At 36.2% G+C, this 144,179-nt stretch overlaps 1 long non-coding RNA gene across 1 annotated transcript; it reads left to right on the forward strand.

The window, feature by feature from the left end:
* The first annotated feature begins 47,196 nt into the window (after positions 1–47,196).
* On the forward strand, positions 47,197–95,572 carry LOC140498472 (uncharacterized). The gene is made up of 4 exons (XR_011965104.1): positions 47,197–47,444; positions 51,841–51,943; positions 73,443–73,523; positions 95,405–95,572. It is a non-coding gene; the product is annotated as an uncharacterized lncRNA (long non-coding RNA).
* The last annotated feature ends 48,607 nt before the right edge of the window (positions 95,573–144,179 follow it).

Below are 144,179 nucleotides of genomic sequence, written 5' to 3' on the forward strand. Positions count from 1 at the left end.
CAAAGTTTCCATTGGAAACAGATCTGGCAACAAGGGAGCATTATGTGGTGACTTAAAATTTGAGAGAACGGTTCTCCCTACTGATCCCACTGCACCCATAAGTGAGAGCAGCTGCAGGAGGAGGTAACAGGGATGCAGAGAACACTGAGATAGCACACTAGCACACAAAGAACATAGGTCATTACCATTCTACCAAGTGGATGAGTTGCCGAGCAACATTCTGGTACTTTGTAGGAAAACAAGGATGATGCTACAAAATGCAGGCTTCGCTAACCAATCCAGCTATAAATGTCTCCACAAGTTATAAATGCTTTAGGGAGATCATAATCTTTAGCACTTCAAGAGCATTTTGTCCCTCTGCAAAGCATTTCACAAACGTTAACTAATTAATCTTCACAACACCCAAGTGAAACCAGGCAGTATGATTATTTCCATTTTACAGATGTAGAAACTGAGTGGCCAAGAGAACAGATTTGCCCAAGGTCAGGGGTACAAAATATATCTAAACTGTTAGCAAATATTTGCATTTGTTTTAATATGTCCTCCATTAAAAGTGAATTTTCTCGGAGTATTTCTGCCAATTAGGATGAAATTTTAGATATGGCAGTAACCACATTTTCCTTGTTTGAGTATTTCAGAATTCTGGAATGCCTGAATTTTATAATACCTCAGAGATCATCTAGTACAATCCTATCATCTTACAAATGAGAAAACCAAAAGTGGGGGGGGGGGTGGTTAATGACTTGTCCTTATTGGTCATAATCATTAAAAGTGGGATTTGTACTAAAGTTCTCTTGGTCTTAGAGCTAGTGCTCTTTCCATTGTAATAGGTTCTCTCAGTGTCAGTGGTCTATTGGAGTCTTGTACAGAGTTTCTTTGATTCTCCAGGTCAAGATAACTGGCTAACAAACAAAACAAAACATAGAGGTCAGTTAATGGAAAATATTCTGTATGCCAAATACAGAATCAAATAAACACAGGACTACAGTCTTTGATAAATCTGAAGACTTCACTAAGGGGGAAAAGACTCACAGTCTGGCAGAAATTATGTTTAGATGAATACCTCACACCATATGGTAAGATAAACTCCAAATGAATACATGGCCGAGATATAAAATGTTTCATTACAAACAAATTAGAGGAGTATCGAATATCTTGTTATTCACATTGATGTAAAAGGTGTCATAACTAAATGACTGAGATGATCATTGATGATAAATGAATAATTCTGGTATTAGAAAATTTAAAAGTTTAGCAAAAACAAATTATAGTAGCAAGTTTCTCTGAATCAAATGCTATATATCCAAAATAAACAAAATTTTGATTGAAATGTATAAAACTAAGAACCATTCATCAATAGGTAAATAGTTGATATGTACAGCCCGAAGTGTGCTGGTAAATGCCTGACAGGAAGTTCTCCAAATATAAAAAATGTACATACAACACATTTTTAAGTTTAATCACCTTTAAAAATATTTTTCTCAAATACTTTCTGGTCTAAACAATCAGCAATACAATAAGTCAGTCCTTGAATTGTAATGTTTGGAAATTTCCATGTTGAAAATGTTCACAATGACAATTTAACAATTCTTTCTCCAGAACCATAGAGTTAGCTCCAGCTTACCACTGTAACGAATAATTTTCAATGGAAGAAAATGAATCTCTTGCAACCATTAGAAAATGCTCTAAATCACTAATAATTAGATAAATGCAAGTTAAGACAATGTTGAGTTTCCACCTCACAGTCGTTATTCTGGCAAAGAAAACAAAAGATTAAAATGACAAATGGTGGAGGGTCAATGTGAAAACAGGAGCAACAGAGCTATGAATTGGTTCAATCATTCTGGCAAGAAATTTGATTCTGTGCCCCACTCCCCACCATTACTAAACTGTATGTACATTAACGCAGCTGTACCACTATAATATATATACTCCAAAGAGATCAAAGAGGAGAAGTGAACATATGTATAAAGATGCTTACATAGACTCCTTTAAAGATGAGGAAAATAAGGCACTTGCCTAGATTTACACAGTGAATAAGTATCTAGGTCCATTCCACTCACAATACTGGCTTCTTGTCACTTTCCCTGTTGTGTCCCTTACCTTTCTCATGTGTAAAGTTGTGATCATAGAACCTCCTTCATACCAGATTCAGCAAAGTCATATTTGTGAAAGTACTTTGAAAAATTAAAAGTTTATCAAGTATATTTCATGGAGAGAGCATTTCTGTACCTATATAGAACCTGCTATCACTTCTACTGAATTTTATGCTAGGGTGGTGGCTCTATCACTATACTTTGAAAGACCATATATGCCATAGAAGGAAAGGTTCAAACCCTGCTTAAAAGTAGGGTCAGGGCAGGTCAGATTGGAAATATAGTGCTAATGTTGCTTCCCTGGGAATTTTTAGGAGATTTCCAACACACTCAACCCCTGCGTCTTCACAATATGTCATTTCATTTCTATTTCATGACCCAAAACCTGATATAGAAGGAAGACCTTTGATTTGAAACCTCCTGCTGTCATTATTAGCCATAACTATGCTATCTCCAAAATTTTGAGCAATAAATTCTATTTCACATCACAAATTCTTATCTTATATTTCTTCCTTTTCCTCACTCCTCCAAAATTCAAGACATTCTAGTCTTAATTGTTCCCTCAGGTTATTGTCATTGCCTTCAGCTTCCTAATTTCATCATCTTGATGTAATAGTCAACTAGCTCATCTATTTGTGCTATTTATTTGTGCCTCTTTACACTTTACCCTTCACACTACTGCTACTCACATTTTGCAAATCCTGAACTCTGAATGAGAGTTGCTATTACTGTTCTGGGGTGAAGGGTGTGCTCAGGGAAGACATCCTTGTGTGATGGCTGCCAAACCCTTTCCAGAGATGCTTTCCACCTTTAGGGTCCACTTGTTCCACCCAGCTCTCACCTGTGGCTCTAAGAAGCTGTAGCATGTGCAGTGGCCACATCCCAGTAAACTGTTTCAGCAGATAGGCTAATCCAAGTTGAGGGAAACCAAGTGATCTCAACCCCATTGGTGAGTTAGGGGGTATCTGCCTCAAGCATGTGAAGACTTCCCCTGGTGGAAGGGGTATGAGAACAATTTATTTCAATGGTGATGAAGGCAGATGAAGTAGGCACTGTAGAGTGCTTGGAGCTTGGTTGGACATCAAAAATGCCAAGATTATCCACTGTATCTTGAGTCATCACCAATCATTTTGATTCTGTCCTGTCACTGGACTGTGATGACTGGAGGAGAATGAGGCCAACAACTTCATGCAACTCTGTCTCACTTAAACCCGATTTATGCATGAATCAAAAGACATCTCCATTTCTATACCTGTGTTATTGAATGTTGCCAGAGGAAGTCACCTAATTTCTTTCACTAGGCCTAGAACAAATATGTTTTATCCAATTCAACTGACCCTTCACTATTGAATGGACATTTTTTTTACTCTTCACTGGTTGACTCACTAGTATATTTCTGACATTAGTTGTTCCAAACTTTTCTCTTTCTCCTCAATCCTCATATGCTATATCCTCCCAAAGCCTGCTTTCTCTCTCAGGAGAGGACCTATTTTCCAACTTTATTGAAAAAATTAAAGCTACCTACCATTAGCTTTTCCTTCTTCCTTATTATACAACCTCGTACTCAATAGCTTCTCTCCTTTGCCCTAACCAAGGTGGTCATTTTTGCTTAGGGAAACAGCTCTATTATCCTTTATCCCATCTACTCTTTTTACTCTTTTCTAATTTAGGAGATTGATCCCTTGATCACTATTCCCATCTTCATCTTGAATTTCATTTTATCTACTGGCTCTTTCTCTCCTACCCAACAATATGTCTAGGTTTTTCCACTTCCAGAAAAACCTTCATTTAACTCTATAATTTCATAGGTCACTGTCCTCTCCTCCATCTCACATCTATACTTCTGGGAAAGAGGAGCTATCTACACTCTTTACCCCCATTTTTTTAACCATCTCCTAAATCTTCAGACTTTAATATCTAACCCCTTTACTCAATTGAAAACAGTTTTTCCAATATTACCAATAATCTAACTTCTAAATTTAATGGTCATCTCTATTTGTTAAATCACTCTTGACAATCTTATTTCCTGAAATCTATCCTCTCTACCCTGGCTTCCTTAGCACCTTTTTTCCCCAGGTTTTCTTCCTACATATCTGATTAGTGCTGAATCTCTTTGGCTAGATAATTATTCATCGCTTGCCCACTAATCATGTGTTTTCCCAAGGTTGTCTTTTGTTCCCTTTTTTCTGTTCTCTTTACACTTATCTTTTGGTAAATCTCAAGTCCTACCCATTCAATTATCAATTCTACACAGATTACTCCAAAGTCTATTTCACTAGAATAACTTTCTTGAATTCCTTTCTACTATCTTCAATATCTGTCAAATATCTCTCTTTAGATTTCCCAATGATATTGGCAATTCAACATGTTTAAAGAGAATACATTATCTTTCAATTGAGGGTACTGGCATTCTTGTTGTCACGCAATTTTAAAAAATCAGAATCATCCTTGAAACTTCAAACTCTACCCCTCTCACTCTCTACTCATATCAAATATGTTCCAAACATGCAATTGGCAATTATACCTCCACACAGCCTTATTTTTTTAAAAAAATCTATTACATTTTTCCCACTTACATGGCCATCACCATAATTCAGACTTATTCAACCTATAGTATTGGCTTCCTAATTAGTCTCCCTTCTTCACATCTTTATCTTCTCTAATCCTTCCCTCACAATCTAACAAAATATTCTTCCTAAGGTATGATCATGTTACTTTCTTTCTCAAAATCCTTAGGTGGCTTTCCTTTGCCTGGAATATAAAATTTAATTTCTTTATCCTTTACAAAAATTCCTCCACTATCTGGCTGTGTCCTGTAGTTCAAGACTTATTTTACATTTCTCTTTCATGGGCTCTACATTTTGGTTAATCTGGCATATTTGCTGTTCCATTCTTATATCTTTTCATTAGTGTAGGCTAATTCCCGTGCCTGGAATGTACACTCCTACCTTGTCTAGTGGAATCCAAAGTGTAGCTCAGATTCTACCTCCTATCCTATGGCTTTCCTGTCTTCACAATTATTAGTTCTTTCTCTCTCCTCAAATTATTGTATTTTCTTAGCTTTGTGCACAGTTCTATCTTGAAGGAAAGATCTATAATATTCTTTTATTTGTCAACAAATTCTTGTTGAATGAATGAATTATAATGCTCTTGAGGTACTTTGCAGACCTCAAAGTATTATATAATTATGTTACTATTGCTGTGGAAATTGGTATTTCAAGGAGCATACATACTCAAGATCTTTATTCATTTGTCAAGAGGAAAAACTACCAAGTATCTTTTGAGACAGACTAGGACCTTTAGAAATTGGTCCTGTAACAACCTTGTTACAGTATAGACACTGAAGTAGAGAGGTGCAGACAAGTGTTCCACATGAGCATAAAAAAATTCTCTGAAAACCATACACTAAGGATTAGAAGGATAGTTGTTATAGGATGCTGAGTTGGAAGTCAGTCTTTTGAAGATGAATTGCTATGGATATAGGTATTAGCCTTTAGGAAACAAAGACAAAAACTTGTATACAGGGAGACAACATGAAGAACAGGGTAATTGACTGGGTGCTACTATTCTGGGTCAGATGGCCAGCTATACATAAGGTCTGTTGTTCAAAGCTCAGTTGCTTTGATCATTGAGCAAAATTAAATTAAACACTGAAGACCTGGGCTCTCATCAAGTATTCCACAGATTGTACCAAATCTCTACATATATTTGGGCCTTTTTACCCACAAGAGCAGGTCAGGCCTTCAAAACTGCTGACTTTCAATTCAGTATCCTATAGCAACTATCCTTCTAATCCTTATCATATCTTTTCACAGAATCTCTTTATGCTCATGTAGAACATGTGTCTATACTCTAAAAAGTGTTGCTATTAGACCAGTTTCTAAAGATCCTCAAGTAATATAGCACATTATAATAAATTAATTCAATGAGAATTTGTTGAGATATAAAAAAAAAGAAATACCATAGTTCTTTCCTTCAAGATAGAACTGTGGGCAAGAAAGTATAAGACAATTTGAGGAGAGAGAAAGAACTAACAATTGGGAAAATGAGGAATGTTTTAGAATAGGAGGGGGCACCTATGCTAAATCTTGGTTTCCAATAGGCAAAAGTTAGGAGTAGTACATACCAGGCATGAGGACTAGCCTCTGCTAATAAATAGATACAAGAGATGGAATACCAATTTCAGGGAGATGAAGAAAGTGGGTGCTACTGCTCAAAAATGCTGATATTTTTCATTTTTTCACAATGGACTAAGGTTTTACTTTTATAACGGGGATGAGAATAGATATCAGTGGGCAAGCTTCATGTGGTCTATAGCATATATGGCTATATATCTTGGCAAGTTGGAAGTCATCTATACTCTGGTAAATGAAATTTTGAAGGACAAGTTATTTTGGACCTGAATACAGTTCTTTCATGAAATGTTGGACATTTGACACCATATTGATTGGATCCCCAAGACATGTCATGTAATTCTTGGTGAAATGTGATTGACAGTGTGATTCTGGATATATCTTCTTATTCCTAAATGAGATGGTTCTTTCTGGGGTCATGTGTCTATTAAAGACAGGGACTTATGACCTTTACAAAGTCCTGGAATGGAAAAGTTGATTGCTAAAGTATTACAAATGGAAAGCTGAACCATTTTCCCCCATTCCACCTCCAGTGGAAATACTAGAACTCTCATTTTATTTTGTAATACAAGTTATGCAGTTCAGGTATCAGAACACATAGATAGGAACTATAAGTGGAAAATAGCTGCTGAAACACTGGTAATTTTGACCATTTGTATCTCCTAATGGATGGAAGCAACCTGTGTGTCTAGGGAACACCCAGGAATGATGACCCAGGCTCTCATTGAACTAGTATGCTAGTGGATAGCTCCATGGGTGACAGATAGGGAGTCTATGTGTTTTCACTTCTATCATGGCCAAAGAAATTTTCTTGGCAACTGGAGTAGGATAGCAAATTAACATTATCTGCCACTCTAGTGATGAGGCATGATACGATGTCTGAATTACACTCTGAAAGATAACCTTAAACAGATGTGTAATCTGAGGTTGATGATCCAACAGCATTTTAAAATTTTACTTTACTATTATATTCCTGTTCTTGCTATATTATTGTAATCTCCTTATTGCTTTGTTATTGTAATCTTGTTATTGCTTTGATTGGCTTGTCATTAAAATATACATGGTGGGAAATAGGGAGAATAGGCATAAAAGAAATAGCAGCAAAGGGGAAAATATATTCTAGATAGTACTTGATGAGACACTACTTAGTTCTGACAGGGAAATTTCATCTATATGGAAAACTGGAATATTAGTGGGGATACTTTTTCTTGTTATTTTTTATTTATATTTTAAAATCTTGTTATTTTTCCATAACCTAAATTACAAATAATTCCTTGTTTGGAAAATGGCCTATTTTGAACCATTATTACCCACCTCAATTTCTGCAAAATTGGACCTGATTTGACATTGTTAATTATCGTATTATACCTGGCAGAGATAAATGTTAGAAAAAAAAGGAATTAGAGAGTGTTATTGCCTCTAGGGTGCCATCTCTATTATCCTATGGAGTATCAACTACTCCTTCATGTCTATAAAACCAGAATATACATGTTCTTTCCCACTGTTGAGGCCATAGTGAGTTTTACTCATTGGGAAACTATGCAAAGGAGTAATGGCATATGGGCAATCAAGCTTTAAATATCTAGGTAGTTTCTTGGAAAAGGACTTATAAGGTGTGGGAAGTGACCTTGTAAATTATTTCTTGGAGTCCTTAGACACCTTTCAGAAGTTATAGAAGTGGAAGTTGGGATGATAAGTCCTAACAGATACAATATTTAGTTTGGACCCAGATGAGTGGCCCCTATTCCATTGTGGACAGATATTTTAAAAACATGGTGTTCATTCCTCTCTAAGCTATATTTCCAACACTCCATAGGAATTTCATTACCATGCCATAGAAACCTCTTCACTTTGAAAACTCCTCTATTGGACTACTTCTCTCTCATCAGAAGTACCTTCTATCCCTGCCATGTCTCCATCTGATTGAATGATTCTTCCTAGAACCTACATTCTTAAGGAAGAGGTCCAAGGAAACCATGTCATCATTTATTTTCAAGTGATACTCCTGACTCTCCAAAGTATTTTATCATACTGCTTTATGGGTATTTTCATCTTCCCCATCCCCATAAAGAGATTAGCAAATCTCTGCCCTAGGTTCAAAAACTTACCAAGTCCTCTCACTAGAGTTAACTATATCTTTTATCTCTTTACTTTTCTTATTTTAAAGATTTTGATATTTTGCCTGTTTTTCCTACTTAATTGATGTCCCTATCCATGATAACATGGATGCCAAGACTTTCTGATCATGTCCAATATCTTTGTATACCATCTGAATTCTCCAGAATTTACCCTTTTCCTAACAGAGCTATAATATTCACCTATGTCTTTTGGGTGAGCAGAGCATCCCTGCACACTCTTTTGGTATTAGACATATATCCTTTCTACTTAATTTGTTTCCTGCACTTAATGTCTCCTGGCTAGTCCTGGCACCTGCCACTCATATCCTGCCATGACATAGATTAGCCGAGGGGCATAGGACATTAGATTGAATTCTTAGAAATCTGGAGGCTAGGGTCAGTTCAACAATTCACTTTTCTGTATAAGCATGGAAAAGTCCTTGGAAACAATGAAAATGGGCCAACATGACAAAAATAGAACAGGAAAAATTTGGAGGGTCTAGAAAGATTGGCAAACTTATACAAATTTGTAGTACTATGGATTAGTTCCAATGCATGAAAACACATGAGAATTATGTGATAAAAGTGACTAAGCTATTCATACTCTTTCATATAGCTATCTCACAATCAAGTATATTCTACAAGTAGATCAAAGACAAAAGAAGATATCATCAATAGAAAACTTTTACAGCAGCACATATATGTCTTTCCCTCTGTCTCCATTTCTCTCTTCTATGTCTTCTTCTATGTCTTTCTCTATTTCTATCCTCCACCAAAACTGGTAGCATAGTGGATAGAGAACTGAGTTTGAGGCCAGGAAGATATGAGTTTAGGTAGTACTTCTGATATATACTGACCATGTGCTCCTAGGCAAGTTAATTGAATTCTCAGTAAATCAGGAAACTCTCTAAGGCTCTAGGTTTCAGAGAAATTTCCAATATGTATTGGAAAAGAAAGTTCTTCCCTGGTAGGGAGGAATGCCAATGAAAGCACTGCTCCAATCCCTCAATCTATATCCATAGTTCCCTGGTCTTATTTTGAAGTTAGAGGAGTTGGTCTCTTAGGCCCAGACTCTCAGCGATTCAACCAGTTTTGCCTTTGGTAATCTTTCTGACCTCTTTAAGTGATTTTCCTCCTTTATTTTGCCTTCTTTCATTCACCTTGCCCTTTGACTACCAAATGAAGCTGTTTCACAGTCCTGCATTATGGGAGTCATGGCTCATGTTCTTGGCAAAACTTTTCATCTTTTCTCCTTTCAAAACCCATTCTCTGGGAGCTCTCATATAAAATAGAATCCAGTGGATCAATTAAATGACAATATTAATGATTAAGTCAATGCACTATCACTTATAAATTTGAGGAAGATGATTTTTTTGAATTCTAATGGTGGAACTTAAGGCATCCCTGACAGACCCATGTGGGGAGGGCATTTCAGGAGGAGGTAAAAGAAGAGGTATTCTAATGATACTACTCATAGCATTTCAAGGATATAACTATATTTTATGACTAGTCTGTCCCAACATCAAAACAACTACCTACCAGAAAGACAGACAGTGCTCAGGGCTGGCTTTCTGAAGCAATAATGGATTTGGGGAGTTGAAATGACTACCCCCAGCTTCCTTGACATCCAGATTTAACAATCTGAATTAAAGAGAATATAGCAACAAGGATAAATCTCAGAGGATTCTATAAAGGAATCATATATCTTGCCTGTGAATTTAGTTCTAAAGAGAAGACACCAGATGTTGAATGTAACACATATCGGTATAGGAGTCTTTGGTAACTGGATGGCGAGTCCTGAGATGCTGCCCTCCTGGTTCATCTTCTTGTTTCTCTGCTTTTATAAGAAAAGACAGCTGTCCAAGGTTCTAAGTTAGTTTTAGAAGGGGAGAAAAGTGGCAACAAGTTGTCATTTTTCCTTCAGGAAAACAAGCTTAGCAGTAAACGTGATAAATTTTCCAGAGTACAGCAATAACGTGAACCAAAATTAGTGACATCCACTGATGTGAGCAATAATTAGCCTAGAAAATACAGGGTTGTTATGAAAAAAGTAAGACTTGGGGGGAGGCACAAAAGTTTTCTTCATATGTGATCACATATATGTGAATTTTAATACATGTGGAGTAGTTGAGAAGAGAACTGGGATTAATATTAGAGAACCTGGGTTAAAATTGGACATCAAGTTACTTCACTTCTCTGGGTATCAGTTTTTTTCATCTGTAAAATGATAAACTCGATTGTATCATCCCTTATAAGTCTAATTCTTGTGATCCTTTTAATAAGGCTCAGGTAGTGATGAGGTGATACACACTAGGGACAACAGGTATGCAACATGGCAACAATGATAAGATACTCAGTAGTTAAAGGAAGCTAGGTGGCAAGGTGGATACAGTAATGGGTTAAAGTGAAGAAGACTCACCTTCCTCAGTTCAAATTTCACCTCCGATACTTACTAGCTGTGTGACTCTGGACAAGTCACTTAACCCTATTTGCCTCAGTATCATCATCTGTAAAAATGAACTGGAGAAAGAAATGGCAAACCACTCCAATATCTTTGCCAAGAAAACCCCAAATGGGGTCACAGAGAATCAAACACAACTGAAAAATGACTCAATTAAACAACAAATAAGCCAGCTTATATATGATGATAGTTTTAGAGCTAGAAAGGAAATCAGAAACCATCTAGTCCATCACTCTCATTTTACAGATGAAGAAACTGAGATAAATAGCATCAAGTGACTTGCTCCAGGCCACACAGGTAGGCCACACAGGTAATAAACATATGAAATGTGATTTGAACCTCAGATTTCTGGCTCCAAATATGATGTTCTTTCAATTTTAACATGACTAAAGAGAGGTACAGGAAAGGCGAAACATAAGGCAAGTGGGGTAAAAAGCAATATGTGATGATTCAGGTAAATACAAGCATTTAGCATCTGAGGACCAGGTGATGGGCAAAATATAGACATCCCCCAAAGAAGCCAGAATCTAGAATTAGTCATGTAACATACAATAGACATTAAACCAGGAAAGACATTGCCATTAGGGTTGACTGACTGCTAATGGTGGGAATCCAGAAATAGCAATAAGATTTGGAGTAAGGCCCCCATCCCAGACAAGACAGTCAACCATATGATGGTTAGAGAAAAGAGAAAAGATGACTGAAGAGAAGAGGAACAGTGAGGAGAAGAAGGAAGAAGGGAGGAGAAGGGAGGAAGACAGAAAGAGAGGAATAGAGAGGCAATGTCCCCTTCCCTGCAGGGCTCTTTAAACCTTTTCTACTAGAGACCCCTTTAGCACTTCTTAAACAGTGGGTCGCAACTTCCCACAGATTGAGAAGCACTAGACTGCCCCTTAGCTAACTGAGGAACAGCCAAAGAGATTGTGGTATATGCCGGTAATGGACTATTACTGCATTGGAAAAATGTTGTAACAAAAAATTTCAGAGAAGCTTATGTAGTATGAACAGAGAAAGAGTAGAACCAGAACAAGCTACACAAGGACAACAGCTTTATAAAGAAAATCAGCTCTAAAAGACTTAAGAATACTGATTAAAACAATGACCAGCAATCTCTTCACAGATCATCTGATGAACCAATGGCATCACTAAGTAACAGATTCAAGATTGAAACATATTTGGGGAATTCATTTTGTTCAATATAGTTATTTAATGGATCCCCCCTTTTCATGTTTGATTTGGGATGAGTAAATTGAGAGGGAGGGTTATCAATAGTGATTCCAGTGGGGGAAAAGAGGGCTCTTTAAACAGAAGAGAACAGAAGGAAGAAATGATAAGCATAAATTTTTCACATAATATATAGAAATTATACAAGCACACACATGTGTATAGTAATATGAAAAGGAGATTTCTTAGATTTCTTAGACAATCCACTGTGTTCTGCTGTGATCATATTTTTTTAGAGTTTATGTTTAGAATTAAAAAAGAAAAAGACAACTGAGGTGTCACTGGTTCTCTTCTCTCCTATAGGTTCTTTCTCCACCACCAATAATGTGCCATGTGTATGTATGTATGTGTGCATGTATGTATATGTGTACACATAAAAAAGCAGTGTGCTCATGCTAACTCAAACTGAATTATGAGATCCAAGTTTTAAATTTGTAGTGTGAGCATTTATACCTCAGAAGTAGGCAAATGCTACAAATTTAGTAATCAATTTAATGTTTTATTGATTTCTAGACTTAAGAAAGTTGTGAAAAATATATTAATAGATTAAACTTAAAAGTGTTATATACATATATATTTTATCAAAGAGCAAATTGTTAAATATTTATCAACATATCTCTAATATATATGTATATATTATATGTATACATTATGTAATTATGAGTGAATGTGCATACATACATGTATATAAATCAATATAGATATACACATTGGTTTATCTCTATATGCCCATTCACATGCATATATCCATATCAATAGATATATCTATATTGTTCTTCACTGAGAGCTCTTAGCAATAGTGAAATTGCAGGGCAGGTCATATATACATTCTGCAAATACTTATTTATGGATAGATGTATTGTCTTTCTCAAGTAGAATACAAGTTCCTTGCGGTCAGAGACTATTTTCATTTTTGCGTTTCTGTGCTCCACACCTCCCACATGCCTGGTCCGTAGTAGGAATTTAATTCTTTCCAGCTCTAAATTCCGTTATCTTAGTATCAAAGCTCAGCATGTGGTGCAGTGGAGAATATCAGGGACAACTGGGATGCAGAAATGTGAGCCATATGAGAGGTGGAAAAGATTTGTAGGTACTGGAAGGTTAGGGATGACTACTAAAACCTTCTTAAGGTTGAGCATGAATATAGAGGAAATGACTGATGGTCTATTTTTATGGTTGAAAAGAGAGGAAGGCAGTGGCATTCCAGTTTACTGTGATAATCCAATAATTCCTCATTCCTAGTTCAATGCACAACACTCCCTTGTAGCCAACTACATTAGTTCCTGTTAGCCCTGAGTAAGAACATATAGGAAGGGAGATCTTTAACTGCTTTCTATGTCCAGAAGACAAAGTTAGTGGAGAGCTTTGGTTTGTTGGAATATTTTCAATCATTGTCATTTACAATGAGTTAGATTTGGCGGGGGTCATTGTATTTTCCACATCAGGCAAAGAAAAAAGTAGGAGCACCAATTATAAATACAAGCAATTTAACAAATTAACAAAAAAAAAAAAAAACCTCCCAAGGTGTTACATTAATGCCAATTGTGAGCAGTCACAGGTGTGTGAACAGACTAGCATATCACTGATTTCCTCCTATTTAGGTAAAGCTTCCCTGCAGGTACATGCAACTTACCATAGCTTTACTGCTCAGAAACAGGAGGTTAATTAGCCTGATGCTTAGTGAGATAATCTGGAGAAACTGTTGAGGAAAAATACCAAAAAATAAATGAGATGAAAGAATGATGAAGGAGAAAGAGAGAACTGTGATGCCCCAAAAGGGCTGGCAAGAGGAATAATGCGGCTGAGACAAGAGAAAAATGAGAAGCAGACAAACCTTTGGTGGGGGCATCCTGCAAAGGACTCTTTGGATGGACACCCATTGATAAAGAGATTCATGAGTTGACTGAAGGATGCCTGGATGACCATAGGAGTTGAAAGTGAAATAAGCAAAAGGCTTCTTTGTGATTAAAGGGAGAGAGAAAATAAACCTTACCACCACCCATGTTCTAGGAACATTTTATTAGTTCCTATAGCCAATTCCATTGTCCCATATGACTAAGGACTAAAGAATGAAGAAGGTTACCTGCCCCTTGAAAGCCATATGGTTCCCTTGAGCCACATCATTCTGACCCTGAGCACAACAAACTGGGAGAGCTGGGAAAGCAGGCAGTTAATTAATTATTAGGCAAATAATTATTAGATAGGAATAAGCAAGAAGCCAGTAAAAGCGAACCACATTTCATAGAACTAGAAGGAAAAGTAGAGACTATCTGCTCCAATGCCCTGAGATTAAAGTGAGTTGGCCAGCATCAAGGTTAGTGGTTACATTTAGAAAGCAAATAGACAAATCTAAATCTTCTGATTTCCAGTTGAGCATTTTCTCTACACTACCATTCTCTTGCACACACAGGCCAATAGAACTGAACCAAACTCAAAGTCCAAAATTCACAAGAATAGTAGGAGGTAGGGGATGTGTGTGTGTGTGTGTGTATGTGTGTATAGAGTAATTTAGGACGAGAATTGTCTGGGAAATAATAAACAACAAGGAATAGGTAGTAAATAGGGAGTGAATAGTAAAAGTCGAAAGAGAAAATACATAGATTTAATAAATAAGCACCTCTGTTAACAAGATGTAAATACTTTGGTATCATGGTAGCTTACTGTTTCAACCTTAATTTCCTCTATTCTTATTATTCCTTATTAAGAAGAACAATTCATCCTCATATAGGTCATTGTTTTTACAGAGCACTTTTCCCATGTCACACCATGGGGTAGATATTCCTAGGGTTATAATTCCTTTTCTTTTTTAAGAGAAAAGAGCTTCAGAGAGATTAAATGATCTATTGTCACAAGGGAGTAAGTGTTAGTGATGGCAAAATGCTTTACATAAATTATTTCATTTAATGCTTACAACAGCCCTGTGAGGTAGGTAATACTATTATACTCATTTTACAGATGAGAAAATTGAGGCTAAGACAGATTAAATGACTTGAGTTGGATCTTCAATGAGTAGTAACTGAGGCAGGATTTGAATTAAAGTTAATACTGACTTCTACTTCAGCATTTTTATCATCTGCACCACTTAGGTGTCCCCAGTTAATAGTACTTGAAACCAAGTCTTTTGACTCTGTGGTAAAAAGATCTTTGCCCTCAATCCCTGAAGATGAGGAAAAGCAATCTTCAGCGAAACTAGTAAGATTTGTTCATGATAACATAGGAGTATTTCCCTGGCAAGTTGAAAATTTTGGTCAATATCCATGTCAGCACAAGTTAGGAGAACTGAAAACTTGGGCTGTGAATTGATAGGTCAACTGGAATTTTTTTTTGACTCTTCATATTTTATTTCCATTATTATGATATGTTTTTTGACTGAATTAATAAATATATTTCCCTGTGGAGGTAATAGTTGGATAAGTTTAGATGGCTCCAATACAAATTACTTTCTCAAAAATAGCCTTTATATTTGAGACTGAGTTTTTACTCAAACTGGCACATAGATAATATTATTGGATAATAACACTGTTGTTCATTATCTCCTTGATAACATATTGTTTTTAGGTTTTCAGAACACCACTCTCCCTTAGTTCTCCTTCTGCTTTTGAAATACTCCTTATCAGTCTCCTTTACTGTATCCTCATCCAGATTATGCCCTCCAAATGTAGGTGTCCCACAGGGTTGCATCATGGACCCTCTTCTCTTCTCCAACTATACTACTTCACTTGGTGATCTTATCAGTTCCCACAGATTTAATCACCATCTCTATGCTAATGATTCTCAAATCTACCTATCCTGCCCCATCCTGTCTGCTGATCTCTAATTTCACAATCCCAAATGCCTTTCAGATATCTTCAACTAGATGTACCCTAGATACCTTAAACTAAACATGACTAAAACCTAACTCACTATCTTTCTCTTTAACTTTCCTCAATTCCTACCTACTATAGATAGAAAGCAACATCATCGTCCTAGTACCACAGGCTCACAATCTAGGAATCAGCCTCAACTCCTCACTGTCTCTCTCCCCCAAATCCTGTGTCCAATCTGTTGCCAAGGCCTGTCAATTTTACCTTTGTAGCACCTCTTAAGTATTCCCTTTTCTCCTCTAAAAGTGCCAGTAGCCTGGAATAGACACTTATAACCTCATACCTAAACTATTACAACAGACTGATGGTGCGTTTGCCTGGCTCAAGTCACTCCCTATTCTAAGCTATCCTCCTTTCAGTCACCAGAGTGATTTTCCTAAATTTCAGGTCCTATCATGTCACACTCACACACACACACACACACACACACACACACACACACACACACTCTAGTGGCTTTCTACTGCTTTTTGGATTAAATTTTAAAATTCTCTTTTTGGCATCCAAAAACCTTCACAATCTAGCCTCCTGTCTTTCCAGTTTTGTTACATCTTATTCCCTACTGAATACTTTTTGATCCAATGATTATTCTCCTACTGTTCTACAAATACATACTCCATCTCTTGGCTCCAGGCATTCTCTTTGGCTGTCCTTCCATGCTTGGAATGCTCTTCCTCCTCATCTCTACTTACTATCTTCCCTGGTTTTACTACGAACTAAAATCCCGTCTTCTACAGGAAGTCTTTCCCAATGCTTCTTAATTGTAGTGCTTTCCCTCTGTTAATTATTTCCTATTTATTATGTACATAGCTTGTTGGTATGCTTGTTGGTACGTTTGTTTGTTGTGTTTCCCATTAGATTATGAGCTCCTTGAGGGCAGGGACTATTTTTTCATATCCTCAGAATGTAGCACAGTGCATGGCATAGTGCTTAATACATTTTCATTGATTGATTAATAATACTTTGTCATCCCATCCTGAATGGAACTTCCTAAAGATGGTTACAAAAGAAACTTGAATGGCTTAAATATCCAATTCAATCCCATTTTGGATATCTATTAACTATTAAAGTAAATAAATTATTCCCATCTTGCTGCTACATTTCTCACCTATTTATTTATTTAACTGATGGCTTCTTTCCTGATGAAGGGCTTTTAACCAATGAAAATGAGTCTTTTGAGCTTGAAAAAGTAGCAAATTATGCTAATGTTTGCTCTTTCATCTTCTAGGGTAACTGATGTGCCAAGTACAATAGTTGATAAACAAACTACTAAGTTAAGAAACCAGGTGACCAGAGAGGCATAGTACAGGAATTTGCTGATAGCTGATGGACATTAACCAGTTGGCAGACATAAAAGCATATAGAATTAGTGGCAAGATTTACACTGGGCCAAAACTACCCATGCTACCTGCTTCCACGACTGAAGCAGGTTCTGTTGTTACCAGTGCTGCATAAGCCAGAGAAGTCCCCTGACTAGGAGAGTCATTAAGCTTCGAGTCCGATTCTGAGGCTCAAAATTATCTTTCTTTCTTCTTTGCTTTCCTGCCCCTCCCCAACTGCAGATATATTTTCTAGAAGTTAGAACTAAAGCAGAGTGGTGTCAGGCAAGAAGAGTGATAATCAGCTGGCCAGAGCCCAAGGCAAGAACAGGAAGGAGACTGTCAGAGGACAAGTGTGTGCCCCAGTTGGAGGATAAAAAATGGTGACAGGGATACAAGAAATGGCATATTCTTCACTCATGGGACAGAATTGTAGTAGAAGAGCAGGAGAGAAAACACTCCACTTTTTAAGCAAGTGGCAGTAACCAAAACAATTCCTTTCTTCTTGATTTTATTTGACCTTTGCCAAACTTCTTGAGGAGCAAAGTATAGCAGAAACTTGCTAACAACTTTGATGCCCTTAATGGGAAAGGTAGTAGTGAGGATCTAGGTGGAAAGGGCATAGATATTTTATAGCATTGGTTATTATATAACATCATATGTGATGATGATAGCCTCAGCCATCCTACTAGTAGGAAACATGTTTTGAACTCCCCTTGGGAGCCTTGTTTTAGATCTAGAACAATGATATTCTAATAAAATTCTTGGACACCATAGAAATGAAATTCCTCTTAGACTGGAAGCTTAGGTGAACTATCCCAGAATTCAGAACATAGTAATGAGTTGTGCTAAGGTTCCAGTGTAGCTGTTAAAGAATATGTTAAGATGTAGAGACTGTATTTAAGCAATAAGGGTAGGTCAATACCAGCAGTATAAGAATCCATTCTTTATTGCAAAGTGGAAAATACTTCAATTAAAATCAGGGTGTCTGCAATACCTACATCAGTTATTATACAGTCTGTGGGACAGAAGCATGTAGTAACAAAAGACATTCAGTTGTTTTCAGACAAGAAGCTCAATGTTGGGTGACACCACAAAGCAATGTTTCTTGACTCATCGGCTTGTTCATTCAATCAATTTATGTTTAGTATTTATAATGGGGACAGCATGGCATAAGGATGACCACAAAATTAGGAAGACCTGGGTTCAAGTCTTCTGATATAATCTGGTCAGGTAGTGTTGGGCAAGATAATTTTACTTCATAGTACCCAAGACAATTTTCTAGTACCATTCTCTTTTAAAACCTTACTATGTGCAAAAAACACTGTGGCAGATATAAGGAACTACATTACATAATTTATTGTCCTCTAGGGATTTATAATGCAGGGGAGATAAGATATATAGTACAAAAAGACAATTACCATTACAAATTTTAAAATAAGTGCTACTTTGGAAAGGACCATCAAGTATCTACTAAGTTGATTTCTAGCTACTTTATTTTCACAGAAACTGGAACCCTGAGCCTAAGTTAACAAGACTGCCTTATTTACCATGTTTCTCCCCCAGTATCAATGGCTGGTAATTGCCACTTCCATACTTCAGGTATTCTAGATTTCCTGATTCCTAAGTCCAGATCTCCATCCTGGATTTTCATTTGGTCTTTGTGTCTTCCTGGTTTGTGTCTGTGTAGTTGATTTATGGTTTACTCTGATCTGACCCTTACATTTCTTTTGCCTTTATTCCAATTTGATAACCTGGTTCTGAGGTATCTTGGGCTCTGGTTTTATGGAGTGGAAGATGAATACACTTTCATTCAAACCACTCTTTCTAGCAGGCCCCATAACATCAGGCCATTCTTCCTCTCATTTAGTCATCCACCATCATACTTGTAATTACTTGTATAACCCCTTTGACTCCCTAGATCAGGGATTCTTAATCTAGGGTCAATGGACCTTAGTCTCTGGATAGTTTTGTCTATGAACTCTGATAGGAGAAAACAAATCTTTATTTTCATTAACCTCTAACTGAAATTTAGCATTTTTCATAATTTCATCAATTTTATATATATATATATATATATATATATATATATATACATATATATGTATACATATATATGTATATATATTTGATAAGGGCCTATAAATTTTGCCGGTCTGCCAGAATCAATGACAAAACAAGGCTAAGAACTCCTGACCTAGACTAAAACTCCTTTCTCTGGCCACAATTCCTGTATATGAGTTGTACCTACCAATAGAATGAAAGTTTCTTGAGGAAGACTGTCTAACTTCTATATTTGTATCCCTGTTGCTTAGTATAGTGCCTTATTAATAGTAAATATTTACTAAGCACTTGCTAATGATTTTATTGAATCATGGCCTAGCTCCATTTGACATATAAATTGCTCTCTACTCTAGAAAAATAACTGGCTTCTGAACTCCAGGTTCTTCTGAGACCACTATCCTGAAGTACCCTCCATATGGCTATTTTTATCCTTAGCTCCAAATTATTCTGTCTGTCCTTAGATCTCTCAAACTGAACTCCACAATTTGTAGGCATTACTTTGTCCTATGTTACTCCAATAATGTAATAATCATATTTATATCAATCAAGTGCTAAAGTAGGCTTAGACAGTGGCAATGTTGATGAGAATATGGAAACAAAACTTTTCAGGACTAATGCAATCTTCATTTTCAAGTATGCAGATACAATGATCAGCTTTTAAGCTTATCACTACAGTCATTCAAAAAAATGGCATTTAAAATACTAAATATAAAAAGAAAAATATTTGAATTCTCTTTATTTTATTTTAAAAAAAATTTTGATTTGTGCTTTTTCTCATAATTTCATTCCACCAATATCTATGACCCAACTACTACTGTGTGTCAGACCCAGTGCTAGGTGATGAGGATGCAAAGACAAAACATAAAACAACTCTTGTCTGCAAGAAATTTACAGTCTACCTTTGGAATACAATATTTGACAAATAACTAAGTACAAAATAATTTCTGGAGGGAAAAATCACTGAGAATCAGAGAGATCAGGAATGTTTCCCTGAGGGAAGTTACCTCTGAACTCTATCTGTGATTTCTAGTTCAGGATCAAACTTCCTGTCATTCATTCAACATTTATAATTAATCATTTAACTAACATATATTGAGCCCTTACTGAAAAGCCCTGTGCTAGAGCAACAAGGGTTACCTCCCACGTATGCTTGGGAATGTCATTGTGTAGCTTAAAAGGAGACATAAAAATCATCTCTAGACTCTTCTTCCTTCACCCTTTTTAAGTAAGAACTACCTCTTGCCTGGAGGGGGAAGCAGGAGATTAGAGTCAGAGATGTGGCCACTCTGCTCTCCTCAGAGAGAAAGGGTACCAGGACAAAATTATATCTGCTCCCTTAAATATGTGTAGTCTAAGCAATGGGACTTTCAGGTTCATTCTAACTTTTGACTGCTGTTTGATTACTTAGCGGGAGCAGATTTACAGTCTAAAGTTTATATCCAAAGTTTGAAACCCTCCCCCCCTTTTTTTTTTTTAACCAAATATCCATTCTATAATGAAGACAGTGAGTGGATGTCAAAGAAACCCATGTATTTAAATTATAGCAAAGTAGAAATCAGAGAAAGTATGCAGAAGAGAATATATACCAGACAATATGGAATGAACAAGATCTCTTGTTGGCAGCCAGGTAACTCAGCTCATCCAAAAGTCTCATATCTCACCCAAGGAGCTTTGGGTTACACTATTTTGTGCCTGTCATTCAAAGATGTTGAAGCCACTGTCCCTGTCTCCAAGAAATTTATAATACAGTTGGAGGCAATGACACAAAGACGTATGGCTTAAGATAGCTCATGGTAAAGTCCTTATGAGTAAATACGTAAGTCTGAGGAGAGACTTGGCCTCAATCTCTAAAACACTGAAAAGTTGCTAAAGAATCTTCTGATCTGTGAGTCCTTCATTTTCAAACACTGAGATGCATATTTGGGGATACAGTATTTGGCTCAATTCTTCAAAAAAAGAGGAAGTGTATTTACCTCTAGATAAAACACCACATGAAGAATTAGACAAATTTCCCAAAATGTCTTCTTCTCTGATGCTCCTCAACCTCCCTGGCCCTTCTCCCCTTCCCCCCATGCCTTCATTCCACCATACCCTACCACATTCCATTCTGTCTCACTGGATTATTTTAAGATTTGGTAGGTCCATCAGATTTTGCTTAGATTCCCTGGGACTTCTGATGATTTGTGAGGCTCCAAGTACTTACTTATTTCCCTTATTGCCATGATCCCCTGGCTACACTGAAATTTTTGCATCTACTTACTTCTTATCTTCTTTCCAGAAGACTGCTGAATTGCTTGATAAAGATTAAAAAAATGTTTCATTAGCTAAATGCCTGAACTCCTGACACAAAATGAGGTAATGGTTGGCCACAAGGACTTTTTTTTTAATCTGATATCAAGTTCAGTCATGCCAGTATGAAAATAAATATACATGGGCACGTACTTAAGTCTGGACTTATGAATTTATTCCTGTGGGGGAATGACCTATGATCTCATCACTTGGAAACTCCCTCCTCCAATACAGATCAGTAACCTCTGCAAATTTAAAAAGTTCCCTGGGGCACTGAGATTAAGGTCAAGATTAAGTGGTTTGCCCCAGATTTTAGAGCTCAGATCTGTCAGAGATAAAAATTCAATGTTTATCTTCCTGACTAAATCAGGCTTCAATCTACATAGTGGTCAAGTTATAATGTATATAATTCTGTCATGGAATCTGGAAAACCTGTGCTTCAATTGTGTCTGACAATTAACTCTGTGATTCTCAACAAATCCCTTGTTCTGTGTGCCTCAGGGAATTCCCTAGTACTTACCTATGGATCTTGAAAGATTTAAGATCTTAGCTGGAGAGAGTTCCCACACTAGGAGTTCCTCATCTGATGGAATTATAGGTCTTTTTCATATTCATGTGTGTGTATATCTGCATTTGCATATCTATGTACAAATACTTATACAAAAAGGAAGGGTTGCATAGGTGAAGGAGGCTGACCTTGTAGAATTCCTCTCTCTTATTCACAGTGTGTCTGTTTGTCCTTCATTGCTGAAGAAGACCATATCATCAGAGAAATGATGACATGACTTGCACTTGACTTTGTTTTGAGTGAGGGAGGGCTGTGCAGGTGACCAGCCTCACTTCTCCTCCAGAGCCATCTGAATCCAGTGATCAGATATACATCAGGATGACTGGAGATGACACAGAATGAGGCAATCGGCATTAAGTGACTTGCTCAAGGTCACACAGCTAGTGAGTGTCAAGTGTCTGAGGTGAGATTTGAACTCAAGTCCTTCTGACTCTGCACTGGTGCTCTATCCACTGCACCACCTAGCTGCCCTTATCCACAGCGGATGTTGTAGCTATAGGAAGGTCACTTAACTTTTTAGTGTACCTAGCAAATCTTTGAAGACTAAATTACAGATGACTTGTAGTTTGCGTTTATGGATGGAATCTTGACATCTGGGAGAGTTCCTCCAAAGTGGTAAAATCACTAGTGAAGACCGAAAACAATGAATCTAAACATACTCACTAGTTCTACCCCAACATTTGTGCTCCTGAGGTTGAATATGGCCTCCTCCATGATTGTAGTCTTACTCCCTCCATATTACAAGCTAGAAAATTAATTTCCTTAATCTTAAAGCACATTCTCTCTTCCCTATCCTGCCACCTAACTTTAAAAAAAATGCATTGGTTCATTGCTGGCATTATCCTAATCAGCAGTGGTTTCTATATAAGATTCATAGGAAACATGCATATGGAAAAAGAGGAAAGAAGAAAAAGCAATGACCTCACAGAACATCATGCTCATGCCTTTGCAGCTGATGTGGCAGAGTTATATCTAGGTTTCTCTGCATCAAAGCAAAACCCCACAGTTTTCAATGGTTAATGACTGCAATCTCACCAGGACAGAGAGGGTCCAGGGTCCCCTCACTACTCCTAGTGTCCCTGCAACTCTCATAACTAGCATATGCTATGGTTGAATGACCTGGCTTCATTCACAACTAAATCAGCACTAAAGCAGTCAGGATGATAGATAGCAGCTTATCAATAATTGAAAAGAAAGGCTCAGAGATGTCCCATTATCTGAATAATTAATGCTCCACTTGGGCTTTGTAATTCCTTAATAAAACTGACTGATTGATTTGCTTAATTAATTCCTCCTTTGACAGGCTTATTGCTTTCTTTGGAGACAGGGCTGGGCAAAAATCAGAGATAATTCAAGCTAGGAGAAAAGATTTAAAATCTTCATAAACTTTAACCCACCCAGAGTATTATGGAAACAGTTCTCTTGTGAAAACCCTCTCCCTGACTCTCTGGCTAACCACAAGTGGCAGACAAACAATTTCACCTTTAGAGAGGAGAGGGAACAGGAGGAAAAACAAAATCAAAGTTTTAATTTTTTTTCCTTTTCCCTTGATTTCACCTAGGTTTATATCCCATTGCAACTGATCAAACATTATGATAAACTGTAAAGGGTCCCCAGCCACATCAGTGGTAGTAAACTTTGCTGAACCTTAAACACTTTTGAATAAATCGATCTGAATGAAATGTTTAAAGCCCACTTCCATCTGACAGCAATAATGACTTGGAATGGCAGTGGTGGCAGACTTGCCTCTAGTAGGAAACTGAGAATTCAGCTAGGGCTGGGTTCCTCTAGGTCAAAGGACACCAGGTCAAAGGGTACCAGGTCTTACCAGAGGGTTTGGTCATTCATCATCACTTTATTGCTCCTACTATTCTCCTTGGAGAAAGGAATGATTCCTACATGGAGAAGAAAATGAGACATCAGAAAAGAGGAAGAAAGAGGGATAAGGGGACTAAGAAGAAGTTATAGTTAAGTAGCACAAAGATAAATAGGCAAATGTCAAGGAGTACACATGGGAGGGTATGGGGGAATAAGAGCCTCCCTTGATCCTGTAGCACTAAGACCAAAGCTTGAGAGAAAGAGAATGGAAGAGGAAACAATTTGATCATTTAAAGAGGAAAACAGTTTCATTAGTTAATGAACAACTATGTATTCAGTTAAAGAACAACAGGTGAGAAAAATATGATCAAAATGTAACTGTATTTGAAGTAGTCTCTTTGCTAGGAAAATTGGAGTTTCTGAAAAGCTCTTCCTCTTACATGGATTATCTCTATCAGTGTCATAGCAATTCAATCACTGGCAAAAAATGGGAAAAACAGACTGGGAAAATGTGTCTTGCCCAGATAATGCTAAGGCTATAGGAGAAATAAAGATAGGATGATAGCCATATGAGGAATGCCAAGAAATAAGTGGAAGTTAGGGGACTAGTGTTAATAAATACTTAACAGCAGCTACTCTAGAAACAAACAAACATACCCTTTTAAGAATCTGCATTATTAACACTTCTCTATCACTTTCTTAAATCTAGACAAGGAACAAAATAAATCAAACCCTGATTTGTAACATTTACTAATATCTGAGGTGTAAAATGCTCACACTGATAGTTTAACAGTGGGCTCTTCTTATGAGGTAGTATGAGCTGGTTCTAGCACACTTCCAGGCTTAGGCTAAGTGCCTAACCAAGAAAAAGCTAAACACTCCAGAACCCAGCAACTCATACAGATCAAGGGAAAAAACAGATCATTGAGTCAGAACCTAGAAACAAGTATAAATCAAAACAATTTTAGAAAGGAAAATAGGATCATACATTTATAACATCACATTTTACATGATGAAACTAAGTCACAAAGAGATTAAATAACTTGTCCACGGTCACACAATCTGTGGAAGGATTTTCATTCAGGTCTATATGATTCCAATTCTAAATACAAAATAAATGCAAAATTCAACACAAGAAGCAGGTCAGAATATAAACCTATCAGCAGTAATCTCTATCTATAAGCCTCAAAATTGGGGGATTATTGTTGTCTTTTTACAATGTATAAAATTGCTGATGAATTATATAATCTTTAGTCTCAATTATTAAAGATTTGTCTCTGGTGTCATAAACCTTCTCTCTAACTTGTTTAATGAACATGTGTCTCCACAGAATCATAAAGAAAATATAAGATTTAACAAGAACCTCAAAGGATCATCTTTTCCAGCCCATATGTGGACAGGACTACTGATGAAACTATTCCCTGTAAGTAGTCATTTGGCCTTTTTTTGTCAATATTAGGCAATCAGGAATTTGGTACTTTCAGAGGCACTTATTCCACATTTGAGCCTAATGGATAGAAAGTTTGTCCTTATATCAAACAAAATATTCCTCTATACAATTTTTTTTTTTACTAATTTGCCCTGTAGGGTCAAACAGAACAAATAATCCTTCAATCAATTAATAAACATCTATCAAGTGCCTATTATGTGCTAAGTACAGGGGGTAAAAATACAAAAAACAATAAAAATAATCTTGACTCTCAAGGAGCTTACAGTCCAATGGGAAAGACAACTGATAAATATGAACATGTATATGTACTATAAATATACAATGATTAAGTACACATAAGTGGTGGGACTTGAATTGGGCATTGAAGGTTGGTTAAGATTTGAATAAGCAGAAGATAAAAAAGGAGAATATTCCCCATGTTTTTGGCAAGGATCTCTCCTTGGGTCTCTGAAGATCAAGGAGAATAAGTACATGAAACACATAGAGGAAGGAGTACAATGTAGACAGTATGAAAACTCACCTGGTGGAAGTATATATCAGGAAATGGAAGAAAAAGAATCTGAGGTCCAAAGTGTTATGACTTGATCCAATGCTAGGTTAGACTTGACCATTTGGAATCTTTATCAAGCAGGGTATTTGGCCTGGTAATGATTGTATTGGTTCATTCTAGAAGGCCTTAAATAGTCTGCCCTTTTTCACCTCAGGCCTTGTTCCTTTCTTAAAATACCAATGAAGCAATCACCAGGGCTAACTGTTCAAACATTCCACCTTCAGGGACCTAGAAGTGGAGTAAATTCCCTAGAGAGCTCTTGTTTAGGGAATTTTTAGTTTATCCTGGCTTGTCAGAATCTCAGGAGGTTTACTGACTTTCAGAGCAAAATATAAGATGCCACTTTAAAATGACTCCAGTTCTGAGTTGCTGCCACTGCTTCATTTTATAGCTTTTAATTGAAAATTTTATATTTTGTGCTTGTGCTCTGAGCAATTTAATTCAGATGAGTATGAATATATAAGAAGTTTTCGTCGTTACTTCTCATCACCTCAGCATTGCCTAGAAAAGTAGGGAAGACCATAATATATTTGGGTATATAAATTTCTGAATCTAGCTTCAAGTCTTTCATGAGAAACCCTGGCTAACATTATCTTTTCCTTCCCAAATACAACCCTTGGCTTTAGTGAAATTGCACCACTTACAGAACCATAGTCCATCCGTTTTAACCTCACAGTATCAATGAGGCAAATGACACAGTACAACATCCGTATTTTACAAATGAGGTGAGTAATAATGAACAGGAATAAATCATTGGCCCAAAATCACACAGGACATCTATCTGAAGGACACTATTCCAGACCAGGAATCTCTGGCTCCACATTCAATATCCTAGTCATTATGTCAAACAACTCTTCTTCCTTTTCCTCAGACATGGAGGCTATAATAGATTTGTTCCTTGCCAAAGTTCCATTTCTCCCCATGATCTCATCATTTGCTATCTCTGCCTTCATCTTGTTTCATTGATTATTCTTTTCCATCTTCAATATCTTTTTTTCGTATTTGAATCCTTCCCTGCTGCCTTCAAATATACTCAGCACTTCCTTATTCTAAAATAAAACAGAAAATATAACCCTCTTGATCTTGCTATCTTCATCCAGTCATTATCCTACAACTTTCCTTCCCATCCAGATCTAAATTTTGAGTTGTGTACATTGAATGACTCTATTTCAACTCTTTGAAACTTTGGATTCTGATCCCATAGTCATGGTAAAACTGCCCTTATGAGGATACTGGTGACCTTTTAATTACCAAATTTAATGGATATTTCTCATTTTTAAACTTTGACATTTCAGATTGATTTGATAACCTGTTGACAATGTACTACTTCTAGATACTCTGCTTCCATGACTACTCTCTTTGTCTCTGTCTTTCTCTGTTTCTGTCTCTCTATCTCTTTTTCTCTCTCTTACTTTTGATTACCTTTCCATAGTTTGTTGTTGCAAATCCTTCACTTGCCCCATTAACATGGTATCCCCTAACGCTCTGTTCTTCATCCTCTTCTCCCCTCTCTTTTTCTTTTAGCACTCTCAACTTCACTTTTATATATTCATCCCATATCTTCTTATGCATCTCAAGATTAGTAATTGTACCTTCCCATGAGACAACTCTACCTAGATGGTCAGATAGCACTTCAAACTCATTTTGTCCTGCACTCAATATTTCCCACTACTGAACTTGACCCTCATTCAAAGATTCCTTTTCCTATTTATGATTCCATCATCCTCCAAATCAGTCATGTTTGACAGCTTTGAGTCCTTCTCCTATTTTTTTCATTGTCTGCCCTCCCTCCCCCAAAGTCCTGTTGTTCAATCACTGCTGCCAAGTTTTAGGAGCTCTACCTCCATGGTCTCCCTCCCAGATGTCAACTCTGCTCCTCTTCACACAATCACCAACCTAGTAGAAACTCTTTTCTCATCTTTCTTGAAGTATTCTAAAAACATATTAACTAGTTTACCTCCCTCTTTTCCTTCTTGAATAATAGCTAGTATTTATATAAAACTTTAAAGTTTGGAAAATACTTTACGAATAATTTCATTTCATCCTCACTATGACCCTAGAAGGCAGGTATTATTGATATTATATCCATTTTGAAAATGAAAAAACTGAGGCAGACTTACCCAAGATCATACTTTTAGGTAACTGAGACCAAATTTAAACTGAAGCTTTCCTAACTCCAGATTTAGTGCTGTATCTATTGTGCACCACTTAGCTGCCAGTCAGTAAGTCTCTTACACACACACACACACACACACACACACACACACACACACACACACACCATATATTTCTAGTGCACAAGCCTGAGGAGCTTAATCCCTTGATCAAAAGTTGTCAGGGACTCCCTCCCATCCCAGCTAAAATTGTATTATCCTCTCACTCTGATATTTCTTAAAGAATTTTGACTGTTTCTCTTTTGCTTTCATCATATTTTACTTAGCAATATTCTTATTTTGTATATTTCTCCACTAAGTACTTATATAAATGCTTGTTCCCTTCTCTCTCTCCCTTCTATTACCTGGTGTCAGAAATACCTGAGTTAGAATCCTGTCTCAGATACTAGTTATGTGACACTGTCTATATCATTTATTCTTTTTCAGCCTTGTTTCCTCATTCATAAAATGAGGGATAAGAATATTTGTAGCATTTAGCTCATAGGACTGTTGGGAGAATCAAATGAGACAGTTTCTGTAAGATACTTTGCACACTTTAAGGAAATATAGATATTTCAATTATTAGTATTGTTAATTTATATTATTCACGTTTACTCTGTTACAAATAAATTGGCCTTCTTTCTTCTGATCTCTCCTATCTTCATGCATTCATACCTTATCTCTTATACCTTCAAAACACTACTTTCTCATCTCCATGTGTCCTTTTTCTTCACAATATAACTTAGGAGCCAGCATGGACTCTTTCCAGCATGGACTATTACTCACCCTCACATCTCAGCTAAAACTGGATTATCCTCCCACTCTGATATTTCTTGAAGAATTTTGTCTGTTTCTCTTTTGCTTTCATCACATTTACCTAGTAATATTCTTTTTTTTTTTGATTTTTTTTTTATTTTGTAATGTTTAACAATCACTGCCATACAATTGCGATTTTATCCCTCCCCACCTACTCCCTACTACCCCCCTCCCTCCCCAAGACTGCATACAATTCTGTATAGATTCTACATATACTTTCCTATTGAGTATATTTTCACTATAGTCATGCTATGTAGTCAGACTAAGATAAATGAAAGAAATCGTATAACAAATCAGAACATGATACACAAACACATACACATACACAAACATGATCTGCTACAATATGTGAGTGACTTCCATATTTCTCTCTCTGAGTGTGGCAGGCATTTTGCCTTGAGATCCTCCATTGGGATTTTTTTTTTTTTTGGTAAGAAGTTCTTGTGTTATTACAAAAATCTAAGTCTACCAGAAAAAACTCTCACACACTGTGGTTGTTGCTGTGCATAAAGTTCTCCTGGTTCTGCTCCTTTCACTCAGCATCAGGTCATATAAGTCCTTCCAGGCCTCTCTGAAGTCTTCTTGTTCATCATTTGTTATGGCACAATAGTACTCCATTACATTCATATACCATAATTTATTCAGCCATTTCCCAATTGATGGACATCCCCTTGACTTCCAGTTTTTGGCAACTACATAGAGTGCTGCTATAAATATTTTTGTACATGTGGGACCCTTTCCCATTTTTATGATCTCTTGGGGATATAGTCCTAGTAGCGATATTGCTGGGTCAAAGGGTATGCACATTTTTGTAGCCCTTTGGGCATAGTTCCAAATTGCTCTCCAGAATGGTTGGATGCGCTCGCAGCTCCACCAACAATGAATTAGTGTTCCAACTTTCCCACATCCTCTCCAGCATTTATCATTTTCTTGTTCTGTCATGTTTGCCAATCTTATAGGTGTGATGGGGTACCTCAGAGTTGTTTTGATTTGCATCTCTCTAACCAATAGTGATTTAGAGCATTTTTTCATATGATTATAGATAGCTTTAATTTCTTCCTCTGAAAATTGCCTGTTCATATTCTTTGACCATTTATCAATTGGGGAATGACTTGTATGATTATACATTTGGATCAGTTCTCTATATATTCTAGAAATGAGGCCTTTATCCCCGAGCTTAGCTGTAAAAATTCTTTCCCAATTTACTACATCCCTCCGGATTTTGGTTGCATTGGGTTTGGTTGTGCAAAAACTTCTCAGTTTAATGTAATCAAAGTTATCCATTTTGCATTTCATAATGCATTCTATCTCTCCTTTAGTAAAGAATTCTTCCCTTCTCCATAGATCTGATAAATATACTATTCCTTGCTTGTCCAGTTTATTCATGGTATCAATCTTTATACCTAAATCATGTACCCATTTGGACTTTATTCTTGTGTACGGTGTCAGGTATGGGTCTATGCCTAATTTCCGCCACACTGTTATCCAGTTTTCCCAGCAATTTTTGTCAAACAATGAGTTCTTATCCCAGAAGCTGGGGTCCTTGGGTTTATCAAACAGAAGGTTGCTATATTCCTTGCCTACTGCATCTTGAGTGCCAAGTCTATTCCACTTGTCTACCTCTCTGTTTCTTAGCCAATACCAAGTGGTTTTGATAATTGCTGCTTTATAGTACAGTTTGAGGTCTGGTAGCGCTAGGCCACATTCCCAAGCATTTCTTTTCATTAGTCCCTTTGATATTCTGGACCTTTTGTTTTTCCAAATGAATTTTGATATTATTTTGTCCAGCTCTAGAAAGTAATTGTCTGATAGTTTAATTGGTATGGCACTAAATAAGTATATTAATTTGGGTAGAATTGTCATTTTTATTATATTAGCACGGCCTACCCATGAGCAACTAATGTTTTTCCACTTACTTAAATCTGACTTTATTTGTGCAAAAAGTGTCTTGTAATTGTGTTCATATAATCCCTGGGTTTGTTTTGGCAGGTAGACTCTTAAGTATTTTATACTGTCTACCCTAACTTTAAATGGGATTTCTCTTTCTATCTCTTGCTGTTGGACTTTGTTGCTAATATATAGGAATGCAGAAGATTTGTGTGGGTTTATTTTGTACCCTGCAACTTTGCCAAAGTTGTTTATTAATTCTAGTAATTTTTTACTTGAATCTCTGGGATTCTCTAGGTAAATCATCATATCATCTGCAAAGAGTGATAACTTAGTTTCTTCTTTGGCTATTCTTATTCCTTCAATATCTTTATCTTGTCTAATTGCTACAGCTAACATTTCTAGTACCATATTAAATAATAGTGGTGATAATGGACAACCTTGTTTCACCCCTGATCTTATTGGGAATGCATCTAGCTTATCCCCATTGCATATAATGCTTGCTGAAGGTTTTAGATAGATACTGCTTATTATTTTATGGAAAGTTCCCTTTATTCCTACATTCTCCAATGTTTTTAGTAGGAATGGATGTTGTATTTTGTCAAAAGCTTTTTCTGCATCTATTGAGATAATCATGAGGTTTTTGTTAGCTTTGTTGTTGATGTGATCGATAATGCTAATAGTTTTCCTAATATTGAACCAGCCCTGTAGTCCTGGTATGAATCCTACCTGATCATAATGTATTAATCTCGTGATAAGATGCTGTATTCGTTTTGCTAGAATCTTACTTAAAATTTTTGCATCTATATTCATTAGGGAAATTGGTCTATAATTTTCTTTCTCTGTTTTGTCTCTTCCTGGTTTGGGTATCAAAACCATATTTGTATCATAGAAAGAATTTGGGAGGACTCCTTCTTCCCCAATTTTCAAGAATAGTGTATGTAGTATTGGAATTAACTGTTCTTTAAATGTTTGATAGAATTCACTTGTGAATCCATCTGGCCCTGGGGATTTTTTCCTAGGGAGTTCATTGATGGCTTGTTCAATTTCTTTTTCTGAGATGGGGTTGTTTAAGTATTCAACTTCCTCTTCTGTTAATCTGGGCAATTTGTATTTTTTAAAATATTCATCCATCTCGTTTAGATTATCGAATTTGTGGGCATAAAGTTGGGCAAAGTAGTTTCTAATTATTGTTTTAATTTCCTCCTCATTGGAGGTGAGTTCACCCCTTTCATTTTTAATATTAGTAATTTGGTTTTCTTCTTTCTTTTTTTTAATCAGATTGACCAAAGGTTTATCAATTTTATTAGTTTTTTCATAAAACCAACTATTGGTTTTATTTATTAATTCAATAGTTTTCTTAATTTCAATTTTATTAATCTCTCCTTTGGTTTTCAGTATTTCTAATTTGGTATTTACTTGGGGATTTTCAATTTGTTCTTTTTCTAGCTTTTTCAACTGCAAGCCTAAGTCATTGATCTCCTCTTTCTCTATTTTATTTATGTAAGCATTCAGAAATATAAAACTTCCCCTAATAACTGCTTTTGCAGCATCCCATAGGTTTTGGTATGTTGTCTCACTATTGTCATTCTCTAGAATGAAATTGTTGATTGTTTCTATGATTTCTTCTTTAACCCAACCCTTCTTTAGAATTAGATTATCTAGTTTCGAATTGATTTTTGGTTTCTCTTTCCATGGCCTTTTATTACATGTAATTTTTAATGCATTATGATCTGAAAAGGATGCATTGATTATCTCTACCTTTCTGCACTGGATTGTGAGATTTTTATGTCCTAGTACATGGTCAATTTTTGTAAATGTTCCATGTACCGCTGAGAAAAAAGTATATTCCTTTCTATTCCCATTTAATTTTCTCCAAAGATCTATCATATCTACCTTATCCAGAGTTTTATTTACCTCCTTAACCTCTTTCTTGTTTATTTTGAGGTTGGATTTATCGAGTTCAGAGAGGGGGAGGTTGAGGTCCCCCACTAGTATAGTTTTGCTATCAATTTCTTCCTTCAACTCCCCCAACCTCTCCTCTAAGAATCTGGATGCTATACCACTTGGAGCATACATGTTTAGTAATGATATTGCTTCATTGTCTCTGGTGCCTTTTAGCAGGATATAGTTTCCATCCTTATCCCTTTTGATTAGATCTATTTCTGCTTTTGCTTTGTCTGAGATTAGGATTGCTACTCCTGCCTTTCTTACATGAGCTGAAGCACAATATATTCTGCTCCATCCTTTGACCTTTATCCTATGTGTATCCCCCCGTTTCAAATGTGTTTCTTGTAAGCAGCATATTGTTGGATTATGGCTTTTAATCCATTCTGCTATCCGTCTCTGTTTTATGGGAGAGTTCATTCCATTCACATTCACAGTTATGATTACAATCTGTGTATTTCCCTCCAACCTCTTTCCCACCATTTGTGCTTTTAGCTCTCCCGTCTCCCTTCCCCTCCTCAATAGTATTCACTTTTCTCCCCCTCCTCCTGCAGCCTTCCCCTCCTTTTTTTGACCCCCCTCCCTTTTAGTCCCCTTTACTCTTATTGCTTCTTTCCTCCCTTTTAGCCACCCTTCCCTTTCTTCCCCCTTCCCCTCCTACTACCTATACAGCTAGTTAGGCTTATCTACTTAAGATTATTGTTCCCTCCTTTGAACAAATCAGATGAGAGTACCTCTCAAACAATGCTCATCTCCCTCCCCTCCTTCCCTCTACTATAGTTTTGTACTTCTTCCTGTGATATAATTTGCCATTTTCTGCTTCCCCCTTTCCACACCTCCTATTACATTCCCTTCTCATACTTAAATCATATTTTTGACATGACATCATTTACTTTATGCCCGTTCCCTCTACATATATCCCTTTTATCATAATAGCTGCCCAGTTCTCAAGATTAACAGGTATCATCTTCCCTTATAGGGAGGTAAACAGTTTGCCCTAATTGAGTAGCAAGTTTTTGTTTTTGTTTTTTCCCCTCTGTTTACCTTTTTATGATTCTCTGGAGACCTGCATTTGAAGATCAAATTGCCTATTGAGTTCTGGTGTTTTGGTCAGGAAGCTCTGGAAATCCCTTATTTCGTTGAATGACTTTCTCCTTGCCTGAAATGTTATGCTGAACTTTGCTGGGTAGTTGATCCTTGGTTGAAGTCCCAACTCCTTTGCCTTACGGAATATTGGGTTCCAATTCTTTCGATCTTTTAATGTAGAAGCTGCAAGGTCCTGTGTGATCCTGACTGTGTGTCCTTGATATTTGAATTGTTTCTTTCTGGCTGCTTGTAGTATTTTCTCCTTCACTTGATAGCTCTGGAATTTGGCAACTATATTTCTTGGGGTTTTGAGTTTGGGATCCCTTTCGGGAGGGGAACGGTGGATTCTTTCGATGACTCTTTTGCCCTCTGAGTCTAGTACTTCTGGACAGTTTTCCTTGATGATTTCCTGGAAGATATTGTCCAGACTCTTTTCTTCATCATGGGTTTCTGGCAGGCCAATAATTCTTAGATTTTCTCTCCTGGATCTATTTTCCAGGTCAGTTGTTTTTCCAATTAAATATTTTACATTTTCTTCTATCTTTTCATTCTTTAGATTTTGTTTGACTGATTCTTGTTGCCTCATTGAGTCATTAGTTTCTACTTGCCCAATTCTAATCTTCATCGTAGTGTTTTCTTCAGTTAGCTTTTCCATCTCCTTTTCCATCTGACCAATTTTTCCCTTTAAGGAGCTATTTTCTCCATTTAATTTTTGTACTTCTTTTTCCATTCGACCAATTTTCCCAGTTAGGTTTTGGGTTTCCTTTTCCATCTGATCAATTTTCCCAATTAGGTTTTGGGTTTCCTTTTCCATTTGATTAGCTCTTCCTTTTAGGGAATTATTCTCTCCAGCTAATTTTTGAACTTCCTTTTCCATTTCTTCAATTTTCTTTTTCAGGGTGATGTTCTCATCAGTGAATTCTTTTTTTATAGTTTTAAAATCATTGGCCAGTTTTTCTTTTATATCCTTCTTCAGCTGTTCCAGGTAATCTAGTTGTGCTTGCAAGAAATTCATAGTCCCATCTGAGGTTTCAGATGGAAGTATAGTCTCAGCTTTAACCTCTTTGGTGTTTGTGTTTTGGTCCTTATCCTCATAGAAAGATTCTATGGTTTTTTCACTTTTTGTCTGCTTTTTCCAATTCATGATGTTGGCTGAGTGTTTGGTTCTTTCTGGTTTTTAGTTCTTTCAGTCAGAAGGTACAGATCTTTAAGTTGAGCTGATGTGTGTCTAGGCTAAAAGCAGGCTTTTGTTTTTTGTTTCCCCGATCAACCCTGGGGTTAGCTTCTTAGGTATGTGGGAGGTGTGGTCTGTCCTCAGGATATCTCCTCAGCTGACTTGAGGCAAAGGCAAGGTCAGGGGATGGTGATCCCAGCTTCCCTATTGTCTTCCCTTTTCCCCTGAAGGGCTGGGGCACGCCTAGAAGCTAACGCGTGTTTCCACCCCTCCTGGGGCTCGTCTCCCGGCTCTGAGGCTTGCCTGGGTCTCAGTGCGAATTTTCTCTGCCCTGGGTCGTCTGTCCCTCCAGCCCTCTCCGCCACTGTAGGAAGAATCCCCCTTTGCCACTTTTCCAGCCTCTGGTGTTATGAGACCACCCGCCCCCTTCTGCTGTTCCCGCTGATCCAGGATTAATCTGGGGAAGAATTTTATGGTTCCCTCACGGTCATCAGTGGGGAGGAGAGAGCACTTACTGATCACTCTGCCATCCCAGTTCCTGGAAGTTCAAGTAGTGACCCACCGAAGTCCATCTTCAGGCTGAAGATTTCAAGGGCTGCTGCGCTGATGTCTGGCACTCAGCGGCTCTCACCGGCTCGGCCTGGCTTATCTCCTGCTCCGCTGGTCTCACCCGCCACTCTCGGTCTCCTCTGGTCCCCTCCGCCCTGCCGCGCCGACCGTGCTACGCTGTGCGCCGCCAGTCTTACCCCCGCGGAACAGATCCCTCCCGTGGACCCTCCGGTCCAGCCTGGGCTCCGAATCCATCAAAGTCCGTCACCCACTGGATTCTACACCTCCAAAGTCTGGTCAGACTCTCCCCCCGGAGATATTCAGAGGAGTTTTTCCAGGAGCTTAGGTGAGTCGTTGCTTTCCTAGTAATATTCTTATTTTGCATATTTCTCCATTAAGTATTTATGTAATGCTTGCTCTCTTCTCTCTCTCCCTTCTATTCATTTCCCTTGCCTCCTCTCCTTTCTTCTTCCTTCCCTTCCTCTCCCCTTCTATTCCCTTTCTTTCATTTCCTGATCTGTATGTTCAAAAATTCTCCAACTCAACATTTCCAGAATGGAACTCATCTTTTCAAGACACCAATACTCTCCTCCAATCTTCTGTTGATTACAGCATTATTATCTGGTCACCCATGTTCATCAAGTTGGATTATTCTTAGACTCTTTTGCATCACTTACCCCACACCTCACTAGCTGCCAAGTCCTGCTGAATCTGTTTCCACAACAGTTCTCAAATCTGTTCTTATTTTTTCATTTATAATCCCACCATCAAAGGTCAGGGATTCATCACCTTTTGTCTGTACTAGCATAATAGTTCAAAATTTTTACCTTTCTCCAATCTATCTTGTGCACAGATGCCAAAATAATCTTCCTAAGTCATATATCTGATTATATCATTCCTCTGTTAAGAACAAAACAAAACAAAACAAAACTTCAGTGACACCTTATTACCTCTTAGGAACCATACAAATGCCTCATCCTAGCGTTTAAGGCCCTTACATAATCCAGATCTAAATTATATTTTTAGCAATGTTTTCTTTATTATTTCTTTTCACACACTTAATATTCTTTTACTATGGGTTTTAGTAGTTCTCTGAATCATTTCCATGCTTTACTACTTCCTTGTATTTATAGAAGTTGAGTTACCTAACATGAATTTTCATCTCCACTTCGAGCATTTCATTTCAAGGTTCAATTCAAGTGCCATAATCTCTGGGAATTGACCACTCCCCTCCTTCACCCTTACCGTTGGTCCTCCCTCCCTCTTCATATTACTTAGCATATATTGATCACATAGACATGCAATTTATCATCTTCCCCTTTATGCCTCCCCTTTAGTAGAATGAAAATTTCTTGAAGGTAGAGGTGTGTGTGTGTGTGTGTGTGTGTGTGTGTGTGTGTGTGTGTGTGTGTGTGTGTATGTGTTTGTATCCACTTGGACATAGAAGTGCTTAATAAATACATATGACACTGAATGAAATTGAATTAAATTCTCTTTATTATAAGTCCCTTGAGGACAGAGACTGAGTTGTTTTTCAACTTTTTATCTAAGCACCTATCACAATGGCTTTCGCAAAGTAGGTACTTTAAAAAAGTGTGTTGAAAGAAAAATTGCTCAAATTTTCTATAAAACTTTATGATTTGCAAAGTACTTTTCTCATACCAATCCTGTGAAGCAGATAGCATAAGTATTATTGTCCAGTTTACTAATGATGAAACTCAGACCTAGATTATTACAAAGCTTTTTAATAACACATATGACCATATCACCCAAGAATTCTAAATACAAGTCCATAATTAGTATCAGTAGTCCACACAGTCTCTCCCTGCTATGTTAGGGACATACAAGCTGGGCATAATTTGACTCAATCATTCACAAGACTTCCTGTGGTGGCTACAGAAATACCCTGCTTGTATCTTCATTTTGTTTTGAAAACCACATGTGGAAATTCTATCCCTCCAACCCTGTTCCCAACTCTGCCCTCCCCACCTCTGAATAGACGTGTGGGCTCTCCTGAGAAACTTTTAAGAGAACAGAAAGGGAGCATGTTGCATTAGCCATTTCGACATAGTGCCAATGTCATTGGTGAATGAGTATTACCACTCTTGTGAAGAGGGCAAGTCTGTGCTATTCCCCCATCTCCATTCAGTCCATTATCCAAATTTGGGGCATGTGCAGTGCACCAGAATATCAAATGATACATTAAATTGGATACACAATTGAGGGACAAAATAAGAAATGACTTTCCAGAGACTCATGATGAGAGCATGAGGCTCATTGTACAGAACATTCTGGCAAAATCAATACAACTACTGTCTCAGTCATTGCTCAGTTACATAATCCATGATATCTTCACCCAATATTTTCAACTAGGATGAAGTTTAGTCCAAAAACTAAAGAACATTTTAAGACTTGTATGGGGGTATATCATCTGGGGTGGAATGGGAAGAAGTCAACATTATATCTCACCTTCTAGAAGGAATTTATCTAAAGTGAATGTAAGCCTCAGGAAAATTGCTACAAATTTTGTGTGCATATGTATATATATATATACATACACACACACACACACACACACGGGGTGTGTGTGTGTGTGTGTGTGTGTGTGTGTGTGTGTGCATTCCTGATCAAGTTTTCAGGGACTCCCTGTATAGTAATAGAGCTGGTGTCAGGTATACTTGAGTTGGAATCCTGCTCAGATACTAAGCTATGTGACACTGGCCATATCATTTATTCTTTCTCAGTCTTGTTTCCTTATTCATAAAATGAGGGATAGAATATTTCTAGCATTTACCTCATAGGACTTCTTGGAGAATTAGATAGATAGATAGATATAAATATAGTATAGATATATAATATATATTATATATGGAAATATATTACACATGGATATATATTATATACACATATATGTAATATGCATATATGACAGAGAGATTATCTGTTACATGTGTGTGTATGTACACACATATACATATATATATATATAACATTTTGTGGAAGAGATATACTATTCAAAAGTATCTGGAAAAAATGTCTTATTGCCTTTTTTATTTAATTATTTTGTCATTTTATAACTGAGGATGCATTCTCTAAGGAGAAACTGTTCAAAAAATAATACTATGGGATGATAAATTTATAACTGGAAGGGAATTTTAATGATATATAGTCAATCCCATTATTGTATATATTGTATTGGGGGGTCCCCCAAACAGACTAGGTTACTTGCCAAAGGTCACATAGTAAGCAAATGTTAGAGCTGGTAGTGATTCCAGCTACTCTGGCTCCAAATCCAGCAGTCTTCCATGCTACCTCCACAATTATGCCACATTATATTTAGAAATTCAGTTAAGCCTTTGAAGACATGTATCTGAAGACAAAATAACTTTTGATAAAAATAATAAAATGATAAAAGAAAAGTGGGAATGGAAATGCGAAGTATGTATGATAGTGTTTTTTTTTTCTTCTTCTTTTCTTTGCACAATGGCTTAAAGGCCCAAAGGGAAAATAATATTGACAGATGAAATGAAATGAACATACTGGACATAAAAGTTCCTTCAGCATCTATCAAATTCCCTCTCAATTACTGTAAAGCAAAATAACCTGGAACTTACTTTGTCCTTAGATTCTATTTTCTGATCAGGTAGAATGGACTGGAAGGTGGTATGAACAATAGAGATGACAATTAAAAATAAGCAATAAATAAGCACTCTAGGAGGCATGCTTACAGGACAGTAGGGCTGAATGAATCACAAACCCCAGTAGCCTCCTGAGAGATTCTTTCTTACATTACATCTTTGATTTTTTTTTTAATCTGCCTTTGCAAAATGTTTGCACATACATATAGGTATAAATATGAATTTCTACAAAAGGAAACCTCCATACTACCTGTTATAATACCTACCTACTCCATTGGTTTTTATAAAGCCTTCATATAACTTTCATTCTTGGAGTCTACATTAGTGGAAAGTAAACTTTGTCAGAACTTGCATAACTAGAAGGAGTGCTGGCAGAGCTTAGATAACCAAATGTTAAAGAAGTGCCAGTCAAGTAAATGTTAGAATGTTATGGTCAATGCCATAAATTGACCACTGTTCATTAATTGATTCAATGTATGAGATACCATCCTAGATTAGGGGAATACAAAAACAAAAACTCAGTTACATAAACCCTCAATAGCTCCTAACTTCTAGGAGCTTATAATTGATTGGGGGAGAATGGGACACCAAACAAAATGCATTCTAAAAAATATAGAATATATGTATATATAGTACATGGAAATGGAAGAGAATAAGCATTTATATGATATCTACTATGTACTAGACATTACAATAAGTACTTTACAAATATTATCTCATTTGTTACTCATAACAGCCCTTTGAGGAATATGCTATTACCATCCCAATTTTACATTTGAGGGAACTGAGGGTAAATGACTTCTCCAGTGTCATATAGTTAGTAAATTTTTTAAACTCAGTTCTTCCTGACTGTAGGCAATGGGTTCTATCTGCTGTTCAATTTGGCTGCCTCTTTTGCAAAGTCATTTTCTATTTGGAGAGTGAGGGCTGAAAGAAATTTTGAGGCAAAATACACTCCTGAGACCACAAGGAGGAACTGCTATCAGCATCAGTAAAAGGAAATAACTATAAAGATATTTTTCATTGAATCACGTGATTTCATAATTTAAAAATACTTCAGAGATCTTGGAATCCCAATTGAACCTGCAAACCTCCTCTCTTTAAAATATACCCAAGATGTTTTAATCCAGATTTTGCCATAAGATTTCTAATGATGGGGAGCCTAGTATCTCCTGTCACAGCCCATTCTTCTTTAGGATAGCGTTTTTTTCCCCTGTCCTAATACTGAACCTATCACCCTCTCTGTAATTTAAGCCCTAAGTACTCTTGGTTTTATTTCCGGTACCTGAGCAAGACAAGTCTAATTTCTCAACTATTCAGTAGTCTTTAATTATTTGAAAATCACTCATGATCTCTTAAAGTCTTCTTTCCATGATAAATATCCACAATTTCTTTAGTTGATTCCAAATTATAATGACCTCAAGATACTTCACCATCCTGGACCCCCCTCCGCTAGTTTCCGTATAAGAAAGTGAAGTCTGCAAAACTTAGAAAAGTGAGTTGTATTTCTAATTCTGGCAAAATTAGAAGTTTTAGTGTTAAAAGATGTTAAATGGACGTTTGTACAAGGAAGTAGTGAACACACAGAAGTAGAATGGCATTATCAATAATCTATCATGTCAGACAAACCTGATTTTCTTTTTTGAGAAGTTTGAGCTGGTTTTAATACACTTCCAGGCCTTGTCTAAGTGCCTAACCAAGAAAAAGCTAAACACTCAAGAACCCAGCAACTCATACAGATCAAGGGAAAAAACAAATCATTAAGTCAGAACCTAGAGACAAGTTCAATATGAGGTGCTCAAAAAATACTTATACTTTGGTTAACTGACAATATGACATAATAGCTGAAACAACATGCAGATTTATACTTCTGGCATGAAGAATTCAATCCTACTTCCATAGAATATCTCAGACTATTATCACTTTACATTTTTATGAGTGATTTTGACCTAGATCCATTGTAGTAATATATATGGGAGGAAGAGTAACAGAATAACTGAAACTGCACTAGAGATGAGTTTCAGAGGCTCTACCTCTGAAGCCACAGAAGATATTGAATTATCATAGAAAACATCCTAAAATTAGAGTCAGGAGACCTCCTGGCCTAACTGGGTAACTTTGGAGCAGTGATCCATAGTAGTCACTTAATATTTGTTTAATTGAATTGAAGTTGCTTTACTTCAATGAACTTCAGTTTCTTTAACTCTCCAGTGGAAGATAACATTTGTATCATCTATAGGGAAATCACTTTGTAAAACCTACATTACCATATAATATGTATTATAATAAGTTATAAGAAGTACATAAAAACTTTATGACATGGTGGGTAGAAGGTGGTACATGGTTGGTAAGACCTAAATTAAAGTTCTTCTTCTGACAAATATTGGTTGTGTGATTCTGACAATATTTCAGTGTTCCACTTAATTCTCTAATGCTATAAACTGAACTGATAGAGAGCATTTTACCTATTGGGAATTACTTTTATCTGTGAAAATATAGATCTAGACAAAAAAACAAAAAAAGTAAGAAAATATTTGAGCTAAATATTCTATACACATTACTAATGTACAACTGCCAAGTTGGGCCATCTTCAGTAGGGAATATGTTGCATGGTACATGTGATTGTGGGAAGTAAGACTTGAGAACTTGGATAATGGCGTGATCTTTCCCATTTTCCTTAGTGTATATTTGACATGTCATGTCCCAATCTACTAAGCCTTAGGAGAGGCAGTCAGGAGCTCATATGCTATGTCTATGTTCTTCCAAGACTGTTGGTACTTAGGTCCACCATCAGATCATGTGCTGCTCTGGATCACAGGATACAGCTAAAGGGGACCTGAACAATAACATGACTTTCAGATTCAGCCTAGAAACAGGTTTTTGATTCTCTACGACAGTTCAGTTGAACATCCCTAAAATAAAATATTCCCTGGAGAATGCCTTAACATACAGTATTAAGAAAAATCAGAGTAGTTGTGGGTTGTTCAAATTCTACTGTGGGACATGGAGACAGACTTTATTCTTTTCCTAATGATGAATCTTCTCATAAGTTTCCCTTTAATAAATTCTTACTGGAACATATCTCAATAAACGAAACTCATCCCTAGATAAGAACATTCTAGCCAGACTGCTGCCCCATCCCAAAACAACTCAGAGATATCTTCTCTCAATTTGGCTGTGATACAATTGCTTCACAGAGAGCTTGAAATATCCTAGGACTCATCTACTCAGCACTATTGAAGGAATTGAATAGTATAGAACAGAATTTTCACCAGAATTAAAAATTAACTTTGATGTCAAAATAACATCCTAGAATTTAATTTATCATGAAACTACACACTAGTAGAATCTAATGGTCCAAAACAGATAAAGCAATTAAACAGGAAATGTTATGAATTAATCTTATTTAAAGAAGCAATCAAGATGGAGCTCATATTTTTAAAGGTACAACAAAAACTACTCTCTTAACTTGACTAGCTATACCATACTTTAACATAATAAAATACTATAAACACAGAATTTGCCCTTTTTTCCCTTCAAGTGTTATTTGTTATCTTTGACACTTCCCACTGTTTCCCTTTGGGAAATATTTTATAATTTTTGCTATGTTAATTATCACTAGCCAAGTTGACATATAGAAAGTATATTGGAGAATGTTTCTAAATCACTGGAAAATTCAAGCATAAACCAATTACTTTAGAGAATCAATATGTCATTAATGAAAAGAACACTGGAGTTAGGAGGCTTGTAGTCTATCAGTCATTGAATGACTGGACAAATTTCTTCAGTTTTATGTTTCATTCTCCTTCTCTGTAAACCTGGATAACAATCTCTACCTTACCTACCTGCCTTATGGGCTGATTGTATTACATTATGGGAGGCAAACACTTAAGAAAATATGAGACTATTCAAATGATTGTTTTTATTGTGATTGTTCAATCAATATTAAGACATCAGTGCTAAAATATTTGACAGAAGTTATTCAGATTCTTGCTTCACTTTTTTTGTTAATTTACTTTACTTATATAGATGCAAAACTTGATTTTCAAATGGATGCTTTCAGTTCTACATTCTCCATAACCACTATTTTCAATTTACTTAAAAGATCTATTGGAACAAAAAAAAGTGAAATTTTGCAAATTATTCTCCCACTTTAGAATATCTGTTCTCCAGCAGATGGTATTATTAACTTGAATGTCACACAAATACCATCAAGACCAAATTGTTCCCTTCCTTGTTTCTTCCATTCCCTTCCTTCCTCCCTCTTTTTCTCCCTCCCTCTGTTCCCACCTTCCTTCTTTCCTGGCCTCATTTTTTTGCCTTCTCTTTTTCCTTTTTTTTATACAAATGTTAAAGTTTATCTTTCAAAAGTACCAATTTCATTGTATCATTCCCTTGCTTAAAAATCATCAGTGATATTCCTTTGTCCATTAGCACTATAGTTTTATGTGAATTATCCTTTAAAAAACTTTTGGTTTAAAAATAGATTTTCTAAAGGCTGATAAAAGGTTACTATAATAATGTATAATATAATTTTATTTAATCAATAATAATGGCCATAAAATATATGTTTTCTGGAGTCATCCAATTATAGGACCTCAGTGTAATATTGCAGTAAAACTACACTATGTAGAATAATTCAAAATTGATTAAATAATAAATTTTGCTTATGTGATAAGTTTTCTTTCTGTTTTAAGATTTGGTGCCTTGCATTGCGTTTCTAAGAAGCATAGAAACTTCATTATCCTCCATGTTAGTCTAGATCTCCTATGCCCAGAGTACTGAAATAGAAAGCATTCTGGATTTGGAATCTGAGACTCTAAGTTCAAGTCTTCATCACTGGGGAAAACATTTGACCACTCTTGTCTCAGTTTCTTCATGTGTAAAAATAACAATAGTAAGATATTTAAAGTATTGCCTTAGAGTAAAAAACAAACAAACAAACAAACAAAAAAACTGGGTGAAAGTACCTGGACAAGGCACTTAAACTCATTACCACAAGAAAACTTCCTGAATTTTAAGTTGGCAACTTTTGACAATCTGCTCCATAAACAAATGAAATTATAGGTCCAGAACAAAAAGAAAGTTAGGTAGTTCCATCTTTGAAAAGTATTTTATAAAAAACTAAGAAATTTGAAAAGGTATGCTAGAAAGCTATCTAGGACAATCCACAGCTGAGCAAGAACAAGGAGGGACTCGCTCTAAACATTACTAATAAAAGAGAATTGAATTTTTCTTTTTTCTTGAAAATCACCAAAGATGGGAAACTAAAGATTTTGCCCAAAACATGTGAATGTAAGCTTTTCCTTATTGCTAATTAAAGGCTTCATTATTGCAGCTTTGACTAGTTACTCCCAGGTCTACCTCTTAGACATCCTGGGATGAATCAATCTATCAACAAATATTTATTACGTCACTATGTGTCATCTACTGTGCACAATCCCTGCCCTCAAGGAGCTTAAAAAAAAATCTTTCAAATATCTAACAACACTGATTATATCCCACCTAAAATTTCTCTTCTTCATCCTAAAGCATCCCTAATTCATTCAACCAATAGGATATAGGATGAAGAAGTATATGGTAAAACATTAAGAGAACAAAAGTGATATTTTCATCAGACTATATAATACAGACTTTTTGGATAGAAAGAGCTCAGAAAATAGATCACAAGCCTGGCTCACAGGCTTTTGAGAGGAATGATGTTGATATTTATTTATCTGGACCTGTGCTGGACTTCTATGTCTTGCTGCCAAAAGCTGAGTACATCTTCTTGGCTCAACAATGATTTCATTCTTCAAAAAGCAGAAGAACCAATAAAGAAAAATTTCATCCCAAATCTTATCCTCACCAACCAGGAGTCCAACTGATGAGAACCTTGGGGGAAGTGACCACTCCATCTCTAGAGAAGAAGAGAAAAGAAGGGCATAGTTTAAGTTTGGGGAGTGACAATTTCAAAGGGCTTAGTAAAATGTAGGTACCAATGTGGGAACAGGGCAAAGAGGGCCTAGTCTTTGTTGTATATACATCATATGCAATAGGGGACCATCCTTCCTCCTCTCCCACCATCATCACCACACTTCAGAGAATGTGCAGTTATCTTCTCTCATTCATTTACTTCAAGGTAAGAAACAAAGTCTTTTAATTAGTTGTTGACCTTGAACTGAGTATACATGCAAAAGAATTGAACCATTAATTTCTCACTCTCTTCTCTGATGATATTTCAGAAGGAAGAACTATTGTAAGGCTGCAGGTAGGAGAGAGGGAGAAGGTTCTGATCTTTTGACCCTTCACCGTGTTTCTTGATCTTGATCTTTCACATTCTTCTTTCATCTCAGATTAAGTATCTTGAGAGTGTAGTATATGGTAACCACTGAAATCAGAAGATATATCAAGATCTGTATCAAGATGATCAATAAAATTAGGGGATCTATCAAATTCACCTGTGGTCTGACAACTTGAATTCCTGAGCTTTGGAATCACTAGTTAAGTCCACTGACGATACCACACACCAGTCTTATGAATTGACCATTTGACCTAGTTCACCAAGGAGTCATTCAGCTGAGCAAAGTTGTGACTCATATATAAGCTTTCACAGACAAAAATGAATTTAATGCTACTATGTGAAGAGAGAAAAGGACTTTCAAGTCCAGAAACTACCTACCTCCCTCCTCTGTGTTTGGTCTGATAACTGTCCAAACTAAAACAGAAGGTGTTGGAGAAAGGTTGGAAATTAATTTGAAATATTAGCGTATGGTTATATTTTGGAGGGATTTGATATCAGGAAGAACTTATAATTGATATGGTAAGGCATGGCAATCCACAGATGACTGTAGAACTTGGAAGTGGCTACTTACTCTTCCTGGACAAATAACAAGGATTGTGTCAACTTGTATCTAAATAATTTGGGGGGTGACTTTTACTGATTTATTGTTTCTGAGTGAACAGACAAACATAACTTCATTTTCTAACTAAAGAAGAAACTAACCTATGACAGAGTTGAATGAAATATTTCTATCCAGCCAATTTCAGTAGTTCTGTTGTGAATAGACATACATGGTCCATGCCTAGTTATTGGGATGTCGCCCATTCTGGAAGTCTATTGTTCAGGTGCTGTGTGTAGACATTTACTTCGTCTTCTCCCAGTCATTTAAGTATTTATTATATGCTCGTTGTCATTATGCAGAAACTTAAATGATATTCTAGGTTTGGGGAACTAATGTGGAAAGGAGGAGGGAAAAACCCTGCTTTTATTTCTCTTCACAAAAGAACAGTCTCTTCAGTCACAGATTTACAGAAAATCACTTTCCTAGAATTTCAAAACTGTATTTTCACAAAAGATTTGGCGGGGGGAGGGGAGAGTCACAAAACAAACACCTTTTCTTGAAAAACGATTGTCATGGAAATATAAGATTCAGACTCTCTCCCTTCTCAGCTAAGAATGAATCACTTACAAAAATAATAATGATTGTGTTGTTCTTGAAATGCATGCATGCGCTATTGGAAACCATTGCCATTTGGAATGTTGGATGCCATGTTGGAAACTATTTGTTATTTGGGGCCCCTTAATGACAACTGAAAATGGCAAGATTCCTAAAGCTACTGAGGGGAACCAAAAATGAGCTTGAGAAATTTTATCTATGGGAGTTTAACTCTGACCTTACACATAAGTTCTATTTTGACCTATTTCCTATGTATCCAGAGTCAGCTAGGTTGCACAGTGGATAGCGTGCTGGGCCTGGAGTCAGGTAGACTCATCTTTGTGAGTTCCAATCCATCCTCAGACAAATCCTAGCTGTGGGACCCTGGGCAATTCACTTAACCCTGTTTACCTCACTTCCCTCATCTGTAAAATGAACTGGAAAAAAAAAATGCCAAACCAGTGCAGTGTATTGGCCAAGAGAACCTCAAATGAGATCACAAAGAGTCAGATGACCAACAATGGAATGATAACAAAACTGGGTGTCCATGCACAGGCACCATTTGAGGCACTATATGGTAATGCATGTGTTACAAGAGCTGTGTGGTGGTAAACTGCAGACCTTCCCCTCCAGATAATTTTGTGATAGAGGCTTATAGTGAAACAGGTTGGCAGGCAAAGAGGGAAGAGTGTGGCAGAATAGACTGGAGTTCCAGGCCCTTTGCCAGTATTAGGATTTCTAAAAGCTAATCATTACTTTACCAAGCTGGAGCTTAATTTCTTTGTCCATGTAACAGGAGATTTGTCTTGATTTCTCAAGTCCTGGTAAGTGCAAAATTTTGGTGACCCTGTGTAGGTATCATTACATATATTTTCTTGCCCTATATCATCTTGATTTCCATCAAGTAGAATGGAAAGAAATATAAAGGTGACTATGGGTAAAAGGGTTGCATGGTGACTAGCATACAAGAAGATAAAGGTATGATTCCATGATTCCAGCTGTGAGAGATGCAAAAACATCATTACAGGAATGTCAGTTTAGAGCTAATTGTGATTTTAGAGGTAAGTTAGTCATAGGATCATAACTCAAGAGTTAGAAAGGACATCAGAGGCCACCAGATGAAATTTTATTTTTCCTGATGAGACAACTAGATTCCAGAGTGATTAAGGAGGCACTTTGAATATATTCTTGCATACATTATCTCCTTTCATCCTTACAATAATCACATAGGTAAATAAAGGTAACAAATAAATGAATAAATAATAAATAAAGGTAAATACTGCATGCATTACTTTCCCTATTTTGCTGACTGAAAACCAACCCCAACTCTCAAGGTCTTCCTCTCTAATGGGCGTGACAACATTAAAACTATTATGTACAAAAAAGATATATTCAGGATAAACTGGATGAGGGGTGGGAAGTAATTTCAGAAGGAAGGTACTAAAATTAAAAAGAAGTAGTTAAAAAGCTTCCTGTTTACAGTGGGTCTGTAATTGAGACTTGAGAGAAGTCAGTGTGATAGTGGACACTTAGATCCTACCTTCCCTCAGTCTAACTTATCAGGTTGTTGATTCTTCCTATGGAAAATTGTTTCGTTCTTTAAAATAATTTTTTTTCTTATCCTTTTCTTTATCTTCTTAATGAGAGCTTGATGATTATTATGTATTTCCTGAGGAATGGAGACTAGTACTGGACATATTTTTCTAGGTGGAAATGCAGAATTATCTTTCTTTTGTAAAATAATATTTCTGATGACTATGCTATTATTGACATTTTTAAAGGAAATAAGATCGAAGGGGATAAGGGTTATTATAGAGTGTCCATTATGTGGCAAGCAGCAGGCTAAGCACTTTACAAATATTGTCTCATTTGATTAAAAGTTAAGGGAAGTATGTCATTTAAAAAATGAATCATTTGGTTCAAGTGGTTCTAAGCCTGGTGGAATCTTAATCCTAAATTCTTGCTGAAGATATTCTACCATCTAGTGATGCTCTATCTTTAAGCATTCTTAAGGAACTTTGATGGAAATATTATTAGAATCATGGAATGCTAGAGTTGTAAGGCATTTTACAATAAGCGCTTTTAACCTGAGGTTTATAAACTCATTTAAAAATATTTTCATAATTATCTTAATGTACTTCATAATACCATGCATTATATTTTATCCATTTAAAAACATTTTGATCCACAGGTTTAATGGAAGGTCCGTGACATATATACAAAATAGTTTTAGAACACTTGCATTAGAGACTATTTATTCTAATTCCTTCATTATACTGATAAGGAAACTGAAGTTTAGATAAATTATATAATTCCCCAAGTCTCACCATTAGTGACAGAGTCAGGACTAAAACCTAGGCCAAATGTTAGTGAAGCAAACAGTACTAAAGCATAGGATTTTGGTTTCTTTAAAAAAAATTTCCAATATCTTCTGATCACCTGTACCCCCTTCCCCAAGAGCATAAGAATGGCTCCTTTCTAAAGAACAGACAGTCCCTAACTAACTCCAGTCCTTTTAGAGTTCTGTGTTGCTGCCTACAACCTAGTTATCCAGTGACTTCCTGCTGAGACAAGTTTAGTGAAAACCCTCTATGTCCTCTCAGAGTAAAGCTTCTGTTCAGATTGTAGTGGCTGAAATGCTGTGAACAGACACCTAAGGTCCTGTGCCAATCTCAGCATGGATAATTACTGCAGGCCCCAGAACCTCAGCAAAAATAGGCCTCCTAGACTGAGGACCCTGCTAATTAGACTGTTTCACTCCCTGGCAGCTTCAAAATGGGGGAAACTCTCTGGGCTCACTTGTCTCATACTATTTCCAAAAGGCAGAAAGATGACTTGGGAGGGAAAAGAAAAATTAAAGCAAGCAAGAAATACATATGACTAAAGAAAACCCTGACCCTCAGGAAACCTTTGCTTCAACTAACTATACTATTGGTCTCCAAGCTACAGAGACGCGTTAGACTTTGTCAGTTGTACTGTGTAGTGAACGAAAGAAACTAGAAAGAATACTTTGGGCACTATTCAAATCCCATCTCATGAGCGTTTACTAAGTGCCTACTGTGTGCTGTGTTTGATCCTAGGCAGGCAGAACTAAATAAACAAAGGAACACAATCAATTGTCCTATCAGTAAACATACATTCTCCTAGAGGTATAGAAAATGAAAACATAAGAGAGTACTAGCTTATGTGAGAAGGGAAAGACAGCACTCATAATTAGGAGTACCAGGGATATGGAAATGCTGCTAAGCACCAAAGAATGGAGGGCATGGAGGAAATTCTGTGCAAAGGCTATGAGGTGGGGCCCAGATTGCTAAATTTAGGGAATAGAAAGTAGTCTGGAATACAGAGTGAAGGAAGGGAATTATATGAAATAAGCCTGTCGGAGTGAAAAGATGGAATGAAACCAATTTGTGTAGGGTTTTAAATATCAAAAGAGGTGATATTTTGTATTAGAAGCAATAGAGAACAACTGAAAGTTCTTCTGTTTTTAGACATGCTTAGTTTAAGATTCCTGTTGAATGTCTAGGTAGAGACGTCTAACAGGTAATGGGTGATTGACATGAAACTGGAATTCAGGAGAGAGACCAGATCTGGAGAGAGGTATGGTGGCACAGTAGAAAAAGAATCTTCCTTTGGGGGACTTAGGTTCATGTCCTGACTCTGATATCTAATAACTATGTAACCTCTCCATGCAAAGTTAATACGTTACAGGGAAATTGCCATCCTATATTGATAAAGGGATTTTTCTCAACTGGGAGAGTTCTCTATACCAGTTAAATCTTAATTCTGTGTTAAAAGAGTAACAGAAAGATAGGTACACTAATATACTGCTGGTGGTGGTGTACAACCATTTTGGAAAGCAACTGCCTCTCCCACAACAAGTTCTTGGTTGGTCTTCACTAGCTATTCTTTGCTACAAAGAGGTAAACAGTATCCATTAATTGAGGACTAGCTGAACACATCACGGAAAATAGATGTGGTGGAATACTACTGTGCTGTAAGAAATGATGAAGAGGATGGTTTCAGAAAAGCCTGGACAGACTCATATGAACTGATGCAAAGCGAAGTCAGGAGAACAATATATACAAATTCATACAAATTAATGCAAATGAATAAACTAAAGTATCCATATTTTTTGAACCAAAGACTCTATTACTGAGCTTATACCCCAAGGGAGTCACTGATAAGAAAAAAATCCTCATATACTTCAAAATATTTATAGCAACTTTTTTTTTTTGTTATAGCTAAGAATTAGAAACAATGAAGATATTCATCATTTGGGGAATTGCTAAACAAATTGTGGTACATTAATGTAATAGAATATTACTACTATGCTGTAAGAAATTATATGTGATGAATACAGAGAAACATGGAAAGATCTATATGAACGGATAGAGAATGAAGTAAGTAGTTGCAGGAAAATAACATGTACAATAACTACAACAGTGTAAATGGAAAGAACCACACACCAAAAAACTAAATAAAAAGTAAACGCAACAAAATTATACAGATCAAGTGGAATTCAAATAAAGAAATATGGGAAGACATCCCCCAACCCGGCCCTTCACAGAGGTGGGATATGCAGAGGTGGTACACATTGAACATATTTTCAGATTAATTTCGATGTATCAATGTTGATGTTTATGTTGACTCTTTTTATTTCTTTTTCCTCTCCAAAAAACATTCTTTTTGTCATATGGGATGGCTCTCAGGGAAGGGAAGGGAGAAGGACTTATGGATACTATGGTGATGTAAGAAACAGAAAATATCAACAAAAACTTAACAAAACTTAGTTTCTGTTCCCATCTATCTACCTATGTACATAAATGTAAAGTCATATACATTATATATATGTATGTATATAAGTATGTAAGTATATGTGTATAAGCACAGAATTGTAGTACCTCCTCTTCTATGGGCTATCTCCCAAGTTTACATTGGCAGGTGTGCAAGCTGAGAACTAGGGGTTTCCATGAAAAGTTAGATAACAAATATAAATAGGTCATAGCAAAGGTATTTACTAGAATGATGTAGTATAAATTAGGCAGATAGGCCAACTCATTTGCTAAGCACATTTTTGTGCTCTGTACCAGAGGGATCGAAGGCTGTTGAAACTTAGTTACTTGAATAAGGTAACTTTGGACTAAGAAGTTTCTTTGATTTGAGAAAGATGGGAAATGAGACTAGAGCATGGTAATAAATTATAATTATGTTTTACAGTTACACCTGAGTGTGATAGTATATGGGAGAAGTATTGAGGTTTGGAATCAGAAGATATGGAATTGAGTCACAACTTTGCCATTTACGACCTTTTTGATCTTGTGTAAGTCCCCCTTCTGGGTTTCAATTTCCTCTTTAGTAAGATGAGGTTTGTATTAAGTGATCCCTTAAGATTCTCTAGTTCTAAATTAACTCTCTCAATCTTACCAATTTATAAAAATGAGATCATGATATTGATCATTAAAAAAATTAAAAAGTGAATCAAAAATCGAAATCATTTCTAAAAATAAAGTTTGATTCAGCTACTAACTCCTAGATGATAGGAATGATGTATTATAATTCTTCTCTCCACCTCTCCATACCAAACCCTCCACAGATCTAGGTACACATAGTGATCAGTTACAGAACAGAATCATAAAATATCAGTGAGAGACTTCAGAGGCCATTGAGAACAAACCTTGCCTGTATAGACCTCTGGATATATACTCATCTAGGCTTTGATAGAAGACATATACTGAGGAAGAGTTCACTTTGTAATTTGTGGATAGCTATGATTTATTAGGACTCATTACTTATATGGAGTCAAAGTCTGCCTTTCTGCAACTTCTATTTTCAGGTGTAGCAGTAAGAACCCTGACACATCCAGGATGGCCTGCTACCAAAGGTTCTCAGATCTGCCTTTCTAAAAGGAAAGCAACTTTTGAGGGGTCAACAATCTTCTTTAACTATATTCACCAACAGAAAAAATATAAGCAGAGAAATAAAGATGAACAAACAGGGCTACTTAGTGACTATAAGCGATACATACATTACACATCAACAGACACGTCCAACTGTCTGACCATTATATACATACATAGGTACCAGAGAGAGAAGAACTAACATCTGATTCTTCAAGAGGGAGTCCTCCCCGCCCTCCTTAATGGCCTCCCAGAGTTTCATCTGGCCAAACAAACACAATGAGTAAACCCAAAAGCAAAACCTCACCTCAAAGTGTGTATACACTTTTCAGAGCCGTAGGGCAACAGGACCCCAGTGCCCCATTAGAAATTAACAAAAGGTGTTCCCCAACCAAGCTTCTCTTAGTGGACAGACCCATTTAATGGTCCGAGAAGATCTTTAACTCATTAACATAATTAACATTAAATCTGGCACCAAGGATAGCAAGTCTATTTTTTTTTCCAATACTAATACAAGAGTACTCATATCTCCCTCTTCTTTAGATTCACTCTACAATTTTCAACTGCTACTCTTCTTGCACAGTCTTAAGGTCTACCATTCCAGTCCCTCTTCTGTATGTATCCAAGTTTGACAATATTTATCTTTCATGAAACACCCAGAATTGGATATGGGCTTTGAGATGTGATCTGATTAGGGCACAAGACATCATGGACCCTATACTTTTATTATTTCATTCTAGGATCTTCTTACCTTCTTCTGGCTGTCATGTTATACTGTTGACTCACATTGAAATTATAGTCCACTAAATCCCATACTTCTGTTTTTTATCTCATTATCTGCTTTGCCATGTTTTTTTTTTAAATTTCATATTGTAAAACTGTTTCTGAACTCAAGAGAGGAGAGACTTTGCATTTATCTTTGATAAATTTATCTTTTTTTAAAAAATCTGTCCCATCATTTCAGCTTTCCCATCAAACAAATATTTACTGTTTTCTGGAGATAATGATAGATTCTAGGGACACAAAGAAAAACAAAAGAGAACAGCATCACTCCTCTAGAAGCTCATATTCTAATAGGAAAGTCAATACATATATACATAGGAAAATACAAAGCATATAGAAAACAGATACTGTATAAAGTAACTTTGAAAGCAAGACCCTCACAATTTGGGAGAACAAAAAAAAGATTCATACAGAAAGTGACACTTGAGATGGGTCTTAAAAGAAGATAAGGATTCCAAGAGCTATCTCAGTAGAGTGATGAGGTCAAAAGCTAATTTCTCAGAGGTTAGAAGAGAGCGAGAAGAAATGGAGTAAGCTCAATGATAGTTTTGTTTTTTTTTTTCCCCCAAGAAACTTGAATAAGAAAGGGAAGAGAAATATAGGCAATGGGATGGTAGGACCTATTTTTGTTGTTACTTTTTTTTTGGTTTGTTTCATTTGGTTTTGTTTGGCTGTTTGTTTTTTTTTTTATGGGGAAGATGGGCTTATATTTTTTAGGAAACAGGGAAGGAACCAAACAAAAAATCTACAAAGAGAAAAGATGATAGTGGAAATAATATATTGAAGAAAATGGGAAGTGGAAGAATCAGTGGGACATATAAAGGGATTGACCTTAGTGAAAAGTACTACATATTCATTACAGATTGGATTATAATAGAAGATGTGAGATGAAGAAAAAATGAATAAACAGCAAGTGCCTAATGGTTTCAGTTTTCTTAGTAACACATAAAGAAAAGTTCTCAATTTAAAAGGTCATCAGAGACAGTGATAGTAGATGGTTGAAGAAAGAAAGGAGTCGTTCAACAAACAGCTGTAGTGAATGGAACTGAGAATAAAATATAAAGGAATAAAAAGATTACCTTGCTGTTCTGAGGCAATCATATATATGTATGAATAAAAATTTATTGTGGAAAGAGTCAGCACAGTTACATCACTTCCTGCAACTCCATTCTATAGCATATGAGTAGGAGTGAAGGAGGCAGATAATAGCAATCCAGAAATCCAGGTTTTTAAGAAGGGATGACTAGTACTAGGACAAGGATGTCAAAGATTTAAGAGTGGAGGACAAGATAGAAGCAAATTGGTTCAATAAGGGGTCAATTGTTGTGGTACAGGAAAGAGATCACAGAAAGAGGAGTGATGATGTCCTCAAAATATACTAAGAAATAGAGGGAATGGATGTCATTTCAGGGATGATTAGGCTTAGGAGGACTAAGGTGTATGGGAAGATGCAATCATAGGAGTTTGCATAGGGTGATATGAAGATACAGGTATTTCAGTGTTCTTTCCATGGAAGCAGAATCTTCGTGGTTTATGGCAAGTTCAAAGTTGTAACTCTCCATGTATGCAGCTGATATAGACTGGAGTAGATCGAGGAATTGGACAGATTGAAAGACTAGGTGATTATAATATTTTAGGACAGTAAGTATGCTGATATCTCTAAAATAAAAGCTGAGGTGAGGTAGAGAAGGAGAAGGTGAGCCCACTCACTAGCAAGTGAGGGAGTCATATCCTAGGTCTTGGTAAATAATATTCACCAGTACATATTTTAAGTGATATATTTGGATAGAATGAAAATTAAAAAACCAAGAGGCTGCTGAGTAGAGGGTGAGTCTGAAAGGATCAGTGGATTTGATTGCCACTAGAACCTTTGAACTTAGCTAGAAGAATTTTTACATGGGTTCATTACTGGTCTTATATCTGAAGTTTTTACACCTTTGGAGGCCTTAGAGACTTTGTTCTCTGTCAAGGTAGACTTTGCAGATTTGAAATCATTTCTACACTGTCATAAGACATCAGCAAAAGATTTAGTGGAGGTTCTGTTTTGAGAAGAATCAAAACTTCAGTCAATCCTAAGGGCAATACTAAATTGGATGTAAGTAGGATAGCACATACGGTCAGAAATGACTCCTATATCAGAAATATTGAAAGAATGTAATCAAAGGTATGTGGAATTAGAAGAAAAGGCAAGCTGATTCGTTCACAGGAGTATACAATAATAGAGGAAGAACTCAGGTGTTAAAACTATACCTACAAATAGTAAAAGAATGAGAAGGTTTCCAGAGAATTGGGATATAGATCTAGAATTTATGGTAGGATATCAATATAAATCACATATGATGAGCAGGTATGGGTGGATTGTGGTTAACATAGTGAAACTAGTTAAAAATAACAACAATGAAAACCAAGGTCCACTGAATTATAGTAGTGTAAATGTTTGATAGATGAAGACAAGAGCTATAGTGTGTTAATTTTTTTCTCATTCACTCAGAAAAGAAGCTGATAAAGCTTAGGATTCTAGTGGGTGAGAGAAAGGGAGAAGGGGATAAACTATCTTTGTACCTTGCTTCCTTCTCTGACATGAGTGACCCATACTTGCAGGACATTTGCTGTTTCTCTATTCTGCCTGGAAGATGGGGTAGCAGCAGAAGAGTGAAAAAAAAGTCCTGTTACATTAAATTATGTCATTGAAGCATCAAAAAAAAAGCACACCCAATCACTCCACACCATTAGAGAAACTGGCAAGGCTTCCATCAGGGACCCTGAGTCCAGGATTATGTAGTGTCCACATATTGATCGTTTTCTCCTAAATTATTGACTGGGTGTCTCCAGCATATCGTAAAGTGTCTAGTGATGTGCTGTGACACAGTGAGGGTCATTCTTTAAATCTTCTTAAGCACCAGATACAGTCTCTCAGACTCTCTATAACCAGGGATGCTGTTTTAATATTGGGGGTGGAAGGGAGATGTGGAGAAAAGTAAATAAATTTTAAAAACATGAATGAATAAAATACACCACATATGGCTTCAGACCAAGACTCATCTTTTGCAATCTCCTTTGGAATTTTTCAAAGTCTGGGTGTAATTAATCACTCCTGCAAGGAAATTTGGAACCAATCAATACACTTCATCATTGCTTTAATTATAGTCAAAGTCATCTGGGGACCACTGTTTCCTGCTTTGGGAAAATAAATTAATAACCAGGTCTTCATTAAGGCCCCATTTGATGCAAACCTTCACCTTTGTTGTAGCACAGAAAAGTGTGTTTAATAAACCTCAAAATGCATGTAAACACAGGGTATTATTATGATTGAAAGGCATTTTTTAAGATGATCTATACATGTAGATATTTTTCTTTTCCCTAGATGTAGAAGCAGCCCGCATTTGAGTCCAGGCTGTCACTTAAAAACCTGTGTAAATGTGGGCAAGGCACTTAATCTCTCTGAAACTTAGTTTTCTCATCTGTAAAATGAGGAAAACAATAATATTTTTCTTACCAGTCCAAGAGAGTTTCAGTGAGTGATGTCTGCTTTATAAACTACAGACTATGATTTTCCTTCCTTCCTTCCTTCCTTCCTTCCTTCCTTCCTTCCTTCCTTCCTTCCTTCCTTCCTTCCTTCCTTCCTTCCTTCTTTCCTTCCTAAATAATTAGAAGTTTGGGGGTTTATTAAGATTTTCTGAGAAACAGTTGATAAATCACTGAGGACAGGATTTTACTTCTGGGTCTGGGTGCAAAAATAGAGATAGATTTGAGAAGTTAGTACATGGTATTGGTAAGTGGGGTCAAGTCAAACTTCATGAGACCTGAAACAATAAAACATGGCTATTTTAGAACATATTTTCTTAGGAGGCAGATTTACCAGAATTCTTACCAGAAAACCCTTTCCTTTTTTTTTTTTTTTTTGGCCATCTATAAATATGCCCACTTTTCTGAAAATCCAGCCTCAAAAATATTACTAAAATTTTCAATTTAAAGGGTGCTGGGACAAGGAGTTGACCAGAGTAACCTTTTATCAGTTTGAGGAATTCCTGTAATGAAACTGATAAATGAAAAAACAAAAACAAAAACAAAAACAAACGTTTACTATGTATTAATTGCTATGATGAACATTCAAATTGTGGGAAACAACACAAATATAACAGTTTCTCTGCAGAGAAGATAGGGAGTCCCAAAATGTTTTAAGGATGGCTGCATTAGTAGAGAGGTTTGCAATGTCAAGGATCTTTACAGTACATTTATAAGCAGGATTGCAACAATTGCTATTCTCAAGTGTTGTGGCAGGGTCATAATTGAAAGGCAAATAATGAGTCCTAATCTCATTGTCTCCCATTGTACTGGATGACTCTCTGTTTATCAAAGCAGCATGAGCATTCATGTCGCCCAATAGGATGGAGGGGTGAGGAAGCGGGACAAACAATGAATTTAGTCATAAGAGATCAGATCAGGAAAAAAAACATTTCTAATAGTGATATGAGAAGATTTCATAGAGGAATTGGATTATTGATCTTGGTCTTGAAATATGAGAACCATTTTAATAGGAGATAATGGGAGGAAATTTCAGATAGGAGTAAATGTGTTGATTCATGAAGATGCCAGGAAATTAGGGTAGGGGGGGAGGGAGAAAGCCAATTGGTCAGTCTATCTGAATTGTAAATTTATGTATGGGAATAACGAATGGTAAAGTTGGAAAGACAAATTTCGGTAGCAACTTGTATTTGAATTTTATCCTAAAAGAACCTGGAAGCCATTATAGGATTTTTTACAGGCGATAAGTTATTTTACTTTTAATAGAACAGTAATAAATAATCAAAGCAAAGAATGGTATGGATTGAAGTGAAGTAAGTTAAGGAGAACATTATCATAATAAAGGTGGGACTCAGGAATGAAACTATGGTAAACTAAGGACTTGAATAATGTAGTGAGAGGTATTTCAACTAGGGGACCTGATTTGTGAGATAATGAGGTATTTCCGTCTGTCTTTCAACTATGACTTGTCTCAAGTATTGACAAAAAAAAAATGACTCAATTATTTTCAATCCTGGTATATTCAAGTCTTTCATTTACAGCTCCCTCAACTGTCCTCTGTCCTCATGTCCTTTCTGAAGAAGTGATGGAACCAAATCAGCAAGTCTCTTACAAAAGTATGCTAAATAATTCATTGTTCGCTCCACCATTCAGAAGTCACAATTTCCTCCATACATAGGATGAGGTACCAGGCTATTTCTCCCCTAATCCATCAGGGTTGAAGTTGAGTTACACTCACACACTGGTTTAATGCTTGCAAAGCACTCTATGTATGGTACATCATTTGATCCTCACTAGGAGTCCATGAGGGAGGTGCTATTATCATTCTTTATTTAGAGTTGATGAAAAAGAATATGTTAAGTAACTTGCCCATGTTTACAAGCAATTAAATGTCTGGGGTGGGGGTGCTGGGGTTTGAACCCTTTTCTTTGTAACCCCTATCTAGTATCCAACTTTCTGTTAAGCAGTGGGTTGAAGTCAGAAAACCTGTGCTCTAGGAAAAATGTTTGAACTCTACCTCTAGTTCTCTCTACACTACTTAAGCACTACCAGTTATATTATGCTTTAAGGTTACAAAGTATTTTCCTCACTAACACCTGGAGAGTTTATAGTGTGAGCATACTCATTTTATAGATGAAGAAACTGAAATTCAGAGGGAATGATTTTCCCAAGATCGCATAAGTATCATGGATGGTCTTCAAACACGTCTCCTGATTTTAAATTCGGAGTTCTTTTATCAAGTTGCTTTTTGTTTGTTTTTCCTGCTCTGTTTCTTCATCTGTAAAATGAGGCAGTTAAATAAGAGCACATTCAAATGTCCCTTCCAAGCAATAAGATTATGAAGCTTATTAGCTAGAGGGAAAACTTGAAAGAGAGATCAATGACTGGAGTTGATTCCTATGTTATATTTGTCGTGGTTAACATGTTTACCTGAATACTCACATAACTCCTTTGCTTGCCTGGGAAATCTGGTCCAGGTAATACCACAAAAGTTGACATATTCACTCCACACTTATCTCTCTGGAGGATATTGAAGTCATTTTCTCTTCTTTCACTGTGATTCTTAGATGACATAGATTATACAAACCCCCACATTCTGACTTTTTCTGATTTCTTTGGCTAAGTATTTTAAGTAAAAGCAGTTTGATCTGAGAGCAAGCTCTTCTTGTCATATTCCTTCTTGTACATACATCCTATCTGGAGGTACAACTCCACTGAGAGAATAATGGAGCATGCATTTATATACCTCTGAGACAATGCTGAAAGAGCAGTGAGCAATTATATACACAGGCACTTTATAAATGAAATAGGATAAGCATACATGAAACCTAAAACCAATAAGAGATAAAACCAAAATGAAAACTTATCCTCAACATTATCTAAATAACTGCAGAAGGGAATAAATCTCATTCCAGCTGTCTCCCCAGTCACAGAGACATATGTGTTACAGGTAATCTACTCCTCCCAGCTCTTACCTCCTCCTTTGACATGCACTGTAGTTCTGAGGTTTGGCAAATGTCACTTCCATATCTCAGTAGGATTGATGAGTCACTCTAGAGCAGTGCCTCTCCCTTCTGAAATGTTCTCTGCTGGAGCCCAAAGCCTGTAACCTACCTAAGAATATTATTCTTCTCTCATGTGCTCAAAGCCCATCCCCAGCTCCCTCCCTCTCCTTATCTAACACCCTTCTCTCCTCTCATCACAAAACTTGGGCCGTGACATAAAAGATCTCATGAGTAATGTGAAAGAGTGGTTGTAAGGAAATCCCAGAAGATATTGTGTAATACTGAATTAGTAAAGCAATATTGAAAATCATCTATATCATAAAATCATTTCTGAGAATTCAAAATCAAGCAGTGAATACAAATCCCTTCACTCACTAAAAGGCAAAAATTTAGAACAGAGACCAAATAAACTAACACATTTTTTTTTATTCCAAATGTTTATTTTTTTTAATCCTGTTGCTTCTGGAGAAAAGGATTTCTATGCCTAACTATATGTCTTTTGAGGACAGGAATTGGTACACATGCCACATGAACATAATAGGAGTTTAATAAACACTTGTTGGGTGAATGCGCTGTACTGCTCTCTCCATTGCAGTTCCCAACACACACACACACACACACACACACACACACACACACACACACACACACACACACACAGCAAAGGAACATAATATGATGTAACAGCCCAATTACCACCAAAGAAAATTAATGAACCAACACTTACTTATCATATGTCATAATTGCATTGTTTCATAGTGAAGAAATACATAAGATGGAAACAGACAGTTCATTTAAGTCTAGTCCTTCCAGAATGACTGCATCCTGATGGGATCACCCCAATTAAGAGTTTGATTCATAGATTTAGATGTTCATACAATGATCAGGGACCTGAGGATTAATTCAAAGTAATCAAATTCATTAATATAGATATATAAACTAGGATTCTAATTTCTTTTTTTTCTTTGCTTTTAATATACATACATATATATTTCTTTTTCACTGCTTGGATTTCTCCTTGTGTCCCTTGGCCCTCCCTCAACCCTTCCTAGAAAGCCATTCTTTATAACAAGAATTAAAACAAAAATGAGGGAAAAAATGGGAAATAAAACAGATAACTCTGTCATCCAATTTGGAAAAAAATAAAACAAAAACCTTACGTTATATATGTTCCACACCTATGGACTCCAGCTTCTGCATAGGAGGGTATGAGTAATATGCCTTCTCTTAGTTATCTTTGGGGGTAAGCTTGTTCATTATAATTCCAGAACATTTAGGTTCTATTATGTGGGGACCTTTCTCCCCATTTTCATTATTGCAGTCATTGTCTATATTGTTTTTCTGGCCATAATTACTTCCCTTTGAACCAGTTCATATAAATCTTCCTCAGTTTCTCTGCATTCATCATATTCATTGTTCTTATAGCACATTAATACACCATTTCTTTCATGTACTACAATTTATTTAGTCATTCTCCAAGTTATAGGCATCTACTTTTTCTCTCAGTTCTTTGCTGTAACACATACCAAAAAAAAGTGCTGCTACAGGTATTTTGGTGTGTAGGCAGCCTTTTGTGTGTGTGTGTGTGTGTGTGTGTGTGTGTGTGTGTGTGTGTGTGTGTAAAATTGACCTCTTTGGGTTATAGGTCTAGCAGTATAATCTCTAAGTTACAAGATATGAATATTCTAGTCACTTTCTCTACATAATTACACATTGCTTTTCAGAATGGTTGTACCAATTCATAGCTACACCAACAATGAGTTAGCATATTTGTCTTTTCACAGTCCCTCAACATTGATTATCCCTTACCCCCCACACACATACATATAAGCCTTTTTTGTCAACTTTGGCTTTGAAGTGCAAACTCACAGCTGTTTTGATTTTTATTTCTCATATTATTAGTGATTTTAAACTTTCATATGAAATCTTTTGAGAATTATTTGTTCATATTTATTAGCTTAATTTATTGATTTGTGATAAGGTAACATCAAAATTATTGACAGACCGACTGTAAACAAATTATTGAACAAAATCATTGATGTTATTCTAATTTTTGCCTATATTAATGAGTAAATTAGTAGAAGGTATATCTATCAATCAGTTAGTCAATAAATATTTATTAATATCCTACTATGTGCCAGGCACTATATTAAGCACTTAGGGTAAAAAGAAAGGCCAAAGGAAATCCTTACTTTCAAGGAGCTAACACTCAAATCTAATTCAATTGCAAGTCATGCTATCATCTCCCTGATGTCATGGTCCTCTTCTAGAACAAGGACAAACCACAACTTGTGAGTACTCTAAGCTGCTAGAATGGGGACCCAGCTGGCCAGCTCCTTTTGAGCAACTCAACTTATCCCATCCCCTCTCCCCTCCTCTCCACTCCCTACTCCCCCTTACCTGTGGGTATTATGTCCTCAGGAAGATAAATTTTGATTGCCAAAAGCTGCCTAGTTAACTTAGGGTTTACTGGCTAGATTTCTTTCTCAAAGACCATGCCTTAAGCCCAATTCACCATGGATCTCATTGATTGGACAACAATAGGTCCCTGCTAGGCCCAAACACCCCTTAATAGTTATTTTTGGGCCCTCCTGGCTCAGAGTGAATGTAAATACTAACTGTTTCTCTCCTTTGGGCAGGAACCCTGAAAATCTTCCCCTCCCAGTCTGATTTTTTTTTTTTTAATTAAAGAGACCATCCCCTGACTTACTTCATAAAGAGGCCTATTCACTGAATGGGATTTGCCTAACTCAAAGTGAGAACTTGAAAAGACCTTAGCTTAGAAAGGCCAAAGTCTCCCACTGCATCCTGGGCCATCTCCAGTCATCCTGATCAATATCTGGCCACTGGATGGCTCTGGAGAAGAAAGTGGCTTTGCACAGCCTTCCCTCACTCAAATCCAATTCAGATGCAAGTCATGTCATCATCTCCCTGATGTCAAGGTCCTCTTGAAGAGCAAAGGACAAACCACACACAACCACAAGTCAAATGGGGTGAGATAGCATGCAAACAGCTATATGAATACAAGATATATGCAAGATAAATTGAGATTAGTCTGAAATGAAAGGCAATAAAATTAAGGAAGACTAGGAAAGGCTTTTTTATAAGATGTGAGACTTGAAGGAAGTCAGGGACACTAGGAGGGAGATATGAGGAGAAAGAGCATTCTAGGCATGGGGGGCAGTCGACAAAAATGTTTGACATTCAGAGACAGTGTTTGTGTTAGGATCAGCAAGGAGGCCTGGGTCATGGGATCACAAACTATGTAGAGGGGAGTAAGAGTAAGACATTCTTCTATGAGACATGACTAATGTGAAAATATGTTTAATAGAAATGTATGTGTTCATGTAAGACTGCATGCTATCTTGGGGAGAGAAGGGGATGGAAGGGGGAGAAAATTTGGAACTGATAGAAATGCTTGTTGAAAACTGAAAACAATAAATTTTGGGGAGGAGAGGCTAGGTTATAAAGGGTTTTGAAAATCAGACAGAGGATTTTATATTTGATTCTGTACATAATAGGGATCCACTGGAGTTATTGAATGGGGGTGGAGTTATATGGTCTGATAAATGTTATAGAAAGGTCAGTTTGAAATGTGGCTTTCATTTATTATAAAATTATTCAATTTTGTTTAGTAGATATTTTCTATACTTTAAGCTTCTTGCTTAACTCCATTTCATTCCATTACAGCATTCCTCTATAAAACCAACCAAACCCTAGCAGTACATTTTTTAAAAATGCAAATATTTAAATCGTATCATTGTGCTCTCTGGCATGCATCTCATTTGGTGAGAGTAGAATTCACAAAAAAAAGAAATCAATTATTTTTCAAAAATGTTTCTGTTACTCTATTAGTCTATTAAATTTCCCAATTCAACTCCAGGAATATTCTTTGAAGAATTTTATGATTCATTCTATCAAATAAAAAAAAAATTTCTGGGGAAGTGAACCTTGGAAGATAGTGATTATGCCATTGTAGTATGTTATATTTAAGGGTGTGATCACCAAACATCATCTTCAGTATCCTGAAAGTTAGAAAATATGATTTCAAAGATATCAGAGTTAAAATTATGTATTATTCCATTGCCTGAAATTCTATAAGTTAAATTTACTCAAGAGACACTGGAGCTGATCTACAGTCAGTGATACCTGAAAGGGTATGGAGATTGGGAGATTAGATACACACACACACACACACACACACACACACACACACACACACATATATGTGTGTATATATATATATATATATATACACACATATATATGTGAGTAATTTTATTAACCACTTCCCAATTATATTTTAACTTAGTTCCAGTGGAGTTTTGTATATGGTTTACAGTTTGGAATTTGACATTTTGTGCCAGAGGACAGAGATTTTGGCTTTTACTTTGTATTCCTAATAACTTACTCTTGTAGCTTAGTAAATTCTTGTTGAATTAATGATTGGATATATATTAGAAAATGATTTCAGGATTTAGCAGACTGCAAGGAAAATAAACCCCAAGTTCACAATATGGCAACCAAAAAAACTAATGCAACAAGATGACATAATGAACACATTGCTCTATACAAATATTGGTTGCTATTGTTGTTGCTATCAACTAAACTTATTAAAGACAGTTAATTCAATGTAATATGCAATTATTACATATTTATTATGTATCAATCATGGTACTAGATTTGGGGGATACAAAAACAAAAATAAAATTGTTCTTTCCCTTAGAGAGTTTTCATTCTACTAGGAGGAAGCAATGTGTTTATAGAGAAGTAAATACTGAATATGTAAACATAAATAAATAAGAGTATTAATTAAATAAATATTAATAACAACAAAATAAAGCAATTAGTGTTCTTAGGTAATAAGTTCCCCATAACTGGTGATTTTGAAGAATTAGGGGTATGATTACTTGTCAAAGGATGAGAGACAGGGGTTCTTAATTGTTTGTCATAGATTCCTTTGATGGTCTAGTGAAGCCTATGGGTTTTTTTAAGCATACAAATATAATGAGCGCATACAAACAAAATCAATTATGTTGAAATGTAATTATTAAAATTACATGCATATGTACAATGTAGAGATATAGATTTATATATATATATTACAAGTATATACAGTGTCTATGTGTATGTGTATACACACATATACATACACATATATAAAGGTATATCTGGTTATCTATCTATGCATCCAGAAACTCTTTATGGATCCCAGGTAAAGTAAATCATTGTTTGAATGGAAGCTGCCGACATTCACCTGTTGTATGTTAATATATGTTTAACAATTTTCTGTCAAAAAAGAAAATGTATCCAATAACACACTTTTAAGCCTAATCTTCATTATTAATATTTTGCCATCACTTTTTTGAATCCAGACAAGCCACAAAACAATACATCATGCCCAGGCTTGTAGTATTTACAGATTTCCAGGTTGTGAATGTCCCCACCGAAAATTTCACCATCTAATTCTAAACTGATTTAAACTGACTCCAGGATACCCCCTCCCTTCCCTCCTTCTCAGAAACTCCCATAGAATGTAAGAATCTTAAGTTTAGTGTTTTATTTTTGTTCATGAAACCTCAGTGCATAGAACAGTGCTCAGCACATAGTGGTCGTTCACAAATGTCTGTTGAATCCAATTGCATTGTCATATATCAAATCAAGTTGAAGTTTTAGGTGCCATCCCAGCTAGTTCACTTTCTGGTCCACACAAACACTGAGGTTCTTTCATTCAATGCTAAAGTCATCAGCTCCTCACAGTAGGTTTCCCATGACTTTGAAGAACAGAGGACATTGTTCAAAACTTTGTGTCCAGTGTATTGATAACATGTTTGGTTGACTGTTTCCTAAAGATGTGTAATTTTTAAAATAAGGAATTACAGCACCTATTTTGACAAATACAAACAACAACATATGTAGGTAAGGATAAATTTTAAAAGAATACCTAGTCTTCACATTCCTTGGTTTGGGGTTTCCTACAAGGTATCACAGGAGATGGAGCACTGGGCATGGAGTCAGGAAGATTTGAGCTCCAAATTGGCCTCAGCATTTTTGTGACTTTGGACAAATCTTTGCCTCAGCTTCCTCATTTCTAAAATCAGCATATTAATAACATCTACCTTTTAGAGGATATAATGCTGTAATCTTTGTAAAATGATCTGCAAACCTTCAAGTGTTACATAAATGCTAGCTATTATTTTATTTTCATATCCTTGAAGACCTTTATTTGTTAATGTTTCACTTCTCTTTTTCCCCTTTGCACAAATTTGACCTTCTGGCCACTAATATGACATGTAGACAAAATATTGCAATCAAAGTTTGTTGAGCTTTTTTTTTTTTCACTTTTTCAACTCTGCCATTGGCTTGACCTTAGGCAAATCACCTAACTTCCCTAGACCTCAGTTTCCTTATATACAAAATGAGCTGTTTGGAATAGATAGCTTCTGAGGTCTTCTGGTTCTGATTCTGTGCTCCTATAATTCTATCTTAGATCACAGAAGATACCTTGATAAACACAGAAAATAGAGAAATTTGGCTAATATCTGTAATTCAGACTTCATACCCTTTTAGCTTTAAGCATCTGGGCATTTTAAGTGAAATTCTTTTTTTTTTTTTTTGAGCTGAATTATCAAAATAAAAATACCATTCTTTTTACTTCCTTTTGGTCTGTATGTAATAGTCCTGAGGGAAATATTAAGGAAACAAAAACATATTAAATAGAAGGTGAAGGAGGGCGAAGATTAAATGTGGAGTCAGCATCCTGTTTTGCCACTTCTAGTAATGCATAAAAATGAATGTTTTGTGAATAGGAGAAGTACTACATTGCCTCTATGGTGAGATTGCAGTGGGGCGGGGTGAGACGGAAAATTCTCCTCTTCTGGACATATATTCCCTTGTGTCATGTCATTGCATTGAGGGTTGTTCATACTCTGAGAAAGTGGTCACATTCTTATTCATCGCAGGGATATCCTGTCTTAGATCTCTCTTTCCCACTGTCTGAAACTCTTTATTTAGTCCCTTTGCCTGATATCAAACAATTTAGAGATTCATTTGGGTTCAAGAACATATTTCTTTTATAATGCAAATACCTTTCAGAAGGAAATTCCCAAAATCACCCTAAAGAGATGGGAGAGAGAATATAATAACAGCGATGTCTCCCATTTATATGGAATTTTTCAATTTCAAGCATATGATCTCATTTGAACCACAAAGCAATGCCACAAAACAGGCAGAAGAGGTATCATTATTCCCATTTTAGAGATGAGTGAAATGAAATAATTTTGCTTAAGGTTACAGAGACAGCAAATCAGATCATAAGACCATAGAATGGCTGAGCCAGAACAAAGTCCAGGTTTTGAGTATCAGCTTTATGGAGCTGCATCATACAAGTGAGCATGATGTCAAAGGCAAGCCTTAACTCAACTGTGTTCAAGGGGAGACCTGCTAGTAGCCCAACAGGGGTCTCTACAATCCTCCAAGAAAGGGAGCATTCAATCTACTGCATCCTAAGCAAGTCAGACATCAGCAAGCTAGCCCCACTGTAAACCCCTGCAAAGGATGGAAGGATGCAGTCAGTAGGAGATTGAAACAAGAAGGCAATTTTAAGCAGTTTGCTTTAAAAAGTACATTTTTTGTCTGTTTACATCTGCATATATCTTCTTACTGATGTGGCAGCTTAAATGCTTTATTTACTTTTTAAAGCTCTGCAATTGGCTTTTAAGTTGTGGTTACAGCTCTTGTCCTTTTCCAGATGTGATCCAATTGTACACAAACACATAAACAATTAAAATGGTGAGATGAGGTGGGGAAAAGGGCAATAAAAATGGTCAGAGTCAATTAAACTAGTGAAATAAAAAAAAATTAAACCGAGGAATGGCATACACAATAACCCATATTTTATTATTTCCCCCTTACAACATTGTAAAAAAATACATAAGTCCTTGATGTATGTATGTTTCCTTGAGAAAGGTGCTGCATAGCTCAGAGGCAGGATCAGTAGCATGTGATGTGGGCAGCTGGAAGGTAACAACATGTTGCCCCATAAAAAGCAGCGTAAAGAGGCACATAAATTCCACATAAACTGTCAGCGTGTCAGCTATGCTAACACTGGGTAAGCCAGCGCCCTGCAGCTACGCTAACTTATGCACCTTCGTTTTTCGAACATACACTTAAGGAATTCACAAAGCTAAGCTGTGAACTATTGGCTTTTTCATTTTTAACCCTCCCATTCAGCAAGATTCTCTTAAAAAATTTTCAGATTTTGAAATAAGGGGGCAAATTCAGAAGGGGTAGAGGAGAAAAGAGTGAAAAAAGCATTTTTTTTTTTTTTTACTTATATCTTCATATGGTCTGCTTTCTTGGAATAGGAAAGTATGTTAACTGTCCCATTCTATAGACCAGGCAAGTGAAGGGCAAAGTTGTGGTTGAGAAAGGTAGAAACAAACAGAGGGTGTTGAGAATGTGTGTGTATGTATAAGTATAGGTATTTGTACAACTATAAGTATAAATACATACACATACATATATATTTATGTATATATGAATAGTTTGAGGGAAAATCCTTTCAGAGTTGGCTTCTGAGAGAGAAAAATCAATTTTATATGCTTATACAATCGTAGACATAAGGCTGAAATGGACCTTAAATACCATCAAGTTCAACTTTCTCATTTTACGGGTGAGAAAACTGAGTCATGATGAGATTGAATGACTTCTGTTTGGTTTAAAATAGGACCAGGATTTGAGGTCATTTTCTGCAGCTAGGTAAGCACAAAGTCAATCCAGAAGTGAGTGAAAAAACACTTGAACACCATACAGGTCAGTCAATAAATATTTATTACACATCTATTAGTATTATTTTAGGTTAGAAGCAAAAGACAGTTCTTCTCCTCAAGGAGCTGACAATCAGTCTAACAGATCTAATGTAAGTTTTATCATAGGTGATAAACTAAATATGAAACTATATGTCATATAAGTTATATATATAACATATCCCACATTACATAGCAATAGAATTCAATAACTAACCATATTGTGGGTGTGACCTTTTTTCTCAAATGACATGCCAGTGGCATCTTCTACCAAGATGTAAAAGCTTATATTTTGAGACCAATAATTGCTGGTATTTTCTTTTGTACTGAGACTAGCACAGATAAGCCTAGAGAGGCTCTTTACAAAGTTGGCTACTAAATGTCAAATTCCTCTTCAATAGATAACATTTAATTTTGGGGGCAGAAGTGTGGGGTTGGGTTGAACTCTGTATCCTGAAAGGAAATATTTATACCCTCTGGATCATGGAAATATTGAAGAACAGGGGAACTATTCTCTTAGAACTTATAATCTCTTTGAGGAGATAGGATGGATTTAAATTCATGGAATAATAGAGGAAAGGCAAAATTATCCTCAACATATGAGGTCATGGCTTAATGGGTTCACATTGGTAAATTGATAATAAACTTTGGAGGTATGCATAATGAGTACTGGTTTCCATTTCCTTCTTTGGCTTGCTATTCTGGAAAGCTTAGCATGACTCCACAATATGAACTATGTATTCTTCTTATACACCAAAAGATAAAAATGATAAAAAAGACAATAAAGATGGACAAATATAAAGGTAGTTTACTGGTTATAGGCAGGCTAAAGTTGAACTTGTCTCAAAAAGGACAAGTGGCTCATGGGGTAGATTCATGGTAAAAAGGATATTCTTAACCATTACATCGCCAGAATTTTACCACTTGAGGAATGGAAAGGACACTATCATATATTCAACCAATTTCTGGGCAATTCTATTCTTACACAAATATTAGGAGAGTAGTCAGACCTAAAGCACTCACCTAATGTCTCTCCAGAGATGCTTGATAATTGATGAATCAAGTGTCCACCTACTCTTTGATGGCCTTTAGCTATTTTACAAATTGCCTTGGGCATCTCAGATATTTATTTACCTTGGTAGTCATTCATTCATAAACTACATCTGCCCCTCAGTTTGACAGTGATTTGCTGGGGAAAGGTGAACCTTGGCTTGGAGGATGCTTACTGTATCAGTGGAGAAATATGATATAAACATATATCAGAAGTAACGAGAAAAGGGAGACAACAGAGGGGAAAAACTTCTCTTTGGAAAAGGATGGTGTGTTTAGTTGCTGTGGCTGCACCAACTCAGAAGAAGAAAGAAGCCATCTTAGAGTGCCTTACTACCACCAATATGTACTCCTGTAATGGGGACAAGTCCATAAAGAAATCTACTATATCCCCTCCCAAGAATGGAGAGGAGTCTCCACAATTCTGCTTTCTCATCTGTCAAACTGAATCACAATCTTTATCCAAATCTGGCCACGAAATTGTTTTGAAAACCAAATGAAAGGCTGCTGAATGTGTTTTTCAGTGGAACACTGTTCATGAATTGCAGGATTTTAAATTCAAATTTTTATTCAGGTCTTTGAAGATACATTAGAGCAGAGTTGAATCAGAACATAGCCCTCCTTTACTTCTCCATGTGGGACTCAGGGTTCCTGCCACTTTCACAGGATCACAGAATAATACAACTCTTTTATTACATTATATAACTTATATTATTATATTATTTTATATAGATACATATCTTTACCTGAGATCACACATTTTGATATCAGTACCTCACTCCTGGTTCTTTACATATCAACTTCATTACAAGGATAGTCATGTCACTGAAACATAACTGTTTTTCTGTTTGTTTTTTTGTTTTTGTTTATTTGTTTTGGATCTTTACTGAATTTTCAAAATTGATCTTGGAGTATAATGATCTTCCAGAAAGCTCACCATTTTAACACACTAACACATATTTTTTGGAATGATAAGATCTTCTAATTTCTGTCTAATTAATTTTTAGGGTTGGGGGATTATGATTAATATCAACCTTGTTATTATATAAGTTGGATAACTGAGACATAAATATGTTAGTGTCAGACGTATTAGGGGAGCACCTAGCTTGTACCCAATGAGAAGGAAAGAAAAATAAAAACCATTACAAATATGTATAGAAATTGCAAAATAAATTTCCAAATTAGTTGTGTTCACAGTAAAAATTTAACAATCTACTCTCAAAACCCAGTTCAAACTAATTCCAACATATCCCTCTTCCAGATTGTTTACTTCAAATTCTGCTCTTGGTACCCTCTAGTGTTTACTGTGTCTGAATGGCCTTCCAGGTATTCAGAAAGGTCTACCTATGCCTTCATGGTTTCAATTTATTGGATTTTTTAATCATTTCTTTTCTGGCCCTCCTATAAAATTAAAAGGGTTATTGGTTGACCTGAATTCTATAGATAATCCTTTAAGTTTATCTTTTGGTTTTTTGTAGTCAACACTCAAATGATGATGCTTTCTCTTTGTCTGTGAAAACAGAGAGTAAGAGAGATAGGGAGATGGAGAAAAAGAGATAGGGCACTAAAGTTTATTCTAGTAGATCTTGTCTGCTTCAGACACAATGGCACTAACCTGACTGAAGTACCAAGCAATACTTTTTTTTAAGATAGCATTTCTTATTTTTTTCTTTTCCACATCACAGTCCATTTACTATTTTCTCTGAAGTTTTTTTCATACCTTCATAGTCCCTTTTCTTCTCTTCCCCATGTACAGCATTTCTTCCTCTCTCTCATCTCTCCATCTCTGTATCTCTGTATCTCTGTCTTTCTGTCTCTGTCTCTGTCTCTGCCTTTCTCTCTCTTTCTCTCTGTTTCTCCTTTTTGCCTTCCTTCTCTTTCTTCCCCATCCCTTCCTTTTATCCTTACTCTCATTCTTCTTCCTTGGAATCCTACAACAATACCACATTTAAAAATGACTTACTAGGAACAATACTTTGTAGAAGTACTTTTGTTTGAATATACTTATTCCAAGATTCAATATGGTATAGAGAAGTATGTAACCCCAGAGTCTTGAGGTGAGGTAAAAGACTGTACTTCTGTACCTCCTATATATTCAAAGTAGTGTTTTGTAGAAGCTCAGTGATGTTAATTGGCTTAAATGGAACTGAGGAGTTACACTCTTTGTTAAAAGTGGGCAGGAACATACCAGAATGGGGCCTTGACTTGATAGCATTAGAAAAAAAAAACAACACTCATATCCTCAGAATATACCTAGATCCCTTAGCAGATAGATTTAACAACTCTCATTCTGAGAGACTGAGATCAGAGTAATCACTATATTTGTGATATCTCTTCTCTAATTCTATTTTGGAAGAATAAATCTGTTCCCTACAGAATTTCCCAGGCTCATAGAACTCTTCTGAGGGAACTTAGGGTCAGACAGAACATTACTCTTTCACTCTCAGGTGAGAAAGCAAACTTGGAACGGTGCCTGCAAATGAACTGTGGCCCATGAGGTGCTGGGAACACTTCATCCTCCCTCCTTTTCCAATTACTCACCCTGCTTTCATCTCTAAATATAAAGGAAAATGGAGAATTATTTTTTTTCCTTCCCTTAACATTCTTTGTTATATAGAAGAAAAATAAGTTGAAGGTAGGGATGGAGTGGGGTGGATCCATGCACTGTAACTGCATTAATGAGAATTGTTCATTTTTCTATATCAATTTTCCCTTTTTGGCCCCAGATTTTCCTCGTTGAAGTCAGCCTTGTATGAGTTACTCATCACGTTCGCAGTAGGTTGGTTTCATGCTACTGTTGGACTAAAATAACTTGTTTAATTATCTAGAAAGATGCTTCTATGTAGCAACTTCACCACTGTTAGCACTATAATCCACCCATATTATTAATGCCAGATTTCTTCTATTAGGTGTTAAACTGCTCTTTTACACAGAGCAGTTTGTCACCAAATTGTTGCCAATAAAGCTCCTCAAATGCCTAAAGGTTATTTTAAACACAGTATGAGCAATACTAGTTTCATTTCACCATTCATTTTGTTGAGTCATTATGGGATGCATTATGTGAAGTTATTGTATGCATTTTTTTATGCCACAGGGTTGGCAATATATTTTAATGATGCCATTTGGATACGTCCTAAATATCATTAAACTAGGAGTTTAACAAGGATTGTGCAAACTTCACCTATCACCATCCCTCATGTCAAAATATTGTTGAGTGACAATCTTGAGAGCCCAATATATCCAGCAATCTTGGCTTCGATTTCTTTTAAAGCTCTAATACATACTAAAGGTTGCTATAAAAGAACATTTTCCTTATGGTAAGTGTTCTCTGCATCACACTCTCTCATAGTCGGGCAACCAGAGAACTCAATGGGAAAATAACCTTCTTCATAAATGTCAAAAAAAGAGATCTCAGCATATGGTACACATTTAAGGAAACTTTTAAGTCACTGGAAATCTGATTCAAAACCTATCATAAAAGTCAGAGCCATATTCCTAACTGATACTACTACTGATGAACAAGCCATATAGCCTATGGCCATTCCATTTCCAGCTGGGATCTCATCAGGGTTTACAAACTAACTGAAATTGCACTAGGTAAATGGAGATTGGAGATTTTGTAGGTAAACCTGGAGGTGGTATGCAGTGGGTATTTGTCACTTTGGTGAAAATATAGTGAAACAGAGGATCCTTTAGGAATTTGTAATAATAAAATATTTCTCTGTGTTTTGTTTTGTTTTGTTTTCAAACAGATCTCTCAGAATCTTTTGAAAAAGATGTTGGGGAATGAATGGAATGGACAAGAGGGCACTTCTGGGATACTGGATCGTTAGGTAATATGATTGTCCCATAATCTTTCCCCAATTTTCTAAAACCAGAGGAAAATGTCAATTTTCCTTCTCTTCTAGCAAAATTTGTTACAATTGGAATCAATATAATTCATAAACCTGATCTGAGTTTCCAAATAAAAAGTACCAATGGCCAGAGTCACATTCTACCTAACAATCTTTAATCTTTTGCCTGTGTCAGGGGAGCTTTTTGGATACTTGTCTTCATTGGCATCAAAAATAAAAGATTACTGATTAATGTTCAAAATGCCAAATTTTAATTTAACCCATTTCCCAACACTCCTTCAAGAATTGATTTGAATCCCTAAATTGTTGATGAAATTATATTTTTGATTAATGAGTTTATGAAAAAGTTCCTTCAAATGACTGAAAAGACAAAGTGCAGATCTTAATATCTGTGTCTCAATCTTCATATTTTTACCCAAAATATTATCTACACAAAATCGAAGTCAAATGAAACCTTACATATTTAATGAGCAAAGAGTGAAAATTTAGATTCAGTCAGGAAACATTTTCCCTCCAAATTTAGAACATTGTTTATATTATTTTTTTTAACCTAAATTTTCCACGTGTAATCTTAGATCTTCAGTTTGTTATTAATGTAGACACAATTAAGATTTCTGATTCAATATCAGTTTGGCTCTTAGTCCAGAAGTCATTCAAATACAATTCTATGTATTTGAATGATATTTAGACTGACAAACATTATTATATAACCACTGTCAAGTGAAAAAGGCCTAGAACTGCTCCCAGATCCCTGTCATTTTATATGTCGTGTTAACATGGAGCCATTTTACTTTTTCACCTTGTGTAATGCTTTCTAAATATGCCTATCCCACTTGTGTGTATGCCTCATTGTCAAGTCTAACTTCCAGGCCAAGACATTTGAATACATAGCTGTGAAGGCAACTACGCCAGCATGCCCAGGGTGGCTGCTAGCACAGGGTCTTGGATCTTCTTTACTAGAAAAGATATCTTTTTAAGGGATCAATAATCCTTTATAATTACATCCAGAAAATACAGACAGAGAAAATAAAAGCAGAGAAATAAAGACCAATAGACAGGGCTTCTAACTGTCTGACCATAAGCAATATACACACCACCAATCAACAGACAGATCCAACTGTCTGATCATTATATACATACATAGTTACCAGACGGAGAAGCACCAACATCTGGGTTTTCAAAGCCAGGGGTGAGGGTTAGGGGTTCCTTAACAGCTACACAGAGTCTCATCTGGCACATGGACCTTCTTCCAAGGAGTGAACCCCAAAGCAAAACCTCATTTTAGAGTATATAAAGAGTCAGAAGTCCTCACAACCCAAGTACTTCAGTGCCTAATTACCACAACATGTGAAAGCCTTCAAGCAAGTAAACCTCCCCATAAGCAAACTTTCCCCTTAAACAAGTTCCTCCCCCAATGGGCTCCATGTGAGACTTGTTAATGGAGGGTGGGGAAGATCTTTAACTCTCATTACAATATCCAATAATAGTGAAAGTAGATATTATGAAAATGGATTTGAAGGGAAAGCTAGGAGGTAGAGAGGATAGAGCACCAACTCTGGAATCAGGAAGACTTCAGTTCAATTCTGGCTTCAGACACTCAACATTTACTAGCTGTGTGACCCTGGGTAAGTCACTTAACCCCAACTGCCTTGCAAAAAAAGAAAATAGATCTGACTCATTTTTTCTTTCTTCCATATCTTAATATGTAAATTTTTGTTTAGTGCCTAAAAAACCAGGAATGTCCAATAAATGCCAAAATAAGTTTATACATTTTGGAATTTATTAATGAATATAAAATTAAATTTCTTCCTTTTTCTAATGGCAGTTTAGGAAGAAGAATTAATGCGCTATGCTAGTAGATGGAGATATTACAGCAAAGGAGAGAGGATTAGAACATCCCAAAATGTCTGTTTTTGGTGATAGTTGAAATATCCTCTGGAATACTTTGCATCATCAATTTAGGTCATCAAAAGGGGGAAAACCTGGACAAAAAGGTCAAAGGGATTTCCAGAGCATTATCAAATAGATTACTATATAAAGACTAGTTTATTTATGTATTTTTTTTTCCAGATTTGTATTATAATATAAAGGGAAGGTATAGACCTAGGTGTAATAGCAATTTAAATGGAAAGATCTTTCTAATTCATTAACAGACCCATGTGACCTGCTAAAATCACTTGGAAGTCTAAGTCTCATGTGGGGGAGGAGCTTGCTGAACAGGTGGAGCTGGAAGTGTGGAGCAGAACCTGGAGAAAGTGATTGAGCGTGGTGGGGGCAGAGGAGAGAGGCAAGGAAGGTGTGGCAAAGCTCAGGCTCATGTGTGCTTGTGATAAAGCCACAGCAGAGGGGAGAAGGCTTGGGAATGGTTTTGCTCCCTGCAGTGATCATGTTTATTAACTTCTTGGTCATCATGATAGATTTTACTTTGTGGTTCTGGAATTTGGTTTTCTGGTGTCTAAATAAAGACACCTTCTGCCTTCTATATGGAGAGTCTTTTATACTTCGTGATAGAGAACTAAGTTGGCATATTCATAGTCACCATCAGTGATGTGAATATTGCCTTGGCAATCCACTAGGCCTCAACCATTAATGAACATCTTTCCAAAGAAGGGCCATGATCTCATATTTCAAGCACTGTTCAAGTGACTTCTTGCCTTATAGGTGGTTCTAACAGTGGTGAAGAAATTGAGAGAACTGAGGGGCATTAGCTTAGCAAATACAAAACTGTGGAAATTCAGTGAACTACAATGACTCCATCTTGTGACTCAATTCTGGACCTTAGATAAGTTCTCTTTCTATTCAATTATGGGTCTAATCCAAATTCTGCCTTGTGAGAAAACTTGATTCAGTTGTGAGAACTGGTACAAAACCTGATTGCACTGTTTGAACCTAGCCCTGTGTGACTGAGAGACTGGACTACCTCTCGTTGATGCTTAGAGACCCTTAACCAAGGACCTAGGTTATGCTGTCCAGAAACCCAGTCAGACCGAAAGATGATGCAAGGAGTTTTCTCACTATACATGCCAAGGAACCCATATGTCTTATCTGATAAATGGCCCCATACAGATCAATCAGTTATTATTTCCATGTTCATTTGATTGTTTATGGATACTTTGGAGGAATGGGATACCTGTCTTTTCTAAATTCAGGGAATTGCACTTGTTCACTCTTCTCTCTCCAATGTAGAAAATCCCTAATCTTTTATCAATTAGAAATCCAATTGCCCAATTTTGTATTATTTCCTGTTTCTTAATTGCCCTTATTTGATTAATTGCTTTTATATAAAACCAGTCTTTTCCCCCTGTATTCAAGGTCCAGGCCTAAGCTGAGAAGGTCTGATTCTTCTATGTTAAGCAATTGGCAAGCAGTGCTTAATAATCTAGATGCTCATAAGACTGAACCTTTGTTTCTTTAGTCATTTCATCTTTCACCTGCCACAGAAGTAGAAGGATATTTATAAGATATGTTAAACTAAATAATATAGTCTACAGCATAGGAGGCAGCTCAAAACATTTCTGAATGCAGTATGGCTTTGGACTTTTTAGTTGCTTGTGATATCACTTTGCCTTTAGCAAAAGTGTGGAGGAGCTAAATTTTTCCTTGGTTCTGCTTGATCTTCCTCCATTTCAGAATTCCACTCTACTTCCCACCAAAACAATCAGTGATCTCTCTGAGTTCTACCTAGACCCCCCCACCAAACACACATAATTCGACTTTTCTTGAGTCTTGTTTTTCCTATGCAACTATACTATAATCTCAAGATCCCTTCATCAGACTATTCCAACATCCTGTAGAAGTTCTATAAGCTTATTAACGTTAATGTGACACCAAGATATGAATACAGTGCTCCAGATGTTGTTTGATCCAGGGAAATCACGATTCTCTCCCTTCCCATTGTAAAAGAGATTCTTCTTCAGGTACAACTTGGAATACATGACTACTGAGGTCACTTTCAACTGAGATTCCCTGATTCTCTTAGTTAAGGTATTAATGTTTGACTTTATCTATCCTATCTAGATATAGTGGCATTTTGGTAGATTTTCTCAATGATAACTCTAAGAAACAAAGGTGTCTCAGCTAATAATTCAGCATCAATGGTTGAGATATGGTTAGTGGCATAAAATCCTTTTCTGAATATCCTTCAAATCATACCACAATATAAGTACTTACCCATTGTAGCTGGAATTGAGGGCAAACCTGGATATAGGACCAGTTATTTGGATAAACTGGAGAAATGCCTCAGGGCTCTTTCTTCTGGCATAGAAAAGATAGACACTCCCTTTGATAGTGTGATTGATTGAGAAGGCAGACAGATGATAAGCTTTCTGTCTTGATAGAAGGATTGATGAATTGGTGGTCTTTCTGAAGATATAACTAGTAGCTGTGGGGTCTAGGCTATCCATAGATCTTAATAGGAAAAGGCTTGGATAAATGGTGCTGTGCTGAAAATGAAAGGAGGAAGTACAGGAGGTAGTGAACCCCTCTGGCTAGTGTCCACTCATGAGAAAAGAACAGTTTATACTTGGCAGAGACAGCAGCAGGACTTTAGGACATAATAGATGATGTTACCATGAAAACCTGGTTAGTTTGCTCTGGGGCAGAGTTTTCTTTTGAGATTGCTTTAAGGTACTTCTTAGCTAAAAACACAACTGAGATGCATTTTAGGGGGTAATGGAAGCCTTTTTTCAGACCCATAATAACATTTAATTTTCTCTCAAATAACCATGGTATTCAGTCCCTAAAGTTCAAATTCAATTCATATTTCTGTTTATCACCACAAGTGAGTGTGATATCTCAATTTGCATTCATATTGATAGCTGTTATACATTATTAATAAGGAAGAAACCATTTCAAATAATCTAAAATGTAGAAAGCCATTGGTGTGCATAGAACTGGGTTGAATGCACCAGGCCTTGTCACATCCAGGCCATGCATAACTATGAGAGGAAAAAAGTACTTGAACTCTCATCATCCTCTTATAGTACTACTCTTGCTATCATAAGACTAGAAGGGGGATGGTCCTTAATCCAGATCAACTACCTATCATGTTCCCTGCAAAAAAACTTGTTATACACCATTTCCTTTCTTGTCAATTTCTACCACACCCCATTTCTACACTGGCATGCAAATTTTCCAGCCACATATTTTACTGTAAATGTTATGAACTCCCTAATATCCCCTACCACCACCTTTTTTTTTTTAATTCTCAGATCTCTTCAGCATCATTATCTTATTTTCTCCTTGCTACATCTCAAAAGAAGTACCCCTGCCACTAAAGGTAGTCATTCTATTCATGTATTTGATACTGTATTCCCCTACCACTTTCAGGACGATGCTCATTAGTTATCATTAATTTCTCATGCATCTTCAAGCGCTCTCTATTGGTTTGTTCCCATCTACCTAAAGACCTTCTTAGGTTTCCCTAATCCTAATGGACTCTCCTCTTAGCCTTTCCTTTTAACTCATATAGTTATCCAATCTCTCCTTTCCCTTTTAGCAAAACTTCTTGAAGTATTGTTGTATACCACTTCCTCATTTTTGGTTTCTCTCTTCAACCTTTTAAAATTGAGTTTTGATTCCCCATCTTTCCACTAAAATTACTGTCTCAAAGGTAATCAGAGACATCCAAATAAAAATATATTTTTTAAATCTCTTCTTCATTTATTTCTTCAAAGATTGTGACAGTGTTGATGATCTCCTCCTGGATATTCCCTCTTCTCTATGCTTCTGAGATACAACATCATCCTGTTTCTTCTCTCATGTTTCTAACCACTCCTTGTTATTGTTCACTTGTTTTAATCATGTCTGAATTCTTTGTGACCCCATGGACCACACTGTTTATGGAGTTCTCTTGGCAAAAATACTGGAGTGTTGTGCCATTTGCTTCTCCAGTAGAATAAACCTAATGAACATTAAGTGACTTGCGAGGGTCACATAGCTATTAAGTGCCTGGAGTCACATTTGAACTCAGGTCTTCTTGACTCTAAGCCCAGCACTTTACCCGCTGAGATACCTACCTGCTTCCATTCATTCCTTTTCTCATTTTCTCATTTCTCATTGTCTTCCTTATTCTTATGATAGAGCTCTGCAGAGGTCTATCCTTAGTTTCCTTCTCTCTTCTCCATGTATTCTTCCCCTTGGTCATTTTCATCAATTCCATGATTTCACCTGTTCCTTCTATGCAGATAACATGTAACTCATAGACAAGTCTATATCTCCCATCTCCCTATAGGACATTTTCATTAAGATTCCAGAAGGGCAAACTTAACATATCCAAAATGAACTCTCTTTTCTTTCCTCTACATCTATTCTTCCTTGGCATCATCAAATAATTCAACATCAGAAACTGACATGGTTTTATTAACGAAACAGATGTTAATAAAGATGCATTTCCCTCTTCTTTGCTACTGCACCCTGAAGATCACTGGGCCTTTCTATCTGACTTCCTTCTGTGTTTTCTTCCCTCTATTAGAGTATGAGTCCCTTGAAGGCAGAGGCTACATTTCTTTTCAACTTTTATTCCTAGACCTTAGGACAGTACTTTGCACTTACATAGAGTTTAATAAACTATTTCTCACTGTCTCTTGTGGTCGAAATTTAGAGCTATTATTTTAGTTTTTTCTGTCATCTCTCATAATATCCAGTCTGTTAGCATGGAATCATGGGATCAAGTATGTGAAGTTGTAAAGAATCTTAGAGGTCTCTAACCCCTCATTTTATAGATACTAACTTTAAAGCCCAAAGAAGTTCATCATCTTTCCCAAAATCAAACAGGTAACAAACAGTAGAAATTGTATTTGAACCCTGGCCTTTATCACATTCTATCAACTCCTTCTCTCCAAAAACTTCTCAACACAAAACTCTCTACTCTATTTATCTTGCCACCACCATAATGCTGATATTACTGTCTTAGCCTTCAATATGTCCTCCTGCTTCCACTCTTTCTCCTTTACAGTTCACCTTTCACATCTCTGCCAGGTAATTTTTCTTATGTATAGATCCAATTATGTTACACTTTTGCTTTTAACTTTTCATTGATTTCCTTTTGCCTACTGAGTAAAGTATCAAACTTTCTGCTGAACATTTAAAGCACTTCACTATTCCTGAGCCTCTCTACTTTTCCTAGCCTTTTATTATATTACTCTTCTCTCCATATACCCTAAACTTTTGTGTAACTGGTCTACTTAGTGTTCTTCAAACATTTACTCAGCTCTCCTTGTGCCTGAAACATCCTCCTTCTTGACCTTTACCTGTTATGATATAATAGAATGAATTCTGGCCTATTCCTTACAGCATTTCTTTGTGCCTTTACTTTCAAAAGTTCTTACGTGCCATCTTGTTAGATCATTTTTATTACTTTGTTAAAATTCTCTTTGAGAGAAGCAATATGGTGAAATAGAAAGTTCCAATCAGGAGAATTCCAACTTCAAATTCTATCTCCAATACTTAATGGCTATATAATTATTGCATTCTAGCTTATCTTCCTAGTCATCAGCTTTTTCATCTACAAAATGGAGAGAACATATTTGGAAGGAAAAATATCATATAAATTCTGTCTCTCATTATACATTATATTATTTTTAAGTGGTTTTAGTTATTTTCATTTTATATTATTTTTAAATGGCTTTACTTTTTTTTCTTTGTGTCCTTAAGTAAACTGTAAGCTTTGTGAGGGATCATGCATCGTATATTTTTATATCCTCATCCTGGCATAGCCTATTACCTCTAGTGGATACTTAATATTTAGTTCACCTTGGTTGGACAAGCCATTTAACTTCCTTGGGTCCTCAGTGTCATAATCTATGAAATGGGGATTATAATATCTGCTTTTTCTACCTCATATGATTGATGAGGATTTAGAGCTGGAAGTGATCTCTATCTCCTTCATTTCACAGATGAGGAAATTAAAGCCTAGAGAGGTCAAAGGAATTGCTTAAATTTAAACAAGTAGTAAGTAGTAGAAATGAGCTCATATTGCTTTACGTGTTGCAGTAAGGGTATGTTATTTTTACTATTAAGGTAGTTTTGATTTTGTTCTTGATTAAGTATTATAGCATTATAGATTACAGCACCCATTGTTATTTTTATTAATAATTATATTTACAATTTGATAACATAAAATCTCATGTTGAGTCAAGTCTATGCTAACAAACATTTAAATCACTGAAAGAGAGAAAATGCAGTGTTAGTTCAAACTTAAGGATGTTTGTGGTTACCACTTCTTATAGAGGACAAAATCACATATGATTTCATCAAATTATTCAAAACATACTGTGACTAGCCATAAAAATATCATCATCACCATTTTTATTCTATCTCAAATTCAACAAAGATAATCCTATCATCTGTTAATCTCATGTCACCCCTTCACCGATCAAAATTTGTCCATGACTCCCCTATTACCTCCATGACAAAAAACAGTGTTTTCAACCTAGTGTTTAAGTTCCTTAATAAGATACATTCGCTCTTTCCTTTACATATTTAACTCTCACTCTTCACTGGTATGGTCTAACTAGCTAGAAATGCTCTAAGATACACACACACACACACACACACACAGAGGTAGATAGATAGACAGACAGACAGATAGAGATATAGATGTTATCTACTATGACAGGTAAAAAAATTATAATCTCTATCTATGAAGAAAATACACATTTGTTATTGTGGTTAATGCTGAATACCATTTTTCAGAAATGTATTTGTGGTGAGAAAAATATCCTTACTTTTCCCTTTAACAAATTAAGGTAGTTATCCCCTGAACAGTGAAAAAAGTATCATTGAGACTTGATTAACCCAGGAAGCTAAGGTTCATATTATGCCTCAACATATCTTTCTAGTACTCTCTGGCCATTTTGATATGGCTCCTGGTGATATACAGGCAAAACAGAAGTTGAAATCCTTTAGACTTTGCAAATGTCCCATAATTGTGGACTACGACAACCTCCAACTAAGCAGATATGTTTTCATAAGGACACAAGTGAGAGAGAGACATGTCTACCTAAGGTAAATACTAAAGTATCATTATTGAATGTTCCTTCTATACTATGACTAAGTAAACTTATTTTGTTAATTATTGAATAGCCTAAAATTAGCTCATTTCCTTTTAATATTGAACCTGAACTAACAGGATACTCAATTAAATCATACCTACCCCTACCTAATAATACGATAAGCAATAGCACATCTAAAGGAGGACAACCACATAAGTGAAGCACCTTGAGTTCATGCCATACAAGAATTTGTGGAAGGAAATAGGATTATAGAAGAGAAGAATTATAATAATTATCTGTAATGGAGGCAAAATGGTAGAGATAAGCCAGGAAGTTGCCTGAGCTCTTCTGTTTTCCTCAAAAACAGCATTAATTCAAGTCTCCAAAAAAATTCTAAAGTGACAGAACCTACAAAAAGATGAAGTAAAAGAATTTTTCCAGCTTGAGATAACTTAGAAGGACTTCAGGAAACATTTGTCTCACTTGAGTAAAAGGGAATGCAACCCAGTACAGATGGTGTCCAGGTAAACCATCAAGAGGCTCTTAACCACAGCAGAGAAAAGCAACTATGGTGCCTTGTCCTGGCTCAGCAGGATGGTGGCACAGTGGGCCAGCTGAGAGACCTATAGCCCCAGTGCAGAAGGTTAACTGCCAGCCCCAGAACCCTGGCATAACAGGCACAACTAGGCCAAGCCACCCCAGTTTAGTGGGCAATCTGGCAGCTCCTGAGACCCCAGCAAAGAAAGCCAGTGACCAGCCCTCTGATCTTCAGCAAAAGCAGCTTGGGACAGTACCCCTGTGCCCTAGGAGCAGAGCTCAACTTTTAAGAATAAGCAAAAACCAACAACAAAAAGTGAATGCTGACCTTAGAAAACTCATAAGGCAACAGAGAAGATCAAAACACAAACTCAGAAGAGGACAACAATGTCAAAATGCCTATACATGAAGCCTCAAGGGGGTATATGAATTGGTCTCATGCCCAAAAGGTCCCGTTGGAAGAGCTCAGAATGCACTTTAAAATCGAGTAAGAGAGGCAGAAGGAAAAATTGGGAAAAGAAATGAGAGTTATGCAGGAATATTATGGCAAAAAATGTCAATAGTTTTTAAAAGAATGCAGAAAAGTTGCATAAAACAATTCCTATTAAAGAAGAATTGACTGAATGGAAAATGAGGTACAAAAGCTAACTGAAGAAAATAATTCCTTAAAACTTAGAATTGGGGAAGTGAAAGCTAATGACACTAGAAGACATCAAGAGTCAATCAAAATTAAAAGAATGAAAAAATAGAAGAAATGTAAAATCTCATTGGAAAAACAATTGACTTGGAGAATAGATTGAGAAGAGATAATTTAAGAATTATTGAAATGCCTGAAAGTCATGATAAAAAAAAAAAAAGCCTAGGTAGCATCTTTCAAGAAATTTTCTAGGAAAACTGACCTGATATCTTAGAACCAGAGGGTAAAACAATTATTGAAAGAATCCACTGATCACCTCCTGAAAGAGATCCCAAAGTTAAAACTCCAAGAATTATTATAGCCAAAATTCCAGAATTATCAGGACAAGGAGAAAATAGTACAAGTGACCAGAAAGAAAATCAGGGGAATTAAAGAAAAAAATTGTGAAGGAAGATGGTCTAGCCATATCAGATCTAAAACTATATTATAAAGTGTAATAATCAAAACTATTTAATCCTGGTGAAGAAATAGAGTGATGGATGAGTGAAATACTTTAGGTACACAAAATACAGTAGTAAATGACTACAGTAATCTACTGTTTGATAGTCCTAAAGACCCCAACTTCTGGGATAAGAACTCACTATTTGGCAAAAACTCCTGGGAAAACTGGAAAATAGTATGGCTGAACCTTGGCATAAACCAACATCTCACACCTATACCAAGATAAGATTGAAGTGGGTACATGATTTAAACATAAATGGTGATACCATAAACAAATTAGGGGAGCAAAGGAATAGTTTACATGTCAGATCTATGGAGAAGGGAAGAATTTATGACAAAACAAGAGGTAGAAAATATTATGAAATGCAAAATGGACAAAGTTTTTTACATTAAATTTTATAAAAAAGGTTTTACACAAATAAAACCAATGCAATCAAGATTAGAAGGAAAGCAAAAAAGTGGAAAATATTTTTTATAGCTAGTGTTTCTGATAAAGAAACAAATGCATTTCTCAAATGTAGAGAACTGAATCAAATCTATAAGAATACAAGTCATTCCCCAATTGATAAATGGTTAAAGGTTATGAACTGGCAGTTTTGAGATGGAGAAATTAAAGGTATCTATATTATCTATATTAATTGGAGAAATGAAAATTAAAACAACTCTTACCACATCTATATACCATATACCATATGTAATATACCATATCTATCAAATTGATTAATATGATATAAAAAAAGGAAAGTAATAAATGTTAGAGATGTGGGAAAATTGGAATACTAATGCATTGTTGGTAGAGTTGTGAACTGATCCAACCATTCTGGAGACCAATTTGGAACTATTCTCAAAGACCAATCAAATTATGCATACCCTTTCATCCTGCAACACCACTACTAGGTCTAAATCCCAAAGACATCATAAAGAAGAGAAAAGGACACATATCTACAAAATATTTATAGCAACTGTTCTTGTGGTGGCAAAAAATTGGAGATTTAGAGGATGCCTATCAATTTGGGAATGGCCAAACAATTCAATATATGAATGTAATGGAATATTATTGTGCTGTAATAAATGATGAGCAGGTGGATTGCAGAAAAAAAAAAATCCTGGAAGTACTTAGATGCACTGATGCTGAGCAAAATGAGCAGAACCAGGATCATATTCACAAGAGCAGTAACAGTAACATTGTGTGATGATCAGCTATGACTGACTTCGTTCTTCTCAGCAGTATGATGATCTAAGACAATTCTAAAAGACTCATGATAGAAAATGACATTCACATCCAGAGAAAGAACTATGGAATCTGAATGCAGATTGAAGTATACCATTTTTAGTTTGTTGATATGTTTTTTTTTCTTTCTTCTGGCTTTTCCCTTTTGTTTTAAGTCTTCTTTCACAACATGACTAACGTGGAAATATGTTTAACATGATTATATATTTATAACCTATATCAGATTGCTTGCTGTCTTGGGGAGGGTAGAGTTACTTAAGAGACAGAGGAAAATTTGGAATTCCAAATCTTACAAATTGAATGTTGAAAACTATCTTTGCATGTAATTGGAAAAAAATACAATATTATTACATGTAAAATAATTAATATCAATTTCAAGGCAAAAAAGCCTACCTTATCATGTTTGCTTGATTAATAAATGAAACTGTGTGTATTTCTGAAAAAAAATATGTCTAATTGTTTAAAGGGCTGTCATTTGTGAGAAGGATAAGATTGCAGCAGCAGAGACAGTGGCAGTGGCAGCAGTAGTGACTGTTTCTGAAACTCTAGGCCCACAGATTGTGAGAGACAGTACACCTCCCAGCCCCACTAGAAGCAGAGAATAACCTTGACAAAGAGCTGAAAAGTCAAGTAAATAGCTGAGAAAAATGAGCAAAAACCAGAAAAAAATTTCAGACTTTAGAATCTTGCTTTGTTGACAAGGAAGACCAAAGCATACAAACAGAAGAAGATAACATAGTCAAAGCTCCTACATCCAAAGGTGCCAAGAAAAATATCAATTGATCTCAAGCCATGAAAGAGCTGAAAAAGGATTTTGAAAATCAAGTAAGAGAAGTGGAGCAAAAATTGGGAAGAGAAATGAGAGTGATGCAAGAAAATCATGAAAAATGCGTCAACTGCTTGCTAAAGGAGGCCCCACATAAGCTGAAGAATATAACACTTTAAAAAATAGACTAACCCAAATAGCAAAAGAGATCCAAAAAGTTAATGAAGAGAAGAATGCCTTAAAAAGTAAAATTGGTCAGATGGAAAAGGAGGTTCAAAAGTTCACTGAAGAAAATGATTACTTAAATATTAGAATGGGGCAGATGAAAGCTAACGTTTTTATGAAAAATTGGGAAATTATAAAACAAAGCCAAAGGAATGAAAAGAAGGTAGACAATGTGAACCATCTCACTGGAAAAACAACTGACCTAGAAAATAGATCCAGGAGAAACAAGTCATGATCAAAAAAGAGTCTACATCATCTTTCAAGAAATTATCAAGGAAAACTGCCCTGATATTTTAGAACCAGAGGGTAAAACAGATATTGAAAAAGTTTACCAAATCACCTCCTGAAAAAGCTCCCAAAAGGAAAATTCCTAGGAATACTGTAGCCAAACACTAGAGCTCCCAAGTCAAGAAGAAAATATTGCAAGCAGCCAAGAAGAAATAATTCAAGTACTGTAGAAATATAATCAAGATAACACGAGATCTAGGAGCTTCTACGTTAAGGAATCTCAGGGCTTAGAATAAGATATTCCAGAGGTCAAAGGAGCTATGATTAAAGCCAAGAATTACCACCCAGCAGAACTCAGTATAATACTTCAGAGGAAATAATCATCGTTCAGTGAAATAGATGACTTTCAAGCATTCTTGTTGAAATGACCAGAGTTGAGTAGAAAATTTGACTTTAAAACATGAGAATCAAGAAAAGCATGAAAGGCTAAACAGAAAAGAGAAATCATAAGGGAGTTACTAAAGTTGAATTGCTTACATATTTGTAACTCCTGAGACTTTTCTCAGTATTGGAGTAGTTGGAAGGATTATATACATGATTATATACATATAGACAGAGGGCACAGGGTAAGTTGAATAGGTAGGGATGATACCTAAAAAAAATAAAATTAAGGAGTGAGAGAGGAATATATTGGGAAGCAAAAAGGAGAAAAAGAATGGGGCCAATTATCTCACTTAAAAGAGGTAAGAAAAAGCTTTTCCAATGGAGAGGAAGAGGGGGGAGGTGAGAGGGAAATAGTGAACCTTACTCTCATCACATTTGGCTTAAGGAGGGAATAACATGCACATTTAATTTGGTATGAAAATCTATCTTATACTATAGCAAAATAGGTGGAAAGGGGATAAACAGGAGGTAGTGGGATGATAGAAGGGAGGGCAAATGGGAGGAGGGGGTAATTAGAAGTAAACACTTTTGAGGAAGGACTGGGTCAAAAGAGAATAGAATAGATGGGGGCAGGATAGGATGGAAGGAAATATAGTTAGTTTTTCACAATATGACTGTTATGGAAATGTTTTACATAACTACACATACATAACCCATATTGAATTGCTTGCCTTCTCATTGAGGATGGTTGGGGGAGGGTGGAAGGAAGAGAAGTTAGAACTCAAAAGTTTTAGAAATGAATGTTAAAAATTGTTTTTACATGCAAATAGGAAATAAAATATACAGGCAATGGAGTATATAAATCTATCTTGCCCTACAAGAAAATAGAGCTAATGGGGATAAGAAGAGGGACAGCAGATTGGGGGAAGTGGTAATCAGAATGCATACTGTCTTGGGGTAGGCAGAGGGGAGAAATAGGGAGAAAATTTGAAACTCAAAATCTTGTGGAAATGTCTGTTGAAAACCAAAAATAATTAAATTTATTTTAAAAAAGAGTTAAAACTGACACATTAGAATATTATTAGAATATTAGAAAATAAGATTTTTTCCATTTAGTCTAAGAGATCTGAACTAGAAGAAATAGGTACAAATTACAAATAAGGAAATTAAGCTTAAATGGAAGGAAAACCTTCCCGATAATTAGAGTTGCCCCAACAAAGATTCTTGGAAGATAGTGAGTTCAAGTAAAGCCTGAAAAACCATGTTAGACATGTTATAGTGTAGATTCTTTTTGTACAATTCACTAGACAAGGTCAATTAGATGCCCTCTTCCTCAGAATTTGATTGCACATGTATGTGCAAATATGTACACATGACATACATATATGTACATACATGTATACATGACATATAAATATTGTAGACTATATATGTATATGTCTCATAAATTTTTTAAATGAATTATTTAGGTCAGAAAAATTCCTTTTGACCCATAAACAATTCAGATTTCCTTTTTACATGAATTCAATAATTGACAAACATCCCCTTTGCATTTGTTTTTTCTTTGATGTGCTGCTACAGTCCAAACGACGAGCTTAAGAGTTTTTGGTAAAGAAAGAATTTTCTAGCCATATTTATGGCAGAAAAACAAAAGGGATCAGTAAAACAATTGTCTGGATACTTCAAATAACAAATAAAACAAAAATTTTTACCCTAAATCATCTTTCTTAGACAAAATTGATGAAAGACTGATAAACGTAGCCCTAGGATTTGATTTTTCTATACGATGATATCAATTCTTCATGCTGTTGGGTGGAGTACTGTACCAAGTGAAGGGATTCTAAGGAAGAAAAATGATACAACTTCACTGCTGACCTCCATTCCACTGTCTCCTTCTCCAAACAAGAGGGTTGAACTTCCTCAAATAGAGTCAAAGTTGGTCAGAAAAGAACAATCTCTTGTCTCTAAGGGGTGTCTCTGAGGTCAAGCTGACTACTTATTGAAAGAGTGACAAATACTGTTCACCTGTTTCTTAGGAGAGAGAAGACCCCTTATCTTACCTTTGTCTTGGAAGAAAAACTGTGGACAGAGAGATAATACTCTTTCACTTTCATCCAACTATCAGGAAATGGAAAGGATTTTAGGTCATTTGAGGTATCACAGTTGGAGTATTTTTTGGAGAAATGACATTCCAAATCAACTTTAACCCATTATAGGGCCTCTTGTGAGTTCTGCTTTTTCCTTTTCTTTTTAGTTCATTCATCTTGTGACTTAGAAATACCTTTTAATTGGTGAGCTTCATAAGCCTCCATTTGACCCTTGAAATAAAGATTTCTGTAAGGACAATCTATATTTTACAATCAAGAAAGAACCACGGTATTTCAGTGTACTGGATACCATGCATGTTCATGATTTTTATTCTGGTAGTTTCTTACATTCAACTAAATTGTATATGTGGTTTTAATGTTAAAATCAATCAAATTGGTCTCATATATATTTCTCACACAACACCATTTTCGATCTCTAAGCATTTTCATTAGCAATCTCTCATGGTTAGAATGTGTTCGCCTTGCTTCTACCTAGAGGAGTAACTTTTCCTTTAAGGTGAAACTCAAGCACTATCTTGCATATGAAGTCTTTCCTGATCCCCCACCTACTACTTCTCTCTCTCTCTCAAACTACCTGTATTTCACTACTTTGTATATGTTTGTATTTGTTAGCTTTCTATTAATGATTTATGTATTTGTATTTGCACTTCTGTCCGCCCTTGGATTATAAGCTCTTTGTGCAATGACTTTTTTGTTTCTTCTTTAAAGTTGCTTCCTCAGTGCCTAGAATGGTACTTAGCACATGGTAGGTATTTAATAAATGCTTGCTGATTGATGGCAAAAGCTATGAAAATGATGGTTAAGAATAGAAAATAAGTGTGGGAGGCTAGACAGAGTGATTTTTTGTGTGAATGTGTTTAATAAAAGAATATGGATGCAGATGAATTGTAATCCCATCCCTATTTTTATAACTTGAGTGGAAACTATCACCTCTACTCATCAGATGGTATATTTGACTATTTAAGTCAAAGCTAGGAATATGTAATTACTATCAGCAAACAGAAACCCTGTGAAGAGTATTTATGTCAGTTAGATGCCAATGAAAACTAAGCCTTTCTGAGGTATAGAAGATCGATTTAAATTTTCCCCCCTTCTCTAGATTTTTACAATGACAGAATGACTTGCTCTTCAGTCAGACACTCAAGTTAAAGAATGACTGGCAGAACAGGTGAAGGTCAAACTGATTTTCAGCCATTTGACACTCTTTCAAACAAACTAAACCCTGTTTGCTCTTCGGCTAAAACTCTAAAAAAGATGACCCCTCTTCAAGCACCTCATAGACCCAGACGCATAGAAAACTTCAGAGGGGCTCAAACTTCTCCCTCTGACCGGAAGCTCTCAGTTGTAAGGCTAGCAGCCATTTCCACTGCGAGGCATGGAAACAACTTGAAATTTTCGTTCTCCTTTACTAGCTTTTCCCTATTTGACTCCACTGTAAGTGGCTTCAGCTGTATTTCTCATCAATGTTGGTTTGCCCTGGGGAATTCATTTCTCTTTTCCCCTGAACAAATGGCTCTCCTAAATGAAATCTGGAAATATACAGCCGTGTTAACAGAGTTATAAGGGAAAACTCACCAGGAGGCAGCGACATTTGAATCAAGCAAAATCCCAAAGGGACTGATAAGTCCTTGTGTTTTCAGTTCTGCACAAGCTCACAAGGAGTTAATTTTCAACTCCAACCCTTGATTCCCTGACCTGAACAAGCTGGAATAAAAGATCAAGTCCAGAGAACTACCACTATAGTGAAGAGACAGGTTAGGGGCAGGGTGAGGTCCATTACCACAAGAGAAGCCAGACCAGTCAGGTGTGGAACAATAGAGATGATGGGTGCTGGTGCTTTGGACTTTCTATTTCATCTGTGAATAACAACAAGCAGGGGACTTTCAGTAATGTCAAACCCATTTAAATGCCACGCCGGGCCAGCCACACAGAGGATAGAATATTAGTCTGAAACATATGATTCCAGGGTATGTGAAGGGTGTGGAGGAGGTAAGCTTCCTCAACCTATTCTAACTAGATTTAACTTCCAATCTTTCTTTTCTTCACTCCCCTCCATTCCCTATTCTTGCACATATTCTTATAAAATGCTTTGAAAAGATACAATAAAAAAGACTTGTGATAATAGGACAGGAGCATTGGCATGTTTGTGCGTATTCATGCTGTGTACTTCTATAGAATAAAAGGTCCTGAAGGGCAGGGAGAGCATCATTTTGTCTTTATGTCTTCTCATGTAGCACAATGCCTGACATATAGTAGACACTTAGTAAATGCCTGTTGCCTGTTGCTTGATTGCAAGGTATAATTCACTTGACTGAAATTCTGAATACCTAAGGTCAAATTTCAGTACTGCTACTAGAAAGCACGTATTCTTGAGCTGGCCATCTCTCTTCTCTGCACCTCAGTTTCTCATCTGTCAAAGCAGGGGGTTGGGGTTTAGGACAGTTAACTCTAAAGTACCTTTCAACTCTAAAATATTATGCGTGTATAATTTCTTATCTGTATCTTCACAGAATCCCTACTGTGTGAGGTAAGCAGACCAGGTATTCATATCCCCACTTGATAGATGAGAAAACTGCAGCCCAAATCATGCCAGGAGAAGTCAGTTATGGAACTGCTTCACGGTCAGAGGTCTCCGGAATCCGAGGTTGTAATTCTTTCTGCTATAGCTGTTTGTCAGGCATGCATATCTTCCTTTCTAGTTGTTGGCCCCTGGCCCCCTACCTCTCTAACTGAAGAAAGTGGTTTCAAATGGGATTTTATTAACTCCAGTCACACCCAGCATTGACAAGAAGGATGCGATCTCTGGAAGGAGAAAAGGTCCCACCCTTTAAAGTTAACAGCAGGGGGGCTGTGGAAGAAGGCATCAGGGGCATATAGTGTATAGTTAGCTTTAAAACAAAAAATCCTTAATGTAACATTTAGCAACAGAGCTTACCAAATTAAAACCTCAACTTCTCCTATTAAATTTGGATTGATTATATATATTACAGTACATCCTTGAAATAAAGGAGATGATGGTGGGGACAGGAGGAGCAATTCTAAAAATGATTTGGTTACTAGTGAACGTGCTGTGCATGGCAACCCAGAATGCCACTCATCCCCTTCTTCTGGCCTCACCTGCTAAATCCAGATATGACACAGTGATACATCTTTTTTCTTTCATTTCCTCACTATTTATCTCAAGGAAAATGCCATAGCACAAGACTCAACTAGATAATGAAATGCATGCCAGTCTGGAAGTAGTTTGTTACCTCCTTCCTCTTTCTATCCCTCTCTCCCTCCCTCCTTCTTTCCTGTCCTTTCTCCTTCCTGCTCTCTTTTCTTCCTTCCTTCCTCTCCCTCCATGGTTCTTTTTATTTTTATTATTATTATTATTATTATTATTATTATTATTATTATTATTATGATCTCACCATACAACGCAGGAATTTGCCAACTATAAACCCAGATTTAGTCACCATGATCAACCTGTTTTCACCATGTGTTCTCTGGTTATCTAGTTTGCATTCATTCTAGTTCTAGCTCTCTGATGATGATGCTCCCATCATTACTTGTCAGTCTATTTACTATTCCCCTCATCAAAGGTACAGCTTCTTTCCAAGGAGCAGAAAAACCCTTAAGAGGTAGGGGTCTAGAATTTATCCCCAGAGGTCTATAGTATCCAATGGTACCCCTTAGGAAGAGTGGGGGGTTTGTGATTCAGCATACTGTTCATCATATTCTTCAAGCTGCAACATTCTCACACATGTGAATTCAAGTGAAAATGAATTCCTATAAAATTAATTCATATACAAGGCAGCTTTGAAGAAGAAAATACACCATAAAAGGACAACATGCCACATGAGAAGTATGGTCAGGAGAAGGGGAGTCAACTCCACCTCCTTTACCTTTATGAGGGTTGTAGGGGACTGTGGCTTAATTGTTTTTAAAGCATCAGCTGAGAGAATTCTCCAAAATTCCTCCTGATGGTTGCTTAAGTGCCAGCAACATGGAGTCCCAATATTCAGGTTTGAATGGAATTCTCCTTATTTATCATGGCTAGGAACAATTCTGGATAGAGTTGTTGGTATAGTAGAAAGAGAGCTGAGTCAGATAATCTGAGTCTGAATTATGATTCCTACTTAATATCTAAGGTTACTTTGGACAAATCACTTGGACTCTATGCATCTTGTTTTCTTCTGTAAAATGAATGATATACGACCTTGGATAAACATGATTTAAATAAAGGCAATGCAATCCAATTGAAAACACGTTCACTTTGGAGACAGAGTCCAGGTTCAAATTCAGCTTATGTCACTACTTGTGGGACATTGAACAAGACATTGAATCCTTCTGCATCTTAGTTTCCTTTTCCATAAAATGAAGACAGTCAAAGTCTACCAATGACAATACTTTTTGTACCTTGTCATGACATTTAATCACTCTGTGCCTCAGTTTCCTCTTCTGTAAAGTGGAAGAATTAAACTATCTGTCCTCCTTCCTTCTAGCTCTAAATTGATGATGTCCTAAGTTATTTACTTTCCCTAGGCCAAAATTTCCTCAACTGTAAAATAAGTTGGAGTTGTATGTCCCCTAAAGGTCTCTCCTATTTTTAGATACATCATCTTATCATGTTGTAATTTGGCCCATTAGACTACCTCATGATGGGGATAATAGCAAAGATGTTTGAGAGATCAGTGGAAAGGAAGGAAGGAGAACATCAAGGCTTGCCCTTGAGTGCACCCAACCCTTTCCTAACTTTATCTCTTAGTTTGTATCTCCTGGCTCATTCTCTCAGATTTAGAAAAATAAATCTACTTACCATTCCCTTGTTTATGATTTGTCCTCTCCTGAGACTTCATGCACACCTATCTGCCTGGAACATTGCCCTCAACTTCCCTTTCTTCCAAATTAAATTCCAAATTCTTTTAAATTAAATCAATTTTCCATCTTCCACAGAAGTTCTTCCATGCAATCTCTCCAGATTAACACCACCTCACCTGGTGAAACAAGAAAATACTCTGAATGTTTCTGTGGGCTTAACATGAATTATTCAGGTGTCCTTCTATTACTTGAGTTTGTCGTACAGAGATGGGCTTCACATTTAAAATCTCTATACAAAATTGTAGTAACTTAATAAATATTGATTAAGCACCTACAATCCTTGATTGAGAGTGGTGCAGTCTAGTGGAATGATGAATGAGAACTAACCAGGGTGTTAGGAGGCTTGGATTTGAATAAGTACTACAACATTTACTAGCTGTGGGAGTATCAGCAAATCACAAGCTCTCCAAGTGCTAGTTTTCTCAACTATAAAATGGGCATAATTGTACTTGCTTTGTGTATCTCATAGGAAAACCCTTTATGTAACATAGAACACTTACAGTTCATAGATTTTTTTTTTAAATGATAACAGATAACGGAATTTGAGAGGTAGAAGGGGACTCTTATTCAGTCCGACTCATACAGAAAATAAATCTACTTATATCTTTTACTATCAACCACCAGCAAACACTGTTGTTCAACTGTCACTAAGAGGAAGCTAAGAACCCTGAGGGTGGTAGCAACCTCTCACCCCCTAGACAATCAGGCCTCCTTCCAACCCACCCTGCAGAGGCATCAATATGAAGATTGGGTCAACCATTCCTACTAAGTGCTAAACAGCTGCACCCAAAACACAGGCAAATCAATCAAGTTGACTCTGGGGGAATAGTTTAGAGAGATGTTCCAGGTAAATTGCTCCACTACCGCTACCTTGACTAGCATCTTCTCAGATCCTGATGAAAACAATTAAGGATCCTTAAAACAGGAGACACCGAAGTAGCAATGCTTCCAGCACATTGCCTATTGCTATCATTCTGAATAGCAACTCTGTAGAGATGCAGCCTGGTGTATAATAGTGCTATAGACATATCTGCTGAAAACCCAGAAAGAAGAATACTTTCTACAAAAGTCCTTGGCATTGTCAAACAGTTCAGCAACAGAAATTAATATGCTTTTATCAGTAGAAACGACATTTAAGAAACATCAGCTTTCTGTGCTTCTGTACCTAAGGACTATGGGATCTTTCCATCTGACTTGCAGCTTAAACCTATGTGTTGTTACCTTCATTATACTATGAGCATCTTGAGAGCAGGAACTGTTTATTTTCAATGTATAACCCCAATAATTAACACAATGCTTTTGCACATAGCAAGTGTTCAATAAATCCTATTTCATTTATTTATTCATTCAATCAGCAAATATTTATTAAGCACTTCTCATTTACCAGGTTCTATTCTAGGCACTGATGATAAAAGTAAAAAAGAAGAAAACAACTACAAAATGAGCAGGCTGGATTGGATGGGCCTTCAGGTATTTCAGATCTTGATAGATGATTATATTATGCTGTGATTCTGCCTATGCTACTCATAGTCCCATGGAAAGTGACCTTGCTAGCCACTAGGACATATCAAGGCTATTTGTATGATTAATGGTTAAGACATAATGGAGATATCTAATCTAATCTAGAAGCTCATCTAATTAAGGAGAAAGCAAGTAAATATATTAATATATACAGAATAAATGTAAGATGAATAAATACAAATATATAAAAAGTAGTGAAATACAAGTTAAGAAGATACTTAGTAGTTGGGGTTTCAGGGAAGGTATGAAATATAAGGTGATGTTTGAGCTTAACTTGTAATGTAAAAGAGAATATCTATGAGGTAGAGAGGGCATTTCATGTGGAATAGTCTGGGCAAAAGTAGAGAGATGGAAGATGGAGTTTTGTGTCTCATGAAAAGAGAGAAAACAAGTTTAGCTGGATCATAAGTTGCACAAGAGGGAGGCTGGAGAGATAACTTGAAGCCAGGTTGTATAGGACTTGAAAAGTAAAACAAAAGAATTTAAATTCTATCCTATAGACAATAAGGAAGCTGCTAGAGCATTAGTGGAGGAATCATGGCTAGGTCCGGTTTTCAGGAAATTTACTTTGATAGTAGTGTGGCAAGAAATTTGAAACAGGGAGTCCAGTTTATAGACTATTCCAATAATCTAGATGAGTGCTGATGAGAACTAGACTTAAGGTAGTAGCTCCGAGACAAGGGATTTGCTGAGAGAAATGCTGTGAAGGTAGAAGCAGCAAGATTTTACAACTGAATGAGTATGTGGGAAGGATATGATGTTGAGAATGATGTTAAGGTTATGAAACTGGGACCACAAGGGTGCTGACTTCCTTCAATAGAAATAGGTAATTTTGGAAGAGGCCAGAGTTTGGGAGGAAGGAAAATTTAGTTCAGTACTGAATGCATTAAATTTGAGATTGAATTTAATAAATATTTACTGACTGAATGAATAAATAAAATAGGATTTATAGAATACTTGCTATGTGTAAAGGTGTGTGCACAAAGGTGTATAGAGTGTCAAGTTTGAAATTTCCAGTAAGCAATTTTTTTGTAGACTGAAGGTCAGGAAGAGGCTGGGGCTGGATATTTACATCTGAGAGTTTTCATAGATTATGATCATTTAAATCATAGGAGCTGATGAGAAGATGTAGAGTGAGAAGAGAAGGGAGCATAAGACAGAATTCTGGGGAACACCCACAGTTAGGATATATGATATGGAGAATGAGCAGCAAAGAAACTGAGGAGTTATCATATAGGCAGGGAGAAACCAGGAAATACTATTATTTAAATTCAGAAAGGAGAAATGACCCAGCAAAAAAGGATAATTAATGGTGTCAAATGGAGCAATAAGGTCAAGAGGAATAAGCACTGAGAAAAACCCATTGCCAAGAATGCTTTCTTCTATCTTTGATCTCTTTTGGGTCTAGGCCTACCAGTAGTGTAGCTATGTAAAAGGGCACACACTGTTTAGCCAATGTTGTATCCATTTACAGGTCCCCATCAGTGTGCCTGTATTCTGAAAGTCCCTCTAAAATTTATATTTTCCTTTTTTAAGCATCTTTGACATTATAACAAATATGAAGGATCTCAGAATTGTTTTACTTTTCATTTCTCTAATTAGCAGTGATTTGAAGCATTTTTTTTATATGCTGTAGATAACCTGGGTTTCTTTCTTTGAGAACTGTCTGTTCATATCTTTAGATTATTTATCATTTGGACAATGCCTCTTTTTCTGATATATTGAATCAGTTCTTATATTAGCTTAAATATTAGAACTTTGTCAGAGAAACTTGCTGCAAAGATTTTCCTTAGTTAACTTTTCCCCTTAATATTAGCTTTGTTAAATTTGTTTGTGCAAAACTTTTATGTAATCAAAATGAACCGTTTTATATTTTGTGATTCTCTTGCATCCTATATATGCATGTGTGTATGTGTGTATATATGTATGTATCAACTCTTTTAATGATGGTAAATAAGGAAACTAAGAAGATGCCCCAAAATTGAAAAATGACTGATTGTCAGGGTATGTGAATATGATAGAATGCTATGCTACTGTACAAAATTATGATATAGATTATTTCTAAAAGACACGGAAAGAATTATATGAACAGATACAGAATGAAGGAAGCAGAACAAAAACTGTTTACACTATGACATTAATATTATAAAAATAAAAACTTTTGATGACTTTTACAAATCGATTAATGAAATAAATCAAAGTAGGAGAACAATTTATATAAAAACAACACTGTAAAAACAACTTTGAAGACTGTAGCAACTATAGCCAATACAAAAACCATTAATAATTCCAGAAGACCAATGAAGAAATATGCCATTTACTATAGAGAAGTGATGGATTTAGGGTACAGAATACATATATACATATGCTTACATATATGTGTATATGTATATATGTGTATATACTCAGTGAGAAGAATTTTTTAGTTGACTACATTGATTAAAATAATTTTGTTTCTCTTTTTCCATTTTCATAATGGGATAGTGAGTAGAGAAAAGAGATAAATGTTTTGTTTTCTTTTTAAATAAAAGTGGGAGGTTGATACAGATGTGTAATGTTGCATGTACTTTCAGATGTGGTCTCTCTATCATTGGTTTTATCTGTTTTATTTTATTGTAAGAGACCTTTCAGGAAGTGGAGAGCAATCTGTAAATGTGATATAAAAACAACATGTCAATAAAATTGTAAAACAATTAAAAAAAGAAAAGGAAATAAAATTTGGTAATTAAGAGACCATTGCATCACTTTTGGGTCATAGGAACAATAAGATGGAAGACTAGACACTTTCTTTGATTCCCCCAATCTCACAAAACTCTCCAATACAGAAACTTTGCATCAAAGATAAAACAACTTCAGTCACCTTCAAATTCTAGGATACCTAGAATGCAAAACAAAACAAAATGCAATATAATGAAGAGATGCTAATTGACCTTGAGCTTACTTAGTATTTCTCCCCAACTTCACACGGTGCACTCTAGACTACATTAGCAGAACTGAAGATTCAACAAGCTTTTAACAAAACCCAGTACCAAAACCCCCTTCCTCTTTGCAGTGTCAGAGATAACTAGCTTCTGACTGGAAGAAGCTTGAAGGAGGCTGAAGTTCTATAACATTCTGTGCTGCTCCACAGGAACCCATCAGGAAGAAGTGTATTGGGGTGGAAATAGCATATCAGCAGACAATCCTGTACCAATAGCTTGGCAGCTCTCTCAGCTACTGATGGCCCCCAAAATTGAGGAATCCAGGAAGCAGCAGGTTCTGTCCACCCCAAAATCACTTAGAAAAGAGATGTGGGCTGAATAATCCATGACTTGCATAATGTGGGGGGAGGCTGAGACACTTCCAAATCCAGCACTCAAGGAAACCACTATGAGTGGAGATGGTAAAAAAATGAACAGTCATAGAAAACAAGGGAAATAAAAGACTAAAATTACTAAGCATTCCAGGAAGAAGAAAACTTAAAGACACTGAATACAAGTAGGGAAATCAACTGGGAAAGCAGTAACAGGAAGAAACAATCCCACCCTTGATGAGACAAAGGACCTTATAAAGTTTGAGAACATAAAACCACCATATTGTTCCCAAGTAATTCAAAAGAGAAATATGAATTATGAGACCAGAATTTGTGTTGTGCACAGCAAAAATGATGTTCAGAATAGAAGGAAAATAAAATAGAATCTGCAATGGCAAACCTCATCCAAGAAACAGAGGAAGGAACAATAAATGGATTGGGAATGCAAATACGCAAAAGTTAAAGACAATCTAGAAGAAGAAAAGCAAAAAAAAAAAATCATTAACATTAAAAGAATGTTTAATTAAAAGAAAAAAATACTCACTATACAAGCAGAATATATTGATCTAGAAGACAATAACTGTAGAGATAACCTAAGTATCATAGATTTCCCAGGACAGGGACAGGACAAAAAACTTTAACAACATAATGAAAGAAGTAACAGAAGGAAATTGCCCAGAACTTCTTAATACAGAAAATGTATTTCCAATTCAAAGAATTCACAGATTGCTTCCAGGAAAGAAAAGAAAAAAATAGCAACAAAACCCCAGAACTTCAAACTCCAAAATACATATTTTAGAATTAAATTTAGAAAGAAAAGTTCTGCAAGCAATCAGGAGAAGGACCTTCATATACAAAGGGCTTGTTTGTTTTGCTTTGTTTAGAATAAGGAAAGACTATTCAGAATCTACTCGAAAACATAGGTGAGAACAGAATAATGTGCTCTGAAGAGCAATGGTTTTAAGCCTGTATGTAGTCCAAGATGACCTATCCTCCAAATCAGAGCTTAACTATACATCAAAAATGGTGAGTGTTCAATAATAAGGAGGCATCTGAAACATTTTTAGAAGGAAAACCAGAACTGAAGGGATTATTTTCTTCTCGAATACCCCAAACAACAGAAAAGCAGGAGGAATGAATAAGGGCAGAAGTTAAGGACAACAACAATAGACTGACAGAAGAAAAACCAGTAGGAAACTTCTTTCTAAATATACATCCAGAAAAAGCAAAGAAAATAGAAATTTGGTTGAAATGAGGACAGAGGATAAGGACAGGTGTTATTGGATAGCAATACCTCAGCCTACATGTGAAATAATCTTGTTTTAGCTATGTTACACAATGGAAGGGTAAATGAAAATGGAGGGAAGTACAGAGGGATAAAGAGGAAATGTATGATGTTCTCTGTAAAGTCAAAGGGTACCAATGAGGGAAAGTTGACTTTTGTGGTCTCATTAAGAGAAGAGCCTACAACAGAGTGGGTGAGGAGAAAGAGTGGAGGACTAAAAGGTGGGAGAAAGGAAAAAGGATTTACTTTGGTGGTGGAAAGGTCTTCCAGAGATGCTCTGTGAAGGAAAATGGGTACCTTACACTGGATATGACCCAGGAAATTTGGGGCTTCAAATGTTATTTGTCCTACATAGGGGTGGGGGGTGTGTATGAAATCCCTAGGGATAGTTGGAGAATATATGTCCAGGGTGGAGATTTTTAGGCATGTGTAGAAAAAAAGGCAATCAGGGAATGGTATAGATGAGTTATGGGATGCATAATTAGACATATGGTAGGGAAGGTTCCCTAACATGGGACTCTGTCCTCTCTGGCACCTGCAATAATTGATATTGTTCCAACAGTGAGGCACTAGGTAAAAAAAAAAAAAAGAAAGATTCCAAGGAGGTTAAGTTCTGCAAAGCAACTGAAGAAACAGCCTAGAGAGGAGAGTCTAAAATAGTTTCCTTGGAATATTTTATCACATGAGGAACACAGAAAAAGGAGAGGGACAATAGGAGAGGGTTCATGAATCAAAGAACAAAGGTCTAGAATAGACAGGATGGATAATGAAATGAAAAAAAATATTTTTTTGAAAAAGGGGACAGAAATGAAAATCTTTAATTTTAACATTCATTTTAAAAAATATTTATGATCAAATTCATTCCACCCCTCCTGTCTGTTCCTCACCCATTGAGAAAGCAGGAAATATATCAATTATACATGTGAAATCATAGAAAATATATTTCCCTGTTATACATGTTGCAAAAGAAAACACAAATTAAAAACACACATGCAAAATTTAAAAAAAAAGTAAAAATCGTATGCTTTGATCTCCATTCAGACTTCAACAGTTCTTTCTCTGGAGGTGGGTAGCATTTTCATTTTGAGTCTTCTGGATCATTGTGTTGCTGAGAAAAGCTAAGTCAGTCACAGTCAATCATTATACAATATTGCTATTACTGTATGCAGTATTCTTCAGGTTGTGTTCACTTCTATTTGCATCACTTCATGTGAGTTTTTCTACATTTTTTTCCCTGAAATCATCCTGCTCATCATTTCTTATAGGACAAGAGTAGTTCATTACAATTATGTACCACAACTTGTTAAACTGATGGCTATCCCCTCAATTTCTAATTCTCTGACATCACAAAAATAGCTGCTACAAATATTTTTGTGCATGGCCTTTTCCTTTTAGATTTTTAAATCTCTTTGGAATACATAACTCACTGGTGGTAGTTTTGGATCAAAGGGATCAAGGATCTGCATAGTTTTATAGACTTTTGGGCATAGTTCCAAATTGCTCTACAGAGTGATTGAACCAGTTCACAATTCCATCAACAGTGCATTAGTGTCTCAGTGTTAACATAACCCTCCAACATTTGTCATTTTCATTTTCTATCATATTAACCAGTCAGGTGTGAGGTAGTACCTCAGAATTATTTTAATTTGCATTTCTTTTATTAATAGTTTAGATTTAGAGGTTTGTTTTTCCCCTATGGCTATAGTTAGCTTTGATTACTTCATCTGAAAACTGCCTGCTTATAACTTTTGACCATTTACCAATTGAGGAATGGATTTTGTTTTTATCAATTTGACTCAGTTCTCTGTGTATGAAATGATGACTTTTAGAGATACTTGCTATAACATTTTTCACAGTTATGATTATTAACTGTATTTTCCTCTGTCCTATTTACCCTTTTTATTCTACTCTCTCCTTTCATCCTTACTATCCCCAAAAGTATTTTGCTAACACCTACCTCCTCCCCTATTTTATCTCCTTCTTGTCCTACTCTTCTGTAGGATAAAAGATATTTCTTTTTTTTTTTTCATTTTGGAGTGGGGGAAGGCAAGACAATGCAGGTTAAATGACTCATACATCTTTATTCATTTGGTCAAATCTACTTTTTAAGGAATTCTCCTCTGTGGATTTTTTTTTTTTCATATATTTATCATTTGGCCTATTCTATTTTTAAGTTATTATTTTCTTCAGCAATTTTGTGTCATGTTTACCAAGATATTGATTCTTTTTTCATTATTTTCTTGCATAACTCATTCTCCCACAATTTTTCCTCTACCTCTCTTATTTGATCTTTTAAAATTAATTTACTTTTAGTTTTCAACATTCACTTTCACAAGATTTTGAGTTCCAAATTTTCTCCCTATCTCTCTCTTTCCCCCACCCCAAGAGAGCATGCATTCTGATTCCCCAATCTGACCTCCTTTCTATCACTGCCCCTCCCCTTCTCATCACCTTCCCTTCTATTTTCCTATAGGATAGGAAAATCTATATAAGATAGATTTTTATACCCCCTTACCTGTACATATTTGATTTTGAAAATCTTTTGAACTCTGCTGGGAATTATTTTTTGGACCTGAAAGCAATTCACTTTTTTTTTTTTTACCTTGCATGTAGCTGTTTTGACATTTTTTTTGCCTTCTTCTGAATTTGCATTTTGATATTCCATAGTAATATGAATACCACAGTAATTTTCCATAGTCTGGTTCTTCTTTTTAAATTTTTTTTTTCTCATTTTCCCATCCTATTCCTTGACTTTTAACTCAGTCTTAAAGTTAGGTTCTGCTCTCTGGGTGGAGGGGGGCACTGTTCCAAGCTTCAAATATTTTGTGCTACTATTTTCAGAGCTAATTCTGGGGTGTGGTGAGTTTTCATTTCTTTCCAGGTAATATGGTGTAAGGAGAAGTTTCTTTAGTACTCTCCTGTGCTCTGGTCTATGTGCAACCACATGCACTCTTGGTTTTTTTACCCTATAACTGTGACCACAGTCCCCAGCTCCCATGTAGCCACAAGGTCTAGTTTTCCAGTGCTCCTTCTCACCCTGGTATTGAAACCCAGAACTGTATATGGGCAAAACAACAGAATCTTGTACCCGGTACCAGCAAAGAGACCCCTGTAATCTCTTTCTGACCAGTTGTCCAACCCCCTTAGCATTTGTGAACTGAGAAGCTCTGCTATGATTTAGTTGCCCTCAAGGCCTGTGTCTCCTTCTGTTGTGCCTGAGCATTGCCGTCCTGGATTGTGCTCCACTCTCACCCCTGTGTGACAAATCTTCCCTACTGACCTTCGAAATTGTTGGGCTGAATAATTGTTTCACTCCATCCTTTTGTTGGTTCTGCTACCACATATGGAACTTTAAAAAAAAAAGAGTATTCTAGGGCACGGAGACATAGTAAGCAAATGTAAAATGGCAAAAATAGTTGTATCTTTTTCAGACCATAACATGAGAAGAAAAGAGAACTTGTTTCAAAGATAACCATCAAAAAATACAGACCCAAAGGGAGACAACAATGAAATTCTAAGTAATGAGTGGGTCAAAGAATGAATTATAGTAACAATTAATAAGTATGAAAAGAAAATTATAATGAAGAAAAAACATACCAAAATTTCTGAGATGCAGATAAAGAAGAAAATTTTCAGGGAGAAAATCATATCCTTACAAACATATATTAGCAATATAAAAAAGGAAGAGTTGATGAACATAATATGCATTTTAAAAATTAGAGACCTTACAAATAAGTAAACGTAAAATAAATCTAAGAAATAATTATGAACAGTTATAACAGTGATGCAAAAGTGATGCAGCATTAAGAAAACAATGAACAGAATTAGTCATATTAAAAACCAAAAATACATAATCATTTCTGTTGATGTAGAAAAATCCTTTGACAAAATACTATACTCTTTTATGTTAAAAATCCTTATAAGAACTATTTTTAATATCATAAAAAGTATCTATCTGTTGACCTGAAAACTTGGTTAAAGAAAAGGCAACATGTTAAATGCATACATTTTATGATTTAATTAATTAATTGATCAATTCCCTATTAAAGACAACGGTAACATAATGTATTATGGAGCCAGAAATGTTCTGGCTACAGATACAAAGAATTGGGCAGCCTTAAATATGTTTTAGGACAAAGAAGTGTTCTGTGTCCTTCAGATTTATGGTCTCCATAAGTGACTAATTAGACCATTAGAAAGGGGATTTCTTAATTGCATAGGTTGCAAATACAATAAGATAACAGAGTTTGACAAAGTTTCACATAGAAATTATGACCCAAGATGTCTGTGTTTTCTTTACCATTAACATGCCATAATATAGTCTATGTCTACAAATATTAAGATATGGAAAATGTCCCGTTATTCAAGATAGTGTCTTAGGTTAAAGGTCTCTTAAGGAATGTTAAGTCAGCCCTGGCTGGCTTTTGTTGACATAGGAAGAGGCATTCTCTGAGTTTGCTTCAGAGAGAACAAAGAGATTATTCCAAAATTTTATATTAAACATTATCATATCTAATAGCAAGAATTGTATGTAATGGGGTGACACTAGAAATTTTTTTCAATAATTATAGGAGTAAAGCAAGGATACCAACTCTTCCCACTATTGTTTGACGTAGTCTTGGAAATTCTAGCAACAGCAAAAGGAAAGAGAAAAAAATAAAGGAATAAAGAGAGGTAAAGAGAAATAAAGCTATCCCTTTTTGTCCATGATATAACAGTTTACTTGGAAAATCCTAGGAATTCTTTAAACATGGCAACTGAGACAATCAATAGCTTCAACAAAGTTGTAGTCTATAAAATAAATCCTCAAAATTCAACAGTATTTCTATGTAATAATTAGAAGATATGGGAAAAAAATAGAGAAATTCCATTTCAAATAACGACAAAATGAAAAAACTATTTAGGATAAACTTCCTAAAGCATGCAAAAGACTTGCATAGATTCAATTACAAACTGATTCTTAGAGAAATAAATACCAAGTTAAATAGCTGAAGAAATATTTAATGTTCATGGGTAGGTAATGTCAATATAGTAAAAATTATTAAGCAAAATTAATTATACTTTTAATGTTATACCAATCAAATTAACAAGAAGATACTTTATAGAACTTGATAAAATCATAACAAAATTAATCTGGCAAAACCAATGATCTAGAATATCAAGGGAAATGATGAAAAGAAGTAAAGATGAAGTAGGAATAGCACTTCCATAGTTAAAACTGTATTATAAAGCTGTAGTCATCACAATCATCTGGTATTGATTAAAGAATAGAGAGATAGATCAATGTAACAGAAAGGTAGAAAAATTATAAAGGTCAAGCAGGAATTCAATGAAGAGTTATGAGAAGATCTAGCCAGCTTACTTCTTCATGCAGGTGGGAGTTCCACAAATATTACACATTGCACATATTTTGTGACTTTTTCAATATCCTAATAAGCTTGATGGGTTGGAGGTGGGGGTTTACTATTTGTCATAAGAGATGGCTCTCTGGGGAGAGGGATACTGTAGATAACTAAGGTGCTATAAGAAACAGAAAATATATTATTTTTAAAGTCATCATTACTATCTTTGGAGTTGACATTTTCAATTTGATGATGTTGAAAGACTGAAAAGCATTGAGGAGCAAGTGAAAGAATAGGAAGTAAAATTGTTTTGTTTGTTTTTTTCTCCAAGAAGTTTCCCTTGGAAATGGAGGTTTTGGATAATAGCAAGAGTGGATGGTAGGATGTTGTAATGCTAATGAGATTAAAGATCTTCCCTATCCATTAATGGACCTGCCCATTAAGGGGAATTTCATTAGGGGAGGTTTGTAGGAAGGCCCACACCTTTTGTTAATGAGGCACTGGTTCTCTAGGGTTGTAATGCCCTCTGGCTCTGAAAAGTGTATATATACTCTGAGGTGACGTTTCCTTTTGGGGCATAGTCTTTGGAAGTGTTTGTTTGGACTGAGGAGACTCTAGGCAGTCGCTAAATAACGCTGCCCCCTGCCCCTTCTTCCAGTTTTGAAAACCCAGATGTTGGTGCTTCTTTCTCTGGTGTGTATGTTCAGACAGCTATCTGTCTGTTGATCTGTGATGTATATATTGCTTATGATCAGGTAGCTGGAAGACCTGTCTATCTTTATTTCTCTGCATTTTTCAAAAGTTCAGGGTGGTGACTTTTTCCCCTGAAGTAAGTGAATTGTGATTGATTAAAGTGATGGTTGACCCCTCAAAAAAATTGCCTTTCCTTTTAGAAAAGCAGATCAAAGAACCTGTAATAGCAGGCCCTCCTGTGTTTGAAGGGGTCCTTGCAGATACAGATGTAATGAAGGTTTTTCAAGGAATCTCTACTATAATATACCTGACAAATGGTTGTCCAGCATATTCTTGAAGAACCATAAGGAGGGTTCGACCATTTCTTGAGACAGCTGATTCAATTTGTGAGCAATTCTCATGCTTTAGGGAGTTTTCCTATGATATCAAACATAAATTTTTCTCTCTGTAACTTCCACACATCTCTTGGATCTGTCGTCTGTAGCTGAACCTGCCAAGAACAGAACAGTCTGTTACATACTTGAAGACAACGATCATGTTCTTTGGGAATCCCCTTTACTCCAGGTTAAACATGTGTAGTTCCTTTAACTGACATTCATGTCATGGAATCAAGGCACTTCACTGTCTAGTAGTTAAACCTAATTGGACATGATACAAATGAGGTCTAATTAGGGCAAAAAAACAGTGAGAGGATGACCTCCTCATTCCAAAAGCTATTGCTCTCATGTTGCCCAAGATCATACTAGCTTTTGTGGCTACTACATCACAATGGTGACTCATATTGAAGGTACAGTCTGGTAAAGATCAAGATATTTTTCAAAACTACTACAATCTAATTATAGATCCCTTATTATTTATTTGTGATGTTAGCAAGGTGAATGTGGTAGATAGAGTACTAGACTTAAATATAGTAAGTTTTGATTTCAAATCCTGCTTCATACACTTACTAACTGTATGACACTGAGCAAGATCCATAAACTTTCCTAGCTCCAGGTTTGTTTTCTATAAAATGGAAATAATGATAACATATCCCTCACATTTGTAAGTATCAAATGTGACAACAAAACATGCTAGCTATTATTATTGAATTTCATCTTATAAGATTTAGTCCAGTGATCTAATCTGTCAAGATCTTTTTGAATCCAGATTTCATTTTCCAGTATGTTAGTTATTCCTGCTAGCCTTGTGTCATGTGTAAATTTGATGAATTTGTTATTTATGACTTTATATAAGTCACTGAAAAAAATGCTAAACAGCTTAGGTTCAACTACAGATTATTGTATTATTCTTCTGTAGACTTCATGCCACAACGACATTAAAACTCAAATATCTATTCTTTGAGCTTGGTCACCCAACCAGTTCTTAATCTAATTAATTCATTATTGTCTTCTTGTGGTATCAAACTCAATTAAAAATGGATCCCTACTAACAGCAAATTCACTTAGAAGATAACAAATTAACATTAACTATGTTGTATTGTATTTATTTTAAAAAAATATTTCCCAACTAAATTTTAATCTGACTCTGACCAGACTCCATATTTTGCAGGCCATATCTTTGGAGTTTGACACCTCTGGCAAATCCATAAGAGGAAATATGGTTAATCTGGCATTACTTTTTTGTTTTTTGCTAAAACCATCATGGTTCATTTTCATCACTGTTTTTTTTCCTAGATATCACCGACCATTTGTTTGCTGATTTATTCTAGAATTTCCCCAGGTGCCAGTCAGGCTCACTGACCTACAGTTTGAAGATCCTTTCCCCTTCCCTTTTTTGGAAAATAAAAACATTAGCCCTTTTCTTCGTTGCAGCAACTTTTCCATTTTCCATTTACATATCATAGACAATGACTCAGCAATCAAATCTGCCACTTTTGTTTTAGGGCTCAAAGACATGATTCATGCAGGTGAAGGGTCATGAATTAATCAAAGAAAATAAAATGTTCTTCTCACTTATCCTGGGTACTAACTCCCTATGAGTCATTTTTGTTCTAACATTTCCACTATAAAAGACACTCTATTTGGGAGATAAAACAGAAATAATTTGTTTTTTTTAAAGCAGGTTGTCCTCTCTGTTGTCATTTATCAACACCTTATCCACTTAAAACAAGGGTCCTGCTTCAGTTCACTAGCTGTATGACCCTAGGCAAGTCATTTTTACCCCTCTTTGCCCTTCTTTCCTCATCTGTAAATTGGAGGTGATAAAGCATCTATTCCATAAAGTTCTTGTGAGTAACAAATGAGTTAACATATGTAAAACAATTTGTGAAACTTAAAGAAGTATATACATGTTAGCTATTATTAATAATAATAAATGCTTACTGACCAATTACTGACTGGGTAATTTAAATACCCTGTCTATATTATAATCATGCCCTTATGCTAGACTTTTGATCTGATTCTTTAACTCCTCATTTTTTTCTTGTTTCCCTATCAGAGGTCTATGCTATATTACAATGAAAATTCATTTTTTTCACCCTTGGTTGACCTTAAGCCATGTATTAAATATTACACTTCCTCTGGTTCCTGGATTGCCTTACATACATTTCCAACAGGGCCTACACTGCCACTCATGCCTTATTTTGTTTCTCTGGAATAAAGTACATCCACAAAAAGCTTTTGACCAATTTCACCTTCACACACACACACACACGTGTGTACACACATGTCAAACCTCAGTGACACTGGTGAGGTCAAATTGTGTCTTCTTCCACTAAGCTCCCTAGTTCTAATTTATACGTTGGTTAAACTTGGGGCATTTGTACTGCTCCCTCTCCCAAATAACATTTTTCTAGAGCTCACAATATACTAAAAATCTAACACAGAAAAATCAAGGGGTTATTTTTCATGCAATGACATGCAGAAGAAACACTGAAGATAGATTCAGAAGACCTACACTCAAATTCTGGTTCTGCCACTTCTCCAAACTAAAATGAGGGCACAGGACTAGATTTTTCCAGTTCAAAAAGTCTATGATTTACTACAGGATTATGTTATATCAACCAATTTATACATTAAAATTTCATCCTGATGAGTGAAAATATAATTGCAACAAATAGACTATCCTCATATATAAAGTTGAGCCCAGCATATTCATATGCTGTTTGTTGTCTGGTACCAATACTGGGGTTGGTTCTACCCTGAACCATTACTATCTCCTTACCAAGCCCTCTTATTTATACAATCCTACTTTTAGAAAAAAAAAAAATTGGCTTGTAGTATTAGTGGCAAGGGTTGGTTTCTAGATTATATTTGAGTTTGAGAAATGATCAGACTGAAAGGACCTCAAACATAATTTAATCTAATTGTTTTCAAATTTTCCCACAGTAGCAGAACGCTTCAGTTTAAACAAAAACTTAGCAGAACTATTACAATAATATCCTCTAAAAGTATCTTTAATGTCTATTAACAAACAACATAAGGGCCATTTTTTAAAAAATTGGAGATATTTGAGGGTTTCTTGTAGCACAATTTGAGAAACAATGACCAAGTCCAATGTCCTCATTTTAGAAATGAATAAACTGAAGCCCAGAAAAAATAAATGTCTCAAAAATACATTGTGAGTTTGTGGCAGATCAAGAAACATATATTTTCTTTACTTCTAATCTAATATTCTTTCCAGTATATCTCCCTAACTTCTGAGGGTAGAATGGATAATCATCATCACAAAAACAAGAAGGAAGTGGAGGAGCAGGAGGAAGGGGAAGAAGTAAGAGGAGGAGAAAAAGGAGAAGCAGGTGGAGCAGCAGCAGGAGGAGGAGGAGGTAAAACAGGAGGAGAAGGAGGAAGAAAGAAGAAGAAGAAGAAGAAGAAGAAGAAGAAGAAGAAGAAGAAGAAGAAGAAGAAGGAAGAGGAGGAGGAGGAGGAGAAGGAGGAGGATAATCAGGTGGAGAAGCAGCAGGAGGAGGAGGAAGAGGTAAAACAGGAGGGAGGAGGTGGAGGAAGGAAGATGAAGAAAAGAAGAAGGAGGAGAATAAGGAGGAAGAGAAGCAGGTGGAGCAGAAGCAGGAGGAGGAGGAAGAAGGAAGAAAAAGAAAAAGAAGAAGGAGGAGGAGAAGATGGGAGGAGGAGGAGGAGAAGAAAAGGAGGAGAAGAAGAAAAGAAGAAGATGACACAGGCATTATTATTGTATGCAGCTAACTGATACCAACTGACCCCCTTTTTTTAGAAGTAGTTGCTGAATGGGCCATGGAGACAACATGGACTCTTAGCTATTACCTCTAGATCAGCACTTCCTAAACTGTGAGGTGCAACCTCACATGAGATTGGGAGAAATTTGGTAACAGTAAAAGATTTCTGAATATGCAACAACCAAAAATTAATTAAAAATCAGAGGCATAATGAATTTAAGGTGTTTCTGCCAGCACTTGCCCATGCTGTATCATGAAACTTCACTGCAGCCTTGGTTCAGAACACAAGGCATGCACCCTTTGCACTGAGCATGCCCTCAGGCCACACAACTGGCAAGCAATGCTACTAAAATGTGAAAAGGGTCATAAGTAGAAAAAAGTTTAAGAAGCCCTGCCCTAGATCACAGAGGAACTATATAGGTTCAGGGGGCAGCAGAAACTTGTGCCATTGGCTCATAACTCTTCACTATATATGAGGACATAGAGGTTATTTCAACAAAATTGGCTCCAATATTTGTGACACCTACTCTTAATGTGAACCTCTAGCTAGAGGCCAGATCTAGAATGGATCTGAAGACTGATTAGCAGCCTAATAGCTTAACACTCCAGCTTCTGGATTATCCTTCTCTGCTGGACAAAAAAAAAAAAAAAATGATTCCATCTCCCTACTTTTTGTTGCAGCCTGAACTGCTGAATTTTAAAATGTTCTATTACCACTGTCATTCCTTCCCCACCTTACAAAGGATTTAGGCATTTTTATTGTTACTGCTACGCTTTTTTCCCAGATGGGGCTTTTAGCTGACAGGTGATTCTGATTAAAAGTAATAATATTAATATTCTCCAAAATAATTTTCTTTGAGAATTTAGACATTTTACACAATTACAGGAGACGGCTCAGGGGACATAATGTGTAACAGTTTGTTTTGCAGGTTTCTTAGGAACTGAAGAGTATGCATACCCAGAGACACACAGGGTTTAGAGTCTAGACGCCTATTATTTCACAACTATGCACAAATTATAAAGATCCTCAACAGTACCGTGTTCAGCTGAGACCCTCTTTGACCTCCATCAGCTCGGTCAGTCCTCTACAGGCCACAACAACTAGAAAGTAGGCCATCCTGAATCACCAGGTGTGAGGGTCCCCTCTGAATGTAACCCAGTCCTATCCTGGGCAAATAGATCTTTGCTCCCTCTCCAAGGACAGAATGAATGGTCTCTCTCTCTCCTTCCCTTTCCCTCTTCCTCTGCCTGCCTCTCTCTGTCTCTGTCTCTCTGTCTCTGTCTCTCTGTCTCTCTGACTCTGTCTCTCTCTCTCTCTCTCTCTCTCTGTCTGTATAGAAAAATTCTTTTTAAGGTGGATAGAGGTTGTCAATTTATCCAGTTGCATACAAAGGATAATCATACCAAAAAAAAAAGGTGGTAACAGATACGAGAACCAAATTATTCTTTCTTTCTTTTCTTTTTTCTTTTCTTTTAATCAGCCCCTGCTATACATAGCTTTTCCTTGTTTTGTTTTTTTGTTTTTTTACCAGTAGCAGAGGGTCTAAAGATATACATATATATTTATTTATATTTGCCAAGAAGTCATGTAGTAAACAGCTTGAAGGGGAAAAAAATTCACCAAGAAACAATTGGTTTTTTTTCCTCTTTTTGAGGCCCACAAGACGAATTTATAATGTGAACAGTAGGGGGCCAGCCCATCTCTGACTTGAAATGTGTTTACCAATGATACTTACTCAGCCTTTTATGATATTAAACTGTTTTAGTCACCTTTAAAAACAAAGCCCTGTGCATTTTAAAGGTGTTAAGGCCAAAGGCCATGTGCAATTATTATTCTGAAACATTTAAAGTGTCCAATCAACAGGCAGTTAGCACTTACAGGAGGGACTCCAGCAGCCAGAGAGACAATGCAAGGCTTATTTAGTTTCTTCTAAAGTAGAAACATAATGGTAAGGAGCAGGCATTCAAGGCCTTAAGAAATAAATGACAATTTCTTTTTTCTCCTCTTTATTTAAATTTTAAAGCCCTCAGTTAGATCCCTTAACCCACACTCTTTTAGTGAAATAAAGAATCAATTCATTTTGCCTATTTGTTTCTCTAATTCATGGTCGCCCTTGTGACTTAGAACACAAATACGTACTGTGTTCTAACAAATCCAACCTAATCCTCACTGTCCTCTGCATCCCCAGTCTTACCTCCTCCACAAATACTGCCATCAGTATGACTGCTTCTTCTAATACCACTACTATTATAACTATCATTAGGAATAAGAGCAAGAAATCACTTTTATATAGCACTTTAGGGTTAGCAAAATACATCAATACATTATTTTATATGATCTTCCCAAGAATTCTACAATTCTTATTCCCTTATTACTAATTATGTCAAATCAATAAGCATTTTATCAAGTGTCTATTATATGCCAGGGACTGTACTAGGTGATGGGGATAAATGTACAGAAGAGAAACCTTAAGAAACTTACATTCAAATTGGCCTCTTTTCTATATTCCTTATGACCTTTCATCTCCTATCTCTGTGTGTTTGCTTTTCTCCATACCTAGAATGCATGCCATCCTCACCTACAACTCAAAGAATCCTTGGATTGTTTCAAACCTCCTTCCTACCATACATCCTTCTCAATCTCCTCAGTTGCTAGTTCTCTCCCCAAGAAACTATATCACATCTTATTTGTTTAGACAGATGGAATTTCATTTTCTGTCTCCATGTTCACCCAAAATGGAACATAAATTTCTTGAGAGTACTTATTTTGTCTTCATAACACAGTGCCTAGGACAGTGTCTGGCACATAAGTATTTGATGAACTCTCATTGAATCAGTGAATGAATGAATGAATGATTGGATTTTATAGAAGAGAAAACTGATGGTCAGTGCTATAGAATTGCTATGTTTCTGAAGAAGGATTCATGCAAAGATCATACTGGCTTCCAGTTCAGTTTGTCCACTATTTCAACCTTCATTGTTCTCTCCTCTGAGCTCCTAAAGACCTTACTGCATGGACCTTACAGCTTAGCATTCAAATGCATGTTATAAAAGAGGTTGGATTTGAACTGGGTAATTGAAAGATGGGTTGTGGTAACATGAAAAGGAGGTTGGCATGAAAGGATCAAAGGTAATCAGGTAAGATGCAAAAATATATTTAGGAACTAGTGAAAAGCAGAGCTGCAATTGAAGTAAAGTAACCAGGGCTTTACCATGGGGAAACCAGATCTTTTTTTGGGTGACCAGAGCTTTGATCCAAATTGCTAGTTTATAGGCCACTGATTGAACTTGTACTCCTTAAGGAGGGAGAAGATTAGTTTAGCCTTGAATTGGAAAAAAATGAAGGCATTCATGCATCTTCTTCTCCACTCAGGCTGAATCTACTCTGTTCCCTTTCGTAGCAGCCTCCCCACCATCTCTCCGTGTTCTATAATTTCCCCCTTCCATAAAGCATTGAAACTTGAGGTCTGGAATCCCCTCTTCTTCCTGATCAACACAATTTAGTTTTTTGTTTGTTTGGGTATTTTTTTAAGTGTACTTAAGTATGTCCTGTATGCTATCTGAAACATCTACTTGGGACATTTGTAGTGCTTGCCCCAGACTCCAGAATGGGTATGGCTTTGGTAAATAGATCAATCTGACTGTAGTGGACAGTTAATATAGGTGTGTAGTGAGGGATTAAACTGCAAAGACAGGTTGTGGCTATATAGAAGGCTATATATTTCAACCCAAAGAGGTTGACATTTATCTGGTAGTCAATTAAGGGACCACTAGTAGATTTTGAGTACAGAGGAGTGATGCAAAGTAGTATGTTAAGAAGATTTAATCACCGAGTTGTGTACATTCTTGTAGAAGGGAAAGAGGCAGATTAGAGGCAAAGAAACTGGTAAGAAGACCAGTTCCTCTGTCTTGTGATGTAACACATAGCCTTGAGTAATAACCTGTGAATATGCAGAGGAAGGAGCAAAGCCTAATCATTCTAATTTAAACCCCCCTTGTTTTGTTTTCTCCCCTTAAAACTTCATAAGCTTTTAAGTAGGAGGCAGTTTTGTAATAATGGTAGTGGTTTTATAAAAACTGGCATTTTATGGTGCTTTTAAGTGTTACAAAGCTTTTCATGTATATTTGAGTCCTACAGCAGAACCATGAAAGAGACATTTGTTATTGTTGTTTCCAGTTTGCTCATGAGGAAACTGAGGCACCAAGACAATAAATGATTTGCCCATAGTCACATAGCTAAAGAGTATCAGAGGTAGGGTTTGAACTCTAAGTCCAGTGTTCTATTCAAAATGCTCTTCTATCTAATGGAAAGGATGGTCTAGGATTCAGAAGACCAAGGTTTGAGTCAGAACTCCAACACAAATTATATTTTCTGTGAAACCAGAAAATTGCTGATCTTTTCTGAGCATTAGTTTCCTCACCTGTAAAAATGGACTAATAAAATCATATCAACCACCTCATAGGATTACCATGTAGATACAGCCCTTAAAGCACTACAAATGTGAGTTTTAAAAGAGGAAGTATGATGCAGTAAATAAAAATCTGGCCTCAGGATGAGGAAGATGTTCAAATCCCACCTCTGAAATAGAGAACAGTGTGACATTAAGCTCTATGAGATCTAGGCAACTCCAATTAATTGATTGCAGAGAAAGTACTTACCTTGGCTAAAAGCAGTTCCTTTATTCAGGAAGTTCCCTGTACCAATGAAATCAGAGGTCCAGTTCTGTGCTGGTATGGTAATGCTATGGTAGGGATAGCAAGGGAATTTTCTAGTATAAAGTTAATCTGAACTTTGGCTCAGATTCCTGCTATGCTTTCCATGTGATTTTTTTATTCAAAATTTATTCTCAGCATACATTCCCTTTGAATGCTTTTCCAGCTTCTCTGGCCCTTGTCAACTAAGCTACAAATAGCATATACCCAAGATATTTCCTTATTGGCCTGTAGACACCATGCCCTAAATGCAAGGATGGGCTTGAGTTGAAAGTGGCATTTAACATTACTTTTTTGAGCTCATTACCCCATCCCTAGGTAGCTCACTAGGGTCATGAATTTGGAGAGCAGGGCTGTATCTATCTGGAAATGATCCACAACTGTTGAACTCTTGGCTCCTTTCAACATCAGGATGGGACCTTCTGATCAAGGGCACATAAGAAGAGAAAGAAGCTTTTAAAATGCCTTGCAAAAAAAAAAAATCTGCCCATCTAGCTCCCCACAATCATTAACATGGCGCTGTAGTTTCCGAACAACAAATTAAAGGGAAAATGTCAGTGCCAAGCTCTGCCTGAGACAGGAGCTGTGAAACCCCTGGGTAAATCTTTGCCTTGCAGAGGGCTACGATCCAGGCAGGGAAGCCACCCGAGGAAGACTAATTAAATGAGTTCCTGGATCTTAGTTTTGTCAGATAAGAGAAGCCTTTGTGTGCCCACCTCATTTTTCTCTCTCTTTTTCTCTCTCTCTTTCTTTCTTTCTTTCTCTCTTTCTTTCTCTCTTTCTCTCTTTCTTTCTCTCTTTCCTCTTTCTTTCTCTTTCTCTCATGCTTCCTTTCTCTTTTTTCTTTCCATTTCTCTCTTTCATTCTTTCTTCCTTCTTCTTCCTTTCTTTATCTTTCTTTGATTTCTTTCTCTCTTTTCCTTTGTCTCTGTTTCTTTCTTCCTCTCTCTCCCTTTCTCTCTTTTTTATCTTTCTTCCTTTCTTTCTCTCTACCTTTTTGTTTATATCTCTCTTCCTTTTTCTTTTTTTCTCCCTTTTTTTGTTGTCCATCCTTCCTTCTTTCTTTTCTTTCTTTTTTCTTTTGTCCCTCTCTCCTTTCCTACTTCTTTTCTTTTCCTTCCTTCCTTTCTTCCTTCCTTCCTTCCTTCCTTCCTTCCTTCCTTCCTTCCTTTCTTTCCTTCCTTCTTCCTTCCTTCTTCCTTCCTTCCTTCCTTCCTTCCTTCCTTCCTTCCTTCCTTCCTTCCTTCCTTCCTTCCTTCCTTCCTTTCTTTCTTTCTTTCTTTCTTTCTTTCTTTCTTTCTTTCTTTCTTTCTTTCTTTCTTTCTTTCTTTCTTCATTTCCTGATAATAGAGTAATAGAGTTTGTTTTTCATTTTTCCTGAACAAAAAGACAGGATGGAGGACAGAGTTATACCTTTTCTTCTTATAAAACCAGAGAAAAAGAAAGATAGTTCCTTTTGGAAACCCAAAGATGGAGCTGTTGCAAAAAGAAAAAGTTAAACATTCCCTTTTCTTCCCTCCACCCTGACTTCCATGACACAAGGAACTGTACACACACACACACGTACACACACACACACACACACACACTCACACTGGTTCCCAGATACAAATAGACTCTGTTATAGCAAAACCCAGAGGCTTCTCTGCTAAAATACAAAATTTCCTTTTTAGAAGGAAGGATTTTAAACAGCAGATGCATTACTATCAAATTGTACAGCAGAAAATAGATATTAAGTGCCTTCTTAACACCCTTTAATGGTTAATTCCATGTGCTTTAGTAGTTTACTGGATTAGCAAAATAACTGCAGGGAGAAAGGATTCAAATTCACTTGGTCTCATGAGTTCAAGCATTAAACAATAAAATATCCTATACATAATGATTTGGTGGTCATTCCATTTTGCCAATCCTACATTGCCATATGGTATATCGTGTGTGTGTGTGTGTGTGTGTGTGTGTGTGTGTGTGTGTGTGTGTGTGTGTGTGTGTGTGTGTAGGAAAGGGGGTGCGGGAGTTCTCTAGGAAAAGTGACGTTTTATTATCAAAAGACATTCAAAGAACTTATCAAAGTCTGTTGGTGAAAAATTCTTCTGCTTTTATAAATGGGGCCCTGAAACCTCACCCCTATGTATGGAGAAAATATATTTCTTGCTGGATCTCCCACAACTTGTTTTACCTGCATCATCATGAAGCAAGTTCTCTGTCTTGGGAAGTGCCAGTGTACTTTATTTATACTTATTTCATGCACTAACTCTCTATTCTGTGTTAGATATATGGTTACGTAAAACTCTCCAGGATGCCATGTTCTTTAAGACCTGGTTAGAATTATTTCTTATCATTTTTTTGTATCCTCCAGTACTATATCACCCAATCGCTTAGTTTAGTTCCTTCCAAGTGATAATCAGTTAATAAATGATTGTTGATTGAATGAATAAGTAAATGAATAAGCAACCAACCCATTACACAGTTAAGAAAACTGAGGTGACAAGTACACAGATTTTCTTAGGATAGTAAGAGTTGCTGACAAGAGATGGGGCTAGAATCCTCAGTAACCGTTTGCAGAGGCCATTATCTATTCCCTGGGTAGCTCTTACTCCCTTTCATCACTTCTGCCTTTTCTACATGAAAGACAGGAAGCCTCTAATAATCCTTCTCCTTTGCTCATCTCCTTCCCCAGAGCAAAGGACACCAGACAGATGGCTCAGAAGCTATTGATGCATGGATGTAATTTGGTGCTGTGGAAGCACTGAAGTGCAACTCAGGGAGGAAAGGTTTCAGTCCTGGCCTCCGCCAATTGCTAAATGTATGATCTTACTTGAGTGATTTCCACTCTCTAGGCCTCAGTTTCTTCATCTACAAAATAAAGGGGCTAAATTAGATCAGGGGGTTGTAAACTTAGCATGTCTATGTATGTGCATGAATGTGAGTGTACATGTATGTGCGTGTTTGTGTGTGTGTGTGTGTGTATGTGTGTGTGTGTGATGGACCCCTTCGGCTGACTGGTGAATTCCATGGACCTCTTTTTAGAAAAAAAACCCGTGGTTTTCATTTGTTTCAATTTTGTTTTTAAATCATCGAAGCCAGTACTGAATTTCATTAACAGATTTGTGAAAATGAAGATGGAAATTTTTTTTTTCCCATCAGAGCTAATGGACCCCTTGAAATCTATCCATAATCTTTACAGGGTATATAGCCCTCGGGTTACAGATGGGTGAAGTGAGGTAGATAATCTTTAAGGTCCCTTCCAGTGTCAGCTGCTTTGGTACAGGCAACCAAGTTCATTTCCAAATGCCCTCCCACTACCAATCCCAGACTCCCCCCTCTTCCATTTTATGCTTATTTTCAACTCTGGATTTACTGTAGCAAACAGGAACAAAGTAACCCAGAGATGTTTTATGCCATGGAGACAAAGAAGTATTGATCCTTTTTGCCTCTGGAAAAGGTTTCTAATAATTTCCAGATATATTGTGGATTACACTGCTATCTTTAATTAAAACATGACACAGGACGGAAAGCAATTATTTGCTTTTTAAAGTGTGGATACCCTTTTGTGCTAATGGCTTCTGATGTTTCACCTGCCAATTGGCAAATTTGTGTGTGTGTGTGTGTGTGTGTGTGTGTGTGTGTGTGTGTGTGTGTGTGTGTATTTAGGGAGATGTAGACAGATTTTTTCTTGTCTTTGCTAATAGTGACATTTCATTGTAGGCTTAAAACTAGTAAAAATATATGAAAGGGTGAGTTATTCTAATCCTGCTTATCATGTATGCCTCCAAGATAACTGAGGGGATGGTTTCTAAAGTGGCTTTATTTATGCAGTACTGATATGAAATAAAAGAGAACTTAATAAGGAGAGAGAGAGAGAGAGAGAGAGAGAGAGAAAAACAACAAAAAAAGAAAAAAAAAACAAACGAAAATGAATGTGGAGAGAAAGGCAAGGCTTTGAAAGGGCATGTATTTCACATACAGAAATAAAACCACCTCATCTTATTTCAGAAATACTTGAACTGGCTCACTCCCTTCCTCCTTATTATTATTTTTGTACTTTCCAGACTGTTTGCAAATGCCCATCTCCTGTCTCCAGGGCCTTTCTGTTGGTCTAGACCTGGCCTCCTTTCTTTCCTTTCAAACACTGCTGGTACTGAAGCCATCTCCTCGGCAACTCCTGCCATCTGGAACCGTCTGCCTTCGACTCGGCTGACTCGGTCTCATCGCAACTGTCATCTGGAAACATATTTATTACTTCCTCTTGCCTAGGCTTCTCAGGGCTGATTTTCTTTTGTGCCTTGTTTATGTTGCACTGAAGTGATGTTATTTTCTTTTTCACTTCTGAAGTAGCCCACTGGGCATAAGACCAGTGTGAAAAGCAGAAGGTCGGAGGGAGTTGTGGGGAAGGATAGGGCAGTCTAACCCCTGTCCCCAAGAGCAGCCATGAAGGAGCAGCCTGACATAATGCCAGGGGGTGCCTACCAAGGCTTCAAGAGATTGAAAATGAAGGCACCTGGCTTTCCCCAACACACATGCACATGCACATACTCATGCACACAAAGGAATAAAAATAACATCACAGGATTCATAGATGAGTGAGACTTTTTTGCTCATAATAACTGGGAAATAAAGAGAAATGCCCTAGATGTCATTGTGGTGGTAGTTGTGGTGGTATGTGGTTGTTTGTGGTTGTTATTGTTCGCACAGTCACCTGATAGCCTCAGTCTGGTAGACTTGGAATGTCTGACTCACCTAGAATGCATAGGAGAGACTGCTTTTAACCTAGATATGCCAGAGATCAGACAAGATAGTTGTCTTGAGAAGTCTGGCCTCTTAAAAAATGGTAGGCAGATGCTCCATGACCAAAGATCCATTGGACTGATCAAAGTCCCTGTAACTATGGATATTCAAAATATACATAAACTTTTGGAACATTCTGACAAAGAAGCCAATTCTCAGGCAACCTAGGAATCTGTGCCATGGAGCTCTTTTCCATATTAAATTAAGGTCTATTTAATTTAATAGTTAGTTATTTACAAACACCATAGTACCAGGCACAGTACTAAATACTAGGGACTCAAAGACAAAAACAGAACTTCCTTCGCCCTCAAGGAGCTTACATTATTGTTGGGGAAGTTAATGTGTACACAGATAAAACTCAAATTTTATAGAAAGTAAAATTTTAGAAAGCAATTTCTAAAACAGGGGAAAACACTAGCACTTGTGAGGTGGGGAAGTTTTGTATTTTGTGAGCTAAGTCTTCAAAGAAGACCGAAATTCAAAAAGGTTGAGGTGAAGTGAGAGAACATTCTAGGGATAGGGAGAAGCATATGTATGACACAAGGCTAGCCTATATATGGAACAACAAATTTCTTCTCTATGTCCTCATCATAAACCTCCAACTTGAAGTTAGTATACTTTAAGCCACAGTGGGAAAATCATGTCATACATAAACAAACAAGCAAAAACTCTTTCCTGATGACTTAAATTACTTCATTTCTCTAGGCCTCAGTTTCTTCATCTGTAAAATAAGGAGTTGGGACTAGATGACCACCTAAGTTCCTTCCTAGCACTGAAATCCTGTACTCCTACATTGGCCCAATTTCTAGAATAATAGAAATGCATTTATCTTTTATTTTAGCCCCACTTAACTTTTCATTTGCTTCTTCCTTCAATTAGCTCAGTATCTTCATTTGTGATATTGCATCTTCAATTACGGTTGCCCCTTAAAGGATAACATTAAATGAAGGAAGGAGGGAAAATGGCTGCCAAATGTGTCCCACTGCAATCTTTGACAGATGCTCTGATATGAGCTGCTATAATAATGGACAATGAGGGAAAGAGTTCCAAAAGGATTTCAGAGTTCAGATCAGGTTCATGTGGCACCATTAATCCCACTGCAATAATTCAAGGATCCATGATTTCACTGGTGTGGGCCCTCCTTTCACTGATGCACAGCTCAGCCCCATTACCACTTGGTAAATAGTCTTGGAGAGATGCTGCTGCTAGAAAAAATCTCTCACCTGGTGGTCAGCCTTCTGGTGATGAGAGTCTCCAAATCTAACTAGGTTGGTCCTCAGAGAACAGATATCCAACACTTCACAGGCTTATACTCAAATCCCTGCCATCCTGGTAGGACCTGCCAGAATCTGGTCTTTCACATATACATCAGGAACCCAGGGATACTCCAAGATCATAAGGAGGCATTGAGGTAGGACGTTAGTCCCAGTTGATGAACATATCAACTTTTCCATGTAATTCCAACCCCAAATTTCTGTCTTGTAGTTCGTAGGGGCAGAGCAGCATAACTAGCTCCAGAGTAGATAAGACAAACATGAACCACATCTGATGCAAGGGATAGAAAGGCAATATTAGATCCAAGATGAAGTTGTCTTTATGAAATAGACTTATAGAAGGTTGGCTTAAGTTATTATGAGCAATGCCACAACCATGAACTCTTTTCACCTCTCCTTTGTAATATACCAGGTCATAAAGGATACACAATGGTAATAAGCTTAGGAATTCATACAGCTCAGTCCAGATGTGCCTGAATGTGTTGGTATGCCTAAATCCATGATGGTACGGAACTTTGTGTATTCTTTCCCTCTCTTCTGGAGTCAGGATATTTTACAGGTTCCCCCCCCCCCATACACCTTTTTTTCCCAGGTGTATTTTCTTAAAGGTATGTTAGAATGCTATATAGCAAGAGGTAAATGGACCTCTTTTGGACAGCTATAAGTAGGAAAAGGGAAGATGAGGTATGAGAAGCACAGGAAGAAGCTGTTATCAAAACCAGTATAAAAATGAAAGGAAGAACAAGGCTTAAAATGGTCTTGAATTCTCACAGTAGGTTCAAGTTCAGATTGAATGGGGGCAAAGCCTGAGGTGCCATGTTACTATTATTATTGTCATTTATTATTACTATTAATGCTCATTTCTCATCCTTCTTGCTGTAAGAAAGAGCTGGGTCAAAAGTCAAGGAACTAAAGGGGGAAAGGAGAACTATAACTACTGCAAAAAAGAAAGAAAACTCCACAACAAAACACTTGGACAAATAAATAAAACATATGGGAAATATAAATGGTGTTTTCTGAGCAATGGGAAACACAAACGACCCTTGTTGGTGTGAGATTTATACATCCGCATATCACAGATGCCCTGTTGCTTTATTCATACCGTTAAGGGAGAAAGGCAGCCTGTAACCACCAGCACCCACCATTAAATCATTACAGAAATACTATTGTAAAGAGATAAGGCTTTAAAACTCTCTCTCTCTCTCTCTCTCTCTCTGTCTCTCTCTCTCTGTCTCTCTCTGTCTCTGTCTCTGTCTCTCTCTCTCTGTCTCTCTCTCTCTCTCACACACACACACACACACACACACACACATGCACACACACACAAAACAGTGTGCTTTGAAACACTAGGAGTTCAGAGACTCTTTGTACTGCCTGGGCATTGTTTAGTGCTGCAGGGCTGCTGTTTCAGAGAAACAAATAGATAATAAAAAAAATTTAAAGGAAAGGGAGGAGAGCTAGCATTTTGTTGGTTTTCATATCTGGTCATCCTTCAGAGAACTGGATGAGTGAAAGTTTTTCTCCTTGGAATGGGGACTGGAAGAAAGCTCAAGGGATGTGATGCCCTCTCCTCTTTTGTGGACTGGAAGGTCCCTTTGTAAACCTGGTTATTCATTCTCAGACTGTTCCAAGCAGGGACCTTATGTCTTTTCTTTTAACCAATGTGCCTGTTCTGATGCTCTATTGCTGTGATGTGGATTGCTCTCCTCTAAAGTCCTCCTGAAGAGGCTGTCTGACATATTAGGCAGTGTTTGCCTCCAAACTCTCTAATGCAGTTTTTTCCAAATAAAGGGAAGAAGGAGAGGTGGTAAAAACCCAATTGGCCTCAGGAGGGCTGTGTGGAGTGGTAATTCTGGGCAAAAGAGTTATAAGTATTTCTTTCATTTGTAAAGCAAATACAAAGGTCCTGTCAGTAAACATTTATGGCAGCCCATAAAAGCTCCTGTATCTCTCGACTGTGATGACTGGGCTTCATTGTGCTGTTGCTGCTCCAGAGAAGAATGCATCATTATAGATGATAATCCTCCTCTATGGTCTCATGGAAGCAAGCTGAGTCCTCAAAAGCTATGCCAGGGAAGCACAAAGGAATGGAATTTTTTAAATGCAACTTCATATGTATTTGTACACACATGTGCAAAGCTTGTTCCCCCACCTCAGTTGTAAGCTCCTCAATGCCAGAAATCATTCTTTATGCTTTTTGTGTCCTTCATGACACCTGGTGCAGTATTTTATGCAAAATAGGTGCTCAAATATTTGTTCGGTGAATTTCTCCAATGATTTAACATATATTGAAAAGCAGAAGGGTATGTTAAAATACTTAACTTTACTGGAAGTAAAGTTAAGAAGAAGCAAGTTCAAATTTTGCCTTAGATATCTAATAGCTGTGTAACCCTGGGCAACACATGTAACCTATCTGTTCCTCAATTTTCATATCTGTAAAATAAGGGAATTGTACTTCATAGCCTCCATGGTTCCTCTTATTTCTAAATCTATGATCATAGTGTCCTTCATTTGTGACATATGGAAAGAAAAAAAATCATTATGCAGACTCTAATATGTGAAAGGTATTTTTAAATCAATTGGAGAAAATTTCCTATTAAATTGTTAAAAAAAAAATGAAGGCGCAGGAGTATTTGGTCTTAGTCTCAGGTAACTTTCTACCTGACAGTTGTAACCCAATGTTTTAATCCCCCTTGCAATCCATGTTCTTTGAAATTTAAGTATTATACGCAATGAATCCATTCCCTGTACTTCACTATAGCCTTCCATAGATTCCCCACCTACTGAGTATTTTAAAAGATAGACAAACCTATGGATGTCAGAGACACCAAAGGGAGAAATGGTAACCAGATGAAATCAGATTAAAAAAAGGGAAAAATTAGGTAAGATGACTGTTGTAAGCTTCAAATTTGGGGGGTACCACCTAAAATGTAAAGCTCAATGGAGAATTGTTGATGGTGATGAAGAAGATACAAGGAAAGGCATCTTTCTGAAGAAAAGAAAAGCAGTGTAAATGCCAAAACTTGCCTACAGAGAATCTTATGGCTCATTGTTTAGATCCCTCTTTTAGCATTAATCCCACTTTCCATCAAATTCCCAAGTGTACTGTCATCTAGTGGGACAGTGATTTTAGCAAAGAGTAAAATGTTGAGAGAAAATTTGAAAGATAGAACACTCACTTCAAAGTGCTCCAGAAAATCATTCTTTTTTTTGTCTTTCTTTCTTTCTTTTTTTTTTTAGAAAATGATTTCATGCATATTCCTGGTTAGTCTATCCTGTTGGGTGCCACATACTTGATTTGAGGCTTTTTTTCTTTGCAATTAGAGTGCAAACTTGCCCAAGAGGATGAAAGTCGTTGGCAGGATTTTACTAGTGAACAAGGGGGTTCTTGGTGCTGGCAGTCATTGCCACAACTTACTTAAAAACATTCACTCTAGCTAAAAATGATAAATCTGTGTTTATTTTCTAAAAATGATCCCATAGGGGAAAATAGATAAGGGATCCTAGAATGGGAAAGAGGAAGCAATGGGGCTGGAAAAGGCAATGCTTAGCTTTTCCAAAAATGTATCTTCTTTGATACCTCCCTGTGGGCATCGGGTACATTTCCAATCTGTGTTTTGAAAGATAAAATGAATATTTCATCCAACCAGCTGCATTCCAGGATGGGTAAGTATCCTATGCTTTTTGCCAAGTGTTAGAGTAGATAGTTTTAGATCATCACATTTAAGCTAAAGATACTTTCTGAGCAAGGTTTGTTAAGTAGTATCCATTATTATTAGGGTATTCAGATAAAACTTAGATGGATAAATTCTTGGCATCAAATTTTTGGCATCCTGTTCATATATTTACTGTGTCCATACAGACATACCATAGTGAAATAGATTTTGTTCCCCAATAACTAAACTAGTCCTTTTCTGTAAGTAAATCAGTAATAACAACAATTAAATATGGTATAAGGGGACTTGAAAAAACTTGGGAAAGTTTAACTGTTAATGTTAATACAGTTAACACCCAGTTATTCCTGAGAAGGGTAATCCAGCACTAAAGATTACCTGGAACACATCTTACTTTCAAATTTTATTGACATTGTCCTCTATTCTGTTCAATTACTGATTCTTGGTTAACACAAACAAGATCATTATTTGTTTGTGTCCAGTAAGAACTGGAAGAAAAGCCCTTTTACGGCAAAACCAATTACCACTGTGACCCATGAAAGGGGTAAGATAGAAAGCTAGTAGAGAAAGAATACAGCTTTGCTTCAGGGTCCATTATTTTGTTATTCTGTCAATCTTTTCAGCCATTTGCTACCTGTTACAGGTCATGGGTGTCCTAAGTTAACTTACACAAGATGAAGTTAGATTAAATTTATTTTTCTAAAGCTGCAAAGAAAAACATGATAATCCTAGTTTGAGGGTCCAAGGTAGGGGTGGAGAACCTGCGGCCTTGAGGCCACATATGGTTTTCTAGGTCAGCAGGTACAGTCTTTTGACTGAGTCCAAGTTTTACAAAACAAATCCTTTTATTAAGGGTCTTTGTTCCATGAAGTTTGGATTAAGTCAAAGGGTCTCACTTCAGGACCTAGAGGGCCACATGTCCTGATCTTTATGTATACTTATTACCTTCTAGAATAAGGTCACATGGATTCTTATAAATTAGGTCTCTTTTTCTTTTAGTTTTTCATTTAGATTCTAAGCTACCTGCAATATTGCTTCAACTTTCCTTACCTACCACCCCTGCTACTCTGCCATGTCACAGCTAATCAATCATTTACATTGATTGACTCCTCATTTTTTTCTCACTTGTGTCTTCTTTGAAATGCCCACCCCATCATATTTCTTATTGTTAATGAAAATAATTATGATACCAACCATCTCAAAATCCAACACATCAGTCATATGACAGGGGTCAGGGTGGGGAGCAGTGGAATATAAGGAAATGCCTGCTGAGGAAATGCACAGCAAGGGTTCTTTATGTTCTAAGAACATTATGGCTTCTGTTAAGGTTTGGCAGTAACCTTACAGTGATGGCCAGCTTGACTCTGAAGGCCCCACTGATTGAGTTAACACCCCAACAGTGAGATGAAAAAGTTTCTATGAAACCTAAGAAATATAGTTTCACTGTGATAGACTGGCCCTACTAGTACTTAGCAAGATAATCAATTTGATATGGAGAATGGCAAGAATGAATGGTGTACTGCAAATATTGGTACCTTAAGAAGATAAATGAGATAAATCAGAAATTCAAATATTTTCTTGCTGGAAATATTTCAGAGTAGACAGATGATACTGACCAGTAAAGTGGGTGAAACATAAGTATGCATGAAGTGAACAGAAGACATGAAAACTTTTATCATGTACCAGGACTATATCATGACAAATTTGGAAATAAATCTCACCACTTATAGGAAATTGTTTCATATCGCTTTTTTGTCAATAGAGACCTCAATTCCAAGTCAAAAAACAATATATTCCTTATCAGTTCAAGGTCATCACAACAATAACAGCAATAGCTTTTATCTTGAAGACTAAATTAGATGAAATAAGAGGTGAAATTGAGGAGCTACTGAAATTTGAAGAGGGAAAAGTTAAAAACCTTGAGGACAAATAAAATTTTTCAATTAATGAAAATTATAAAAAATTACAGGTATTGACAAAATAGATGAAAAAATTCTCAAGTGATCATATTTTTATGTATTTTATATAAAACATTAATGGCTTTTAAAAATCTATAAACATAGATAAATTATAATATTGAAAAACACTAAAAATATACCACAAAGACTTGGGTACATAAAGAAATTTTATCATTGATATGATAATTATTGAATGAATTATCTAAAAGCACCATACCATTAATACTTCCTTAGATAATTATTTCGTATGTATGACTTATATAAGTGGGGGAAATAAATAAATTGAATATTCTATGAATATTAATCTAGTCAATGTGCACATAAAAACTACTCTGTACTTACAGAATAGCTCCTACGAAATAATGTCATGATCAAACAATATAAAATGTGGCATTTTTCAGGCTATTGGTTTATCTATCTTAAATCCATGTTTGTCTTTCCTAAGTAGAATTAAGTATATTCTCCTTATTAAGTGACAAGTGAAACATATGCATCTTACTGATGTCTTGATGCACATTCATTTTTTCCAATCACATCAAAGTGTAATTTAGACATGATATGTTTAAATAATTCTTAATGTACAAAGGAGAAAGGATGAACTTAATGTACAAAGGAGAAAGAATGGAATTAATATTGAATCAGTAGATGAAACCAGTTCCACAAATACCTTGTTCTCCTCCAAGCAAGACAAATGGAACATAAAGATATTAAGGAAAATGTTGTGATTAATTATGTTAAGAGACATAATGGCACCCTGAAGTCAAAGCTAATGGGAAGAACATGTTTAAAGTAATTAACATATATGCAATACAAGTCCTAATGTACACTTCTTGCATTGAAAAATGAAATATAATATATTTAGAAAGTGCCTTAACTACTTTTACAATAATTATGAAATACAGGACTCATCATCTGAAGACAACTATTGAAAGATGATCACTTACTCATCAAAATGTGGGAAGAACATTAATAGACAACTTAAGAGCACAACTCAAAGATCTATAAATTATTTTGAAATGAAAATATATTGCTTCATTGAGCAAAAATAAAAATTGGTAATTAATATACTCTTGTGAACATCTCAACTATTATAAAGATGAGTCTGTGGCATTTTTTCAGGCTGTTAAGGTCCTGTCTTAAATATATTTTACTTTACCTAGATAGAACAAAATGATTTCATTATTATTATTATTAATTTCCAAAATAGAACTGTGGCCTCCTTATTAAATGTTGAGTGAACCATAAGCATCTTATAGATTTCTTGATGCACATTTATTTTTCCAGTCATATAAAAATGTAATTTGGACATGACATGTTGAAGTAGGCACTTTGAAATAGTTAAGATCCAAGAATAGAAGCAATATCCACATGATACTACGTCACCAAAGAAGTATCAAAATATGGGTGAGACATGCATACATACACATATATGCATATATATGTATACATACACATATACATATATATGCATATATGGAAAGATAGCATTTTATGATACAATTCATGACCACATCATTCATACTAGAAATTACAGATGAGTTATCCATAGAGAACCTGATTTAGTGATTAATGTGGATTATTCAGAAAAATAGTAGAAATGATACTGTATCACTATAGGCTATTAACAAATATCATCTACCAAATACCCAGCAAGCTATGACCGAGTGGCTGGAATTACATATCAGAAGTGTACTATATTTTATGAACTGACAGATTATGCATCTCTATACTATAAACATGGACCATAAAATATCTTTGATAACTTACCACCCTCTTCCTCCCCTCCCAAAAATACTGAAATTAAAGCATTATCACAGACTGAACCACAATAACTTGGACACAAAATTTATTCATAAAATCTTAAGATCCAAGTAACTATGAGTGTTGTCATACAAAATAGTCATAATTGCCAAATAACATAGAATAAAAAAAACTTTTAAAATATACAAATCATGTGGCAACAAGATAGGGTACATATCACACAGTCTACTAGTAGACCTATCCTGAATTTGCTTTCAGCAATCCTACAGAAGATTAATTCACATCCCAATAGTATCATTTGACAACAAACATTATTTTAAACATTTGTTTAATAGTTCATAGAACATTAAATATATACGCATATATGTGTGTACATATACAGACACATATATAAACAGGTTATCAACTCTTCCTAGGACTTTCTATCTGAACTGCATTTAAAATATGATGATGAAGTAATAATACAAAGAGATTAGTAATAATTATATAAAGCAATTAATCTCCAACAAATTTTTCATAACAAAATAAGAACAGTTCTTTTAATCAAACTTTATTCAATCTAATATAAATCTTATTTATTTTTTATTTTGATTCTATGGATTGGTTACAAATATCTTTTTGGTTTTGCTATAAGCATACAAAGGTGGTTGCCAAAGGTGTATACATCCCTCTGATGATGTTTAGGGAAATGTGGAATAGAGAGCAAAGATGACTCTACCCCTTGGACTACGTCCTGTTCAGGGTTGGCTATTCATTTATTCATTCATTTAGCAACAGCAGTATGAGGATTGCTAGATATGAGATTAGAGGAAAAAATTAGCGCATAGTACTTTTGATCTTTTTTTGTTTTTACTTCCTCTATATATTCTGAAGAAGGGGTATAGGTAATATAGTAATGTCAGCATTAACTCAAATCTAGAGGTTTGAAGAGAGAGTTAGTTACTGGAACTCATATATGAAAGGCCATATCCTCACACTGGCATTCAGATTGCCAGGGTAACTTGTATAACACCCTCAAAACAGGTTCTCATGCAGTTTTCTTGTGGAAACTGAAGAAAATATCTTTTCTGCTCATCCCTTCCATTTCCTTTCCCAATAATATAGAGGGTAGTACCCTTCTCCCAGGTTTTCAGACTCTCAAATTAGAACTACTCACTATCTCTCGTTCTCTCTATCCTGTTATTGGACTCCTCACTATCTCTCCTGCCTCATATCCAATCTGTTGCCAAGGTATGTTGATTTCACTCCTATAGGTCCTCTTCTCTCCTTACAGTCTTTTCTCTTTTTAACTAATACTATTATTTGAATACTAAAAGTTAGCTTAGACATTTTTTCAATAGTTTCTAGAGTTTCTTTCTTTAATAGTTAATATTCTACAGTTTGAATGAGGCACCCCATTCCACTTTTGTAGTGTTATAGTTGTCCCCTTAAATAAGACTGATTCAATCTGTATTTCTTTAACTTATGCCTACTTCTCCTGTTTCAACTCTTGAGACCAAGCAGAACAAGTTCAATTGCTTTTCCATATGACATCCTTACTAATATTTGAAAAGAGTTATCATTTCCCCCAAAGTCTTCTCATCTCCAAGCTAAATTTCCCCATTCTTTTAAGTAAATGATATGCCCATCATGTCCATTTCCAAACAGCAAATGAGTTTGAAAGTGATATGCACACTATAGAGCTCTTAACTCAAGGAAAGACCAATGCTAATACCTTAGTTCATTATTAGGGAGGGAAAAAAGGAGGGTACAACCCTGGGAACTTTTTTGGATGATATTTCTGAATTGGTTTACTCCACTGATCCAAATCCTGGCCATCTTTCAAGGTCCAGCTGAAACTTGACACATAATATATGGATCATACATGATACTAGATTGTTCTCCCTTTTCTCTAAATTCCTAATGAACTGGATTATATATTTTTAAGGCCAGATTGTTAGACAGGATCTAGGACAGTGTTCAAGTAAATAGTATGTGTTGAATAAGAAATATGGAATGATAAGCCCCCAATTAATACTCTTTTCAAACTTGTTTTCTTGGTTATTTACCCCTAATGAATCCATAAGGCTGTAAATTCACTAACCTTGACCCTTGTACCCTTAAAATAGGCTCAGTAGCACACAGAAAGCTAAGGGCAGAAGCGAAGTTATAACAGCCAAGCTTTGAATCCTGCAATATGTTACTTAATCATTGTGCCTTGTGACTTCACAAAGAGAATTTTTTCTAATCAATCAGTCAAATACTTATTAAGTACCTACTATGTGTCAGGCACTATGCTGGACTCTAAGGATACAGTTATAAAGAATGAAGCAATTACTATGTGCAAGGATTATTGGTGGATTCCAATCACCTTGAGATAATCTTCCCTTTAAAACTTGATCAAATCCTCTACTCTTTCCTGGGTAATTTCCCCTCTAAATACTTATCCAGTGTGCATATGTTTCCCAGTGCATATGACATTGTGCTAAGTCATATTTGTGCTCAATTTTTCCAAATTCCCAGTAGAGGTGAGGCATTTGTCCCCGCCTCCCATTACTGGCTTCAGAGCAGCAGCCATCAGCTGGGCAGCAGTCTGGCTCAAGACCCAGTGCTGAGCCCGAGCCAAACGTGAAGGTTCATTAGGGCTCAGGGACCCAGATGCTAGTGCTAATGTGGTTGTGCCTGAGTTCAGAGCTTGGCTTCTGAGGCATCCCAGAGGCAGCCAGCTCTCTCTCTTTCTAGTGCTCTGACAAAACCCTGTTAAATGCAGCCTTCCTAAGGACTAGAGAACAGGTGGGATTCTAAGATGTGGAACAAATTGAAGACAAGCATGACGAGTGGGTTGGGGTCACTTTGACATGGTTGACACTCAGGTCTGGCTCACGTTAAAGGGGGAAAAGGCCTCTGTATCTCACAAACACCACTAGAAACACCTGCATAGGCATTGGAGGTGATGGATAGAGGTTGGACCAAGTACTGTCATCAGACCTTGTGGGGGTTAAGCCACAATGAGACTGCACATCTGTGGTCTGTGGATAACACATTTGCTCAGAAGCCAGGCTGACCCTGGGGTCTGCGCTTTTACTCTTTTCCTCATTTTCACTTCCTCCTTTGTTGCCTTTGCCTGAGTTATTTTTTAAAACCTGCTTCCATTGCAGTGCAACAGCAAAGAATTTATACCCAAGATGAAGAGATCACATATTGAAACAGAATGATCACCTTCATTTGATATTGTTAACAGTGCTATTAATTGCATAAGGTTCATGTGTGGCACTAAAGATGGCACTGGATAATATATGAAGATTAATAGGATACAGACCCTGCCCTCCAGGAGTTTTCCATTCTCAGTGTCACCTTCTTGATGGAGGCCTTCATAAACTCAACATCTTTGCTATTGCACTGACTTCCTTATTAGTCTCAATGCTTCTAGGCTCTTTTCATCCATTCTACCCAGCACATTTTGTATAGATTAATCTAACACAACAGTTTCATTTTATTTTTCCCTGCTCAAAAACCAGTGCCACAGGACAAAGGTCAAATCCCTCTGCCTGGCACTTCAAGCTCTCCACAAGACCAATTGAAGTTAGCATCTTTGGGATTCCCCAGATATTTGTTGCTCCTTTCTAACTCTTTCTCATGCTTTGTCCTTACCTGGAAGAACTATCTCTCCTCTCTCTATCTATATGCATTTTATTCTTTCAAATTCCAAACTAAATTCTCCCTCCTCAGTGGAGCATCTATCACCTGACCTACTGCCTATGATGTTCTCTTCCTCCTTTGAACACCTATCAACTTGTTGTATGATTTCTTCATCACATATCACAGAGGCTATATCATTTTGGGCTAATTATTTAAACACTTTGAGTCTCAGTTTTCTTATCTGTAAAATGAGAGTGCTTACCTTGAGATCCTCTAATGTCCCTTATGGTTCTAGCTCTTTAACCCTATGATTTGAATAGTCATTTAATTTCTGATGTGTATATATTATCTTCCCAACCAACTGAAAGTACATGGTCTTTCAAGGGCAGGCACCCTGGCTTACATTTTCTTTTCTAGTCATAGTGCCTATTACAGTAATATTCAAATAGTACTAGTAGTGTAATAAAATGGAAAGAACAGTTGACTTGTAGTTGGGAAATCTTGGCGTCTAGTCTCAATTCTAACTACTTGGGTCAGTAATATGAGTGTCTTCAACTCCCTAGAACTTCCATTCTTCATCGTTAATATGAGGGGTTAAATTTTATATAGCATTCCATGGGAGAAAACCTCCAAAGTTTGGTGTTGGAGGAAGTAAGCTCAAAACCCAATCCTAATATTAAATAGCTGTGTCATCTTGATTTTTCTGGGTCAGAAGAGATGACTTTGAAGGGCTACAAATCTATATATAATCCTATGATCTCCAAGGTCCCTTGCAGTTCAAAGGTTCTATGATTGTGTACCACAGATCTGACTTTCACTGAAGTGGGGGAAATGATCTTTCATCATGGAAGGACAGCTTCGTTGAGGGAAGATTTTACCAAGCAATTTGGATTACCTATGGTAGTAATGATCTCAGAGATATAAAAAATGGAAAAAGTAGTCAGTATTCATTTTCCATTTATCTTGGTTATAGCAAAATCCAAGGAAAACTCAGAGGCCTAAATTTTTAGCACAAATCTATGTCTAAAGGGCTCCTGTAACATCTAAATTTTAGAACTTTTACTTGCACATATTCACACACACACATACACATAAGATTATATATATACATACACACAAAGATACACATACACATATAATGCTGCTAGTGCTTCTGAGTCAATAAAATGGGCACAAAGGGGAAATGATTCAGTTTTTGAATACTATTGTAAGCCTGAATTGAAGGGAGATATCTGTAAAAGATGGCAAATTTTAAAATCTAGTTTACATCAGGGTCTGAAAAAATTACTTGGTGACAGATGAAATACCCACCTTTTAAATATATCTCTTTAACCACCTGACCATTTAGGTAAATTTACCTCAGAGACACAATATCACTTCTATTGGGCACAAGTTCTACTGGTATAGAAAATAAAATTTCATGGCCTATTACTTTGGGACATACCAGAGGCTTCAAGCAAACATATATTACACATTTCTTGTGAAAACTACAGAACCTAACAGAGTGGACATGGAAAAAATGATAGGCCAGAGATGAAATTTGTATGTGAAAACATGGAATGTAGCTTCTAGGATTAAGTAAAAATGATAATAGATCCTTGGGATTAAAACTCTTTCACTTAAATTATCTCTTTTGATGCTCATTGCAACTCTCTGAGGTAGAAAAGGTATTTATTACTGATCCCATCTTACAGATGAGGTAATTGAGGCTGGAAAAGGCTAAATGATCTACTACTTCTGTGGCCTTGGGAGAGCCATTTCACTTCTCTGTTCCTTTCTTTCCTCTTCTGATAGCCTTTATCAGGGGTGTTTAGCTTGGTGTCAATTGTAGGATCTGGAGATAGATTTCAAGAGTACTGTAAACTTCAATGTGGGAAAAAAAACATCTTTATTTTCACTAACCTATAGCTATAATTAAGCATTTCTTTCAATAATAAATATAAGCAACCAACCTAACTGTAAGAAAAGTTGTATTGGCTTCAACAGATGATCAAAGGGGTCTATGACAGTTAAAAAAAAAGGTTAAGAATTCTTAGCCAAGAAAATCTCTAAGATACCTGACAACTCTAGACCTAATCAGAGATTATGGGATAACTTGACTGGGGGTACAGCTAAAAAGAGATAGATAGGATTATAAAGCAAGCTTTTTACACTCTCCACTGCTCTATTTTGAGCAAATAGTCTTTATTTAGTTCTATCAGTCCTTCTTCCCTCCCAAACAGGGCATAGCTGGATATAAGTGAAGAACAAACTTCCTGATGTAATATGGATTCCCAGAAAGTCCTTATCCTCAATATATACCACTAACAACACCCCCTACCTCAAAACTAGTCACTACTGTCTGAAATCTTTCTAATAGGGCATATTGCTTTTCATTATCAAGAGAAGGCTTAAAATGAAAATCCCCTTGGGAGAAGTAATGCATTAGGCAAAGCTGACATCAAGTTACATATGCCTAATGTCTTGAAAACAGATTTTGACTGAAGAGAGGGGAAGTATTCTGGGCTAGGTGTATCTTAGATCATCCTCCTTGTAGTTTATGTTCAATAAGAGAACAAAATGAAATGATCATAGATTATTTAATAGTTAACCATAGGCAACTTACTTAGTTATGGAAGGAGAAGGATGCTCAATAAGGATAGGCATTAAGGGTATTTTGAGTTGATTTAGCTGAGCCTTTGAAGCTCCCTTGCCTGAGTTTTCCCATAATGGTGAGACAAGCATCAGAGGGGATCTCAAGCTCCTTTTTATACTCAGGCAAGCAGGAAGTTATATCAATAGGCTGAACATTTAGATCTCTGAGTGATTCAAGTTGGGAGGATAGTCCCCAAACAAAGAAAAACTAGCCTTGCTCTCCTGATTGAACAGCTACTTAGAGAGGCATAACTCCCTCCCTTCAAGACTTTTCAATCTTCACTTCCCCCTCAGAAATACCTTAGACCTATGCCTCATCCCCTCACAACCATAACTTGCTCTGTGCTTGAGAGACTAATTAACAAATGTTGGGAAAGTATAATATGATAGCCTCAGATACTTACTAGCCTTGTGACCCTGGAAAAGACACTTAAACCTGCTTGTCTCAGTTTCCTCATCTGTAAAATGAACTGGAGAAGGAAATGACTAACCACTCCAGTATATTTGTCAAGAAAACCCCAAATGGGATCAAAAAGAGCTGGACATGACAGAAATGACTGAAGCAAAAGGTAAAGGAAAAAAGAAAAGATATACCCAAATGAATGTAAAATTCCAGAGAATAGCAAGGAGAGATAAGAAGGTTTTCTTAAGTGAATGAGACAAAGAAATAGAATAACATAAAATGGGAAAAACAAGAGATCTCTTCAAGAAAACTAGAGATATCAAGGAAATGTTTCATGCAAAAATGGGCATGATAAAAGACAAATGATAGGGAATGAAAAGAAGAAGAGATGAAGAAGAGTGGCAAGAATAAACAGAACTATCCAAGAAAAATATTAACATCACCAATAACTCTGATGTGATTACTAATCTAGAACCAGACATCCTGGAGAATGAAATCAAGTGAGAAGAAAGCATTGCTCAGAATAAGGTTGGTGGAAGTGAGAAAATTTCAGCTAAAATCTTAAAAGTGGATCACAACAAAATGTGGCAAGTCCTCCAAGAAAAGGAAGGATCAAATCATCTCCTAAGGAGATTTATCTCCTAAGGAACCTGTATGTGGACCAAGAAGCAGAAATAAAAACTGAACATAGAACAACTGCTTGGTTTAAGATTAGAAAAGGAATATGACTAGGTTCTACACCATCACCTTATTTTAACTTATATGCAGAGTACATCATGTGAAATGCCAGGCTAAATGAATCAAAAGCTCAAATTAAGGTTGCTTGGAGAAATATCAACAATCTTACATAAGCAACTGATACCTTTCTGATGGCAGAAAGTCAAGAAGAATTAAGGAGCCTCTTGATGAGGGTGAAAGAGAAGAGTATAAAAGCTGGCTTAAAGCTTAACATCAAAAAATAAAATAAGATTTTGGTGATTGGTCTTATCACTTCCTGGCAAATAGAGGGAAAAATGGAAAGAGTGTCAGATGTTATACTCTTGGTTTCAAAGATCACTGCAGCTGGTGACTGCAGCCATGAAATTAAAAGACCCTTGCTCCTTGGAAGGAAAGTTGTGGCAAATCTGAACAGCATACTAAGAGGCAGACATCACCTTGTTGACAAAAGGTCTACAGAGTCAAAACTCTGCTTTTTTTTTTAGTTGCAATGTATGGCTATAGGAGTTGGACTATAAGGAAAGCTGAGTGTTACAACATTGACCCTTTCAAATCGTGGTGCTAGAGAAAACTTTTGAGAGTCCCTTGGACAGCAAGAAGATCAAGTCAGTCAATACTTCAAGAAATAAACTTAGACTGTTCACTGGAAGGTCAAATACTAAAGCTGTAGCTTAAATACTTTGGCCACATAATGGTAAGACAGGACTCATTAGAAAAGATGTTGGGAAAGATTGATGGCAAAAGGAGATGAGGACAGCAGGGGATGAGATTGATAGTGTTGTTGAAGCAATGTACAGGAGTTTGGACAGACTTTGGAAGATAGTGGAGGAAGAAGAGTTTGGCATACTATGGTCCATGGCATCATAAAGAATCAGACATGACTAAACAACACAACAACAATACGGTAATGGGTGATAATGGTTCAAGGTGTTTTTTTCCTTAAGTTGTCAGTCTATTTTAAAATAAAATTATTGAATATTTGAAAACAGGTTGGTTGGTGCTGAGGGCATTTTTTACTCCGGTAGCTGTGCAATGACTTTCAAAATATAGTGCAAAGGTGGTCATATACTAAGACCTGTTTTACCAGGTCTACCTATGGTCTTACCGTACTCCTCTCTATAAATTCTCCATCTGTTACATACAACATCTCCATAAATACCAGCATTTCAAGGAATAATCCCAGGTGATAAGGTGCTGAAAAGCATTGTATTAACAAGGGGCAAAATTAGTGAGAAAGTTTTTTTTCTCCCCCTTTCATGTAAATAAGACTCATAAATCAATCCAGCACTGAACTAGTCAATCAAACAATAGTTATTTATAGAATCTCCAGGATATACTATGCCATCATATCAGACTGAGATTCAAGCCTGGAATGAGATTCATATAGAGGCAGAGAGTGGGTAAGTAAGTATGAGCATTCAGCTGTGGGGGTGATGAAAGTATTGTAAGAATAAAAGAATCAGCACTCAAATGAAATGTTTTAATTTTTATTAATGTCATATTTGGTGATAAGGGGAGGGAGTAGAAAAAGCTTTGCAAATTTTGCTTGCCTAAAAGTAAGGAATGATCCTAAAAATCCATTTCTGGTGACTTCTCAACTTCATAACATAGGAATATTTTCAGAAAACTTCTGTGACTTTGTAAAAGGGACCTTTAACTTCCATCTTTTTTCTGACAGAGGAAGGGTACTGGACCCTGGACAGTGATGGAGTTTGCTTGAGATGATTGATACCAGATTCCAAGTTTCACCTTGAAGCCAAGGTAATAATCTACAAATGCATCCTTGGAGCATGTTTGAAATAGAATTAGAACTTATAGAAAAGAACGATGCTTGATCTCCTTCCCTGCGTTGCTTATGTTATAGCTCCAAAGTGATGTTTGTTGGCAAGAGACTTGCTTGTCTGAGGTTTTTTTGTATTAAAACACTTGCTGCATCATAGAGAATCAAGCAGTGACACAAAACAGACATAAAGGGACTCAATCTGTTTTAAAAAATGAAATAAAATGTAACTATTATGTAAAGGTAATTTTAGTAATACATTTTTCAATTGTGTGATGGCTTTCCATGAGAAAGGATGATGAAAAAATTGGAAAAGAAAAGGAGTAAATGGTTTGCATTGTTGTTTTCTCCAAGTATTTTCCATTACTGACTGTGAAAAAGCAAGAGATGGCAGTGTTGACACATCCAAAACAGGCATTTGCTTACTGGCCCAGCAAGAAGAAAAGGCTTCTGGTTTAAAATTTATTAACTTTATTGTTGTTCGTATATTCCATCCTACCCCAATCTTTTTCTTTTTGGTGGTTACTGCTCCCCATTATACCTATGGACCCTAAAATCCTATCTAGTGGTACCTCCAGGAAAGAAATTGGCCATTATGAGGAAGTTAAAACCAAAAACCAAATCACAGTGTGAGGGTGAGAATGGGGGACATGATAAATTACTTGTTACTAAATGGAATCATTTCAATCAAAAGCATTTTTTTTAAAAAAATGAATGAACTTGCTTCTTTGCTTGATTCTAGCTTTTTGCAAGAAGATCAAAGAGATTTATGACCTATGTCTCTTCAAGTCTGATGCCAGAAACGAACATGTTCTCATTAATAGTCATTTTCTCGTCAAAAAGAAGGCTTTTATGCAGACAATGTGCATTGCTTTCAGAACCTGCTTGTTGGCAAAATTTTTAATAGGAACTCGATGCCACTTCTTGGGGGGGAGGTTGTGAGAAAAGAAGACATTTGATGACTTTCATATGTATCCTATATTCCAAGGTAGAAAAACAACTTTCTGAAATCTATGAATGGCTTTGGAGTGGGAGAAAGTGTCACTGTGGTACATAGTGAGACATAGGTGGGCTCAAGGCTCTGTGGAGATTTGAAAGCCTACAAATGCTTAAGTCGTATCCGGATCCTTAAGATGACAAGGTGTCTTTCACAGTTCAAATTCTGAGCATTCTGGTTTGCACTAGCTTCAGGCAGATTTACCACAAGCAAATGGAAGTGGAGAGATGAACATTTATTTGTTGATTTTCAGCAATGCCATCTGAAAAGCTGAATAATTTAAAAGTCCCCACCCCAAATCCATCCCCTCCAACTATTTTCTTTCCTTTTCCTGAGGAAATGGGGATTATTAAAACTGATATTTGGAAGGACACATTTTCTAAATGAATTCTAAAGTCATCTCCTTTATTCTCAGGCAAGGACAGCAAGCATAGCTTGTATTGGAAACAACAACAATCCTGCTAAATTTATACACACAAACACAAACACACACACACATACACATACACATGCATCAAATAAGGAACTTATAAAAATGTAAACAAAGATAGATTCATCTAAGGTGGGCTGAGAGCTGAGAGCTCTGCCGTCATTCATTTGTTCAGCAAATATTTATTGAACATCTACTATTTCAAATTTTTCTAGCAAGCATTATAAGGGATCTAAAAATGAATAAAGCACAACCACTTCAATGAGATTTAAATTTTGAAATATTTAGTGAATTCTTCATGAAAATTATATATTTACTATTCACCATACTCAATATAATATTTCTCAACATCCCTATAGACTAGGTCTATCCTACTTTCAATCTAGTGTAAATAACTAAAAGGGGTCAGAGGTCTAAATTACACAATTTAAGATCTTTCTAATGATATAAATTATTTTTCTGAAGTATAATTATAGTCTCTATAAAAACCGAGTAAATCAAAATAAGAACTTAATCATAGAAGTTTAAAAGAAAAAAAATGGAGAACTAGATTACTGAGAAAATTGTAACTTATTTTCTCAAACTGCAAATTAAATCAGGATGTATAGGATAAATGATAATTAGGAAGGATTGAGCCATAGTGCCCTCAGAGGTTATGGTTAAATACTATCAGGACAATTATTAAAGATTCAATCATGGTTTAGGATTTTGGTATTATTTCTGGACAGTTCAGTCTTGCTGGGTTTGTACTGGAAAACTGGAAGTTTGTGTATTGCTGAAGTTTCTTCCTGAAGATAATAATAAATAAGGTAGGTGAGCACATCAGAACAATTATTCACCAAGGTATTATACAATACTAAACGCCATAGCTAATTGAATTAAAAATAATATTCTACTATCCCAGTGAAACTACAATCTCATCAATATGGTTATTCTATCCAGTATTTCAAATCTCAAAACATACATGCCTGCCCATCCTGTGCAATTTCTATGATTCTCATAAATATTCTCCCAGAAGATCACTACCTGTGATCTTCCAAGTACACTGGGGTATTCTGGACATTCTTTTATATCTTGAGGATTGTGATGGAACATTTAAGCTGCTCATCAGTTCTCTCTTATTTTCATCAAAGACTGGCCAATATTATTTGATCATACCTTTATTTGATGGCATTTTTATGTCCATCATGCATGGCCTCCAAGTAATTTTTAACTTGAGTTCTTTGGGGAATATATTGCTCTATCATTTATAAGACTATAATACTGACAGAAGAATAGTGGTGTTAAAAATAGGTCTTTGAAGGAGAATCTTGACATCATTAAAATTCTTAGCAATTTCCTGAAAACAATTCAAATTCTCTGAAATTTTTTAACTTTAGGATTGACTTATTAGACATTTATATAGTATTGTGAATCCATATTGTATACGATTATATACACATGCATATGTACATATACACTTGTACACATTCTATTGGTTTTTCATTCAGTTGTATATCATGACCTGGACTTGCAAGCATTCATTATCCTCGTTTGTTTTTCTATAGAGACAGGCTAAGCTTTTTTGAGTTTATAGATTATAGATTTCAATTACAATTAGGAGACCCTATTAAAAACAGCAAGAGTAAATTATTTTCTGAACAAGGGAATATTTATTCCTTCAAGTATTTTAAGGTCATGTGGAAAAAATGATTACATTTGTTCTGATTACACACAGAAAGCAGAACCAGAAGAATTGAGTAGAAAGTACTAAGAGTTTCAATGATGCAGGGAAATCTTTTCTAATAATTAGAATAATCCAGATGTGGAATGGGTTACATTGACAAGCAATGGTTTCCTCATCATCAGAAGTCTTAAAGAAGAGTCTTAAATACCACAATTTGCCAGATATGTTGCAGAGGGGTTTGTATTTAAATATAAGTTGGAAATGACTCCTCAGTATACTTAGAAATCTGAAGTTTGACCATTCCTTAATGGAGTGTAAAATGAATGAAACAAAACTGTAGTATTATATCATATATATAAACATTTAAAGCATTGATTTAATTATTTTTTATCTTTTTTTCTGAATATTTGAGTATTTGTTTAGCCACTTTGAGACCAAATCTGAGTGATTCCCAAATAAATGGCATGCTCTTTCAGATGCTATAGTATGAAAATAACAACACCGAATATATCAAGTCCAAGAATATTTGTAATTTTCAAAATGAGAGAGAGTGAGAGCAAGAGCAAGAGCAAGAGAGAACTCAAAGAGTTTCGCCTAACAATAAAAGAGAGGAAAAATCAAGACATCAAAAAATGTCCATTCTACATACTATGATATGCAATTGGATGGACAGTCTATGTAACCAACCTACCAACACATGCATTTTGGAAAGGAATTGTGGATAGAGAGTCTACTGACCCAAAACTGAATGATAGAAGAGTCAGCTGGACTGCAATTGGGAAATAGTATGCTGTTTTTATTGACTCCAAGTTCTCCATGAAACATAGGTTCACTTATTTATTTATTTGTTTTGTTTTTTTTTTTTTATCATCATTGTTCTTCTAGTGATACCCTTTGCCTCAGAGTAATGGAATATCATAGTCTCTGAAGAATTAATTAAGGTTTTAGAACACTGCAAGGGAAATGAAGAAATGTATGGTAGGTATGAGTAGGTTGCAAAGAATTACCAATAAATTATTCAAGAAAAGTGGTATAAAGAATAACATTAGGTAGCTCTAAGGTACAAATCATCTGCTGAAATGCATGCAATGGCAAAAGAACTAAAAGAAGACTCCCAAGTTGGATGAACCCACTTCCAAAGATATATAGGATATAGAAAAGAAACACACAAGAGAAGAAAGCGTGGATGGTTTGCAATCAATATCCATGGAATTCACATGATTAGGTCATATTTTCAGTGAACAATTAATGTACCTAATAGAACATTCTATTAAAATACAACCTGTTTCCTCTTCTGTAATCAAGGCATTCCACATCCTAGCTCTGTCAACTTTGTCTTGGCTCACCTCTATGCCTAGAATGTACTCCCTTCCTAATGATTAAAATTCCTAAATCCATTCAGCACTCATCTTAAGTGTTACTTCCTATACAAGGCCTTTCCTGACTTTCTGATCATGTGACATTCTCCTGGTGCTAGCACTACCTCCTTCCTATATAACTTATAATTTACTTTGTATACATACATCTTAGGATATATAACTTATCTCTAGTAAAAATATATTCATTTTTGTCTTTGTTTGCCTAGTGCTGATAGTAGGGCCTAGCACATGTACCTAGGATTCAGCACATAGTTGGTGATTACATTGATTTGATAAATACTTCTTGAAAAGCTTTGGGGAAAAAATGTTATTAAGCCTTGAAGACTGCAATTGGGACTTGTGAAACATTTTGAGAACATAAGCCATTAAACCACAATTCACTAATGACTGTTTAGTGCAGCCTAGTCTATAGCTTGTCGTGTGGATGAAGAAAAGCCCCAGTTATGGACCCTTTAAAGGGCCCAGCCCTGGATTCTACTGCCCAGGAAGCACTACTACTATCATCAACAGGAATGAGAGAGTGAATGAGAGACAGAGACAGAGACAGAGAGAGAGACAGAGACAGAAACAGAGAGAGATAGAGAGACACAGAGAGAGATACAGAGAGAGACAGAGAGAGACAGAGAAAGAGACAGAGAGATACAGAGAGAGACAGAGAGAGATACAGAGAGACAGAGAGATAGAGAGAGACAGAGGCAGAGAGAGAGAAAGGAGATGGGGAGGACCCTCTCCTCTCTTTCTAACTCCCCCTTCCCCTGCCAAGTACAACTCCCTCTCATCATTAGATTTAAATATCATTCTACTGATTTACTGCTGGACTGCAGAATTCCAAATTAGCTTGCTATATATACATAGTTCCACAGGTATGTATGATGTTTTGTAGTTAATCACATAATATTTTCTACGTGGGTCATCTCTCTTTATTCAATGATCAAGGCAAATTATTTTTCTCAAATACATTAACAATTTGTTCAACCTAGTTTATACTTTTGATTTGTTGATGTGATCAAGATGTTTGGATTTTCTATCATTAATTGAGGACAAGGGTAGACATCCCACTCTTAATAATACTATGAATGCAATTGAGAAAGCAGTCACTTCAAAAATTGAGAAAACACATGGAGCAAATAAGAGACAGAGAGCTCATCTGTGGATTACACAGAATTAAACAGTTCCATGAAGAAAAGAGAAAGAGGAATGGTTCCTCTTTATGTACAGGATAAAATAAAAATTCCTTATCCTAACAATGAAGGCCTGCTGCAGTTTGCCTTTTCCCTACCTCTTCAACTTTATGCCCCACTATACTCCTACTCAAACTCCCTGCCTCATCCAAATTGGTCTACTCAGCTTTGAAAGCTGCATGTTGAATCTATCATCTATTTTAAAAGAAAAGCAATCTATACATAATTGATTCACAGTTTCTTTCACATTCCTTCTTTTCCACTCTACTTTCTATATGGAAATGTTATTTTATTTGGTGTTTGTTAAGTTAAGAATAAGATAAAGAAAGAAAACTAGCCTACTCCAAAACATCATGCACTTTCTTGCCTCCATACTGTTGCTCACAGTGTTGCCTTATCCAAAATTTCTTCTATCCTCATTTTTCATTATACATATGCCACCCATCCTTAGAGGGCTAAGTCAAATCACACCTTCTTTATAAAAAGCTTTCCCTGATTATTCAAATTGAAACAATCTCTTCCTCTTCTGAACTCTTAGAGCAATAATTGTCTGTACAATGTATTTGCCAATTAATCATGTCTTACCTCATGTCATCATTTCAATTGATGTCTTGACCTGTAATTTAAATCTCTTTTTTGTTATTCTTGTTAGTTAACTTTGCATACGTGTGGTCTTGATTCTGTAACTAGTTAGTGAGTTCTTTGGTAGCAGGGCTGGAACCCTTTCTTTCTCAGGATCTTTCAATATCAGATATAGCCATTTTCCTATAGCATGGGCTTAGTAAATATAGTATGATGTCTTCTGATTGTATGATCCATCTTTTCCTGCTACATTTTCTCCTCAGTAATCTTTTGAGAAATCCCACATACATACTTTTTGAGCTGACTCAATCCTTTTACATCTTGTTGAAGCATAGCTACACACACACA

This window comes from Notamacropus eugenii, chromosome 4, assembly GCF_028372415.1.
Source record: "Notamacropus eugenii isolate mMacEug1 chromosome 4, mMacEug1.pri_v2, whole genome shotgun sequence".
NCBI lineage: Eukaryota > Metazoa > Chordata > Mammalia > Diprotodontia > Macropodidae > Notamacropus > Notamacropus eugenii.